The sequence below is a fragment of the Talpa occidentalis genome, unplaced genomic scaffold (assembly GCF_014898055.3).
Source record: "Talpa occidentalis isolate TD23 unplaced genomic scaffold, MPIMG_talOcc4v2.1, whole genome shotgun sequence".
Taxonomy (NCBI): domain Eukaryota; kingdom Metazoa; phylum Chordata; class Mammalia; order Eulipotyphla; family Talpidae; genus Talpa; species Talpa occidentalis.
The window spans coordinates 104,536,918-104,658,813 of record NW_026555331.1 but is presented as its reverse complement, the minus strand read 5'-3'; the positions used below and the strand labels follow the sequence as shown (position 1 = coordinate 104,658,813).

The following is a 121,896-nucleotide window of genomic DNA, read 5'->3' as shown; positions in this document are numbered from 1 at the left end:
GGAACAGAGAATGCAAGTTCCTAGAAATTCTACCCTTCAAAGAAAACAATGTTATCAACTTGTCTTCGTAAAACTGTTGGGTTAAATCAAATTAAATGAATTTAATGGTAGACTTGCGTGATTGTTCCTCAATAAACAGATACCAAAAACAAAGTAGGAGATGCACATATTACTGAAGTTTAAAATGGGCCTCGACACTTGAAAGGACTGGGAATTTCTGCTCCTGCCTAGAAACTGCGACAGCTGCTGTAAGCCAAAGTTTTGTCCTTGCTTGCAAGGAGGAAACACACGCAGTTACAACCTTCCGAAGGGTGGTTCTGGGTCAGGTGCTCTAGGAGGCAGTAGCGAGTGACAGCCACCGCCTCCCACACACCCCCTGCGCTTCGGTAAACAAGGGACTCCAGCCCGCATTCCGTCAATGGGGGAGGGGCTTGAGAGATTTGAAAAGACCTGCTATTGGTGGTTCGCGAAGGCCGGAGGATCTGGGAATTTTGATTGGTCCGCTTACCGGTCTGTACGAGGAGGGACGGCCCCTGTCCTGTCAGGCCCCGCCTCTCGGCGCCGCGCTCCGCCCCTCGCGGGTGGACGCTTGCTCCGAGCCGCAGAGCGCGTGCGCGCGCGGCCCCACGCCGCGGTCGTGTCCGCCCGCCCCACGGCGCACACTCGCAGTCAGTGGGCGAGCCGGGAGCGGCAGAGGTCAACGCGGGGAGGCGGGGCCGGGGCAGCATGGCAGCCTCCTTATGGCTCCGAGGAGCCTCCTCCGGTCTCCGGTACTGGAGCCGCCGGCCGCGGCTGGCAGCGGCCAGCCTTGCAGTGGGTAAGGACCTCGCGCCTTCTCCCCTCGTCCCTCCTCCGATCGCCCGCATTTCGCGCCCGGCGGGCCGAAGAGGTCTTTTCGCGGGAGGCGCTGCGGTTGGGTTGGGACTAAAAAAACCCAATATTGTAGCTGGATCTAAGGCCTGGCCACTTCTGCGGCTACCGACTCAGCCCCTCCTGCTTCTCCCCTATCCTGGATCCAGATGAATGGGCTTCAGTGGCCTTTTTGGGACTCAAGAGGGGACGGGGGAAGCTTGAGTTATGGGAAGAGAATTTGGGTACCGGGAATGCTGCTTTGGAGTTACGGCTCCCAGACAGTCGTAGAGGGCCCAGCCCCAGGTCCAGCCCTACACCTTCCCTGGAGACTCTGCTTTGCAGCGCTGGCTTAATCTTTCAACGTCTCCTGGTTGTACCTGGGCCACTTGAATCCGATAAGGTGGCCATACAAAGGAGGTGATAAGTCATTCCAGTAAAGTTTCAAATCACCTTTGATCTGCAGGGAAGTCTTTCCCACCCGTCTTTCCCTTCTCAGTAAGTGTGCTACTGAGATGGCTCTTTTGTCAAATTATTAACCAAAACACTTTAAGTGTCCCCCAAATTGTTGCCTGAACCGATCCTGCTTTCCTCGCCCCACCCATTATGAGCTGGTCATCGACTTGGAAAGAGGCAGTTTTTACACCCCCAGAGGTTTAATAGTCTTTAATTTTTTTTAGACGAAAAACCAGAACCTCCTTGGATAAATAAATTAGGTTACTCTAGCAGGAACTAGAAAATAGTCCTTGAGTCTTCCTGATTCCTGAGCTTTTCACCACACCGGGATTCCTCTTTAATTAAAAAACTGGTTGATTTCTGGAGATATTGCCATTGTCTTCCTGTAAAACTTTGAGAATTATAACAAAGCAGTGTGTAGCAAGATCATCCTCAGGGTTTTTTTTTTTTTTAAAGTGGCCCTGCCCTTAGTTTAAAAAACAGTGGAATGAACATAAACAACGATGTAAACCCGTGTTACCTCAATAAAAAAAATGGTGGACTGAATTCTTTAATCCGTTCCCTTCCTCCCCTTCAGTAAAACTGAAAATCACCAGAGGGTGATTTTCCTCTCTGGCCTGAGAAAGGCAGGCTCTATGTGATGCAAGAGAACAGATGTCTGATACAGAATCACAGTAACAGGATACAAACTCACAGATTGTGCCAAGGTTGAGAGTAACAACTATTTGAGTACAATGACTGAGCTACAAAAAATGCCTCCTACTTTGGAGATACTTAAAAAAATAGATTATTCACTTTTCCACAGTATTTAACATCGCTCTGGTTTTCAAGTGAAATACACAATTCTTTCAATTTTGATAAGCCAAAGAAGACGTATGTACTGTTTAGTGGTTTTACAAGGTGTTTTAATAGAATTTTAATGAATCCTTGATGTATCTTTTAGAGTTGTGAAAGTTCTCACTACTCATGGTAGAAAGAGTCTAAGGCCCAAGATTAATATTTGCCTCTGTAAACTTGAAAGGTTTAATCGTAATGCGGGTTGTAATCTTGTTCTTTGGGTCCCGTGACCCAAAGATGCTTTGAGGATATAGATTTATGATAACTTTTTTTTTTTTAATTTATTTATTTATTTATTTATTTATACAAGCACTGGGGGTACAGTCAGAAGCGCGGGAGGGTGAGAGAATTCACCAGAGCCAGAGCGAGGAGCAGAGCAGGCAGAGGGACTGAAGTACACTGCTGAGGGGAGCAGCGGGCGGCAGGAGAGGTCTGCGCGCCATGTGGGACCCTCCTCCGGTGGCCGGGGAGCAGCCGGGGATCGAACCGGCGCTGCAGAGGCTGCGAGCAGCTTCACAACCCAGCACTCAACCGCTGCGCCACAGGGGAGGCCCAGATTTATGATAACTTTTAAATAGTTCTTTTTTAAAAATTGTTTTTACTTTTTTATTAAAGATTATTTTATTTATTCATACAAGAGCTGGGGTGTGAAAGGATTCACCAGAGACAGAGTGGGGAGCAGAACAGGCAGATTTACTGAAATACATGCTAAGGTGAGCAGTGGGTGAGACAGCAGCGGTCTGCTGTGCTATGTGGGGTAGGTCCCTGGCCAGGGATCAAACTTGTGCTTCAGTGGCTGCTGACAGCTTCATAGTGCTGAGCCTTCTTAACCCCCTACACCATCAGGGAGGCCCCTAAATAGTTCTTTTTGTGATGATTGTTTGAAACACTCGAATTGTTTCTCCTCTGGAATTGTTTTAAAATATCTTGATTTTAGTCTACTGCAAAAGGATTATCTTTGATATTGGAGTTTGAAAAAGTGAGAAAAAAAATCTACATGCAAGCTTGGAGTCTAGGGATATTTAAAAAAAGAATCTTGGGCCTTTTGTATCACAGGAATTAAAGACAGCGCTATCAAACTATTGGCAACCGTTACAGCAAGAGTTGGATCCCCAGCTGGCCATGGAGCAACCCAATGGCACAGCAGACTTCTCCTGTCTCACCTGCTGCTCCCCTCAGCAGTGTATTTCAGTAGATCTACCTGTTCTGCTCCTCACTCTCTTGGTGAATCCTCTCACCCACTACACCTCTGGCTTATACCCCAGTTCTTACATGCATAAATAAATAGATCTTTTTTTTAAAAAAGAATCTTTTGCAAATAACATAATATTGTAAATTCTCTGTATCTGTCTTCATATTATATGTTTCTATTGTAGGGATCAACATGAGGAGCCTTATAACTCATTTGCCGTTTTGAAAAAAATGAGGCCTAAAAATTGCTTGTTGATTAATCTTAATTCAAAATATTTAAAGTGTCAAAATTAGAAAAAAAAGAAATATTGAACTATACATATTTTATGATCATTGAGCAGTTTTAAATTTTATTCTTAGAAAGTTAATTAAATTTAATTTTAGACTTCTTTCTACAGATAAAAAAATATCTACAGATGTGGGCCCTCCACAGTCATTGTGATTCATCAGCGTGTACATGGGGAAATAGTTTGTATTGGATCATCTAAAAGTAATCATCTCACTAATAGTGAAATCAGAAAATTAAACCAGCATTATGTACAGATGTGGGAATAAAATTTTTTTTATTATTGACCCTTTTTGTGTGAATAAAATCAATTTTCAAAGCAACACATAGCAAAAATAAAACATAGAATACCATTTTTTCTTCTTTACATGAGTTTCTGGGGTTGCACATGAAGCTCTGAAAATCTGGAACCAAAAGTTGACCTTAAACTTATAAAATTACATTGGGAGAATATTTATTTCTGAAATAACTTGACCTAAACAATAAAGGCCTTTATAGTGTAAGTTGTTTAGTTTAGTAAGTCTTAAGCATTATAACAAATAGAATGCTGCGTATGTTATCTGATAAAGTAGGCCACAGAGTTATATAACTAATATAATCTCATGATATGAAAAAATGCATTCAGAAGATGGGGAAGGTTATGTAAATGCTGATTATTAATTTTTTCCTTTATGATTTTATATTGTTTCCTATTTTCCAGTTTCCTGCAATGAGCGTGGGTTGCTTTGATTAATAAAAAAAATCCTTTGAACATGTAAATACAACCAAGCTATTACTAATTTTTGTATTTAAAAAATTAGAGTAGCCCAATTTTTGGTGGCACTTACTGCTTCTCATCCTGTTTAATATCAAAATTTCAGTCAGGTATCATTTCTATGTGATGGACCCCTTGTGAATCAGAAAGACACAGGGCTCCTGTTATACCCGGTAGGTGAAACTTAACACTGATCAGGTGATTTTGCACGAGTGACAAACATATTTAATGGAAATGTTGGAGACAATCTAGTTAAAAGGAACTGAATATACTTCCAACCAAAGAAGACCTCTATTAAGTATTAGAAGCGTCAAATAATTTGCTTTAAGTAAATCTCAACGTATTTATTAAGTTCAAGGAAGAGCAGGAATCCATCAGTTGAGAGGGCCTGAAACTAAGGATGACTAATTAGTTTGTGCACTACACAGCTTTAAAACTGGAGTCCTTAAAAGAAAATGGAAAAATTAAGCTGGAAAATGATAGGGTAAAACGGCTAGTGAAATTATTTCCCTTTTTCTCACTAGACCATGAGCTTTTTGAGGGCAAGGATCATTATCTTGCTGTGTCTCTCTGTGAACTCTGTTATATTATAGTATCTCATGTAGTAAATATTTGTTAAGTGGAGTTCCAGATGTAGTCATGGAGAAATAGTGTCTAATGTAATTTTCATGGTAATGCAAAGTCTCTTCTCTCTTGGAAAAAGCATTACCTTGAATTGTGTGTCCCAGTGTGATTTCAGAAGGCCTTTTGTGAGAAAGAAGAAAATCAAACAAAACCTGTACTTAGCTTTTTAAGAACAATTTTTCCCCTGCAAATGGTAATGCCCCTTCTCTGAAATTCCACCAAGTTTTTAGACCAAAAATAGTCCTGAGATTGTTACCCATGCCACTTAGAGCCCATGGAAGTATCCACCACCTTTCTCCTAGGACCACAATTTTAAACTGGTGACTTTTGGTTGTACTGGTTAAACCCTCCTGGGTTTAACATTTTATTAATGTTAGCCCCCTCCCCCCAATGGAGGGGATGGTTTCTGTAAATGTAGAGGTAGGAAGGTAAAAAGTTTTTCCATGCCTGGAACTTGTCCAAAATATAAGGTTTATTGAATGCTTTCAGTTTTTTTATATGCATTTTATTTTATTTTATTTTATTTTTTTTTTTTTTAATAGAGGCATGTTTTATTTATTTATTTATTTGTTTGTTCATTTGTTTTGTTTATACATGCACTGGGCACAGTCAGAAGCGCGGGAGGGTGAGAGAATTCACCAGAGCCAGAGCGGGGAGCAGAACAGGCAGAAGGACCGAAGTACACTGCTGAGGGGAGCAGCGGGTGGCAGGAGAGGTCTGCGCGCCATGTGGGACCCTCCTCCGGTGGCCGGGGAGCAGCCGGGAATCGAACCGGCGCCGCAAGAATCTAGAATATGTCATAAAATAGGTAAACTGCACAATAGGTATTATATAAATAATAGCTGGGTTAAATTTATTGAAAAACAGTAGAGGAATGTTATATAGGTATAAAATGAGAAATTCCTTAAAATTTTATTGTCGTTTACTGGAGAACTAAATAATTGGAAGTTAGTCTGCTTTCGTGTTGTTGCTACCTTAAGTGTGATTAGATCATTAGTTTAACACTAGCCTTTTAAAAACAGAAAGCATCTAAACAATTGACTTAGGAAAATTGAATGAATCTTTACAATAAGAAATGTTATCTGACCCTGTGAAAAGTAATTTATTGAAATCAGTGTGTTCTAGGTCAATGGCTTCTAAGACTCCAGTTGGATTTATTGGACTAGGCAACATGGGGAATCCAATGGCCAAAAATCTCATGAAACATGGCTATCCACTCATTATTTATGATGTGTTTCCGGATGCATGCAAGGAGTTTCAAGATGCAGGTGAACAGGTAAGGCCTTTTTCTTATTTGAGATTTTGATGTTTAAAATTAATATGTATTCAGATAAATGAGAACTTAGAAATATATGGAGTTGTAAAACTAGTTCATTGTTAATCTTTATCTATAGTTAATATATAATATATAGATATATTTAAAACTATGTGTAAACATTCATCACCATCTAGGTGCACAACATGGGAGAGCGTCCATCAGATAGTAAGGAGGGATTCTATTCTTTGGCCAGGTTTGGTCAGAGGCGCCTGCTTTGACCCAGTTTCAGTTTTTTTAGATATTAACTTTGCTGATTGTGCTGCTAAATTGGGATAGTTTAGAAATAGCCTCCCATGTTATTGAAAGGCAAAATTTGGCATCAAACAGGAATAGATTTCGTCATAGAAAGCTTAGCTTCAATCTTAACCCAGATACTTATCTCCAGTCTCACTGGGGACATATTACTTCACCTTACCTTGTTTTCCTCATATGTAAAATGGGAATGATGACACATCACTAAATTGTGAGGCTCAAATGAAAGAATATATGTGAATATACTTTGCAAATATTGTATTGGCAACACTTTGTGAATATATAATAGTTACTGACTACAGACCTTTAGAAAACCTAGAAACAGTGCTCTAATGAAGTACAGAGTTGAGTTATGATGGCTTACTAGCATTTTGTGGTTAAGCCCTCACTCTTATTTCAAGAATTTTGGGACCAGTGTATATATCATGTTAGATTTTAGTATCAGCTATCACCTTGTTTGGATTTGTTAAGCTTAATCAGCAATTCAGATAATAGGAGACCATGTATTATTAACTCAATTTAGAATTTTGCTTTTCTAGACGTGAGGGTAATTCTTATACAAGTTATAGTGTGGTAACTGAGGGCTGAATGTAACCCGAGAAGTGGGGAAATACTGTAAAATTCCTGAGAAATATAGAAAAAGGAGACAGTCAACCTCTGGATGGTAGACTTGAGTGAATACTGAGGAATACAGTGCTTACTGTATAAAGAACAGATTTAGGCAACTTAGAGGCCATTTGCTGTGTGTCCTCCAATCCTTCCCTTCTGTGATTTGTGTGTTCTGTGGGAATGGTAGCCGTATTGTAAGAGGATCTTAAAACTTTTCAGGGGAGGCTTGTGACTGCTTATGCCAATAAAGTATGTGAAGACTGACACTGTACCACCAGTCCAGCAGACTTACAGAGGACCTTAAGTAGCCTAGGGACTTAGTAGCTTAGTTGGAGAGATTTGATTAGTACTTTGCTTTAGTAGATAATTTGGAGTAGATGGCCTTTTACCATCTTCAGAGAGGGTAAGCAGGTAAGTTGATTCTCAGTCTGGGATAAAGTGCTATTTTTGAGGAAATGGATATTTGGGGGATAACATCATTTTGGTGTTGGTGCTCTACACTACTGTATATATTTGTTTGTAAGATTAGCAGTGGTACTTGGTCTCCAAACAGGGACAATATCATCACTTAAATACAAAATTGAATTGAAGTAAAGCTGTAACTGGTGGTGTGTTCTGCAACTCCATTTCCGATGGATATGTGTGAGTGTTGGATTTTCCACACCAACAGGCAATTCTCAGATTCCAGCAGGGTGTTTGAGATTCAGATCTCAGTTCTCATGTTATCTACTCAAAGACTGTATCAGATTCCACAGGCTAAGGACATAGTTTCCTAAGACCACCTCCTACTTTACTGGAAGTCCCAGGCAAGCCTGTGCCTCAGACCAACTGGCTACAGATAGCAGGGCCCAGTAACCCTTTCCTCAGACTTCAGGTATCTGTTTCAAGCACCAGATTATTATCTTTGCTCTCTTCAACTGGTCATCAACCAGAGGTTCCTAGAACATCCCCTCAGGTTTGATTAATTTACTAGAACTCAGGAAGTGAATTTACTCACTAAATCATTGATTTATTACCAAGGATACAAGTTGACAGCCCTATGGAATTGATCCATAGAGTGAAGTATGGGGAAAAGCGTCCATGCCCTCTTCCAGGTGCACCATTCTCCCCTCAAATCTTTGGGTGTTCAACCTGGAATCTCTTTGAAGTGCCTTCTTGCGTTTTTATGGCAGTTCCTTTGCGTAGGCATGCCTACTTATGTCATTGGCTGTTGGCAAATTGACCTCCACCACTCGACCCCCAGGATATTAGGGAGCAGAATGGAAATTTTCAGCTCTATTCCTTTTAGTTTCTCTGGAAACTAGCCCCTTCCTAAGGTGTTTTCCAAAAGTTACCTTTCTTAACATGATAAAGGGACCCTGTAACACTCAAATTGTAAGAAAGTCCAAGGGGAGCTGTAGATGAAGACCAAGCATGTTTGAGAAACCTTTTGGTCTTCATCTGCAACAACCCCTTGGCCAAACATATATTTCCTATAAAATCTTAATATTACAATAATAATAATATATTTTCATATACATATGAAAAATAACATGCATTTCTCTTCCTCTTCTTTATTACCTTTCCTAGTAAGAGAGGGTAGGAATTGAATGGAGACAATTTACCCTGGACTGGCCAAGCAGAAGGCGAGGACCTTTCAAATTGTTGCGGTGTTACTAATGCCTTAACTCTTCCCTCTGTGCCTCAAGCACTTAGAACTTGCCTGTGGAGCAACTGAAATAATCATCATTCCTTTGTGAATCTCTTGTCTGCTTCGTCCCAGAGTTCCAGAGCATTCTGATGCTTTGCCTGAATTGCTTGATTCTCTGATGTTATCCTCTTGCCCCCATACTTCAATAAAATTGTTTCTTTAGTGTTGCTGATTTTAGATATGTTTGAAGGACAACTACTTTAAGAGTAAGGCTTATTCAGATTGAGTTGTCTTTATTTTTGAAATGTATGACTTCTCTTAAAAGGGAGAGAGAAGAAATTAATAATCAGGGAGTATCTACTATGTGTCAGATCTTTTGCTAAATATTTTGTTTCTGTTATCTAATTGTTATCTTTTCATGGAAGTATTATCAGGAAACAGATGCTTGGAGCAGTAAAATAACTTCCTAAGGTGACTTAATGAGTGAATGGCAAAAACCAAGATATGAACATAGGTCTGTCTTTGACTTTGGAGCTTTAGCTCTTTTAATTTTAGGATGTGATCACAAATTAATGAAGTTAATATATGATACACATGGGCGTATGTGTGTGCACATATGTCTTCCTTTATGATTCTGTAATGTATATCCTCCTCCTCTTCCCCTTCCCAGCTTCTCTCTTTAATGGATTGTTCTGTACTCATGGAATTTGTTGTAATTAAATAATTATTATAATGGATTGTATATAGTAAGTGAGTATATAGTGATTGAATAGTCACCTCTCACAAGATGCCCTACAAAATTCTTAGGAAAAAACAAGAGTAAATCTTCTTGACCTTGGATTTGGTAGAGGATTCTTAGATGTGACACTGAGCAACAAAATTAAACTTCATCAAAATTAAAAACTTTTGTGCTCCAAACGCATCATCAAGAAAGCAAAAGGACAGCCCACAGAATGAGACAAATTATTTAAGGATATATTTGATACGCGTTTGTATCTGGAATATGTAAAGAAGTCATTCAACTCAAAAATAAAAACACAAGTAACTCAATTAAATGGGTAAAGGAGATGAATAGACATTTTTTCAAAGAGGATATACAAATGAAAATATGGGAAAATACCAGAATCATTAGTCATCAAAAACACAATGAGATTTTCATACGCACTAGGATGGTGGAATCCAAGGTCAGATAACCTGAAGTGTGGAGACAGTGAACCCTCATATACTGCTATAAAATGCTACTTTGAAAATGATTTGACAGTTCCTCAATTAAATGCAGAATTACACTATGACCCAGTAATTCTTCTAGTTTTGTACCCAAGAGAAATGAAGACACATATACACACAAAAACTTATACATGAATAGCAATATTATTTATTATAGCTAAAAGATGGAAACAACCTAAATGTCCATCATTGGACAAATGGATAAATAAGAGGTGGTTATCCATATAGTCAAATATTCAACTATAGAAAGGAATTAGGGACTGAAACATGCTTCACTGTGGAAGGGCTTTGAAAAAAATGCCAAATGAAAGAAGCAGGCTCACAAAAGACCACATACTATATAATTCTACTCATATGAAAGTACAGAACAGAAAATTCTGTAGACCTAGAAAGTAGATTATTGATTGCTTGATCCTGGCGAGAAAGGTTGGGGTTGGGGGAGACTGGCATTAGGGAATGACAGTTAATAGAGAAAGGATTTCTTCTTGGGGTAATGAAAACTTTTTAAAATTGTGGTGATGGTTGCACACTTCTATGAATATATTAAAACCCATCACATATAGTTTTATTTTAATTTTTTTAAAGAATATTTATGTATACAAGAACTGGGGTACAGACCAGAGGTGCAGAGGGTGAGAGGATTCAACAGAGACACAGTGGGGAACAGAACAGGCAGACTGACTGAAATACACTGCTGAGGGGAGCAGGAGGCGAGATAGGAGAGGTCTGCTGTGCCATGTGGGTAGCTCCCTGGCAGGGATCGAACTTGTGCTGCAGTGGCTGTGGATAGCTTCATAGTGCTGTGCCACCAGGAGGCCCAATCACATATAGTTTAAATGGGCAAATTATATGGTGTGTGAATTATAGCTCAAATAAAGGTATTTTTAAAGAAAGTTTCAAGTTCTAACCCCCAGCACTCGTCAGTGCTACCTTTTTAGGAAACAGTGTCTTTGCAGATATAATTAAATTAGAGATCTTAAAGATTTTTAAAAAATTTATTTATGCATGCAAGAACTGGGGTGTAGGCCAGAGATGGGATGGGGAGCAGAACAGGCAGATCTACTGAAATACACTGCTGAGGGGAGCAGCGGGCATGTGGGTCAGCTCCCTGGTAGAATTGCTTTACAAGACAGTGGCAGGGGATCGAACTCATGGATCGAGGTCGTGCTGCAGTGCCTGGTAATAGCTTGATAGCGCTGAGACTTTAACCTCTGTGCCACCATGGAGGTCCCTAAGTTAGAAACCTTGAGATGAAATCATCCTGTGTTAGCATGTGTTCAAAATTCTGTCATGATTGTCCTTACCTGTGAAAGAAGAGAATGCACAGAGAGACAAAAAAGAGAAGGCCATGTGGATTTGGAGATTGGCAAGTTCTGCTGTAGTTGAGCCAAGGAATGGTATGAGCCACCAGAAACTGAGAAAGGCAAAGAGGGATCCTCTTTTTGAGACAGTATGGCCTTGCTTACACTTTTATTTCAGACTTCTGGTTTCCAGAGCTATGAGTAAATTAATTTTGTGTCTTAAGCCACCATGCTTGTGGTAATTTGTTGTGCAGCCTGTTAGAAACTAATAGGCAAGTATTGAGAATTGACAAAATGCATAGGTTTGGAATCTGCCTTCCCATTTAATATCTGCACTGTGGCCAACTTTTCTCTCTTTTTTCTCATGTGTGAAATGAAAGCAGTTATCTTTCTCATAGTGTTGTTATGAGAATTAAATGAGTTTATATATATATAAAGAGCATAAAATAGTATTTGATACTTGATAAATAATATATGAATTAGCCCTGAGTTAGTTCCTCTAAGTCTTAGTTTCACCTCTGCTGTACAGAGCTGTGACTCCTTTATTTTCATGCATTCCATTCACATGACTGTGTCAGATTTTTCTCCCAGCTTTGTGAAGTAAAGTAACTTTTTATTATTCTAATCACTGTGGCTTAAGGCTATTGCAGAATTGCTTTACAAGACACTGGGTAGGATCTTCATTAATTTATTAATTTAATAGCTGTTTCTTGAGTATTTTCTAAGTGCCAGGCACCTGGATTATAGCACAGGACAAAATAGTCTCAGTCCTTGCCTTTGTGGCCATGAGGAGGCTTAGCTTATCCAATCACACAAATATGTGATTCTAGATTATCATAAGTCAAAAGTAAAAGTAAAGATCTCGTTAGTTTTTAAGAAAATATGTATTACATTGGGTGAGAGGGCAGTTATGAAAGTTCTCTTCAAAGACTAGACATAAAAGCAAATAACAGAAGATTAAGTAGGATTTACTCAGATGAAGAATGGAGACAAAGGGACTGTTTACTTAACAAAAAACAGAAGCCTCATTTTCCAGGCTTCAATCTTCAGGTTACTAGGGATTTGTACTACCTTTAGTAAACAGATACAGTAATGTATACTGTTTATCTAGTAGTCCACCTAGTGGTGTGGAGAATAAAATAGGTTGAGTTGGGTGTGGCAAGGTATTGGATGTGTCTCAAATGGCAAGACTAATATTACAAGGAAGTTCCTAATGAAATGGCAATGACTGTAATGAAGTGCTGAGGCAATTTTTGAGGAGGAAAAATATAATTGTTGAATCATTTCATTTTTGATAGGGAACTACATAAATACTATGTGTCACCTTTGCTTACATACAAACAGAAATGCTATAGTTGGAAATGAAAGTCCTAGAGACAAGATCTCTAAGATTCCTGATAAAAATGACGAGATCTTAGGACACACCCTCAAGTACTGAATTTTCCTTTTTTCCATTTTTCTGTGCTTGTAAGTCAGTGTGAGGAAGGAAAGAAATCTGGGGTGATGCCCTTCCCAGATCAGTTTAGAGTGAAGACTGGCCTTAGCTTCCTGTCTGCAGTTCCCACCTCTGGCCTCCTCTCTCCATGGTGGAAAGAGTGTGAGGTGGAAGAGTGCCTTCACTGTGAGGCAGCAAGCCTGGAAGACAATTGATCACCTTCACATCTCTGGTTCCCTTTAGAGTCTGACTCCAAGCAGACCTCTGAATATTGATAATAACTGCCAAGGAGGGAGGGAGAATATGAAACTTAAATGAAGAGGGAAGGAGAAAGGGTAAAAAAGTTTTAGGCCTGAGGTGAAGTATCCTGTCATCATAAAGTGAAAACATTTGTTGATAAATGATTCATATTGGCAGTTTCAATGTTTTGAACAGTGGCAGTGACATTTGAGCAAGTGTGATTTCCTAAGAGTTCTACTTTAAAATATATTAACTTGCATAAGTTCGGCTATATAAAAGTGTTGGTATTTTCATAGCTATGTTTAATTTTTTTAAATGTTAGAAGAAAAAAATTAAGTTTCATTCTACTACAAAAAGGCAAAAACAAGTCTTGGGAAGAAATGGAAAAATGTTGGTGACTTTTTGCTGTTGTGTACATGATACAATGAGGTGATAAATTGAAGAGTATTTGAGTTGACACTGACATATTAAGGGCAGGTATCACCCCTTTCTCCCCTGATGTTACTATGTCAGGTGAAGCTAATGAACTTGCATCTAAAGAAAACAGGAGGGGCCTCCCCGGTGGCACAGTGGCTGAGCACTGGGTTGCGAAGCTGTCCACGGCCTCTGCAGCGCCGGTTCAATCCCCGGCTGCTCCCCTGCCACCAGAGGGGGGTCCCACATGGCGCGCAGAACCTCTCCTGCTGCCCGCTGCTCCCCTCAGCAGTGTACTTCAGTCCTTCTGCCTGCTCTGCTCCCCGCTCTGGCTCTGGTGAATTCTCTCACCCTCCTGCACTTCTGACTGTACCCAGTGCTTGTATAAATAAATAAATAAATCTTTAAAAAAAAAAAAAAAAGTGAGTCTAAAGCTTATTAGTTGCTACACTCTATCCCCTTCTTTAAAAAAAAAATAAAATTAAAAAAATAAAGAAAGCAGGAATTGTTTTCCCCAAAGGTTGCAAAAGACTGACTAGTTGATTTCTGATATCAACTCTGGTTTCACTGGGAGATTTATAGGGACAGAAAGTACCAAAATAGACATATCTGGGTTAAAAAGCAATCAGTTGGTTTTAAAGATCCATGGACATCTCCTTGAAGAAGGGCTCTGTCCTTTTTTAAGAGCAAAAATGGGATTGTGTCATATGACTGGTCATGTCTGCTGTAGGCTCTGCTTTCTGAAGGCTCGCCCTCTCCTTAAGGGGCAGGATGGTCACCTGCAGTTCCAGGTGCACAAGTGCTTTGGGGTGTTCTGATCCTGGAGCATTTTCTTCAAGCTCTGACTGGTTGTGAAAAATACTACATGGCTATGAAGGAAATAAAAATGCTGACATGATAAATATACTTTACATGAGTGATTGAATTTAATCAACTTGTACCTTTAAATGTGAATCTATTCTGATAGAGCATTTGTAACTCTTTAAGTTATTTGTGGTCATTTCTATAAAAAGTTGGCATATTCCTTTTTCAGTCTCCCTATATTATGCTCTTATTTCTGTTGGACACTCAGTTGTAACTTAGAGTCCATCATTTCAGCTTTTATCACCTTTTTTTTAAGATATATTTATTTATTTATACAAGCACTGGGTACAGTCAGAAGCGCGGGAGGGTGAGAGAATTCACCAGAGCCAGAGCAGGGAACAGAACAGGCAGACCGACGAAATACACTGCTAAGGGGAGCAGTGGGCGTGGGAGGAGAGATCTGCGCGCCACGGGGGACCCTCGCTGGTGGCCCAGGATTGAACCAGCGCTCCAGAAGCTGCGGGCAGCTTCGCAGCCCAGTGCTCAACCGCTGCGCCACCAGGGGAGGCCCTTTTGTCATCTTTTCTAACAATGTAATCCGTCGTAATTATCAGACCTCCAATTGGTAATAATGAATGAAAGAAATTGTGAATGTAATAATTCAAAAACAAACTCTGGAATCAGACTGCCTGGGCTCAAATCTCAGTTCAACCTGGCTGGCTGTGTAACGTCTCCCTGCATAAATTTCCTCATTGTACAAAATGGGGATAGTAATAACATCTTCCTCTTAGTGCTAGAAAACCTGACACAGAGAAAGTGCTATACATTACTCAATTGCTGTTACTACAGTTATCATGCTGGTGCTTGTGTCTGTGTCTTCTGTCTACCAAATCTTCATTCCCAACACCACATATAGGAATACACTGCTGTCTTGACTGAATCACTGAGTCCAGAGTGCTTGGGAAGATTATTGTAGATATATTTTTGAGCGTAGACATATTTTTAAATGAAAGACTGATGATAAAAATTAAACCCAACCAGGAGATAAAGTGAATTGACAATATCCCTGCTTAAGAATATTTTCTACCCATCCCTTACATCTCACTTTTATTTTGCAGAAGATACTGATTTCTGCTTTTAAAGCTTACCACCAAAGGCATATGAGATGTGCTTCATTTTCTTTGTTTAGGAATTTCCTTGAAGATGTTGCTGATCTGTGCCAAAAGTCTGGGGACTTTCCACCATTTTTTTGTGAGTTTTCTGGTTGAACTGGGCTTAATTAGATCCTCTTTTCTTTTGTTTTTTTCTTTAAAAACTTGGAAACCATCATGTTCCTGGATTGTAAGACTGAACATGTTTGGTTAAGTAATTCTCTTGGGATCTAATCTGGCATCCACTCAGGTCTTGTTAAATGAGAACTTTAAAAGCCTCTTGCTGAGTGGCTCCGTCATTGTTGACCAAGTGTTTCAAGATGTAGGCACAAACTGTTTTTGACAGTTTTTCAAGTGTAATGTAATTTCAGAGTTATAGTATGCTTTTCTACTTGGAAAGATTAAAAAACATCAAGTGGCAAGTTTAACAAGATCATGGTCATCTTTTTTTTTTTTTTGCAAGTTTCTGTTACCCATTTCATTTGCTTGGAAGCAATGTTAAGCTTGACTTACGTGACTGCTTTGTCTGGAAGAGTGAACAAGATTTTTCTATTTACATAGAGCAACTAGGTAGTAGTTATCTCATTCCAGTGGAGATATAAAAAGAAGGTGCATTTTCTTCTGATTCTGGATTCTGGTGCTCCATCATATCTCCCTACCCCGCAACCAGCAAAAAATACTGTCTTTTATCTATTCAGTCCCCTACTCTTTGTGTTGCAAACCTGCCCTTGATGCATTCTAGCATACAAATCCAAAGAAATTGGCTGCAAAAATGCTTAGACTGCAGATATTGTGATATATAAGGAAAGTAGTTTCCTGTGATCAAAATTGAGATAATAAAAAAATAGAGACCTCAATTTGGAATAGCATAAGAATGAGGCCATTGGAATGAACAAGAGACCTTCAGGAATGGCCTGGGCAATCAGAACAGTCGTGGCCAGTCGTGTGACTATGCACAGATGTGGCGTTGTAGAAGAGTCTTGCTATTCCTGTATTGATTAGAAGTCATCTATTCACACTTGTAGTGAGTGTTGCAGATGCCCTCTATCCCTTCAGCTCTTTACAGAAACTATACTTCCTAGAATTTAAGGTTACTGAATAGGAAAAAAATTCTTTGCCTAAATTTCCTTTCTATTTTGGATATGAAAACCTTTAAGATGACCCAAATCACTATGCTTATTTTGTAGATTCAGAAACTGAGGCCAGAATGGTTAAGGGATCGGTACATAATCATGCATGCTTTAGTGGCCGAGCTACAGCTAAACCTGCGTCTCTGGCTTCCCAAATGATTATTCCTTTCACTATTCCATGCTGTCTTTGCTTATCTATTCAATTAGCAAATGTAATTGAAGGGACTCTAATTAGTTTGGCTCCTATAGACTTTTGTGGTTAGTGTCAGACTGGCAACAGGTTTTTTCCCCCTGGTTTTTGAGTCATGGCCAAATTTTGTCAGTCATTCATTGTAGTCTTGAAGTCATCCCATGGAAAGCAGGATGATTTAAATAGCTGGACACACATATCTATCTAATAATCATACCTTCTGTAGTGCATCTCAGTCTGTTATTATAATGTACCAATTGTATGTAGTCATTAAATATAGAGCAGTTGTGACCAGTACAGTGGTGATTTTCCAGCTATCACTATCATTTTTTTAAAAAGATTATTTATTTATACAAGCACTGGCTACAGTCAGAAGTGCAGGAGGGTGAGAGAATTCACCAGAGCCAGGGTGGGGAGCAGAGCAGGCAGAAGGACTGAAGTACACTGCTGAGGGGAGCAGCGGGTGGCAGGAGAGGTCTGCGCACCATGCGGGACCCTCCTCCGGTGGCCGGGGAGCAGCTGGGGATCGAACCTGCGTTGCAGAGGCTGCGGGCAGCTTCGCAACCCAGCGCTCAACTGCTGCGCCACCAGGGAGGCCCTATCACTATCATTGTGTGTTTTTTCCGCATCTGTGAGCTCTGACACCACTTTCTTATATAATTGAGGGGTTAGCAGTGCTCTGGCAACCCAAGCTTCCTAAGAAGCAGATGCTAGGGATGCAGGGGGCTGATGCCCCCCCCCCATGCACTTGGCAGTTGCCTGCTTTGGAGCTGCCAGCATGAGAAGCTTGGAGGTGTGAAGTACCCTTAGATCTGTGAGCTAATTGTTAGTGCTCCTGAGGGCACCTCAGTAGGAGTTATCTAGATGGAAGTGAAATTTCAATGGAAGAGACTCAGTTCCAAAGAGAAAGTCTGAAATTGACTGTCAGAACTCTCAGCTTACTGTAGTCCCAGAAAGATGTAGAGATGGAGCTGGGTGAAAGCAAAGGCCACTAAAAGGTATGCCACTGTTTTCCATTGTATTTACTTTAAGTGGGGATGAACACATGGATTCTAATGTGTAACCTGTATTCTTGCTATAGTCCAGGAGTAGAGAATTATGACTTTTCCAACTTTTCCTTGTCTTATCTTCTTATCTTACTGAGCTGTGTTTTTCTTGAGTAAACAAACTTGAACTGTTTGTCAGGAAATAGTTGCCTCTTTTTGAATTTCAGTATTTTTTTGGGTATAGTAAAGGTTTTCATTTAATTTTAGTATCTGTAACTTGATAGAAATTTTTTTAGGGTCAGAGATATTTTATATTATTTCCTATTCTGTTACTATACAAAGTTCTAGGATACTTGGTTGTTTGAAATTTTAAAGTATGACCTAAGAAATTACTTTATGCTAAAATGCCTTTATTTCTAGAATTTGATTTAGAAGCTGTTAGTCTCATGGAAAATTAAAATGTAATTACTTCGAGTTCATAATGTTTAGATTACAAAGCTTTGGCTTCCCATTCTTTCACTTTCATCAAAGGCAAAAAGGAAATGCTACTTGTACTTCCACCACATGAAAAGCGGAGTCATTATCTTTCCTTAAATGCTTACATGTCACTTTCATTTCATAGTAGAATATATGTCAATTTCATGTGAATCATTCTGTGGGGAAATCTGTTATCTCCCTGATACTCCTTTGTCTTTTATAAAGTGAGAAAAGGCTTAAAGGAGCTTTGTGACAATTGAAGCTGATAGTTTCTTTCTGTTAAAGGAGAGTTTGAGTCAAGGAGTGAGCTCCTGGTCTTTTCTGATCTCTTGGTTGCCTACTGGTTCACCAGGTGTATTAAGGTCATGAGAGGGAGCAGGAGGGTGAATGAGCGCTGCACCTAACCCTGCACACACCTAGAGAACCGACCCGTTCCTTAGTACTAAGTGCTCATGTACCTGTCCTGGTCTTTTCTGAAACAGGCTTAATTTTCTTTTTTCTTGAAGACAGAGATTGAAGGGTAGTGGTGATTGGGGCTTGATTTTGTTTAGGGGATTTTGTCCATCAACTCACTGGTGAATCCTGTATTTTGACTGTCAGCCCTTTTGTACTAGGATGTTTTCTTAGTGAAACCATCTACCAAAAAGTATGCTGTTTAAGAACTCAAGTTGGAGGAGTCCATGAGAAGTGTGTCTGTTCCCAGGACTGTTGGATTTTGCCCTTTCCCCCTCAGCTCACTTCACACTTTTTTAAATAAACAGTAGATTTGATTCCATAGAAACTGCATCTGTATGTGTATAAGGAATGGGCTTTATTTTAGGCAGTAAATTTTTATTTTCTTGTCATTTGGAAATGAAGATTACTTTTTTCACTGTCACTGTTTTTAGCTTGTATAAAAAGTGAATTTTCCTTGTGTTCTAGAAACTGCTTACATTTTAAATAATGTGCCTTTGCAATTTTTTTTTTTTTAAAGGTAGTATCTTCTCCAGCTGATGTAGCAGACAAAGCTGACAGAATTATTACAATGTTGCCCACCAGTATGAATGCAATAGAAGTTTATTCTGGAGAAAATGGAATTCTGAAGTATGTATTTCTCAATTGTGGATATTTTCTTGTTACGATAGTTCATGAATTTCACATTTGTTAGAACTATTAAGAAATTGCAGTTATGTTTGTTAAACTTTTCTCTACTATTTTCTTCTTAAACTGAATGGTATGGTTTTTCTTTCTTTGTAAAGGGTTTATTTTTTCACTGGAGTCAAGTATGTGACTTTGGGAATTATTTTTGTGTGTGTGTGCCTCTGTTTCTTTCCTTTAACTCCTACGTTAAACTTATGCTTTCATTGGTAAAATGTTTAAGAGACTTTTAAAGCTTGCATTTTAAACTGAATGACTGTTAACAAGCGTAATTTTGTTATGGTTTATAGAAATTCAGTAAAAGGTTTCTATGAAAAATAAAACCAAACATTGGAAAGAACACCATTATTTAACATTTTATTACATAATAAAAAGTTATTGTATGTCCTCTGGGTTAGTACATCTGTAGTAAGAACTTTGAGAAGTTGGAATTAAAGGTTAGCAGTAGCTTTTTAAATAAAATATAATTTAGGGCAGAATTTCCTAGCCTGACTTTGAGAAGCTTTTGGTTAATTGCTGCTTATTGTCAAACCATTGTGGTTATGTTAGCATGACAGTGGTGGAATTCCCAATTTCATTTTCTGGTCTTACTGGTTCCTGTTCCTAACTTGTTTTGTTGTTAAATTTCAACAAAGAGCTAGAATGAACTGTAGGCCTTAGACACATGAGGGGCTAAAACAAAGGGTTTAATTTCACAAAACTGTAATTTATGAAATTTGAAGTTTTTGGAAATTGAATTGTTTTGGAAAACTAACAAACTTGAAAGCAAAAGACATTAGACAGAAAACTGATAAGATAAATGTTTAGATTTCAGGGACAGTTGAAAGACACTCATTTTGGATGGAGCCGGCAGGTCCACAGTGTGTGTGGTCCAGAGATGACCTGAGATGTCTCATTACTTAGCCTATTCTAATTATGGTCCTGCTTTACCACTCAAGGAAAAATTACTTAAAGCTTATGTGGAGACACAAGCGTATGTTTATTAATATCCGTTATTAAGGAATAAGTGACCAGCTATCAGAACAGTTTTGTCTAGAAATTGCTTTGAAACAGTCTGACTTTACGTTGAACTATAATTTGCTTCTCACGTGTTGCTTTTAATTTTCTTCAGGGTCAGGTTCATTTCCCTACACTGAATGCATGTGTAATTTTTGAGACAACTTTCTATTTACCTAAAAGATTCAAGACATAAATATCATAGAAGACTGGTAAATTTAATTCTTACTTTTTCAGGTTATAGAAAGTGAAACTCTGCATACTGAAATAATCTGTAACTAGAGTGTGCTAGTTCTTTTCTGTGAAATATACCCAGTCATTGCAGTCAAATAGGATCAATTTTTATATCTAGAAGTGTTTAAAGCCTTTTGTATACTATCTTTCTCTATAGAAAGATTTTACTTATTTGTAGTTTTTACCAATGATTATTTTCCCCTTTAATAATTATATTTAATTTTAATTTATCAAGTATAAATATGATTACATATTTTCTTGGTTGCTAGTAAGATCTCTGGGAAGTTTGAATGAAAGGTTATTAAGAACTTTGAGAAGTTTGAATTAAAGGTTAGCCATAGCCCTTTAAATAAATGATAATTTAGGTCAGGATATCCTTGCCAGTAAAGATAGACATGGATTATCGATTGTAGGGGAACTAGATAGGTAAGTATTTTACTTTTATACTACAAACAAAAAATTCTTATAAGAATGCCATTTAAATATTGATATAAAGTGATTTATGAAAAGACTGCTTGCTATGTTTACCAGTATATGTATATAAATTTACCATCAAGAATAAAAAAAGTTTATGAGATTTCCAGGTCCATTCCTATATTTTCCTTTCTGTCTGTTTGGTGTTTTACTTTGTTTTTAAAAAGTTATAGTTATAAAAGAACATGTTATCCTAAAGCAAATGGCTAGAGTTCAGTTGTTTATATTCATTTTACCTGGTGGAAATAACATGGATATGTGAAATTTGCAATGTGACTGTTAAAGACAAATAAATTACTTTTTAAAGGGCCCAGAAACAAAAATTTAAATCCTACCAAGTAAATCTTTTAAAGTTAATAGGTGTTTGAAATTGCTTACATCTTAGCTTACTTATATTTTTATGGTATAGTGTGTACTTCACCTAAAACCAGGATTTATACCATGTAGTTTATTAGATTATTTTGATGACTTTGAAAGAATTTGGATTTACTTTGAAATACAATTGTTCTGAAAATTAATTTGATTTTGAACCTGTTCTAATAATGTTTTTAATACTAAACCAAAGACGTCCTGATCTCTGGCAGCTTTTAATGGATTCTGACCCTATAATTGTATGAGCTGTTCATCCAAAGTTGTAAACTATATTTTAAAAACTATAAAACTATATTTTTAAAACCATAATTTTTTTATTTATTTAGAAAAGTGAAGAAAGGCTCACTATTAATAGATTCCAGTACTATTGATCCTGCAGTTTCTAAAGAATTGTCCAAAGAAGTTGAAAAAATGGGAGCAGTTTTTATGGATGCCCCTGTTTCTGGTGGTGAGTGGTAGCTAAAATATATTCATAACTATTTCTATTTGTCAAAAGTAGCAATGATGATTTTTGTGGTACTCAAGATGTATCTAGTTTTTTAAAAAGGCTTATTAAAGATCTTCAGTTCTTTCATTAAAAACAAAAATAAGACTTTTTTATGTTACTTAGTACTTTCAAGGTACATTGCTTCTTCTAAATTCAGATAAAAGGATGTCACAACTTTGAAGAGTTGTGAATTTTTGATCCAAATTGTGTCTAGGGATAGATCAATTCCTATAAGATTAAACTTCAGAACAGATTCAAGAAATAATTCACTTGAATAATCTCATTATTGTTATAGAAATCAAAGAAGTGGTAAAAAGGAAAAAGTACTTCACAGGGGTGACATTAGGCCAGATGATTTTTACAGGTAAATATTACCAAAATTTCAGGGCGCACATTATCTCATCAATTGTATATGAAATTTTCTAGACAAATAGGCAAAAAAGACATGATCCCCAATTCATTCTGTAAGACCTGTATAATCCTGATATACCAGACAGAATCATTAGGAGAAAGAAAAAATTATAGGTCTAAATTAGCTGTGAATATGCAATAGAAGTAAAAACTTGTTTACTCTCACCTATACATAGGTAACTTAATACAAGATAATCTGTAAATATATTTTACCACGTTAACATACTTAATAATCATATGGTTATCTTGAAAAGAGAAAAAGGAGACATGCTAATAAAGTTCTAATAGCATGGGTCTCTGGGTATTTTGGAATGGTAGGATTATATATTTTTTGTAATTCTAAATTTTCCAAAATAACTGTGTGATCAAATACCTTATCTGTCTGTCTGTATCTATCTATAGCTAACTAATTATAGAGGTAGACAATGGAGTAACAATTTTACTACAGTTTTATTAAACTTGATTGTGGACTTTGGAATTGAATAGCAAAATATAATAATTTAAGTCAGTTTCTGTTTTTTCTTAAAGAACTTAATGGTCTTTTTGTAAAGGTCTCTTATATCCCAAACCCTTTTTGAATGTAGGTGGAAGTGTAAATAATTGTTAGCCCTTCTAATTCTTATATTGAATTGGTTAAGTAGGATTTAGGTGTAAAGATTTACAATGTGGTATAGGCACTTTGATCATAAAGTACTAATAAGCAGTTTTAAACTTGGTGTTGGTGTGGTTTTTTTATAGAATAGAATTAATAAACTAAACATGTTCTTCGAGTGGGTCTATAGTTGAATTTGAAAATTGATATGGTACATGTGATCTTATGTTGGTTGACCTTGTTTTGCTCTAAGATTGTAGTCTAAAATTAGCACTTGACAATGAATACCAATTTTATTTTTAATGTTGTTTTGACTGAAATTCCTTTTGTTCTTACTATTTTTAAACCCCGTTTTGTAGTTTAAGGTGCTTAAAATGCTAATATTATAACAATACATCTGAAACTGAACTATATTATAAACTGAAACTTTGTGTAGACTTGGTTTATGATGATATGTTGGTTGACCTGATCATGATCACCATGACATCATCATGGTCTTTATGAGATTGACCAGTCTATTAATAGAAGCATGTATTTGTCTTCTCATAATTATTATTTTTTTCTGTTATTAATATGGTGGGCTAAAAATGGCTCCATTTTTTTTTTCCAGTTAAAATAAAGTAGAAGAAATTTCCTGTAAGATAAATAGGCTGGTTAAAACATCATTAACTGGGATGATTACAGTGTGGAAAATGACTTTGCAATCAGTTTCCAGCTGAACTGGAGAAACATGGTTATAAGATGGAGACTACATAGCATCCAGAAGAGTTGTTGAAACAACCTAAACTTGAACTGTTTGCTAAATTCTAGAACAGAGACAGAGGACAATGTTCCCAGGATGGAATACTTAAAAAAATACATTTATTTCATTCCTGCTTAGATTAATTTTTGTTTTTGTAACATAAAAAATGTTTTCATCTAAAATAATCATTATTTTTTTTTTAAATTTTTTTTTAATTTTTTTTTTAAGATTTATTTATTTATTTATTTATTTATTTATACAAGCACTGGGTATAGTCAGAAGCGCGGGAGGGTGAGAGAATTCACCAGAGTCAGAGCAGGATGCAGAACAGGCAGGAGGACCGAAGTACACTGCTGAGGGGAGCAGCGGGCGGCAGGAGAGGTCTAGTGTGCCATGTGGGACCCTCCTTTGGTGGCCGGGAAGCAGCCTGGGATCGAACTGGCGCCGCAGAGGCTGCGGGCAGCCTCGCAACCCAGCGCTCAACCGCTGCGCCACCGGGGAGGCCCTAATCATTATATTTTAAGTATTAAAACTTAAAGATTTAAAAATTAAAGAAAAGGAACCTGGGAAAAGAATGGCTTAGATACCCAAGGTGGGCCCTCAGTTTTATAGAGGTGTTCTATAATCATCAATCTTGAAACGTAAAATATTTGAGATAATTTGAATAAAATCTTAAAAAAAAAAAAGTTTCCCCCATTTTCCTTTTCTCCTCATCCCTCATCTGTTCCTTATCCCAGACTTGAAAAATGTATTCACTTGTGTTCATGTAGAGATACATACAATTACAGTAGTATTCTAAAAATATAAATGGGAACATATTATACTTACTGTGTAGTTTGTATTCTTAACCCAGGTAAATAAAAACGTTGTACAGATTTTTGAGCAAGTGATTGGTTTCTTCAGTCTAGCATTTTCCTCTACTTCATGCTAACTATTATTCTGTGGAATAATAATGAAAAACATCATTATTGTATCACTCTACCAACTCAGGGAATAGCAGATTGAAGGTTTTCTCCAGGTTTCATTTTGATATTTACTAGATCCAGCCTAGAGCAGCTCTTTATGATATCCTTATGACAATTGATACCATTTTAAGGTCCTGTGTGGCTTTTTAACATATCAACAACAAATGTTGCTCACTCACCTGTTGTTGTTATTATCCTGAAACAATGTGAGTAACTATTTTATACTTACATGGCTATCACTTTATATCATATGTATTACTATATAGAGTACTTTGGCATTCTTCAGTGGATATGATGCTTCTTTCCAAAACTGTCAAACTGAACATGCTTTTAACAATCCCACATTACATTATACTTACAGGCACTACTAATTCTCTTCTTCCTGTAGGCTTCCGACTTTTTAAGCACAGAGAGTAGGTCTTTTTTTTTCTCTTCATTTTTTTTTTTACTAAATATTGAATATATGGAAAATAAAAAATATATAGAAGTAGGAAGTATAAGTATACATTGAGCCCATGTGTACCCCTCTCCCAGTTAAATAGAGCCTTACTGTTATCTTTCATGTTCTTGTGTGTGTCTCCCAGTCCTATTTTATTTTCTCCCCTATTAAAGGGAACCAGTATCCTACATTTTGTATCTCACTAACATGCTTTCTTTCATAGTTAAATCCTATATAAATTTTTATCTTTAACCAGTAGTTTATGTTCCATGCTATGTAATATTATAGAAGTGAAGTAGTAGCGTATTTTGTGATTTTACCACCATGTGAGATTTTCCACTTCATGTTATATTCCCAAATTTCATCCATGGTGTGTGTAGAGCCACAGGCTAACACAGTACCTTTAGGAGAATTTGAAAGAGACACTTCATTTCCTCTGCACTGAAACTTCCCTCAGATGAGAAGAAGGAACATTTACACAAAGGAGAAGGTACTCCTTTCTCCGGACATAAGTAGCCCAGCCTCAGGGTTTGTGGCTTGGCAAATTTGGTTGATGGCTGTGCACAGTTCATAAACAGTATTACCATCACATGGTTGTTACATGTAGTTCATTAATTTTAAGTTCTCTGTGGCGTTCATCTATATAAACAGAACATGCTTTATTTGTCTTTTTATTCCCTATAGTACATTTTGATCATTTCCAGTTTTTTTTATTTGGTTATCTTCCCGTTTTGTTTTTTTCAAAATTTATTTATGCATACAAGAACTGGGGTGTAGGCCAAAAGTGTGGGGTTGGGGTGGCGGTGACAGAATTCACCAGAGACAGAGTAGGGAGCAGAACAGGCAAATCTACTGAAATACACTGCTGAGGGGAGCAGCAGGCGAGACAGGAGAGGTCTGCTGCACCATGTGTGTTAGCTCCCTGGCCTGGGATCAAACTCATGCTGCAGTGGCTGGTGATGGTTTGCACTGAGACTTTAACCCCTGTGCCACCAGGGAGGCCCCCATTTCCAGTTTTTTAAATACTGCATTCATAGGCATCATGGAATTGTAACTTTTTAATTAAAGATTTATTTTTATTTAGGTGTGGGGGTGAGACCACGTGGACTAGCTCCCTGGCTGGGTGTGGAACCAATGCGCAGTGGCTGGTGATAGGCTTGATAGTGCTGAGACTTTAACCCCTGCGCTGCCAGGGAGGCCCCATGGAAGTGTAACTTTTTAGTCTCTTTTTTCTTAGCACAATGCCTGGAACGTAATTGATTTTTTTTTTTTAAGATTTATTTATTTATGCATACAAGAGCTGGGGTACAGGCCAGAGATGTGGTGGGTGAGAGGATTCACCAGAGACAGAGTGGGGAACAGAACAGGCAGATTGACCAAAGTACACTGCGGAGAGGAGCAGCGGTTGAGTCAGAAGAGGTATGCTGTGCCCTGTGGGTTGCTCCCTGGCTGGCCAGGGATCAAACTCATGCTGCAGTGGCTGTGAACAGCTTCATAAGTTGCGTCTTAACCCCTTGCACCACCAGGGAGGCCCCTAGAAGGTAATTGATTTTTCAATAAATATTTAAAAAGCTGGATTGTGTTCAGGTAGAGAAACATGTGAGATAAATAGGACAAGTAGTAGCATTCCCATTTTACCAAGGATGGAAATAACATCCAGTGATACTAAGTAACTTATCTCAATATCATACTGTTGGCTAGTTGACAAAATCGAAGATTAGTGTGATATTCTTTTTTTAAAAAAATATTTATTTATTTATTTATACAAGCACTGGTTACAGTCAGAAGCGGGAGGGTGAGAGAATTCACCAGAGCCAGAGCAGGGAGCAGAACAGGCAGACCGATGAAGTACACTGCTGAGGGGAGCAGCAGGTGCTGCAGGAGAGGTCTGCGCGCCTTGTGGGACCCTCGCCTGGTGGTCGGGCATTGAACCGGCGCTGCAGAGGCTGCGGGCAGCTTTGCAGCCCAGTGCTCAACCGCTGTGCCACCAGGGGAGGCTCAGTGTGATATTCTTTGTCTCATACTCTACTGTGTTATTTGGAAACACTAGTTTCTATAGTTTTGATTTATTCCAGGAGGAAAATAAAGATTGCCAAATGAAAGACTGTCCTTTAATTAATTAATTAATTAATTTTATAGTTTTTAAAAAATGATTTATTTATTTGTTTGTTTATACAAGCACTGGGTACAGTCAGAAGCGCGGGAGGGTGAGAGAATTCACCAGAGCCAGAGCAGGGAGCAGAGCAGGCAGAAGGACCGAAGTACACTGCTGAGGGGAGCAGCGAGCGGCAGGAGAGGTCTGCGCGCCATGTGGGACCCTCCTCCGGTGGCAGGGGAGCAGCCGGGAATCGAACCGGCGCTGCAGAGGCTGTGGGCAGCTTTGCAACCCAGCCCTCAACCGCTGCGCCACCGGGGAGGCCCTAATTTATAAAATTATTTTCATTGCTTTGCAAAAAATAACTGACAGCTAACGTGGTGCACTGTTACAATCATGGCCAGTATGATTCATATCTCTTTTATCCATACTCTTTCCACTCCCTGTATTAACTCTGGGCCTAGCCATCTGACTAGCTTTGGCTAGTGAAATGTTACACATGGCGAGACTTCAGAAGCACTTGTACATTAAGTCTTGCCCTCTCTTGCTGAAGGCAACTCTCCCACTGCTGCTTGAAGAAGCATGGACTAGCCTCCTGGAGATATGTACTAAATACCAAGTCTGTATGAGTGAGGCCAGCCAGCAGCAGTCAAGCTTCTAGATGATTGCAACCTCATTAGTGACCACAAGTCTGATTAGCAAATAAACTGCCCAGGTAGATCTAGTCTAAATTGCTCACTCGCAGAATTGTGAGCAAATAAAGCCACTAAGTTTGGGCTAATGTAGCAACAGGTTGCTGATGGAGCCACTGTAGTTTCCAGTATTATTTAGAAGTGTTGGTTACTTATTTATCAATTAGTGTGCTACCCTTGGTTGCTTAATGTGTTATACAATCTTTCTGAGGGAGAATTATTGTAAGATAATGCCAAAACTAAGTTGCTGAAATGAAATGTTATTCTTAAGCCACTTCAGGAGATTATACCTGATATAAGCAGTTTCTTGGCTTATTCTTTTTCTGATCGTAAAGGAGAATGTTTGACTAAGTGTTACCTAAGTAAATTAACTTCCCTGTTGAGCTATTTAGTGAGATCTGGAAAAGTAAGTTGGTAAAAATTCAGTAATTGAGAAAATTCAGATGTTGTCATGGACTGCTGAGGGTAAAAAGCTTTTAAGTGTCTTTTGTGCTCTTAGAGTTGAGTTTTATTATCAGAAGTAACCTTAACTATAATTTCATTTGACTGTGTTTTATAGATGGCAAATTAGGGTCCAGAGAGGTTTAGGTAACTTAGGGTTCATTGAAGGTTCTTCCCACACCCTGCCAGCCCTTTTTCCCTTCAGCCCCATTCTGTGGTGGCTGCCTTTCTTTTTCATAAATTTCACCTATTGTTAACCCCATTTTTAGCAATTTTATCTATCCCAGTGGTTGATCCTCTGTCGGCTCTCTTGTAGCTGACAGGTTTTGCCATATAGTGAAATCATTGAGGGTTGTGGAGTGGAGAGCGTGCCTTCTTTTTTAACCCTCAGAGGCCAGTTTCTAATCTGGAAGAGACCTAACATTTCTGTTCCAGAGTCACTTGAGAAGAAATGGTTGAGAAGTCTTTATTCTTGAATCTGGAGAAGAACCCAGGAGAGATCAGATCAGTTCCATTTTGTTAACCCCATTCTGGAATGCTTGTTAATTGGCTATCAGAATTCTTTTGTCTTGTAGTTGGATTGAGATAGAAACAGTTGAATCAAGTAAATCTCCAGAATAAAAGAAGATTAAGTGATATCTTGACATATGCCTAACATGTATGAGTTTGACTGGGCAGGATCTGTTCTGAGGTATAAAGACATGAAGTTGAGCAGGATTATACCAGAAAGCAAAAGGATGAGAGAATTGTTTTATGTAGTAACAATAAGGCTATTTTTTCATGTTCTTCTGTGTTCCCATAATACAGTATTTATGCTGTGGCAGGGACCTTTGTGTTATGCTTATGTTTGTACTTGCTTCTTCCACTGGACTCTGAAGTGTAAAGATAGCATACCTTATTCAACTTTGTACCTCTGGTGCGTCTCTCCTTGTGGGCATTTAATAAAACACGGTTGATTGAATTAAGACTTTTTTTTTTTAATTCAAGATTGATGTTAAACATTTTGAACCATCCTGAAGTTATTTCTCATTTCCAAATTGTTCTTCAGGTTAGTTATCTCCAGATTATTAACCTCTTTCTGAAGTACTTGCCTCCACATTCTAATATCAGTATTTACTGTGTTTGAAATGTTCTTTGTGATTATGATCAGGGTGGTAGGGTTGGGATAAGAGAAATGGAATAACATTCAGAACAACTTAAAGAGGAAGTTCTTACATTACAAATTTAGAATTTCAGAAAACATATTAATAAAACGATATAGAATAGTTTTATAAAATGCAAACTAATGCGATACAACAGTATTCTCAATATTTAACAATCAAAAAGGGAACTTGCCTTCATTAACAATTTGATCACAGCAACATGTTGTATAGAGAAATGCTGTCTTTGTTCTATCTGGATTAGCTGTTAAAACATTTTGGCTTGTATCTTATGTTCGTTCAGCTTTATGTATATTTAAAAAGAGTAGTACCAGATCTGATTAATACAGCTGATTCTGGGACAACAGGATTTTCAATTTTGGAAGTGGAAAATTTATATTAAAGATCAATTGGAAACCGCATAGATGATTTCTAATTACATCCAAAGGGGGAATCAGTATTAGATTCAGCATTTGGTATTAGATTTGACACTTAGTAAATATTCTTTAAGCAAGGGCAAAGGAAAATGGTTAATTCATATAATTCTTGTGCCACCTTTGGTTTCGTTTTTGTTGTACTTTGGTTAATTAAAAGTTCACTTGGGTACTTGGATATTGGGCTGGAACTTTTTTTTTTCAAAGATTTATTTATTTATGCATACAGGAACTGGGGTACAGGCCAGAGGGATGTGAGGGGTGAGAGGATTCACTAGAGACAGAGTGGGCAACAGAACAGGCAAACTGAAATACACTGCTGAGGGGAGCAGCGGGCGAGTCAGGAGAGATCTGCTGTTCCCTGTGGGTTGCTCCCTGGCTGGCCGGGGATCAAACTTGTGCTGCAGAGGCTGCGGATAGCTTCATAGGTTGCGTCTTAACCCCTTGCGACACCAGGGAGGCCCTGGGCTGGAACTTTTAGAAAGAAAATAACTTAAAAAAAAAGAAAACTGGGCCTCCCCTGGTGGCGCAGCGGTTGAGCACTGGGCTGCGAAGCGGCCCGCAGCCTTTGCAGCGCCGGTTCGATGCCCAGCCACCGGCGAGGGTCCCACATGGCGCGACAGACCTCTCCTGCAGTGCCCGCTGCTCCCCTCAGCAGTGTATTTCAGTCCATCTGCCTGTTCTGTTCCCTGCTCTGGCTCTGGTGAATTCTCTCACCCTCCCGTGCTCCTGACTGTGCCCAGTGCTCGTATAAATTAAAAAAAAAAAAAAGAAAACTAAGAATTAAAGAAGGTCTGTTTTTTTCTTTAGCAAAATATCTTGCACTTAAAATTACTGTGTAGAAAGAAATCTTACAAGATTATATGCTATTTTCTGATACACACTGCTTGATCTCCTCTGTTATACTGACAACACTTTGATTACAAGAGACATGCTTCATTTTTTATTTCATGCAATAAACATTTGAGTACTTCCTATATGCTAAGCACTAGGTTAGGGCATTAAAGTTATTCAAAGTCTTTTTCCCTCCTGGAGTTTAAGATTAGTAGAAATAGAGAGAATAACAAAGATAATTTCAATGGTTAAATGTTATGAAGGGGAAAAAAGGCAGAATAAGTAGTTAAGAAAATAGATTTAGAGGAGGGCTCTTTTAAATAGAGTGGACAGGATACCTTCTTTGGGGAAGTGACATGTAAGCAGAGATCTGAATGCACAGGTCCAGGGTATGTTTCAGTGGAGAGAATTGCTCTGTGGGATTTTGAGGCATAAGCAAGCCTGATGCATTTGTGAACATTTATCTGTATGACCAAAACTTAGCAGATCATTTCACTCAGTTTATTAAAAATTGTGTCATCTATAATTTGACTCCCTTTCTGTCTAATACCATGCTTTTGTTTAACAGATAGTAGTTACCATAGTAAATCTAACTGGACATTACTATGTAAATCATCCCACGACACTAAGCTCATAACTGATACACTAATTTATCTCTTATGTAAATCACATCTTTATGAAAGTTGTAATCTTTAGTGTCAGATGTTGCTTGGTCATACCATTTTGGGCAGAGGCATTGTTTTTAGTGTGGAATGACTCTGCTCTCACAGTTAGTTCCAATTTGATCAGCTCTCCTGTATAATCAGTGCTGCATGTAAAGCAACTTAAAAACTATTGTTTGTGACTAATGACCAAATACTGTTCAATCTGCTCTAAGGGCATAATTACAATACTTAACTGTGCTTGAATAATTGAAGAAAAAGCTCACTGATTGCCTAATATGTCTGTGAATTTGCAGAGACCGTGAGTTGAAGTGACTCTGAAGTGGCACTTGTAGTTAGCCCAAGGCTTTCTGTGCTGGCAAGCCTCATTGATTTGCTAAACTGTATTGCTTTAGTTAGGGATTAATGTCAAAATTAAATAATTGAACTTGTGTGTATGTGTTGGTATTACAGTGCCCTACGAGAAAACCAAATTTTATACTCCACTTGGCTGCCTTAAGTTTTAGTAATTTGTTTGAGGTATTCTTAGACTATGGAGTAGTAAGCACAAAATCTATTAAGGTGTTTGTCTTAGAGCCTTAGATTGGCTTGCTAAATTCTTCAATGAAAGTCTCATATAGGCTCCATTATTGTTTTTAAAATCAAGTGTGTAGTCTTTGCCATGCTGCTTACTGAACTGGATACCTACTGTTTTTCTACTAGATCTGTATCTAATTTGTGGTCAAGGGCCCACAAAACAAAAATTATTTATATTTTGGCACCTAACACCATTATAGTTAGGGGATTGTTGGCATTTCCATTAAAACATTTCCATTAAAGCTTTATAACTTGGCAGTTGCACTTGGCTTTGAGCTGAAACATTACTATTTTTGTCCAAATGCAAATTCTTTTACTAAATTTCATATAACTGAATTTGCCTTGGTTTATAATGTGTGGAGGGGGAAGGGCTTTCACAATAGGTCCTTTTGATGCTCTTGCAACCTTGTTTGATTACACAGTTGTGTGTGTGGTGTTTGCACTTACATTTTTAGTCTTACCTCAGTGAGATTTCTCTCTTTTTGTTTTGAAATAAGTTGATTAACAGGATTGAGATAATTCATTCTCACAGGTTCTTCCCTTTACAGAATAGTCTACTAAATTGGTTTTTACTTCTTTTTACTTATCAACTTCTATTATTGTAAAAATTAAAAGTACTTTGTGGCATTGACTTTGTATGAGAGTATTGAACTATTCTCTTGAAAAATGTTAAGTAAAGTAAGCCTCTCTGTGGTCTGATTTAGTATTTAAAGCTTTAGTAATTCGATTGCAATTTTCTCTAACTTTGATTTTGTCTAACTCCATTTCTTAAAAATGACAAAAGACTCGGGCCTCCCCGGTGGTGCAGCGGTTGAGCGCTGGGTTGGGAAGCTGCCCGCAGCCTCTGCGGCGCCGGTTCGATCCCCGGCTGCTCCCCGGCCACCAGAGGAGGGTCCCACATGGCGCGCAGACCTCTCCTGCCGCCCGCTGCTCCCCTCAGCAGTGTACTTCGGTCCTTCTGCCTGTTCTGCTCCCTGCTCTGGCTCTGGTGAATTCTCTCACCCTCCCGCGCTTCTGACTGTACCCAGTGCATGTATAAAAACGAAACAAAAAAAAAAAAAAAAAAACGAACAAACAAACAAATAAATAAAACATGCCTCTATAAAAAAAAAAAAATGACAAAAGACTCATCAATACCAATACACAGATGTGGGTTAATTATGTTAGGCATTTACATTTACCTGTAATTTTTACTTACCCGTTAAGTATCATTTGTCTCTGGAGGATACCTTTTGCCTGGATTTTCTACTATTTGCACAAGTAGTTCAGAAATGTTTGAAAAGTAAATTCCAAGAATTTCTTTGAAATTAGTCCCAAAGAATAGGCTCTCATAAAAACCTCTTTTTACATGTCTAAGACACCCTTGTAACACTTGTCATTTTTGAGAGTCCCCGTGTTAGGTGTTAATGAGTTTTTAATGTGTTTAGACAAGACTGACAGTTGACTACCCAAGATAACATAGTAGAGATGACTTTAATAATTTGATCCTAAGAAAATAATAGAAGAACGGGTTAGAGGAGGCAAGGTGATCCCTTCCTTCAGTATTTGCATTGTTGCTATCATTTATTGTTAGTAATGGTTATTGCTAATAACATCCCAGTTTATTTCTAAGAATTTACTCCTTGCAGTTCCCTCATCTCTAAATCTGCAGGCCAATTTTAATTGCATTGCAATTTCCAGCGAAGTAACCATTACCAGGACTGCTCCTGCCAGACCCTCCTGTGGCAGAGGGACACTGTGTTCTCTTCACATGGCTATGCTGGAAGGTGCGTGGATAAGGCAGGGGTCCTGCCTGAAGTAATCCCAGGGTATTTTTAATGTCCTTTAATTGCCATTCAGGATGTAAGTCAGACCAGACACAATGGGTCTGGTAACATATTTTAGGAGTGCCTAGCTGTGTTTATATAAAGGTAAAGTAGATTTAGCAAATGAATCTCCTTAAAGCTATTACTAATATATAATTTATTTTTTCATTCACATCTATGATTCCTAAATAGTGTGAAATTCCAGTATACTTTATTTATATATATATTTTGTTTTACTTGTGATCTTTGGATAGTATTGGCAGGGGAAGAGGAAATGGAATTAAGAATTTGACAACGGCCTTATTATGATCAAATCGTTTCAGACTTATTTGCAGTTTTCTAGAGGTGTGAGTTTCTTTTAAAAAGAAAGTTTGATAATCTTAGCTGATTAAAAATGATTTAAGTAAAATTTACATTTTACTCTGTATATATTTTGCCATGCGAGTTTAGTTTTGCATTTGTTTGGTTATTTCAGTTGTGAAAAATTTAACTTTACATGCACTTTTCATAGTATTTTAATTTACACACACATTTTATAGTAGTCACCTTCCCTTCATGATCAGGGAAGATAGGGCAGCCGGGATATCTTTCTCTTCTGCCTTAAAGTGATTTTAACCTGATCTTTTGTTGTTATTGTTTTGCATTTAGCTCAAATTACCTCTAGTGATGTGAAATAGGAGCTTTTTATAGAAGAATATTAGAAATTTTAAGATTTGTACCTGACATCTTTTTTTATGAAGTTATTGACACTTAGTTATGGTTTCATGAATATCCATTGCAGTCTCAAAGACAGCATTGTTCTTAGGGATTTTTTTTTAATGAAACAAAATATGAGGGCATACAAATAATTTTATCATTAATTACATTTCATTTCCTCTAATTCTTCTTTATGTGAGAGGGTAATACTTGTTCTCAAGCGGCCAACATTTTTAATGTGCTGTGTACATTTATTGAAAAGTAGAAAAATAGTCTTGGCAGACACTGAAATAGTTAATTGGCTTTTCCAGCCAAGATAGGTTTGTAAAACTTTCTAAAAATTAAGAAGTGGGAGGGAAAGAATTTTTCTTTGCATTAATGCCATATTTTATTAACCCTTTACCTTAGGCTATAAAAATTTTCTTGCGGCATTATTTTTATTAGATAAGCAGCCAGAGGAAAAAGGATGGTTGATTTATTATAGTTCCTAAATATCTGCAGACATATTCAGATAGTTAAAAGAATTATTTTGACATAAAACCCTGAGTAGAAATGAAATTTTTCTCTAAAACTAAATGATAATTTTGAGAAAGGAATAAGAGCAGCAATATAACTTTGACTCTGAGATCTGTAATCTTTAATAGTGGACTTTTAAAAACAGCATTTAGAAATAGTTGATGGTATCTCGTGGTTTTTAATTGTGTTGTACTTTTATATTCTTACTAGTACTCATGTAAAATCAACAGCTTTTCATGACTGGGCATTTATGTCTTAAATCTTGCACACTGCTCTGTTAGGAAATGGGCTAACACTGGTTATTTTGAATTTGGTAAGAACTATCTATGGTTGATACAGAAAAGTTGCTTTATGTAATATTCATGGCCTAGTGAACAAGGATGAGTGAAGTGGGGTAGACAGAGAGGACAGGAACAGGGGAAATGAGAGAAATTTCATTGTCCTTTTCTATTTTAGCTGGTAGTTTGGAGTAAAACTGCAAACTTTTTGGAATTGTTACTACCCCAAGTGGGAATATAAACTATATTGAATGAAATTTAGTTAGCCTGTTAAAAAGTCAACCTAGAACTATGGTTAATTAGTTTACATTATTACATCACTTCTAGTAGAGACTCAACTGGTACAGAGTAAGAGGAGCTCTATCAGGTGAGCTGACTGCTACCCATATGGGACTTTAAGATAATGATGAGTTTAAATTTCCTCTTAGAGCTAAGTGAGAATAAAACTGGAGGCAATAAATACTCTTGGCCAAAGCCATTAAATGAAAAAGCTGGGAATTCTCCAGCTCTTGACTTAAATTGTTTGTTTATCAGCTGGCGCCTAGTCTGGAGTCAAGAGCTGGAGATTTCTATCTGTGACAGAACTTTGAAACTCTTGCAGGACACTTTCATTTCAACTTAAGGTAACTTGAGTTTATAGCTTTGGCTTTAAAGATTACTAATGATTTACTCATTTCCTTACCATTTAACCAGAGTGGACTTTTTCCCAGGAAGGGATCTGTGTTTATTTAGGGCCTTTGTCTGCGGAGGGATTAAAAGGCAGCCCACCAGCATTGTGAACTTGATGGTAATAAAAGGTCACCAAAACACACCATAAAAACATTCTTACCATGGAATTAATTATACAGTGTAATTTTACAAAGCAGCTCGGTTACTCCATCCCTGCATACGCACCCCTCCCCATCCTTAACATTTTGTCTTTTGAAAATTAAAGATTTGGTACAATTTAGGCTTCTGAAAAATATTTTACTTTTTTATGACATTTAAACACCGAAGAAATTGTCACATAGAGTTTAACTGCTTATAATTTTAAAGTTTTTAAATAAAGATTATTTGTTGTTAAGCTATGGAATGAATTACTTGTTTGGGAGGAGGGTAGAGAAGTCAAAAGGGATTGGCTGGACAGCTCAGTTTCTAAAAAACTGAAGCCTAGTTTAGAGTTTTTCTGTGCCACCAGGTGGCATTGCATCCAAGCCTGCTTGTGATAAAGGGAGAATCTTTGAAAAGACATTTGTTCCTATTCAAGAGAGGTCATAATATTTTTTCTAGATTTTACTTTTGAAGTTGGCTTAAAAAATGCATGTGATATCAGGGTTGATAAAATGTCTCCAAGGAAATGGAAGGATTTCTGAACTCTCCAAATGTTTGCTCCTAGGTTGTTAATATTGAAATGAAAGTAAATTAAAATGTTGAACATTTGCAGAGGATTGCCAATATGTCTTTTTTTTTTTTTTAAAGTAAAACGAACATTTAACTGTTGGTTTTTTTGTTTTGTTTTGTTTTGTTTTTTTTTTTCACTTGTTTAAACACTGGAGAGAGGATCCTGCCTATAAAAACTCTCACAGAAGTTGCAGAAACTCCCCAGTGTGGCAGATCACCCCTCCTCCCTACACACTCACCGCCCCCTCCAGCCCTTATAAAAAATGTGTCAGCAGGTTTCACTGTATGGGAATTTTAAAAAAGGGGGAAAGACCTCTGGAAGGTGCAAGTTGGTCCTTTTCACAAGCTTAACTATGAGATTCATTAGGCAGTTCATGTTCATGTCTTAAAAGTTGTTTTTGGGAAAGTAAATTCTTGCAGTTTCCTGTACTGGTTTTGAGTAAGTCTTTATAGTCTTTTGAGTCAGCTCATTTTAAGAAAGTGCTAATGTAAAAGAAAAAAACCCCAACTCATTATAAAGTTTATAATAGTGAGATTTTTGTCATTAAAATATGTATTAATGTTCTATTTTTATGAACCCATATATGTTAATAAATGTATAGAAACAATTAAATTATTTAACATAACTATGGAGGTGCTATAATGTTATCAGAGTAAAGTTCAGTCTATGTTCTATTGATTTTTATCCCTTTAAAAAATATATTCACCATGCAGAGAGATGTTTAATGCTTAGCTTTGATCATTTACCAAAAAGCTACTCATTTTATAATCTTGCCTCTTCTTGAGGCTTCTTAGTACACACAGACTGTTTAAGAAATGTATATGTTTTCAAAGTAAATGTTTGGCCTCCCACCTTGATGTTCTTTTAACACACACACACACACTCCCCTTCTCTGTATTTTGAATAACTTGGTTGGAATGTGTGTTGTACTAAAACTAAATGTATGTGTGTGTGTGTGTGTGTGTGTATCTTCATTACTATAAAGAGAGAACTTTGTTTTAAAAATTGTGAAAATCTCACATTTGAACGTAGTCTAGACAAAGGTACTCATGATATTTGACCCTGAATATTTTACTTTTAAACTTGATACAACAGTCTGCTTCTTAGCTTTGTTGTATGCTGACATTTCTACTTATTTAACATCAAAAAGCTGTGGTGGTTTCTCTTTATATTGTGCCTGTGTTCTGGAATTGCCTCCTGCTGTCCATGAATTGCTTCTTGGCTTGTTGTATTAGAAATTTTCAGTAGGGTTTTGTGAGCTATGTCCCCAGCATTAAGAAAGAAAGAGAATTTGATACAGTAGACTGGATTAGTAAAAATTATACTTACTATTCATAATTATAATTGGTAAGCCTGTTGGCTCAGCATTAGTTTTATATAGTAAGAGTAAGCACATGCAAATCATATAATCATATGCATACATGTAATTGCCTACAATGACTATTTTTCAAGTTATTCCTATTATATGATTATTTTTGCTGAAATTCCAGAATTCTACTTTTCCATTAAAAAATAATAGAAAGAAATCTTTAGTCGTTAGGGTGTATATAATTTAGTAATGAAGCATTTAGATTTTGGTTTCTCATTTCAGTTGGAAATAGTATTGGTGTAAGTGAGTGTTACCATGGGAACCTCCACATAGATATAAAAGGCCGGACTGTCTAAGTGGAGGAGGGGCCATGTATTAAAATACTGCTGGCCTAAATGATCTAATTTATGTACAAGTTGTGGGCCTAGGGAGAGTTAGGATGGGGAGAGAAGAAAAAGTAGTGCAGTAAGTGTATGTTAAATATTAAAAAATGTACAAATGAGTAAAAAATGTACTCATTCTTTTGGAGCCTCATAGCTGGGATATTTTCAAATTTGAAATGTGATTTTTAATTATTTGTATTTGCATATGTTGTGAAGTCTTTGCAAACCTTATTTTTAATTATGTCAGTGGAATTGGTTTGGGTTACTTGATTGTAGATAAAATAATTCAGTGAAATTTGTTGGTTGGAAAAATAGGTTTTCCATCTCTGAGGTTGCTTTAATTATAAATTTTATTGAAATAGTTATCAGACTTAATTCTTTTTCATGTATCTGAAATAAAAAAATTTGCTGACTAAGAGTTAATATGACTTTCAAAGAAAAGCTGGCATTAGGCTTTATGATATTTTTAATATTAGATTTTAAAATTTTAACAAGCTTAATACTTTTCTATAAATATTTAAGGAAACTGACTTACTGTATTTGCATGTGTAATTTTGTATGGTGTTCTAAAATACTGAAGAATGAAAATAGCAAAAGCAAATATCAGATCCTTTTAGATTCTTTAGGAACATATGAGTAGCTGCTGATAAATATGACTAGAGAACAGCCAGTTTAAATGTCTTATAGTAACATTTTTGATTTTTGCATATTTAGGTTATAAAAAACAATGAAATTGTGCCGAACACTAGTTAGTGTAGTAAAATGCAATATCATCATTGCAGTTTTAGCACTATGGATTCATATTGTCAGAAACATTTGCAAAAAAAGAGAAGACATTAACCTGACAAAAACTGTTTAAACTTACCTTTTCAGTCAGTCCACAGAAAGAGTAAAGTTTTGGAGGTAATAAAACATCCGGAAGTTTTTAAATTAAAGAGTAATTTAAATTTAAAAAAGGGAGGGGAGGGAAACGGGAGAAGAAAAAGGGAAAAAAGAAGGCTCTCGGCTCCCCTGGCCTTGCTGTGTCTGATGTAAATTAACAGGCAGTGGAAATGTATTGTTTCCAAATCCACACAAATAATGCCAGTGCTGGGCATCTCTTGGGGGGTGGAGGTGGGTGTGTGTTGGGGTTAGAGAAGGGGGTTTTGAGTCCGTGAACTGGCATGCAATGAGTTTTATCATTAGTGGATTTTGTGGCATAAAAGACAGCAGGATTGCGAATAAAGAGTAAGAATGTATGTTTGTATATAAAATTAACCATGTGAAACCTTTAAGTGGTATAAAATAATTCCAACCAAAAGAGAAAGCTTGGTCGTCAGTAATCTTCAGATTTTACAGTGTAGGATATACATTTTATGGTGTAAGTTCTCAAACTTTATACTGTAAAATGTTCAGCTACCACGTACTTTAAAATGTACTTTTGGCAAGTTTTATCTGCTTAGTTTTAGATTTCGTAAAAACAAAGACTAAGAAAATTTGTATTTCATAGAGAAGTACATAAAAATACAGTAAAAAAGTCGCTTATTATAAAACACTTAAGAGAATGAAAGTAAGAGCAACATCTGTGTTATCTTCTGTTTTAGCAATTGCCTGCTGTTTGTCCCCAACCTCCACTCTTGAAAAAAATCTGATAGTCTTAAAGGAAAACAGAAAGAAAGACACACGGCCTTATCTATAAATGGATCAAAAATATTTTTTAATCATCTTTAAAAAATTTCATGGTGCAGAATTTTCTAGAAGGAGGAACTAATATTTGTTAAGTACCTTTAGTGTGTCAGGCTGTCTGTCATGCTGGGTGATTTGTTTATCTTAAATCATTAATCCTTAAAGCAACTTCAAAAAATACATATTATTGTCATATTTTCATAAAGAAATTGAAGTTCAGGAAGATATGACAATATACAGTTGTTTTAAGAGTTATCCTGATATAGCAAAAGGAAGACATTTTAGGTAGAGGGTTTTTAAAATGTTATTATAGAACTAGTACCTTAAAGTTTGGAATTTCTTTTGGTTGCTAGCATAACTAAAAGGCTTTAGTTTGTTTCACTTTAAAACAAAATCCTGGGGCCTCCCTGGTGGCGCAAGGGATTAAGGACCACACTATGAAGCAATTGGCAGCCTCTGCAGCATGAGTTCAATCCCCAGCCGGTCAGAGAGAAACCCACATAGCAAGGCAGACCTCTCCTGACTTACCTGCTGCTCCCCTCAGCAGTGTGTTTCATTCAGTCAGTCTGCCTGTTCTGTTCCCCACTCTGTTTCTGGTGAATCCTCCACCCCCGGCATCTCTGGCCTATACCCCAGCTCTTGTTTTATAAATAAATAAATAAATTTATTTATAAATAAATAAATAAATCTTTAAAAAAATAAAACAAAATCTTCAGAGTTCCTTTTTCATGCTCCATTATCACATTCGATGACATAACTCTCCTCCTCGCCTCCATACACACCCCAAATTAAAATGAAGACTTATCAGCCAATTTAAAAATTCCACTTTAGGTAATTTAAAGCCATTTTGATTTTGGTTTTATATGCTTCAATTCAACCAACGACAGGAATAAAGGGGACAAAAAAATGTGGAAACAGATAGGGAAGACAGAAGTTTTAAACCTTTAAAAATAACTTCCTTGGAAGGTCTTTTAGAAGTTGGGCATTAAAAAGAGCCCAAGGATGTCTTCTTTAATAGTTATTTAGAGTCTGAGTACACAGGCCTCCTTTTGTCTGTTTTCTCTTTTAATTTGTGTTTTAAATATTTTCCAAAACAAATTGTTTAATTAAATATATTTTTACATCCTAAAAAATTGTTCTTTACAAAATATCAATGAGAGTTTCAGTGAGCCTGTACAATTATAACAATGTTTATTTTATTCAGTGTTAAAACTTATGGCTAGCAGTGTATCAAAGCTTATTGCTTAATAACAACAGTAATAAAGTACACTACAGTCTAATTTGACATTACAATCATTTTGTGTTTTACTGAATTATAAGGTATTGGGGATTGATGATTTTCATCCTACTGATCTTTTAAATTCCTCTAAATTAATGCAGTTCTACAGTTTTTACTAAAGAAATCTGTCCTAACAGCGTCTAACAGGGCCTGTAAGAGTGGTGTAGGGTGTGTTTGTGTTTTAATAGTTTAACCTAAAGATAACTTAATGAAAGATAACTATAAAACAAGATTCATTCAAGGGTATACGAAAATCTGATGTTTATGATATTTTGCTGTGTGTTTTTTCTCTGAACTTTGTAAAGATTAAGTGTACAGAAGTGCCAAAAACTAGCGCATATTTAGAAAACAGCCTTCTCTTTTGCATATTCAAAGAGTGAGGATTGTTTCAAGTGTTTAAGGAGTTTGATATGTCTGGTCTCATCCTCCTAGATTGCTAGCTCCAGACATGACTGACAGCAGTTTGGAAAGAAGTGGCCCTTCTTCCCCTTCTATTGGTGTGTTCAAAAGGAAAACAAACAAGCAAATGAACAATATTGTTACGGTTGCTCAGAAAACTAGATGAGAACCTTGTACCCGGTCCCAGGTTATACTGGAAATCATATTTGAAGCTTCTTTCATTTCAGTTTGCTCTCCTCATTCTAAAGATTCCTAGCTTGATATATAACAAATTGTTTCCAAAAATTCTTGCTAGATGGATTGCTGTGAGAAGAAAGTGTATAAAAGGGGAGAGTAAAGAATATTACTGAAAATTTTCTGGAAAAAAACTTTTTTAAAGAAGATATTTTGATGTTGATCTTTTCTGGGGTAAAGTTCCAAGGGAATAATGATTATTGCTGGTCAGAAAATTGCCCAACTGGATAGTGAAGAAAACTGAAGTTAGTTTACTCTTATTTTTGTATAGTTTTGCTTTTTCTTTTCTTGTTAGTTGTATTGAAAGGTCATCTGATTATGGCAGGGTGAAGGTCAAGTTTGGCTGTGCTTGCCTTAACTGATGTTATGTTTTGAGATTTTTCATCAGAAAAAAACGAGCAGTTGTCGATCTTTATGGGTCAGTTTGAAGTGGTGATGTAGTTTTTAAAGATTGAGGTTGTGACTTTAAAAGAAAGAACTGTGATATTTCAGGAAGTATGCTAATGTGAACAGATGACAAGTATTTTCATGAAGGGAAGGTGATCAGGGAACGCTCTAGTAATAAGGAAGTAAAATAAATAAAATAAGGAACCTCTTAAAAGGAGACTACCCACTGTATTTTTTGTTGTATAAGGGAAAGAACTAGGGCATTTGTGTGTATTATCAATTATATGTGAATGAAAATTTTAAAAAAAGGAAATAGTGGATTCAAGAATGGTAAATTTTTTTAAGATTATTTATACATACAAGAGCTGGGGTGTAGGCCAGAGGTGTTGGAGGGGGGGCGCAGTGAGAGGATTACTAGAGACAGAGAGAGGAGTAGAACAGGTGGATTAACTGAAATACACTGCTGAGAGGAGCAGTAGATGAGACAGGAGAGGTCTGCTGTGCCATGTGGGTTAGCTCCCTGTCTCATGCTTTAGTGGCTGCAGATAGCTTAATAATGCTGAGACTTAACCCCTTGCTCCACCAGAGAGGCCCCAAGAATGGTAATTTTGATATTCACACTGAGCCCCTATAATTTAGTGTGTATGGTGTACGTTGAACATCAAAATAAGCTCTAAATAAATTCCCAAATAAGGAATTGTTGACTTTTATTGAATGTGTCCTGTGTATATGAGGGTCAGAACTAGGGAATGAGTTTTGGGAAAAGTTATTGTGGGAAAGAGCTGTTTGTGGTTTCACACCCAAACCTTTGTTTTCACTCTTTTCCATTGAGAATCTTGCGTGTGCATTTATTTATGTGGTTGTGTGTCTTCACCTGACTTTTCCTTTATCCTGCCAATACAGATTTTTACCATTTAAGAGTAAGAAGTTATTTTTATTTCCTCCACATCACATAGTAACACATTGTTTGACAATTTTTTCCATTGGCAATAATAGTGAAGGTAATAGGCCTTCCTATTTCTTATGACCAAGTTTTAAATTTTCTTAAACTTTTTATATGGTATTACCACATTGTACCCAATTACAAAGATAAGACCAACAAACAAACATCTATTTAGAATTTTCCATACAAATTTTCTTTGAGGAAAAAAAAAACTTTCCTAAAATAAACCCTAATCCCATTAAGTAGTTGCTATTTAACTTAAGTTCATTATTTTACTTTTGCCTGCTCATTTCTAAGCATCATTTTAATAACTAATAAAAGTTTAAATGTGGAGGATTCAAAATAAAGTTTAGGATGAAAATTTTCTTTAATTGCATCCTCTTTTTTTTCTGTTTTGAAATTCCTTAAGTGAAATGTTCCTTTGAACCCAAGGAAGATATTTAAGAAACTTAATTCTCTGGATCCCCAAATATAGCTTTAATATGCAGTTACTGGTGTTACTTGTATGTGAACACACATCTTTAACATGCTCTTTGTTTTCTGAAGGACTTCTTAATTATTCCCTCTTTGTAATGGTCTATTGTATGGATTGGATCAATCTCAAAATCTCTTACGATATCCTGAATCTAACCTTTGTTAAAAGGGGCGATTGTGTTAATGTATGCCACATTGCCAAGGTTTATTTGTGCCCATTAGATTTGCTTATGCTTCTGAGTGGGCATGCTTTTTTGCTTTTCTTTTCAGTGTTCACTCCATACATAATTATTGAAATGAAATGGTGATAAAGCTTGTGTGGGAAACAAGTCCTTCCTTGTTTCCTGTCTTTGTTGGTACTTGTGGGTTCCTAATCTCCTAAGAGTTTTGGGATGTAGATCTGTACATCAGAACTAGGGGTGGGTAGTTTTTATGGTGAGGAAGAGGGAAAAAGATAGTATTGAAGCAATTCCTGTCTAGGTCTGCAAAGTGCAGATTGCGTTTCTCTTTCAGTGGTGTTAGGTTTATGGCCCTGTTTTTGGAAAGTGCTATTAAGTGTTTGGAGACCTTTATCTTTCTCTGTTTTGTTGTAGCAGATGGAATTGTCCTCTGGTGGTTTTGCTAGGTATGATAAATGTTGTACTAAAACTGCTTGGTGGAAGTTTGATCTGGGAAGATTACTATTTCTTTCAGTTTCCTGAGAAACTAACTATTGAATAAACAAGCCCACCAGCAGGCCAATAATAATAATAATAATAATAATGTCTACTTTTCGTATTTGCTTGTGATCCCCCCCCCCCTACTTTGGAAAGGAATGTTTAGGAATAAACCTCAAAAGTGATGATAAGTTTTGTTGAAATAATAAATGTGGTAGAGATAGTCAAACCTTCCACGGAGCATCCAGGGAGAGATGGCTGCGTAATGAGGTGTTGTCTCTATTTTTAAAAAAGAATGAAAGCAAAGAAACTAGGCAGTTCTTTTGTATTAACAGAAAGAGTATTTGAGCAACACAGCATTGAAGTCTTACATAGCATAACTTATTATCCTTAGTTTTATAGCTAGAGAGACTTCTTTGTGAATATTTCTATTATTCCAAGAGGCATTTCCCTCTTTGGTTGCATCTTTTTTTAGTAATTCTGATTCATTTGACTAGTAGAATTTTTTTTTTTTTTAAGATTATTTATTTATTTATTTATTGATACAAGCACTGGGTACAGTCAGAAGCGCAGGAGGGTGAGAGAATTCGCCAGAGCCAGAGCGGGGAGCAGAGCAGGCAGAAGGACTGAAGTACACTGCTGAGGGGAGCAGCGGGCGGCAGGAGAGGTCTGTGCTCCATGTGGGACCCTCCTCTGGTGGCCGGGGAGCAGCCGGGGATTGAACCGGCGCTTCAGAGGCCGCGGGCAGCTTTGCAACCCAGCGCTCAACTGCTGCGCCACCGGGGAGGCCCTGACTAGTAGAATTTTTGAGGCAATTTTATGTTTCTAATAGCCTTTATGAAACTTTGTAGTTTTTCTACATTGGAGCTGAAAGATGTTAGCCATAATCTAGCTACTGTATTGAAATAAATTTTTGATCTATTGAACCCTCCTGACAATCTGGTTATTAAAAACAGGTAGGAGAGGGCCTCCCCGGTGGCGCAGTGGTTGAGCGCTGGGTTGCGAGGCTGCCCGCAGCCTCTGCAGCGCCAGTTCGATCCCCGGCTGCTCCCTGGCCACTGGAGGACCGGCCACTGGAGGAGGGTCCCACATGGCGCGCAGACCTCTCCTGCTGCCCGCTGCTCCCTTCAGCAGTGCACTTCGGTCCTTCTGCCTGCTCTGCTCCCCGCTCTGGCTCTGGTGAATTCTCTCGCCCTCCCATGCTTCTGACTGTACCCAGTGCTTGTATAAATAAATAAAAATAAATCTTTAAAAAAAAATAAAAAATAGGGCCTCCCCGGTGGCGCAGTGGTTGAGCGCTGGGCTGCGAAGCTGCCCACAGCCTCTGCAGCACTGGTTCTATCCCCGGCCACTGGCGAGGGTCCCACATGGTGCGCAGACCTCTCCTGCTGCCCGCTGCTCCCCTCAGCAGTGTATTTCGTCAGTCTGCCTGTTCTGTTCCCCACTCTGGCTCTGGTGAATTCTCTCACCTTCCTGAGCTTCTGACTGTCCCAGTGCTTGTATAAATAAATAAATAAATAAATCTTTAAAAAAAAAATAAATAAAAACAGGTTGGAGGTACCTAAGACAGTTTCTTCTTTCCTGAGTAATTCCCACGTTAGATCAGCTGTGACACATCTGGCAGTAAGTTGTAGTCCAACTGTTTGTGGGGTGATTTGCAAATTTTTAATATCCTCCTGTTTCTGTTATATGTATTGAAACTTCCTTATACTATTAATATATGTAATCAAACATTGTTAGTAGATTTTAGATTGGAAACTCTCTGAGCTCCTTCATCTTTTGTTTGAGCTTTTATGTATTTGTTGCTTCAGTAGTTAGGAACATGATGTGTAGTAGCAAAGTCCACAGTTTCAAGCCCCTCTTGTAACTGGTTTTGGGGAACATGATGACCCTCATCAGAACACTAGAGGGTCTCAGTGTGTCTGGCATGCACTCAGATCTTTGACTGATGGTTACAACACCTGATGTACAAGATGCAAGGGTCTTGTTGGGGGCTTCTGACAGTGTCTCCTGCAGTGATGTTGCCTGTGTACCTGCTGGAAGATTATTGACTCCCAGCATCCTGATTTTATTTTTACTGAGATGGCTAGGAAACTCAGAGCTAGGTTTTGGCACTCAGTAATAACCATTATTTCCCCCAGCCTTCCTTTTCCCATATGACTTCCATTCTCACTTCTAACTTTGGCTTGATACACATTTATTTAGTCCTTATTGTCTTTCTTAGGTATTGGGAAAATAATGGTCAACATGAGAGACCTGCTTTTCTCCTCTTAATTGTTATAGTGCCTGCATTTGTGTCTTCTTATAAACTATCTCAACGTCTATCAGAGTAAGATATGATTCTTAACTACATATAGACTCATAGGCCATCAGGTTTTCTTACTCTCATTTTCAGAATCTTGCTGTGTGTACTTTTATTCCTGTCTTCATTTTCATTGTTTTGCTTTTTCCTTCCTTTTTTTAAAAAATGAAATGAAGGTTCCCTGTATCCTTTCTTAAAGCTTCTAAATATTGTAATTGAGTACAATATTTTTAAAATATTTTATTGCATGTAAACATTCATAAATACTTTCCCAAAAACCCTCCAAAATGGATTTTTTGCTTGTTTTTTATTTAATGCAATATATCTTTTAATACGTAATAGGTTTATTTCATACTTTTAAATTACTTCAGAGCATTCTGTGTACAGACTTCTATTACAAAAAAGATTGTCTGAATATCCTTGAACATAGATCGTTTCATATATATGCATATTTTTTTGGTGGGAGAAATTCTTTTTTTTTTATTTTTAAATTTTTTTTTTTTTAATAGAGGCATGTTTTATTTATTTATTTGTTTGTTTGTTTTGTTTATACAAGCACTGGGTATAGTCAGAAGCGCAGGAGGGTGAGAGAATTCACCAGAGCCAGAGCGGGTTGCAGAGCAGGCAGAAGGACTGAAGCACACTGCTGAGGGGAGCAGGGGGCGGCAGGAGAGGTCTGCGCGCCAGGTGGGACCCTCCTCCGGTGGCAGGGGAGCAGCCGGGGATCGAACTGGCGCTGCAGAGGCTGCGGGCAGCTTCGTAACCCAGCGCTCAACCGCTGCGCCACCGGGGAGGCCCTTGGTGGGAGAAATTCTAAGAAATAAAATTGCTGGGCCAAGAGTAAGTCTATTTTAAACTATGGCAGATGTTCCCAGTTTTTTCACCAGAGTTTATCCTTTCATTGACAATGTAGGAAAGTATTTATTCACACTGTTGCCAAAACTATCTTTACATTTCTTTTCTAATCTGATAGTTTAAAAAATGACAGTATGGTTTTGATTTTCTTCTTTGTTTTTCCTCCCAAATCATGAGTGGGTTTGAACATTTTAGGAATGTTTATTGGCCATTTATTTGTATTTCTTTTTTTTTTTTTTTCAGTGATTACATGTTCCTGTCCTCTGGGCAAGTTTTACTGGATTCATTCATTCAGTAGCTGTTTGTTGAGTGCTTACAGTGTGCTGAGCACTGTGCTTGCTAGGTATTGATCGTTTCTCATTGAAATGTATGAGTGTCAAATGCTCATCATTTGTTCAACAAATATTTATTGACAATCAACCATATACTATGCTAGTCTAAGTGTGGGAACAGAATTTCAGTGAGAAAAGATTTGCATCTGCATATACACACGCACTCACACCTGTCCTTAGGAAAGTTATATTTAAATGACTGTGAATATGTTCGAAAAGATGTAAATATTGAGAAGACTTTCTGTCATTTTGACCTTTCATTATTCATTTTTATGGTACTTTTTGAAATACAGAAGTTTTGAACTTTTATGGAGTTGAAGTTGTCAGTGTTACCTTTTATGGCTTCTGGTTCTTATGTCCTATTTAGAAAGACCTTATCTTCTCCAAGATGGTGAAATTAAAAATTTATACATATTTTCTTTTGGTTATTTCTTTATTATAATTTCAAAAGCGTAAATTTTTGATTCATTTGGAATTTATTAATGATAAAGGGAATGAGGATATAGATGTAGATTAGTTTTTCTTTTTAAAATCCACTTCATAAAAAATCCTTGTCCCATTAATTTCATGCTTTCCATTCCCGTATATAATTAGGTTTATTCTAAGCTCTCTGTACTCTTCTATTGTTATCTCACTGTTGATTTCTTTACTATATGTGACATTTATACTAAATAAACCTGGGTCATTTTACCATGTTCCTCCCAAAACATTATGTTAATGTTTTTATTGGGATTGCACTGTTTATTGTTTAATTTATAAAAAATTGACATAGTACAAAATAAGACTAAGAGTAATATTTACTCATTATTGATTTATGTCTCTTACTAGGATTTCAAAGTTCTTTTTTAATATCCTAAACACTTCTTATACTGTTTATTCCAAAATCCTTTTATTTTTCTTAATGTTGCTAGTATACAGGGAATCTTTTATTAATGTTTCTGTTATTGGGCCTCTCCTGGTGGCCAGTGGTTGAGCTCTGAGCTGCGAAGCTGCCCGCAGCCTCTGCAGCACCAGTTCTATCCCCGACCTCTGGCTAGGGTCCCACATGGCGCGCAGACCTCTCCTGCCGCCCGCTACTCCCCTCAGCAGTGTATTTTGTCATTCTGCCTGTTCTGTTCCCCGCTCTGGCTCTGGTGAATTCTCTCGCCCTCCCGCACTTCTGATTGTACCCAGTGCTTGTATAAATAAATAAATAAATCTTAAAAAAAAATTCTGTTATTGTTTATGAAGAGCATTGGTTTCTATATATTAATTTGAACTCCACATCCTCTTTGAATTCTTTTACTGTTTTTAGTAGATTTTCTGTTGGTTCTCTTTGGTTTCCCACTTTTGAGAGTGATAATTTGCCTCTTCTAAGTTTTAAATCTCCTATTAAGGCTTTCCAGACTTCTACTTAGCATTGTTTAATACTTTAGATAAATTTTGAATAATAATATAATAACTGTTATAATATAATAACTGTTGTCTTTGTCATGTTTCTGACATTAATGAGAGTGCTCTCATTAATTGCAGATTTCAGTTTAAGGAAGATTTAAAAAGTTATGTTATTGAACTATTCCATTATTGGTATTTTATTGTGTGTTTTATTCTTCAGTTCCTCAACAGATACTTACTGTATTTCTAGTTTGGGTGAGGCAATACACTGGCACTGGAAAGAAATCAGAATGGGCATAGTTCCTACTCTCATGGATTTTACAGCCTAGTTGGAGGGAGACAGTTATTAATCATGATCACAAAAGCTGTACAGTACTTTTTACTGTGATGCCATGGAGATATGTTGGACTATATGAGTATATAAATAGGGAAACTTTCTTGGGATTCAGGATAAACTTATTCGAGAATGCAACCATTGATTTGTGAGCCTAAAGTAGAGAATGAACTGGGCACATGGGAAGAATATTCTAATCAGAGAGTTGCCCATTTGAAGGGACGCTGAGTCTTGCATGAGGACTGAGGGAGTGGTGAGGCTGGACTATCGAGCCATTTTAGTTATGCTACCCATTTTGTCCTTTACACTAAAAACAGTAGGAAGTCATTGAGTTTTAAGCAGAAAGATAGCATGATCTGATCAGATTTAGATTTCTGAAAGATCAAGTAGCTATAGTTGAAAACATTTTAGAGGCAGAGTGAGGGTAAAAGCTGGTAGACTAATTGTGAAACCATGCAGTTGTCTAAGCACATGAGGATGGTAGATTGAACTAGAGTTGTGGCTGTAGTTAGAGAAAAGTGGCAATATGATAATTTCTTTGGTTGTTTTTTTCTAAAAGTACCTTAGATTGGCACTGTAAGAAGTTAGCCTATAAAGTTCATCAAGAGTAACTGATGGGTGGAGCTAGGTGGAAATACAGCTTTTTGGATAAAAAATGTGCATGTTGGTCCCTGTCGTTTGTTTTATTCTTTTTATCCTGGTCTTTCATTTCTTTGCCTCTTTCCTCTTCGAGTTTCCTGACTTGAAAATGCAGTATCTTTTTATTAGATTTCTGTTCTTTATTCTTCAATATCCTTTCATCCAGCAAACACTTATTGAACATCTCCTGTGAGTCATATACTCTGCTGGGTGCTGGAGAAGAGGTGAAAGGGTCTCAAGGTCATTATAAAGTATTAGATGAGGCAGATGCATATTCATAAAACAACATGTAGTACTAAATGTAACATACAAAACATGCAAATGAAGTTAATGATCTATTTGGGGGCATCTCATGTTGGCATTTTAGAATAGTGAGATCTAAGTTACATTTGCTAGGGGAGAAGGGAAGGCCTGTTTTCAGGCAAAAGGAATATAGCATGTAAAATGACTCAGAAATATGAAATTACAAAATGATTTTGCTGAATTATGGCAGGTTGATATTTCTGGATTTTGACGTTTCTGATTGTAAATGGAGGGGAAAATGGTGACAACTGAAATGGCCAGATTGGCAGGACACTCACCGTGAAGTTTTTTCTAAAACTTGGAGAGCTAGAAAAGGAGAGCATGAGAAATTAAGATAGCAATTTTGTTTTTAGAAGCCCATGACTCCATTTAAAAAAAGTGTTTATGACCTACGCTTACAAGTAAGTTAGACTAAATTTCAAGAAGGCAAATTTAATTGTACTTTTTAGAAAATGCCATGTTTGTTAAGTGCCTTACATTTTGTCATATATAAATACTTACAGGTAATAGAAGTAAAAATGAAAGTGCGCCTGTATCCAGTGCACTGGAGGCACTCAGCACTTGCAGTGCTCAGTGACATCTAAGTGAGATGATCAGGTTCAGGTCCTCACCAAACTTAGAATTTACATTGGGAGAAGGCTTGAGATTTTTGGAGAATTTTTAAAGTGATCATTTTTGTTGACTCAATTAATTGAACTTACACACTCCTTCTGTTTAGAAAAGCTGAGAGGTAAGCTTAAAATTAAAATTCAAGACTTAATATGATCCAGCAATTCCACTCCTAGGTATTTACCCAAAGGACACAGAGACATCAATTCCAAAGAGCACCTGCACCCCTATGTTTATAGCAGCACTATTTACAATAGCTAAGATTTGGAAACAACCCAGATGCCCAAAAATAGATGACTGGATCAAGAAGATATGGTACATATATACCATGGAATATTACTCAGCATTCAAAAAAGATAAACACATGCAATTTGCAGCAACATGGATGGCGCTGGAAGGGATCATGCTCAGCGAAATAAGCCAGAAAGAAAAAGAAAAATACCGGATGGTCTCACTCATAGCAGGAATCTAGAAAACTTAAATAAGGGACCAGGAAAAAGAATAACTATAAGAAAGACAATATCAAAATCGACAAACAACTATGAACCAGAGACACTCTATAGGGGATGGGGGGCAGGGAAAGGAGGGATTGGGGTCCAAATAAGGGGGTTGTAATTGTATGGGAATATAAAAAATAAAATTTAAATTAAAAAAAAAGCCAATTATAACCAAAAAAAAAAATTCGAGACTTAGATGATGCTATTAAGATACCGATATGATGGTGTTACCATTTAAGTCCTTTATAAAAAGAAAAACTAAGATGGTTCTCTTGCACTACTAGCATTTTTTCCTGAGCTATTTTCTTCTACCTTTAAGCACTTTTCTGTTCCTTGAGGAAGATATTCAGGGATTGAAGCCAGCAGAGTGCCTGTGTGAAAGACTGGAAATATAATTTCACATAACCATTCCTGATAGTATCCTCTAAATGTGGTAAGAGAGGGCCTTTTAAATTCCAGGTGCTAATATTATGACCAGACTTTGAAGAAAGTGATATTTCTAGTTTTACAGAATTAAGCGAGATCCTTATCCTGGACTATGCAGGAATTAACAGATACCCTCAGAATGTTATACAGCCGAAGTGTAAGATAGAGGCAAAGCTCTAAGGGGATCAGAAGGGTGGTAGTTAAGTAATAGCAGATGTCCTTTTCAAATCAGCAAACCAGGGTTCTGTTAAATATAGTACTTGTTTTCAGTTTAGTTCTATGGGAATGCTTTAGATTTGTGTTTTATGTGTCTGAAAAAAATCGAGAGGACACTATTCAGACAATTCAGAAATTTGGAGACCAGGATTTTTGCTTTGGAGAGTGGACAGATTTGCATAGGAAGGAAATTCTGATTACCTAGTGGGGCAGTAAACTATTTATAGTATAAGAGGGAGTTACTTATAGTAGAAAGAGCACTAATACTGGAAATCTAAAGGCAGATGTGAGTTCCAGTGTTACCACTACCTGTTTTGTCACTTTGCACAAATTACTTGACTTTTCCTGCAGCTCAACTTTTCTGAATGTAAAAAAATGTGGTGAGAGTGTTAGTGTTAATATGGAGTCTATATATGTTGATTATTTTAAGACTTAGAAAAATGACATAGTGAATGGGAACTCTTATAGGTCTATAAAAATATAAACATTGAATCTCCCCAAGAGAGCATATTTCTTTCTATATTGCCATCTTTTAAGGTATGTGCTTTTTGTGAAAATCAAATAATGAGATTTCTATCTTTTTTCCCTCACCAAAATTCCAACTTCAGGGTTGGATTTACTGAAATGAAATAATGTAATCAGAGTGGGAGATATACATATCTCTTCACTTGGAAATGTTTTATGTATTTTATTTTTTTAAATATTTATTTATGTTTACAAGAACTGGGGTACAGGCCAGAATTATGGGAGGTGAGAGGATTCACCAGAGACAGAGTGGGGAATAGAACAGGCAGCTAGACCAAAGTACATTGCTGAGGGAAGCAATGGGTGAATGAAGAGAAGTCTGCTGTGCCATGTGGGTAGCTCCCCAGCCTGGGACAGCTTCACAGCACTGCGCTGCGCTCAATCCCTTTTGCCATCAGGGAGGCCCTGGAAATGTTTTAACTCAAATCAGAACTCTGATTCTTGATTCACAAAACAGGGCTTCTAGAGATATGAGAAGAGACAGTGTGGTATAATGGCAAGACCATGGGGTTTGGATCTGCATTCACATTAAGGTCATTTACTAGTTATATAGGCTTGGGAAAGTTCACTATTTCCAAAGTGAACTATATAGCTCCCCTGCCTGACAGCTCAGAGAACAAACTTGTCTTCAGTGTATTTCATACACAGAGGAGATTTTCACCAGAATACATTTTAATTGGCTTATACCATGTGGCTGCTTTCTGGATTTTTTTCCCCTTTCTTAGTTTGGTGAGTTGGAGTCAGTGGAATTTAGAGTCAGTTTCTCTATGATGTAACTAGCTGTATGACCTTAGGCAAGTTATTTAACATCTTTGTACTTAGGTTTCTTCATTTGTAAATTGAACTTTATATGTAATACCCACTTCATGGGGTTACTTTTAGAGAAAGGTGCCTGATCCATAGTGTGTACTCAACAATTACTCCTATCGCTAATTAGTTACCCCCCTTATTATTATTAAAATCACTCTTGGAGGGGCTTCCCTGGTGGCGGGCCTCCCTGGTGGTGCAAGGGGTTAAGCACTGCACTGCACTATGAAGCAATCCGCAGCCTCTGCAGCACGAGTTCAATCCCCGGCTGGCCAGGGAGCAACCCACATGGCGCAGCAGACCTCTCCTGTCTCGCCTGCTGCTCCCCTCAGCAGTGTATTTCACTCAGTCTGCCTGTTCTGTTCCCCACTCTGTCTCTGGTGAATCCTCTCACTGCCCCCCCCATCTCTGGCCTGTACCCCAGTTCTTGTATGCATAAATAAATAAAACTTTTTTAAAAATCACTCTTGGAAATTATTAAGGAGAAAAAGTGAAGTTCTTATTTAGCCAAGAAGAATTTGAGAATACAGCAGAGTAGTTTAAGGATGAATCTTAGTTGCTGATTTTCTTTGTATATAAAGACTTGGGGAAAAGGGTTTTGTATTCATGTGGGGAGGAAAAAAATCTTTTTCCTGTCCCCTCCTAATTCTTGCAGCCTGGGTCCTGTACATTAAAGGGCCAAAGGACAGATTAGCAGGAGAAAAGCACACAAATTTATTTAATACCAGTTTTATGTAAAATAGGAGCCTTTGAAAGGAAACTAAGATGTGATGAAATAGTTAAACCTGAGTGTTTTTATACTAAGTTGATGAAGAGTGAAAAGTGGTGGGAAAATGTGATAGAATAAAGGAATATGGGATAAGGGTAATAAACTGGGGGAAACTCAGCATGGTCTGTTCTTTGGGATTTCTTTTGGAATTTCTCCATGTTTGGAGATAAGGATGCCCCTTTGTGTTGTGGGAGACCTCTCTCACATGAGGGTCTTATGACCTACTTGGCGATAGGGGGGAAGGGGAAGATAGGGAGACCTTTTTGCATCTGCTGTTTCTCACATTCTTCTGTTTAAAATATTCAAATGTTAATACACCATATTTTAGGATAGTGTTTTCTGAATCCTGCTACCACCATAAAAGCTAAAACACTTAAAATGTATCTGAAGTTTCTTCTAGTCAAAATGTAAGCATTTTAGTGATTTCTTACCCTTTTTTGTTAATTTGAGGTTTTAAAAAAACTTTTAAGTGGAAATGTAAGATGCTGATTAAAAACATTTCAGTATTTACCTGTATTTCCTAATATTGTCACTGCCATATTGTAAAAATTTTATTTGTTGTGGGATAGCTATTTCTTCTTACGAATATAAATGGTTACTAATTTATATACACAATAGAATTATGTATTTACGTACTTGAGTGAAACCATTTGCTTACTATTTCGGTTTTAATTTGTGTAAAGTTATTTCAAACTCTGGTCTATTTGATTTTCAAAATCATTAAAAATGAAGCAGTTGAAAAGCAGTTCTTAAAACATTAGATTTTATATGGTTAAGGCCAAGCATATAGGCACAATACTTAATCCCATTTTTATCAAGTGTAGGGTAAACAATAAAAATAATTAGAGCATATAATTTCTTATGCTTTTAGAATAGTGACTTCTCAGATATAATTGAAGAAATGTTAGTAATTTTAGCAAGTTACATGAAGTAGTACATTTTAATCAGATAGCAAGTCAGTTATGTGATATTTAAAAATGTCATTATATAAATATGTAGAGTATTTAAGATGCTATATATACTGATATATATGATGGTATTAAAAATACTACACAGACACACACACACATATGTACACACCAAAATTTCTTGTCTGTGCAGTAACTCTCCTGCCTGTGTCTTACAGGTTTTAAAACTGAAATGTGTTTTAAAGTTACCTCACACCACACCAGTAGTCTTTTTATTCTTTCAGTTTTACTGTCAACAGTGAATTGTTATTTTCACTGTAAAGATCCTATGGTCCTGTTAATAACATTCCTGGAGGTCTGGGTCCCGATATACTTCTCTCACTCTGTTATACCAATTTCAGTAAAGTCTGTGTTGGTAGCCATACCACTGCATGATTCATAAACATTCACTTAGACCCTTTCTCTACTAAACTGCTATACTGCTGAGGTTCTGGAAATTGCTGGTTTGGAAGTACAGCTACTGATATACTCAATCTTTTATTTTTCTCAGTTGTGCGAAATGTGTATTTTATAATGACATTACTTGGGTGAGAATCTTTGAGTTACACCTTTAGCCTCGTGGAGTCTTTTCTCAGTTGTGTGTTGAATGGGCAAGAAATAGTTAATGCCTTTGAATGTTCATATTGCAAATAAACTTCAAATTATTGGTTGATTAAAATGAGTTGTTAAAAGTGAAAGAAACCTGATTGTAGGAGGAAGGGAAGAGGGTACATACAGAAGAGGAGGAAAATGGGGGGGAGGGAGTGCATGTGGGGGTGCATGCAGGAGGAGGGAGGTACCAGGGAGGGGGGAATGTAGCTAGACCTTCAACATGAACTTTACCTCATGAAATTCCTTGTCATGTCTTCCTTTTTATTAAAAGGTGGATATTAGTAAAAATACCACTATAGCATTTTTCTCCTAATAATTCTTATGATAGGGGGAAGGGGAGGGGGGCAGTATCACTTGTTATACCAGATTTTCCTCTCAGTCATTAAGATTTAAATTTCCTATTTCTGGTAGTAAAATCATCTCTGTCAAGTGTAGGGAAGCTGAAGCTTTAACACCACTTCATGTCTGATTAGAAGATTTTCATTTGTAATTAATTTTCCGCTGAGCTCTTTGTGGAGAACAGTAGCCCACTGCAGAGAGGTTAGAATACCAAGGACTTGGGCTGTTCAGCTTTAATGATACAAGGGAATAGCAAGCAAAAATAAATGAGGTACTTTTGGGTGAGCAAAACTGTGAACTGACTGTCAGTGTGAGATTGGTTCTAGGAGCAGTTAGAGCCAGCAGTAATAGGGCACACTTGAGTAATTGAATTTGCATAACAAGGCTTGCTGAAGAAATCTGACAGGCATAGAGATTTGTCTAGCTAGAGAGCTCCAGATGGACGTGACCATGCAGCAGCTGGGTGGCACGTTGCTCAGCATGGACAGCACCGCCCAGACTGGCAGCTGGACCCTGGCGACCACAGGACTGTGGCAGGCCAGCTGGTGGCTTCTGACAGCCAGTGGCCCTGTTAGAGAGCCTTTTTCATAATGGCCTGTCAGGGTACTGGAACTGCAGAGACTGGCAGGAGAATGTCACAAGTCACCAGTGAGGGTTGTTAAGCTGAAGAAATCTGTCCTGGGGAAGTAGAGGTGGTCACTATTGCAGCCACAAAGCTAATACTTCCCAGAGTGAATCCCCTCCTTTTAAAAGAGGACATACTTAAAAAAAAAAAAAAAATACACACACACACACATCACATTTACTCTGACTACATTGACTCTTTTTATGTTTGCATTCTTAAAACTTTGCAACCCAGTTGACCACCTTTCGAGAGCCCATGTGCATTGTCAGTTGAGATGGAAAACAATGTTTTTCACATTTCCCTCTATCTTTGCATGTTTGCAACATGGGTACTTTTTTTTAAGTTGGTAATAATTTAATCATCTTGAATTTATTGCTCATAGGACAAAATAACAACATAAAGAATAAACTGCAGAGAAAATTAGTGAGTTGGTATGAAGTCATTGTGTCCAGGTAATAGGCCCCCTGTGTGTGCAGGTGCACTGTATTTTTTTTAGAAGGAATTACATAATCACCAGCCTTCTCAGATTAGCATTCACATGGAAGAAGCCAACTCTTATGTCCTTGGAAATTTTGCCATCTTACAACATTTACACTCTAAACAATCATGTAATAGACAGTACAACTTTTTTTTAAGAACTGGAAAACTCTATTTCATAGAAGCATTTTTTAGTAAAATGTAAAACTTGCTGTCATAAGCCCCAAGCTTGCTTACTTTTATAGTACAACCAAATTCTAGTGAAACAAAACAGTCCATACTGGTGCGACTTGGACTTTATATGGTAGTAAGAACAACTCAAAAGAGTTACCATTTTTAACTTTTAAATTGGCAAAGATACAAAAGCCTGTTCTTAGTAAAGGTAAGGGAAATAAGTAACCTTATAGACTTCTCTCTGGGATATAAATTATTCCAGCCAATTCAGAGAACATTTTGGCAGTATGCATCAAAAGCTTAATACATAAAATAATTTATCGGGTAATTCTGCTTCTAAGAATTTATTCCCCCAAAAGTAAGAACATATGTAAAGACTTAGCGATGAGAATGTACTTTTAGCATTGTTAAGAACATTGGTCATCAATGTGCCATCCATGGTATTTTTGTAAAATAGCTAGTTACTTTACAGACATTATCTAATCAAATCCTCACAGCAACTCTATGGGGTAAGTACTGCTATTCCCTCCCTCTTTTATGTAGAAATGGTGAAACAAAGAAGTTAAGGAACATATCCTTGTCCATTGTGGATGAGGAATGAATTCAAACCCAAATCTTAAGGCTGTGCTTTTTACACACACACACACACACACACACACGTATGTATAAAATATGTATGTATAAAATGTATAAAATATGTATAATATGTATAAAATATGTATAAAAAGCCCTGTATAAAATATGCTACCTCTGATTAAAGAGAAATGAAAACCACCAGATGAACACACGGAATGACTAGCCAAAGCTCCTCACTCTGGGAGACCAGATGAATGAATTTTGAGGTGGGGAAAAGCCTGGATTAAGGGTCATAAACTTAAAAATCTCTGAGACTTAAAGACTCATTCCCCAGTGTTCAATTAAATTAAATTAGTGAAAATAAAACACAGTGCCTGGTACACCATAATAATTCAGTAAATGGAAACAAATTATTATAACTCTTTTGGCCAAGCCAGAAGTTTGGATTCTTGTTCATAAAATAGGAAGAGAAAAAAAATCACTATAGGTCCATAATGCCTTACTTGAAACTCTTCGGGCCATGGGAATTTTGTTTTCAATTTTTAGAAATATACTACTACATGTTACTATATATTACATAATATCCCTAGCAAGGTCCATGAAAGCCCCTGTAAGCAACATGTTAAACTGTTTTCTGCAGTGAAATATGTGAATAGTCATGCTAAGCAGAATAAGTGAAGACTATAAATAGTCTTACATCAGTCTTATATCACGTAAGGTTTTTGCTGTCAAATGAGTGAAGAAATACTCTGGCTTTTTAGTTATTTGGTATGACAGTTATAGGGAAGGCATTAGGGACTCATAAAGTATACACTAGTGATTCAAAGAGAACAAAGCATGAATTACTTTAACCAACTGAGGAACAAATACTGAAGTGATAGCTTTGCTCAAAAGAGACTCGAAAATCTTGTTTTGTTAAAGGTGTGAGTCCTTTTAGCCCCTAACCTCAAATTATATCCAAAGAGAAGCACCTCTTCGTTTATATTTTCTCAAATAAATATGCTTGACTTGAAATAAAGATGGGGACAAAGTCTAAAGATCTGCTTATATCAAAGAAACCACACAAAGCCAGATGTATTTGAATTGACCTCTCCAGATTTCTTCTCTATTGTTGTGTAGATTTCATACTTATGAATAGGAAATTTCTCTCTATTGGGGTAAGAATGTAAAAAGTGATTTTCTGTGTTTTGGATTTTAAATGCTAAAAGACCTGAAAATACTAAATTCTCCTCAACTGTAAAAGAGAATAAGATTTAGGCCCATGTTTGGTCATTCCTGAACAAAAGTAATCAAGAAACATAAAGGAAAAAAGAATTTAGTGATTTTATAAGAAGGGACTTTCAAATGTTAGGAAGACAAACAATGGAGTCAACAGTAGTGCCTGAGGGAGTTCAAACTGAAACAGAATAATAAAATAGCCTTTTCTTGATCTCTGTCCCCCTTGTGTCCACACTTCCTTCCCTACCCAGTTTATGTTCCATGGTTCATGATTATACATCATCTGCTCCCATATTCTTCTTTCTGATTTCTGCTGAAATTCTACTGTACATTTGCCCTGCACCTACTCTTGAGTAGTTTGACATGGTTGCAATGAATGGCTATGTTGACCAGCTTTCATTTTAAAATTAATGATCACTAATTTCAGGTGAAATCTTTTTACCAAAAAATATTGGTGTAAAGAGTTTTCCACCAAATTTGTACAAATATGCTCATATGAAGTTTTCCTTAGGATTTTTTGCAGGTAATCCTGGTTATCTGGGTATATTTTGGTTACTGGAAGCTGACATTTTTCTGATTTCTAAGTGCTCAAGCTTTTCTTTTCAAATGGATTTCACAGTGGCTGTTTCACAAATGAATGAATTTGCACAAATCCAAGCCTTCTAGTTTTTTTACTCAACCCTACTGCTCCGAAGACCTGGGTTCAAATGCTTGTTCAAATGCTTTTTCTCATCTATTATGGAAGCAGGGGATGATGGTTTCTTTTATTGAGTAATAACTTTTATGGTCATAATATAATTGGTTGTATTTCTTTCACTAAAGTAGGGGAAGAGTGTTTTTTGACACTGCTATCTCATGAAAAGTCATGGGGAAAAAAGCCATGTATATTTTAATTTGGTTCTAGATCTCTTTTCCCCAAAGCCTTGTTTATAGAAATATGGTTCTTCAAACAGACACCTGTTTATTTTGAAAATGTACACATGTGCATTATACATGCAGTGTGATTTTAGCATGGGAGTAAGCAATATGGATTTTCATGAACTATATGTCCATAGCATGCCTGTGTTTAAGTTTAATCTGTGAGCCCTGCTTTCAGGTTTTTCTTACTAAGTAGTACCATGATAAGATAACCAGCTCCTTTTTTGGTGGTTGAATTTTCATTTGTAAAAAACCATGAAGTGGACTTCAGCTAGGTAACTTACATATATAATGCTGTGGTAGATTCCCCAGAACAAGCACCATTGGTATGGCTAGACATTTACTTAGGAAGCTGTTGCTGGGGCAAAGTCAGAGCTACTAGAGATGGAAAACACATATGCAAACTTGATTGTAAAAATGGAGATATATAGAGTAACTCTGCAAATTAATAATGTAAATTAATGAATTTTTCAATTTATAGAAATTTGATTTGAGTATTTTAAGAAAGTATCTTATTTATGCATACAAGAACTGGGGTACAGGTCAGATGTGTGGGAGGGGGTGAGAGGATTCACCAGAGACAGAGTGGGGAGCAGCACAGGCAGATCTACTGAAAAACACTGCTGAGGGGAGCACTAGGTGAGACAGGAGAGTTCTGCTGCGCCATGTGGATTAGCTCTCTGGTGGGGGATTGATCTCGTCCTGCACTGGCTGTGGATGGCTTCATAGTGCTACGTCTTAGCCCCTTGCACCACCAAGGAGGCCCCAATTCACTCTTCTTTAATCTAGAGCAGTTCCTATATTCCCCCTTAAAACAAACTTTCATGATGTTGACTTTTTTAGAATCCAGATCATTTGTCTTATGGAATTCTCATTCTGGATTTATCCAAATATTTGCTTATTAATGATTTCCTTATTTTTGGCTACCATTCATAGCCTGATTTTTTTTAAAGTTGGCATTCAGTTGTAGAGAATCTCAACTTGTTCTGCCAATTTTCAGATGCTTTTCTTAGAGTTCCAACCTCTTAATCACGTACAGAGAAGCAGAGGTTGTAATAACTTTTTTGTAGATACTGAAAACGTAGACTATTGTAATGAAGAAAACTTGGTTCTGTTGTTCATAAAAATCAGCTGTCCAATTTATGATCTAATGACTTTGTGAAACTGATGGTAGATTGTGTGCTTTTCTTTTACCTCATAGGGATCTTAAAACGACAACATTAAATAATCTCTTCTGAAATGCCAGGCTTTCAGGATTATGTCCCATCAAAAACGGTCCATTGTGTAAAAACAGAAACAGACTAAATTAGAAGTGATTATACTGCAAGAACACTGAGAAAATGAAATATTTCATGCCAGCACTTTTATACTATGCTCATAGAAGGAAAGCTCACATTTCCAAAACCCATGGTTTTAGATCCTTCTGATCCTATCTGTGGTTATTTTTGAAACTTGTGTAAAAGAATTTAGTAGTGAACTTTATAACCAAAGTGATCTTTCTTTAACCCTAGTTTATAATGCTGTCTGAGAAAATAAAGCAAGTATTTTAAATAACATCTTGAACTTATAAAATCATGTAAAAAGATTCCTCTTATTTGTAACAAATGTTTATATTTAAGTATTGTCTAGCTCTACCTTTTCAGAACCCTATTAACTATCACTTAGCAAAATTTGCATACCAGAGTCTCTGAAATTACTTTTTATTTAAAAATTTGTTTTTTATACTAAAGAACAGTAGATATTAATAACAGTGAGGAGTGAGGTTTTTTTTTTTTTCCCCCGAGGTCAGCAGTGTCTAGATTAATCAGGTTGACATTTCTTGCTGGTGGGTCATGAACTGTTGATAATAGCATTAAATGGTGATTCGGTTGTTGCAGAAGGTACAACTCATTATCCAACTTCTGTATTAAATCATCTAGAAAACAACTGGCACCCCACACTTGTGTGTTTGGTAGGAATAGTCCATGAGGAAGTATGTGTTTCTTTTGTTTACATCTTAAATTTATTGGAGGATTCATCGCATTCTCTATGTATGGCACAGCATTGCCATTGCTTTAGAGGACCAGGTTGAATACCTTGATTGATTTTGGGGCATGAAGGGGGTTGTGTAATTCTTTTAATAACGTACTCAAAGTCTTCTCTTCATTATGTGAATTTTCTGAAATCTTATTGTAGTAATGAGTAATAAAAGCAAATGTGTTTACAGATTTGTTACATGGGTTTAATTTTAACGTAAATTACTGCTATAAGCATATGGATACTTTTAAATGATATGTCTTTTAAGGGAGAGATGATGCTTACAAAGTTCAATTATGTGCTATTGAAGTGGATATCTTGGGACAGGTCATTGTTATAAAACCTCTTAAGAAAAAAAATTAGGAAATGAGCTAGATTTTTTTTACAGTTTCTAGTCAATTGCTTTAAAAGATAAATCTCAGTAATCCAATATACAGTGAATCTGAAACTGCAAGTATTTTTGAATTTTAAAATATTTTCAGCATGGCCTCTATGTGTAGGCAATGAATATGTTATTAATGTTGACTTATTATCTTTTGGGTAGGTGGAATGAATAAAGTCATTCTCCAAGTATTAGTAAAATACCCCAAATACCAACTCAGGGTTTCACACAGAGGTGTTCAGACATAATTTGTTAATGAATGTGTGACACTTGGGCAAGAAGCTGGAAAGCTTTTTAGCACTTTATATTTGTCACACAGAATGTATTTTAAGGAAGAGAAATAAGTAAATGAAGTATTTCCCTTTATATAGAAAAAGACTATTAGCATCTTCAAAGTGAAATCTTATTAGGGTAAATAGGTTCTTGGAATCTATGCTGACTCTTTAAGAGAAATTATATAGCATTAGAAAATTACGGGCCACTAGAGGTCACTGTTTAGTAATCAACTTTTAATGAACCAGAACAGTCAGGAAAGCCAATAAATTCCAGTGTGGATTTTTCTAATTATGAATTCATATTTAATCATTCAATGACAAGCTAACTGTGGCAATGGTTCTATGTACTTTGCATATGTGGTTATGCTAATATACCATTATATTTCTCAGATGCTGAGCCTCCATCATTAGAGTAGTGCATTGTCAAAGGCTTTGTTACCTAGTCTTAATCACTAATTATGAGATGTAATTAACTCTGTTACCACCTTTACCCCTTTCATGGACCAAGGGTTCTTTTGAAAGTAAAGTTTTGTTGTAAATAAAAGTTATATTTAAGTTATCACAAGTGTAATGGTCTATCCATTCCTCCCTCTTCCCCTTGTCTGAAGCCTTCATGTTTCCATCTTGGTTTCTCTTGTTCCCATCCCCACTTCACCTGCTTTCTTTCTTCCTTTTTGGGGGTTCTTTTTCAGTTTAATGTGAATTGGCCACTTTGTTTGCTCAGTGACCGAATGTTTCTTCTCAAGCTCTTCCACCTCAGTTTAGTGAGTAGTAGGATGTAATTTTTACTGCATAAGTTGAAGGAATCGCGGAACATGCAGCGTGGGCTGGCCAGCCAGCAAAGGAAGATTGTATGCGTGCAGGAAAGTGTGCTGTCCTTACTGCTGTGCACAGATGGCTCTCCTCAGCCTGTCCAGCCTGGAATCCATTCAGGAAAAGGCAGATTTCCCTACTTGTGTATAAAAGTTTGTTTCCTTCCTTAAAGGCTAGGCTGGTCGCCCAAGAGGAGGCCACCTTATCATAAGGAAAAAACTGAACATGTGCATATGTTTCCTTTTCTTGAAAACAATCCTGTGCATTCTAGTCCTGCAGGTATATCAGTACACTTTATTCAGACTTCCTCTGCTCCTTGTTGATTTTAATGCCCCTGCTACTTAGCCTATTCTATTGCTTATATGCACTCACTGTTCATCCTCCTGCTTGCACAAGGCTCACAGCTGATTCATTGTTGACTGTTGATGTGGTGTTCACCCAAGCCAGCCCAGTTTTCGCAGCCTACTCTTTTTTTTTTTAAAGATTTATTTATTTATTTATTTATTTATTTATTTATTTATTTATTTATACAAGCACTGCGTACAGTCAGAAGCACGGGAGGGTGAGAGAATTCACCAGAGCAGAACAGGCAGAAGGACCGAAGTACACTGCTGAGGGGATCAGCGGGCGGCAGGAGAGGTCTGCGCGCCATGTGGAACCCTCACTGGTGGCCGGGGATCAAACCGGCGCTGCGGAGGGGAGGCTGCGGGCAGCCTCGTAGCCCAGCAGGGGAGGCCCCTCGCAGTCTACTCTTGAAAGCCTCTACAGTCTGGATCCAACTTATTTTTCTACTCTTGTTTCTTAATACTTCTTTATACGTGCCTAAACTTCTAACCATGCTGGGTCATCCACTATTTTTAAAGGTGTACCTCGTTTATTCAAGTTTCTGATTCTTGTTTATACTTATCTTTTACTGAAATTTAACCTCTTCCTCATTTTTGATCTGTCATGCGCTAGACCCAACATAAAGGACACCTGCTGTGATGTCCTCAGCAAAGGTGACTCACCCTTCCTGTGAAGCACCATCATAGGTAGAATGCTTACCTTCTTGCCTTGCATTTTCTGGCTTGTGTACCAGAGTTCTTTCCTCAACTACAGTGTAGCATCTTGGAGAATCAGGGATTCTTGGCAAATAAATTAAAAGTGCTAAAATTTCCAATAAAAAAATTTGGCAGGGTTTCTTTTTATAATTTTTTCTTTTGGACTTAAACCGTATTTTAATTCTTTCCAATTATTGTCTCCTGTGGTTATATACAGTATATAAATTCCATGTTTATTAGAGGAAGAAATATAATAACCAATTTTTTTTTCCTGGAGGAGAAACAATTAAAGTTGTGCATAGTCAAACCTATGTGTGTACTTTATTATGATAGAAGCTAACTTGCAGGATTTTTATCAGTTTCTTTATAAATCGAACTACGGAGAATTACCTGTTTGAATTTGGAATGCACTTTTCTTTGGAACAACGTTTTCTAATTTATTTAGGTTCCAAATTTTGAGCTCAACTATATTCAAGCCAGAATATCCCTAAATTATAGCAGTATCAATATCATGTTTCTGTGGGAAATGATTTCATAGATCCGGTTTGGGATGCCAGTCAGGCTGGCAGCCCTTCCTGCTTATTGTAAAATCTACCTACTGCCCCATCTTCATCCTTCTAAATTGTGAGATCTAATTTTTTTGTGGGGATTCACCTCTACTTTTCTAAAATTTCAACAAACTCATGTCTGTAGATTTTTCCTAAATCTATTTCCATCAAGGACTTTTCTGCTTTCTAGACCTACATTTTAATCTAATTGGATCTCTTAAATCAAACCTGTTTTCTAAGTCGAGCTCATTTTTTCCCCATAAAGTCACTTCTTTTTGATTTCCTATTCCTGTCTTAAAATGCGTTACAATTGCAAATTTTCTAATCTTTTAGGTTCAAATTCTGATAACAGCTCTAATAGAAATGTAATGCAAACCACATAGGTAATTTTTAATTTTCTAGCAGCCACATTAAAAATAATAAAAACACATGAACATAATAATATAGTTCACTAAATCAAGTGTATCTAAAATATTTTCATTTCAGCATGTTATCAATGTATAAATTAGTGAGATATTTTGCATCATTTTTGTCATGTAAGTCTTTGAAATCTGGTGTATATTTTACACCTAGTGCACATCTCAGTTTGAACTAGCATATGTCAAGTGCTCAGCCGCTGTATATGGCTAGTAGCTTCTGTACTGGACAGTACTCAGCCTTAGAATCTGCTGCTGTGTTCTCCTCAGCCAGTGACATACTGTGATTCTTCATTACCTGCCCGAATTCCTTCAATGCTTGTGTGGCATTTTACAGGTTTTTCTTTCTTCCCCTTTTCCTATTCTTCCTCCATTCTTATTAGAGTAATACATCTGTCAGTTAACTATGCTAAGTAATAGTGCCCTTGCTTTCACCTAGTGGGATAAGCATGGGAAAAGATACGATGTTGCAGTGCAGATTAATAATTCCTATTATACAGGTATAAATAAGTTATGTAAATTGATGATGTATAGTTTGGGCTCTTTGCTTTTTTTTTAAGATTTATTTATTTATACAAGAACCGGGGTACAGGCCAGATGCGCGGGAGGGTGAGAGGATTCACCAGAGACAGAGTGGGGAACAGAACAGGCAGACTGATGAAATACACTGTGGAGGGGAGCAGTAGACAAGACAGGAGAGGTCTGCTGCACCATGTGGGATTCTTGCTGGACGGCGGGGATCAAACCTGCGCTGCAGAGGCTGCAGACAGCTTCACAGTGTGGTGCTCAACAGCCTGCGCCACTGGGGAGGCCCAGCTCTTTGCTTTTTTGGGATCTGACTTCTAGGCCATTTGCTTTCCTGACAAACTGATAGGTGTTTACCATATATTGTGGAGTTCATTTGAGGACATTTCAAGAAGACATAGTTTTGAAATTTTGAATTAGGAAAGGGCATGGCATATTTGAAAAAGATTGAGTAAGTGTTAGTATATCTGGAGTTTTTGTGCTAAATTCAGCTGCTGACTATTTTCTGCATATCTCGTATTTAAACCTTTATGTTTCTGTTTTTTCCCTTTACTTCACCTGGAATTTTTCTCTCTGCCCCAAGTCATTCCCTGTTAGCATATCATACTTTTCATTATCTTTCATGACCCATATTGATTTGATCTTTTTAGTGGAAGTTTTTTTTTGCTTTGTTTTATTCCACAAGTGATGTTTCCCTCCTTTGAATTCTGAACACTTCATATTTTTATGAGAAATAATTTTCCTTAAAATAAATCTTACAGTGTAAAAACTCTTGTCTAAATCAGAAAACTTAATTTGAGCAAGAGTCAGATCTTAGTTATGTTTATGTACCCCAAATATCTTCCATATACAAGACACTGTATATTCAGTAAATACTTGATTTGTGTGTTGTAAATACTTTTAGGAGATGTCTACAACAAACAGAAACACAAAATTAAAGCGATCTTGAGATTCCAAGTACCTGATGTTTTCTTTTAGATTACTTTCATGAAAAATATTCATAAACTTGATTGATTGCTATAATCTAGTTGGATGAAATTTCTTGATTTCACTTATAAAAAGATGTCATAAAAGCGACATTCTGTTATAAAGTTTTAGTGTAATACAGGTGCTAATGGTAAAGATGAAACCTGTTTTATTATCAGAAAAGAGTTAAAGATATCCTGGCAAAAAAAAAAATATATATATATATATAAGCTGAAAATCAATCTTTCCTTTGATACTTAAGTACCTGTTTTGTTTCTTTACATAGCCATGTACTGCTTCTGGCAGCATGGCAGATTGGGCATGTTAAAATGCTCTGTTGTCATAAAAGACCCAGGTGCTTAGATAAATTACCACAAACGTACTTTTAAATACATTTGATATTCCTCAGAAAATAAGAGAAATCCTTTATAACCAAATAATTGAATTAATAACCTGAAATCAGAGTGATACACCCAGAATCCCTGCTTGACCTGAAACAAAGGTTGATTGTAGGAACCACTGCTGTGGGGATTAAACTTGATAGTTAAAGATTCATGGGACAATGGTTAAAGAACTTGGAGAATTAATTAGTCCTTGTTCACAGAAAGTGAGAAAGACAACCCTTAATCTCCCCTGTGAAAACCAAAATACTCACAGACAGACCATGCTCAGAGGAAAGAATGGCCTGTGTAAAATACACCTGCTGAAGGGAACTAACTAGGGGCATTCTGTTCGTCTATGCTGGTTATAGGTTGAAAAATAAAAAAGATTAGTCTTTGTAGCAGCAGGTCTGATCTCATGGATTTAGAGTTCAAATTTTAATAACTCACCCACTGGAAAAATACCCAGCCAATCCATTTAAGGACTTCTGAGCTGGTAGGGCTGGTAGGGCTGGTAGGGCCTGTCATTCACAGAATAAAAATTCTCTTTGGAGGAAATCATCTTCAACCTAAGATACTCCAAATTCACAAATATTAAGCAAAATACATGTGAGCGTGCACACACACACACACATTCCAGACACTTAAGAAGACAAGTCACCAGAGCAAGAGTCAATAGGAATAAGTAAATTTAATCCCTAAGAGCTATAGATATTGAGGTTCCCAAAATAGAATGCATAGTGATATTGTATAAAACATTTAAAGAAATGAAAGATGGAACTGAAAGTAAGTGAACAAGGAACATGAGAACATCAGAAAAGACTAATCAAATCTGGGGGAAAATCATTGAAATTTAAAAGTCAGTAGGGGCCTCCCTGATGGTGCAGGGGTTAAAGTCTCAGCACTATGAAGCTATTGCCAACCACTGAGGCATGAATTTGATCCCCAGCCAGGGAGCTACCCACATGGTGCTGCAGACTCTTCTGTCTTGCCCGCTGCTCCCCTCAGAAGTGTATTTCAGTAGATCTGCCTGTTCTGCTCCCCACTCTGTCTCTGGTGAATCCTCTCACCCCCTACATCTCTGGCCCACACCCCAGTTCTTCTATGAATAAGTAAATAAATATAAATCTTTAAAAAAGAAATTTAAAAGACAATAGATGAATCAAATGGATTGTAGGACTAAAGAAAAATTTGTAAATAGGAAGAGAGGTCTAGAGAAATAAGAATATAATTTATATAAGGACATGGAGATGGAAAAATATAAAAGAAAGGTTAAAAGACATGGACACATGACTAAAAGTCAAACATGCTTCTGCTCAGCATTCCAGATGGCACAGGGGGTGGGGGCAGAAATAGTCAACATAATAATAGCAGAGTTTTCCAGAATTGATATAAATCCATAGGAACAGGAAGCAGTATATAACAAATAGAAGTTAAAAAAATACCTTACTGAGAACATGTAAAATATCCATGATAGAGAAATATATTTAAATAGCTGTAAAGAAAAGACAGATCACCTACAAAAGAACAACAAACTGATATCAAACTCCCCCTGCCATATCTCAGCATTATTAAAGTATAATGTATGCACAATAAGATTCGCCTATTTTAATTTAGAGATTGATGAGTTTAGACAATTGTATATAGTCATATAATCATCATCACAATTAAATATAGATTATTTCTGTCATCCCTGAAATTTCTCATGTCTCTTTGTAGTCACTGCCTTCCACCAACTCTAGGTCGTCTGATTTGCTTTTTTGTGGTATAGTTTTGCCTATTCTAAAATGTCATATAACTTTATGTAAATATGTACACAAGATTCATACAATATATAGTCTTTTGTGTGAGTAGCAGACTTCTTAAGAGCAGCAATGGAATCCAGAGATAGTGAAACACTGTTGTCAAATTACTAACTGATAACTTGTCAACTGAGAATTTGCATTCAGCAAAGCTTATTTTTGAGAATGATGGCTAGGTTCTAGTTCTGGTGAAGATGTGGTAAAAACACTCTGCCTTTTTCTCTCCTTGTAACTGAAAACCTTGATCACAATGCATGGAGTGGCTAATTGAGGATTCAAAAAGGGAAAACGGTAGCAGGCAGGTTGAAGAAGGAAGAAAAGACCTGAAATATAAAATCTCAGCTGTAAGTTTCCTGAACTGGCCTCCTAGCCTCACTGCAAATCTCCCAGCCTGGATTCAAAGGCATTGTGAATTTTGGAATCCCTGTGACCTATGGCTAGGAAATAATTTTTTTTAAAAGATTTATTTATTTATGCATACAAGAGCTGGGGTACAGGCCAGAGATGTGGTGGGTGAGAGGATTCACCAGAGACAGAGTGGGGAACAGAACAGGCAGACCTACTGAAATACACTGCTGAGAGGAGCAGTGGATGAGGCAGGAGAGGTCTGCTGTGCCATGTGGGTTTCTCTCTGGCCAGCCAGGGAATAAAACTTATGCTGCAGAGGCTGCGGACTGCTTCAAAGTGTGGTGCTTAACCCCTTGCGCCACCAGTGAGGCCCAATTCTTTTTTTTTTTTAAAGGTTTATTTATTTATGTATACAAGAACTGGGGTACAGGCCAAAGGTGTGGGGGGTGAGAAGATTCATCAGAGACAGAGCAGGGAGCAGAACAGGTAGATTGACTGAAATACATTGCTGAGGGGAGCAGTGGGCAAGACAGGAGAGGTCTGCTGTGCCATGTGGGTCAGCTCACTGGGAGGGGATCGAACTCGTGCTGCAGTGGCTGCCATAGCTTCATAGGGTGCATCTTTAACCCCTTGCACCATCAGGGAGGCCCAGGAAATAATTCTTTATAGTGGCATCAAGAGTATAGTTCCTAAAAGAAAATATTGATAAATCAGACTATCACAATTTTAAAATGGCTTTATTAAAGATATTGAGAGACTGCAAAGACAAGCTATAGACAAAAAGTATTGCAAATCACATATCCAGTCAAAGACATGTATATATAAATATAAATGTTTCTCAATAACCAACCATAAAACAACACAATTAGAAAACAGGCAAGATTTGAATATATAAGTCAGTAAAGAAGATACATAGACGGCAGATAAGCACATGAAAAGTTGTTCAATATCGTTAACCATAGCAAAATTTAGGTTAAACCACAATAAGATATAGCACTACACACCAATTAGAATGGCTCCATGTTTTTTTAAAAAACACATGACAATAAATGCTTGTGAAGTTACTGAGCAACTGATATGAACATATGTTTCTACTAAGACTGCAAAAGAGTAAGCCACTTTGGAAAATAGTTTGGCAGCTTCATCTAAACATGCTTATCTTTATGACCCAGCTATTATATTTATAGGAATTTACTCTGGACAAATGAACAAACCTAAGTATTGATTCCTGGCCCACCAAAGCTGTAAACAATCTAAAAATCCTTTGGTGGGTAACAAACTGTGGGATGCCCCTTCTGCTCAGCACCATAGTCATGAATGTACTACTGATGCACACAGCAAGTGGTTAAATCTCAAAGGCATTATAGTGAGCGAAGGAAACCAGTATGAAAAGGTTACATACTATGAGATTACATTTACATGATTTTCTGGAAAGGCTAAGCTATACAGACAGACAACAGATGATTAGTTCTGGGGATCTGGGAAATGGGCAGAAGGTTTGATTATCAAAGGTCCTATGAGGAAATTTTGGGGGTAAGAGACCTATTCTGTGTCCTGATTGAAGATGGTGTTTACATGAATGTATATGTATTAAAATGCATAGACTACACACACACACACTTTAAATTTATAGTATGTAAATTTCAAAATAAAAAAAACTGATGACTAAATATAGAAATTTTCAGGAAACAAAGGCTGAATGAATTTACCCTCAACAAACACCCACTAAAACAAAAATGTAAAGACTGTCCTTTGATCCTAAAGAAAGAGCTGAGATGGAACAAGAAAGTGGCAAAGAAAATATGTGAGTACAGAATTTGGATTTAAACAGCACAAAAGATTGGCATAAATCTAAAAATTTTGTCTAGATAAAACAGTATGTAGGGCCTCCCCGGTGGCGCAGCGGTTGAGCGCTGGGTTGCGAAGCTGCGCGCGGCCTCTGCGGCGCCGGTTCGATCCCCGGCTGCTCCCTGGCCACCAGAGGAGGGTCCCACATGGCGCGCAGACCTCTCCTGCCGCCCGCTGCTCCCCTCAGCAGTGTGCTTCGGTCCTTCTGCCTGCTCTGCTCCCCGCTCTGGCTCTGGTGAATTCTCTCGCCCTCCCGCGCTTCTGACTGTACCCAGTGCATGTATAAACAAAACAAACAAACAAACCAGCAAACAAATAAATAAAGCATGCCTCTATAAAAAAAAAAAAATTAATTTGTGAGATTAAAGAGCTAAAATACCGAACAAAAATAGCACATAAGCGAATGTAGGGATGAGTCTACAGACCTCGTATTTGAAAGATAGGCTAAAATATTGATTAACTTTAAATATTGATTAACTTTAAATTTAATACCTATGATAAAATATCTAATATGTATATAGTTTCCAGGTCAATATAGGTAGAAATAGAGGAAAACAGAAAGACTTGTAAATGGCAAGAAAGGTGGAGGAAGGGCTGGGGAAGGATGGAGGAAAAGGCACAATATAAAATGGTGGGGAAATGGACTAGCCTTGTAAATTAAAGACAGATTTTTGTCATGTTGGTTTTTTAAAAAGTCTTGCTGAAGGCGGTTGAGCATAGCGCTGTGAAACTGTCCGCAGCCTCTGCAGTGCCAGTTCGATCCCCGCCGGCCTCGGAGCAGCCCACATAGCAAGCAGACCTCTCCTGTCTCACCCGCTGCTCCCCTCAGCAGTGTATTTTGTCAGTCTGCCTGTTCTGTTCCCCGCTCTGTCTCTGGTGAATCCTCTCACCCTCCCGCGCATCCGGCCTGTACCCCGGCTCTTGTATAAATAAAATAAATCTTTAAAAAAAAAGTAAAAAGACTTGTTGAATCTGTTATAAGTCCATCCTTCCCCTCTCCCCAAGTGTGCAGGCACAAAAACATATCTTTTTGGTAAGCCAGGCAAATTCTACCCCTCCCTTCAAAAAAAGAGCTTTGTTAACTAGTATCTAATAAATGAGTTAATTAGTTAGATTTAACAGTTTTTAAAATACAGAACTTTGTTAAGAACAAAGGGAATCATTACTATTGATAAAAGATTTAGCTCACCAAGAAGATATGACAGTTTAAACTTGTATGTACTACACCTAATTAAATAACCTCAGAAACGTATAAAGCAAAAGGAATCATTAGTTGGCATTGATAAATGTCCATCATTATAGTGCAGCATTTCAGTGTACCTCTCTTAAGCAATGTATGAGGAAGCATCAAAAAAATTGATAAGGAGATCTTTGAATAACACAATTAACAAACTTGATAAGGAGGACATCCATGGAACCTCACATCCGCAGCAATTGAAAGAAATTTTCTTGTATTATTTCTCATGATATATGTAAACATCATTAAAAATTGACCAGACAGTGGACCATTGAAGTAAGTCTCCAACACCAAAGAATGTTTATCTTTTATACTACATTCTTTAACCACAGTGCATTTTAGACATCAATAAAAAGTTCAATTAAAACCTTTTATACACTTGAAATTTCTAATGAACCCATTTCTAAAGAATTCATATTTTATGGTCAAAGAAATCATATAAGAAAAAAGTATTTAGTGGGGCCTCTCTGGTGGCACAAGGAGTTAAGCACCACACCATGAAGCAATCCACAGCCTCTGCAGCACAAGTTCGATCCCTGGGTGGCTAGGGAGCAACCCACATGGTGACGCAGACCTCTCCTGTCTTGCCCGCGCTCCCCTCAGCAGTGTATTTCAGTCATTCTGCCTGTTCTGTTCCCCACTCTGTCTCTGGTGAGTCCTCTCACCCCCCGCATCTCTGGCCTGTACCCCAGCTCTTGTATGCATAAATAAATCTTTTTTAAAAAAGTATTTAGAACTTGATAATTATGAAAAAATAAGTATTAAACTGCGTTCAGCTAAAGCAGACCTTATAGGAAAAAGTGAATGAAAATTTTGAAGGAAATTTGAAGGTATATTTGAACTAGGACATGAGAAGACAGTTACAGTGGTAAGACCAAGTGCTAACCAAGCCTGCTGCTGGCTCCATGACTGAATCTGTGATGTCCCTAACACAACCAAGAGCAGGAACTCCACACCTCACCAGCATGAGAACTACTCCCAAACTGGGGCCTGGCAGGTCAGAAGAGACAATCGTAGAATTATATACCTGGAGAAATGAGGGCAGATGGATTGGAAGGGATATGAGGACAGGTGAGGATTAAACAAAGAGCTTTCCATTCACAATGCGCCTACGAACTGCAATTCTACCACATGAAAAAGACAGCAAAATAACCTAACCTAGGGAATCATTAAATAATGCACTTAAGTAAGAAGAAAATCTAAGGAGAAAAGCCTGGAATATGAAAAGTTACCAGGGGCCTCCCTCGTGGCGCAAGGGATTAAGTACAGCACTCTGAAGCTATCCGCAGCCTGTGCAACACGGGTTCGATCCCCAGCCAGCCAGGGAGCAACTCACATGGCAGCAGACCTCTCCTGACTCACCCGCTGCTCCCCTCAGCAGTGTATCTCAGTACATCTGCCTGTTCTGCTCCCCACTCTGTCTCTGGTGAATCCTCTCACCTCCCGCACCTCTGGCCTGTACCCCAATTCTTGTATGCATAAATAAATTCTAAAAAATAAAAAAGTAACCAGTAACATCAAATGATTTTCAAGATTAAGGCTACTCTTCTTTCATTAAACAGAAAGTCCCTATTCCCTTTTCCCTCAGCCCTGACTAACCGCCATTCTTTTGGTTTCTGGTTTTGACTGCTCTGGCTGTACTGTACATGGGACTATACATTTGTCTTTTCGTGACCGGCTTATTTCACTTAGCATAATATATTCGTGGTTCATCCATGTTTAACATGTGTTCGAATTTCCTTTTAAATGCTAGATAATATATCCTTGTAAGTTATTTACATCACCCTCTCAGAATTAGCCTCTCTCCTCACTCCTTAATACAAGCTACCTCCTGACTACAAACAGCTGGTAGCCATAACTTGTTCAGTTGCCAAGTACAAAGCACAGAGTCAACTTATCAATTCCAAGTCTAGATTCTGTCTCAGCACATAAGAATCAGAATTGATACTGTAAGAATACCAAAGATAACCTCACACGCATTATGCATTTTGTTTATTCATTCATCTATCCATGGACACTTGGGTTGCTTCCACCTTTTGGTTATTGTGAATAATGCTGCTATGAACACCGATCTACAAATATCTCTTTGAGACCCTATTTTTAGTTCTTTTGGGTGTATGCCTAGAAATGGAATTGCTGGGGTGGGCACAGCTAAAAGATGATAAGTGTAAGCTGGACTGTCCTTCTCAAGCTGGCTGGAGGGTTGTATGGTAATTCTATTAATTTTTTTAGGAACCGCCATATGTTTTTCTATTCCTACCAGTCATACATAAGGGTTCTGATTACTCACATTCCCACCACTCCTTGTGTATTTTCTGTTTGTTTTATAGTAGCCATCCTAATGCGTGTGAGTTTTCTTTGGTATTCTTACAGTATCAATTCTGATTCTTACATGCTGAGACAGAATCTAGACTTGGAATTGATAAGTTGACTCTGTGCTTTGTACTTGGCAACTAAACAAGTTATGGCTACCAGCTGTTTGTAGTCAGGAGGTAGCTTGTATTAAAGAGTGAGGAGGAAGGAGTATCTGAGAGGGTGATGTAAATAACTTATTCTTTACTTATAAAAAAAAAGCAACAGCACAAAAAAAAAGGCGTATCTGAGAGGGTGATGTAAATAACTTATTCTTTTTTTTTTAATAATAAATTTTATTTTTATATTCCCCCATACAATTGCAAACGCCCCATTCTGACCCCAATCCTTCCCCTCCCGCCCCCCACCCCCCAAAAAGTGTCTCTGGTTCATAGTTTTTTGTTGATTTTGATTTTCACTTTCTTATATTCATTTTCCTGGTCCCTTATTTAAGTTTTCTAGATTCCTGCTATGAGTGAGACCAAAATAACTTATTCTTTACTTATAAAAAAAAAAACAACAGCACAAAAACGTGGGGAAAGAAATATCCTTTCTCCTGTGATCCATTCGCATGAAACCAGATGAAGAGTTCTCACCACGCAGATTGTCAGCATTCAGTAGTTGTCTTTATCACATTTGGTCTGCCAGCATTTTTTTGGGGGGGAATTATTCCACAGGTTTTAGTGCTTCAAACTGAACACATATTTTATTACTTCCTGTAGGAATGTTTTCCTACTTAATAAGGAAATAGTAAGTGGGATCCAAACCCTGTGTAAATAGTAATGTGTCCTTGATCCTCATGCAACTGGCTAATTGCTCTTAGTGTTATGTTCTGCAACGTCAGAGGTCTTAGCTGAAGAGCTAGAAAGAATGGCAGAGAGGACAGTCCAGCTTACACTTATCATCTTTTAGCTGTGCCCACCCCAGAATTTCCAAAAGGGACACCTGAGTGAGTTTTGGACGCGATAACACCTGATTAGCTAGATGTAGTTTATTAATTAGCACAGCTTTCTCTTAGTCTTTAATTTCTTGTTCTCCCCAGTGTTTTCTGATTTGCTACCAGGTTAGCACATTGTCTTTTCTTATACCTGTTTACTCTCTCCTCATCAGCCATCACTTCTTTTTACCTACCCCCAAAGTTAGATCACCTCTGAGCTGTCTATTCTTTATAGAGAGATCACTGCACTTATGCTTCTTCTCAAGCTGGCTGGAGGGGAATAACCCCCTCAGAGGTGTGGGCTGCAGCAGTGATTGGATTACTTAGCTTTACTTTGTGATGTGAAAGCAAGGAACCTATAGAAAATGTGTAGGAAAATATTTGGCTCCTATCACAGAAAAATTGTACAAATTATGCAACTCCTAAAGAAAGTGAAATAGGACATTGTTTACAGGATATTTAATACGAGATTTAACACAATGATTTTTAAAGCTGAAAGATATGTTATTTGAAAGATGGAATTTAAAAGGTGTATCTCCAAAGACAAGTTAACTTTCTCCTTGTGTTTTAGTTATTTATCTTTCAGAAGCCTAGAGCTTCATTGCAATTCAACATTGTGCACCAACTTGATCTGGGGTGAGTGTCAGGGAATTGTTTTTTAAAGTGATTTTCAAAATGAAAGCAAACATTTCATTGTCTGAGTTACCCCACCCTTTAAAAACCCACTCTGCATTTCTGTCTGACGGCTTGTGTGCTGCACTGGCCCTCCTCAAGCCAACCAGCTCCAAGCGGAACATTCTGTTGCTCTTTCAGCATAAGCAGGTCTATTGTGATATTTATCTGAATTCAAACAAGGCTAATTAAAAGAGCTGCTGACAGTTGTTGTGATCTGACTTTGACTGCAGCTTGATGGTCATTATGGGTAAATAATGAACCAGGTCTGCAAATGTAGCAGCTGCCAACTTGGGATAGAAGAACGGCTATTGCTTCCAATTTAAGGATCTATCGACCGCTTCCTTTCTCCCTGCAGATCTTCTGCAGAAAACTAATGTTTTCTGCTCCCACATATTGTGGTTTCAGCTGTTTCAGATACAACCTATAATTTCCTTCTTTAATATTTAACTTAGGACATTATTAGCTTTCAGAGTTAACTTTCCTATTTTGAAGAAGTTTGGTTTTGTCCTTGGGTATACTGTAACCAGCTGTAGTTTGTTTATATGTGTTTAATTTGTATTATGCAGGAAACAGCTAGTATGGAGGAGCAAGGTATAACTTTATGAAGATATTTCAAAATTCTATGCAAGTTGTATTTTGTTTGAAGAGATAGATGTATGTTCCTTGTTTTGTTTTCTTAACGATAGATACTCCTGCCAAACCTCAGTTTCGGGGTTTGTTCACATCAATGACTTATGAAATATTTTGATGCAAAGCTCTATTTATCAAGTCAGAGGAACTGCAGTGACTTTCATTAAAATGCAATACTGAATATATTGTTGCTCCATCATGAGCTTTTCCTTGTCCTATTAGCAAGCAGAAACAGGTGCATTAAAGGTAAGAAAAAAGCCACATTGTGTTCACAGATTAATATACTTCCCTGCAGATTTCCCACATTTATGAAATACAGCTTCTGGATTTAAAAGCCACATTCTGGAATTTAACACCAGCCAGTACTTAACGACACATCCCTAGCATTTGTTCAAATGCCATGGACAAGGCTATCTGCATTATGTAAAGTCTGAGGATACAGTGGTGCTTTGTGCATAACACAGCAGAGCTTCGAGATCTTGCTGGGAGGAAATGATCCCAAACATGCCCCTGAAAGACAAGTCTTACTTTGAAAAATAATGATGAAAAATTGCTTATTTCTCCATGTATTTGTGTCTGTGTTTATTTCAGGAAAAACTAACTAAACTTTGTTTATCTGACTCCAGAATAGTGCTGTGCATGTTTTTGCTTTTCTGTTTCCAGCTTGGATAATGCCAGAAATAGTGTTAACAAGGGGTTATGTTATGCTGGCTTATGTTAAACCAGATCACCTCCTAACATGTGCAGAGCCATTCATCTGTGTCACCAAAACCCAAGAGAACATCTGACATGGACTCTGAAACAGAAACAGTGATCACTTACAAATCAAACATGGCACGCTCTAAACTGATTGTGCACGGCAATCTCTTCTAGAAAGGACAACTAATTGAACATGATAAAGTGTAAAGTTAATTAACACCCTTAAATTTGTTGATTACTTTCACGGGATTATATTGTTCGTTGAGTAGCAGCTTTCTGTCCCAGCTGTCGCCTTTTTCAGCGAATGTCGCTGGTAAACAATAGAGACACCATAACAAGTCGTAAATGGTCCCTGTGACAGCAGCCCCTTGTGAGGCTGCATCTGTAGAAAATGATTAGAACAATTGCATTTTAAAGACGGCTCACATTGCAGCCGAAGTCCCATTGGTCCTCTTCTTGATCTCTTTTGATGGCAGACTGGTTAAAACATTTAAGTTCTTTTGAGTAAATTGGGTAAATTAAGTGATTTACTACATTTTGCTATATATCAATGAGAGTGCTTCAGTGGCAAGATTTTTACAGTATTAAAGACAAATATAATTTGATGGTACTTTTTGAAAGTACAATCTCGTCCCTCTGTGAATTGGAATGATTCTTTCTAGTAGCCATAGAATTGAAAATGATCTTTTTTGTGACTCGTGAGGGTTATTTTAAGTTGTTAACATGGATCATAGTTTTTCTATCGTAACGATTTGTTCTGCTTTTTAGTAAGTTAAAATTTTTTTTTTTTTTTATTTTTTAGAGGCATGCTTTATTTATTTTATTTTTTTGTTTGTTTTGTTTATACATGCACTGGGTACAGTCAGAAGCGTGGGAGGGTGAGAGAATTCACCAGAGCCAGAGCGGGGAGCAGAGCAGACAGAAGGACTGAAGTACACTGCTGAGGGGAGCAGTGGGCGGCAGGAGAGGTCTGCGCGCCATGTGGGACCCTCCTCAGGTGGCCGGGGAGCAGCCGGGGATCGAACCGGCGCTGCAGAGGCTGAGCGCAGCTTCGTAACCCAGCGCTCAACCGCTGCGCCACCGGGGAGGCCCGTAAGTTAAAATTTTTAATCTGAGTTTGTTGCTAAAAGTAGGCGAAGATTTTGACTTGAGATTTACCTGCTAAACTTTTTTTATAACACTTATGTGATAACTTTGCAAAATATTTTCCACTGTATTCTTTAAGTGTCAAAGTAGGTGTGGCAAGTGTTTTCGTCATCATTTCAGATGGAGAAACCAAGATTGAGAGATGTTATAACTTTTTCAAATGGTATGACCTCGAACTGGGACTTTATTCCAGGTCCCTTAAATCACATGGTCTTCATTTTTCAACACTTAATAATAATGTCTCCATGAATGTGCATTTACGTTCTGCATGTTTATGAAGCAATAAGTGAAAATGCCATTACCACATGTATAGAATCGTAGCCCTTCAAAGCGAGTTTTTTTTTTTTTGATAAGCTGGAAAACGTTGGCTTACTTCGTCTTAATTAGTATTCTTGGTCATTTTATTAACCATTGATTTCTTCTCTGTCTACCTCCTAAAAAAAGACAATGAACATTTATCAGACATGCTATATATATGTAGGTGTTAAGATTCAAACAGCTTGTGCTCATAAGACACCCAGGAAAATTGATTAGAGTGTTATAAGTGCTTTGTTAGAGATAGCACCGGCAATGTTATAAGAATAGAGAAAGGGAGTCATGGCCATGCAGTGCTTCTCAGAGCTGACATGAGCGGAGTCTTGAAAGAAAAAGTATGATTTAGCCAGGCAAAGAAGGAAGGGAAGAGAATTGCATATGAGACAACAGGCTAGGAAAAAATGGATGCATGGAAGTGGCATTTTTGTTGCAAGGACTCGATGAGAAAACCAGAGAAGTGGTTAGTGTTCACTGAGGAGAGAAGTAAAACTTTAAAAAACCAGAAACCATGTAAAAAGGAGAAAAAAGAAGCTCATTTCCTACAACTCAAGATGAAAGGGAAGATAATGATATAGTTCTCCCTTTTGCTGAACATGAAAATACAAGTACTTCAGAAAGAATAACTTTTACTGATTAGAAAAAAAACAGGAGGAATGGGGCCTCCCCGGTGGCGCAGCGGTTGAGCGCTCGGTTGCGAAGCTGCCCGCGGCCTCTGCGGCGCCGGTTCGATCCCCGGCTGCTCCCCGGCCACCAGAGGAGGGTCCCACATGGCGCGCAGACCTCTCCTGCCGCCCGCTGCTCCCCTCAGCAGTGTACTTCGGTCCTTCTGCCTGTTCTGCTCCCCGCTCTGGCTCTGGTGAATTCTCTCCCCCTCCCACGCTTCTGACTGTGCCCAGTGCATGTATAGACAAAGCAGACAAATAAATAAATAAATAAATAAAACATGCCTCTATTAAAAAAAAAAAAAAAAAAAACAGGAGGAATGGTGAGACTATAGAAAAATGGCTAGTGATAGCAATGATGTCTTCTTCAACTGCTGCTCATGTTGATGCATAATTTGAGACATATACCTATTTTAAAGGCACTGACATTAACTTTTCTTCTTGTGAACTTTGTATGATGTATGTCTACTCATCTATAGCATGCACCTGTCTCGTGTTATTTATAACTGTTTATTTGCCTCACTTCTCCATCTGCCTGCACACACACACACACACACACACACACACACACACACACACCACTAGATTTCAAACTCCTTGAGGACAGGGACTGGTATTTTCTGTTTTTCTTGTTCCCAGTACTGATAATCACTGAAAATTGAATCTCAAATTGTCAATTTTTTTTTTTATGTCAACTACAAGTAGGAGTGGAAGGAAGGTGGGAGAGAGTGTAGGAAATAGAGGCATCACATTCATTTTTGTAAAAGTGGCGGGGGAGACCAAACAGACAGATTAAGGCTGATCTAAAGACTAGATAGATTTAAAGTGCTTCTCCCCTAGGAAGTTGATTGAAATTCAAATTGGCAGAGAAATGGTTGGTGTCTGGCTCTTTAAAGCAGGGTAATAAGCCACCTATTTTGAATGGTTTGGACATTTGCCTTTTCATTTGATTTTACACATTCGATTTTTCTGATTCTAGGGTAATGGGGAGAAACATGTACAGATATCACAGGAAAGTGTTAAAGAAAGCATTAATGGCACCATAGTCCTTAGGCCTGTTAATTTAAATGAATGTAGCTACATGAGAATATTAATTTTCTTTTTTTTTAAGATTTATTTATTTATTTCTTTATACAAGCAGTGGGTACAGTGAGAAGTGCGGGAGGGTGAGAGAATCCACCAGAGCCAGAGCGGGGAACAGAACACGCAGAAGGACCGAAGCACACTGCTGAGGGGAGCAGTGGGCGGCAGGAGAGGTCTGCGCGCCATGTGGGATCCTCACCTGGAAGCCGGGGATCGAACCGGTGCTGCAGAGGCTGCGGGTAGCCTCGCAGCCCAGCGCTCAACCGCTGCGCCACCAGGGAGGCCCGAGAATATTAATTTTCTAACTCTTTTCTAACTGGGAACATTTGATATATCACTTGTATAAGATGAAATGGTTGTTTTCTGTACTGCAGTGATAAATTTGAGAAAGCACATGTCTATGAACCTGAAAACCCCAAATTACCATGGAATTTCAAAAGCTTAGAACTAACTCAGTGATTATCTTGTCTAACCTTTTCACTTTATAGATGGAAAAACTTAGGGCAAGGCGCATTTAATGACTTGCTGGAATGACAGACACTTTGCAACCCTTGGTGTCTTGTGTGTGCCTCCACGAGAGCCGTTATCATGTGATACTGCCTTCCAGTCTTTCATCTCCTGTTCTTCCCTCCCTTGCTGCCTTCTCTCTCTTTAAACAAGTTCGTATTTACTAAGCATATCTTATGTGCCAGTTACTGTACATATGAGTGAGCAAGCCAAAACATCACTGCCCTCCCAGAGAATGATGGGCTGTCATTTTAGAATGCTAGATCATCAGGGATGGCTTCTCGGAAGAGGTGACTTTTGAGAAGAAACCTGAATGAAGCAAAGGAAATAAATCATGAATATCTAGAGGAAGAACATTCCAGGCAAAAGAAACAGCAAGCTTAAGATTTAGACTTGGGAACATACTTGACCTGTTACAGAAACAGCCAGGAGGCCAGGGTGACTGGAAAGCAATAAGCAGTGAAGGGAATATGACAAGAGAGAAGGGGAGCCAAGGGGCTCATCTTATAAGACTTTCTAGGACTTTGGATTTTATAAGGAGAGTGATGGGAAGCTTTTTGAGGCTTGAGAATTGGAAAGAAACAGGAACTACTTTTCTGTTTGAAAAGAATCCTATTTGCTGTAAGGAGAATAGACTAGGGAGGCAAGATCAGAAGGGAGATCAAGTAGTAGGCTATTGCAATAATCCAGGCAAGAAAGGGTGATGGTGGGCCTCCCCTGGTGGCGCAGCAGTTGAACGCTGGGCTGCGAAGCCACCGGCAGCCTCTGCAGTGCCGCCGATTCAATCCCCGGCATCCAGTGAGGATCCCACATGGTGTGACAGACCGCTCCTGCCGTGCCCACTGCTCCCCTCAGCAGTGTATTTCGTCAGCCTGCCTGTTCTGCTCCCTGCTCTGGCTCTGGTGAATTCTCTCACGTTCCCGTGCTTCTGACTATACCCAGTGCTTGTATAAATAAATAAATAAATCTTTTTTTTAAAAAAAAAAAAAAGGGTGATGGCTCAGTCCAGGCTGGTAGTCATGGATAAAGAAGAGAAGTGACTGGATCACAAGTATATAACTTCTTTTTTTTTTTATAAAGTCTTTTTTTTTTTATAGAGGCATATTTTATTTATTTATTTGTTTGTTTGTTTGTTTTGTTTATACATGCACTAGGTACAGTCAGAAGCGCGGGAGGGTGAGAGAATTCACCAGAGCCAGAGTAGGGAGCAGAGCAGGCAGAAAGACCGAAGTACACTGCTGAGGGGAGCAGCAGGCGGCAGGAGAGGTCTGCGCGCCATGTGGGACCCTCCTCCGGTGGCTGGTGAGCAGCCGGGGATCGAACCGGCACCGCAGAGGCCACCCAGCGCTCAACCGCTGCACCACCGGGGAGGCCCACAAGTATATAACTTCTTAAGATCAGGGACAAATGTTACTCATCCACCATCCCAGGATTTAGTTCTTAGTTGGTTAATTGTTTGAGTGAATAAAACCAAACAAATGGCAGCATTCCTGTCTCTTTGTCACATACTATGTGGCCATTGAAAGGTTTTTAAAAATGTCTTCAGTATAAGCTTAGCATCACTGGCTATAGACCACTTTAGTGCTCCTTAACCCTGAGCCGGCATACTCCCATAGTTTACAGATTCAGCTCAAGCCAGCTAATATGTATCCAGAGAGGCTAAAATCATCCTAAAGAAGACAATGGCTTAGATAAACAATAAGAAAGGACTTTAGGCCTTTATGTAGGTAAAGATTTAAACTCCCATTCTGCAAACTCAAGTTATATAGTAGTAAGGCTTTACATTTAAATATCATTTTATGTTTTACAGTATATGTTCATATATTTACAATCACTCCATAATACTCTCCCCATTTTAGGTAGAGGAGTTAAAAAAAGTTAAGTAACTTATTTATAAAATAGCCAGCAGGTTGCACATCACCTAAACCAGGTATTCTATCTCTAGATCTTTTAGTCTTTCTACCATGCTCTTAAGTTTATTTACCAAACAACTAACCAGTGAATGTGTTATGCACCATAGTAGATAGTGGGAATGCTGACATGAACAGTAGCCCAGTGCTGACCTTATAAGAACTTAGAGTGTAATGGAGGAATCATATAAGAAAATAAAAGATATTAATAAGGTATGGTAAATACTGTAGTAGGATTAAGCACAGGATTAACTTTGGTTGTATATATAACCAAATTATATATATAATTGCTAAAATATAAAGTAAAATAAATATTCTACCAATATTCTAGCATTTGCCTGAGTGTGTAATCCATATTTCGCTAGTTTGGAAAGTGGAATTCAACTGGCTTTTGAATTCAAATGGCATGCAGTGTATTAAATTAATTTATTATTGATAGATATCAAAATCTGTATGATGGGCCTCCCCTGGTGGCACAGCGGTTGAGTGCTGGGCTGTGAAGCCCGAGCCTCTGCAGCGCTGGTTTGATCCCCTGCCTCCAGCAAGGGTCCCACATGGCGCACAGACCTCTCCTACACCTGCTGCTCCCCTCAGCAGTATATTTCATCCGTCTGCCTGTTCTGTTCCCCACTCTGGTTCCGGTGAATTCTCACACCCTCCCGTGCTTCTGACTGTACCCAGTGCTTTTATAAATAAATAAATAAATAGATAAAATCTTTAAAAAAAAAAATCTGTATGATGTAAAGTCCCTAAGATGTCTTCCACAGATTTAGAGTTCCAGCTTTCTAATGTTATTTCCTAAACTTGAACTGATTACATTTTTTTTTTTGTGAGAACTTAGTTCATAATTTTACCTTAATGGGAACTAGACTTGAGAGTGTCATACAATTAGAGGAATACCTATGGAAATTTAAGTCCCAAGGAATTTCAGAATTTTAGAGTTGCCTAGTTTAGCCTGACTCTTACATTGAAATTTGGGTTATGAGGGCCTCCCTGATGGCGCAAGGGGTTAAGACGCAACCTATGAAGCTTTCCACAGCCATTGCAGCATGAGTTCGATCCCCGCCAGAGAGCTACCCACATGGCGCAGCAGACCTCTCCTGACTTGACTGCTGCTCCCCTCAGCAGTGTATTTCCATTGATCTGCCTGTTCTGTTCTCCCACTCTATCTGGTGAATCCTCTCACTACCCACAACTCTGGCCTATACCCCAGTTCTTGTATGCATAAATAAATAAATCTTTTTAAAAAAGAAATTTGGGTTATGATAAAGTTGGAAATTATACCACAACACTCAGATGAGGAAAGAGTGGAAATACCATAGGCCTCTGAATTAAAAGATGTTTTTTCTTTCTATGGTGGACTTCTCTTGCTTTAGTAACTTATTTCTTCTTTTTGAAATATGTGTTTGAACAAGTGAGAAAGTATACCTGTCAAAAGATTAACCAGCTGAAAACCATTGTCAGCATTAATTTTCCTTTAATAAATGACTTTCTGAAGCTATTTAGCAATGTGTAATCTAGACAGAAAGCTATTGACCTATGATAGATAGTGCTGGATTTGTTTGTAAGCTTTGACTTAAATCGTCTACTTAATTCTCTAGGTCAGATGAACAAGATTAGGAATAAGGGTGGTTGTGTGGTTTGAATAAAAATGGCTGTACACATTGAGCAAAATCATTGTAAAACATTAATGATCTACCATCTTGGTATAGTAAATTAGGGACTAGCAACATGATAGTCACTTAAACTTCAAAGTTACCAGAACATTCAAATGACACAGGTTGGCTAATTAAAAGCATATGTTATAATTGGGATTTTGTACATTACCAATTCCAACATGTGTCTGAAAATGTTGTGAAATAATGTAATTTAGCCATATGTGTGAGCATCTTACGCTTTTCTAACATGTGGGCATTCCTTCTCCGAAGATTGTTTAACTAACATAATGCTGACTTTTCTTTTAATAATTAGTTAAAAATAGCATGTACAGTGCCTCCCTGGTGTCAGAAGGGGTTAAGACACAGCCTGTGAAGCTAACTGCAGCCACTGCAGGACAAGTTCGATCCCTGGCCGGGGAGGTACCCACATGGTGCAGCAGACCTCTCCTGACTTTCCCGCTGCTCCCCTCAGCAGTGTATTTCAGTCAATCTGCCTGTCTGTTCCCCACTCCGTCTCTGGTGAATCCTCTCACCTGTTCCCCCACACCTCTGGCCTATACCCCAGTTCTTGTATGCATAGATAAATAAATCTTTTAAAAAAATAGCATGTACAGTAAAATAGAAAGGCCACTTGACTTGGCAATGGTAAAATGTTCACAATTTGAATGAAAAGTGGAGAATGACCTCTTTACTTGGGTTTTTTAGGTGTAAAAACTGAGTATTTCATTGAATAAATTAAATTCAAAAGTAGACCATTACATGCAACTGTCTATTCTCACAACCAGATTTGCTATATAGTTCAAACAGTTAGTTTCTTTATTCCTAGCTGTACTCTAAAATAAGGTGTAAAGACAAAAATTGCACTAATTCCACATACTTTCCTGGTTTTGATCAATAAAGCCTAACTTTAAAATTATGAATTAAGGTTTCTTTAATAATAAAAACAGTAATAATGCTCAGTTTTAATTTTATAGTTACTAAATTTCTAGATGAACAAAATCTAGCCCCTCCCCCTTTTTTTGGGCCAGGCTGGGCCATGTTTTCTGTTTTAAAGTAGACGTTGTTTCTCCAACCATTTTAATAAGTGAACATGTAAAAAAAAAAATGTTAATAACTGCTAAGGAGTAGCCAGACTAAGCCAAACGAAAATGTTTCTTCTGCTTCTATCACTGGGAGTGAATTGCCCCAAAAGTATATAGCAGAGAAGAAAAAGAAAAATCAAATATTATTGGTAAGTGTACATCAGAATAACCATTCTAATTTAGTTTTTACCTTACAAAAGAATCTTGCCCTCTGAAATGCTTACTAGTTTATGAAAGAAAGAGCCAGATCTTTGTGTAGATCCTCTAGGCAGTAATGGAGAGTGAGCAAGGAACACCCTCTGGCCGCTCCTTGCTGTAACTGAATAGTTTTCTTAGGAGCATAGTAGATGCACTGGAATAATAAAATTCACACTTCAAATTCTCATATCTGTCATGTCATGATTGTCCCAGACTATTGAAAATTGAGAATAAGAGTTTGACTGTCTGTCCCTTTTGGTTTATGATCATCCTGCCTGCTATTTTATTATTAAAGTATTTCGGGAGAGGTTTAGAGTATCTTAGACATGGTTTCATTTGGTTTGGGAGGGTAGTCTCTAATTTTACTGTCTGCTTAAGCACTTGAGGAAATGTGTCCTGCTTCTATCCCTTTACCCCCAAATCATTCAGGTGTGGGAGCTGCTCGGTCTGGGAACCTCACGTTTATGGTGGGAGGAGTGGAAGAAGAATTTGCTGCTGCCAAAGAATTGCTTGCGTGCATGGGCTCCAATGTGGTGTATTGTGGAGCTGTTGGGACTGGGCAGGTAACATTTTTACATTATTGACCTTGACTTGATGTAAATGGATAAATGTTCATTTCTCTTTCCTGGCCACATTCGTACTCTTTCTTTCACCGTTCAATGTATGAATTCTTTTTTGCTCAGATTTTCTTAAATTAATTTGCAATAAATTAGTTTTCCATCTTTCTTTTAGGATTGAGCAGACATCAGCCATACGTTTATTTTAAAAAAATATTGAAAGTTTCATCTTTCAGATTTTGACATATCATCTCTTCACCACTGAAATCATCCTTACAACTGTTTCTGTTTGAAGTGCCGAGTTGCTGAGCTGGTGTCCTCCAGCTAATTTTGTAGTTACTTACTATGGCACTGTTTACAGTGTTAGACTATGCACTTAAATCTTTTTCTTGAAAACCAAATAATTTTCATTTAGAAATATGTTAAATCACTTCTCTAGCCAGACAGAGGTGTAGGACAATGCTGAACTTTGAAATCAAACTAGTTGCTCCCCTCCCTCACCCAACACACAGTCACATTCACTCACTTCTCTTAATGCCTGTTCCTGGTCACTGGCCCCTCTAGACCTTATTCAAAACTTTGGTATTATCTTACATCTATTATCTCCAGTCCCTTGTCCAATCAGTCTCTAGTTTCAATTGATTTTTGCTTCAGTGGCCCTCATTGTTGACCATCTTGTCTATTCCACACATTACCTGGCCCAGTCTTTCCTCTTGTTTTCTCAACTCGTTTACCACTCAGAGGGCCTAATAGGTCTCTGAATGCCAGGTTTACCACTCTGCCCAACACTGTATCCAAAACACCTTGTGTGATAACAGTACTTTCCCATTCAGAAACTTGGAATATAACCCTATTTCTCACTATGTCAAATTTAGCTCTCTACCCTACCTATCATAGCACTTGCTTTCTCAGGATTCCTTAAAACATGCACATGGTCGATTTTCTTAGTGTTTTCAGGAATATCCCATGCTGTTCTGTATTTAATCTCTCTTAAATATTTACCATTTCCGATTCCACTTCCTCTCTGCCTGACCCTTTATTTCTATGAACAAAGTCATATATCTCATACAGCTTGCATACAATTTGCCACTTAATTTTTTTATTTATTGCCTTTTCATTCAATGTGTTACTGTCTTCTCTACAATGTATGCCCTTTCCCTTAAAGAGTAGTTCTGCCATGTAGATGTGTGTTCCCTATTACCAAGCTTACAGGAGATGAGTCACCACTTTGGGGTTCTTTCCTGCTAGAAGAGACCCCCCAATGTGGTATGGAATAGCATGTTAGACTGAGAGGGAGGCATGTAACCCCACACTCTTTTCCCTGCTTGAGAGAATCAGCAGTTGAGTGCTCTTATTTTTAAGAAATTTCCAAGAAGAGTGTGGAGTTAAGTGAAAAAGAAGTTCCAATGAGTTATATATAGTTTGAAAATAAAGATATTTAATGTGCACTTAATTTATTTTCAGGCAGCAAAGATCTGCAACAACATGTTGTTAGCGATTAGCATGATTGGAACAGCTGAAGCTATGAACCTTGGAATCAGGTTTGTTGAATTTTCATATATTGACAGTTTTTACAAGCTTTACTACTTGATGTCCTGATGATGTTGAAAAAAAATTGTTCATGAGAGATAAATGTATTGGTCTAGGACCATTTTGGAAGTACTTCATTATTGAACTTTAATAGACTTTTGCTTATTTGACGACCAATAGGACCCTGGAGAGCAAGAATACTCTTTGCCTAGCTATAAAATGGATTGTGTTGTATATTTGAAGCTGCATTATCCTTTTTAAGTGGAAACTCTGTTTCTTCTATTATGTTGAAATGCAAGGAACATCTTCACTGTAAAATTTAAACATACATTTGCAGTGTAGGGCAAATCTGTATAAAACACAGGTTTAAGTGTTAAATAGCAAAAATCTAACTGAGTTAATTTTAAAGATCTAATTGGTTTTATTAGTAAATTCACGAATCAGGTAGCATCCCTCCTAGCATGTAGATGGGCACTGTAAGAAATTGTATAAAATGGAAGGTTTTTATAGCCAGAAAGAGGGCTTCAAAAGAAAAGAAGGATTACTGTAGGCAGAGCCACCTTCCTTCAGGGGAAGGGCTAGGTGGGGTCTTATCCTGCAGGTTACCTCCCTTACTATGCTGACTCCATTTGGGGCCTGTTTATTTTTTGTTTTTTAAACAAGTGCATAGTAATGAATTCAAGAGTTATGCTACCATGTGACTGCTTTCTATCTATTTTCAAGATAGTTCCCCAAATCTGCACTGACAGGGCTCTTGGTTGTTTAGTCTCAGGTTAAACTGGATGGTATTCTTAAAACTGCCGCTCATTTGCATAATCTTTCATTTTAACTTGCCTGTGATTTTGTTACTTTCCATTAAGATATAACTTCCCATTAAAACAAGATGGCATTTATTCTTGGCATAAAGTGATTGAAGAATTCTGTTTTTCCTGTGATGATCATCCTTTAGAAAGTTTAAGGTTAATGTCTTAATTTTAACCTTTAATCTTTTAGGTTAGGAATGCTGTTTATGATTAATTACCTAATTAATTTTTTGAAAGTTTTGTATTTCATGAATATAATAAATATATATTTCTTACTTTATAAAATGCTTAATGAGCAAGTTGCTTCTTTCAGGTGTTTTCTTAACAGTTCCCAAAACTGCTTTCCAAATATCACAAGTCAGAGTACTGTTTCATATCACAGCTTTTGATAAAAGCAATAAAGAGAGCCAAAGTACTTGATATTTTTTAAAACACAGTAATGGATTCAATTTCCTCTTAATTACCATATCAAGATGCTGTTGTTTTATTGAATTGCCCTTGTCTCAGATGTTAAACTATCTTGACCTATTAAGTTGTCATGTTGTAATTGAGATAAAAGAGGAATTTGCTTTGTATCAGCGCTAATTGGTTTATCAATATCCTGTACCATTTACATTTTAAAATTAAATGTCTGTAAGATAGTAAGGCATATCTGTACAAAGCCTTAGTAAAACTGGTAGTAAGAATATAGGAAGCTGGTCAGTATTATGTCTGTATGGTAGCCAGTTTTAAGTAGTAAGTCATTTATAACTGATGTACTGGTTACTAGTAAACTTGTTTTCTTGTCCTATAAATTAATTTCATGGAAGAGGAAATTTCTGGAACAAAATGATTAGTGTTAACAAAAGGATTAGAACATTAGTATACACGTACATCTTTACAATTTTACCTTCATTTTTTTTTTTCTGGATACAAATGAATATATAGTAAAAAAGTAAAAGCCTACATGAGCTTAGATTATGTTACACTTAAATTTCCCTTTTTACCTTTGCCAATTTATTTTATATTCAGCTGCTTATTTTGAGCATCTCTGGGTCAAAAATTTCCTTAGGCATGCTGATGTATCCTCTGGCACCCCTAAAATAATTCCTAAAAACTTTTATTAAATAAACATTTGCCATTCTAAAATGAAACTTTGGTAAATGCTTGTGGAAGTCTAACCTCAAGCATCAACTAATAAAGAATAAGCTGAAAATCAGTTGACTCAAATGAATTAAATAAAATGTGTATAATTAATTGTAGACATTGGCTACCAGACAGGATTTGTTATCAAAGAGAAAATTAAAACTGATAAAATTCCAAATAGAAATGTTAAGGGCAGAAGCATAAATAGATTTTCCCATATTCTTGGTCTTTGCCTGCTAAGACTAAATACAGTATTTAGAAATGTGAAACTTTAAAATATTTCATTTTCCAAAACTCTATGTATATTAGTTATTCATATATATACACATAGGATATTTACATACATATATAAACACCTGAATACAAAGCAGGAACTCACTAGTTTTACTTAACTGTTTCAATGATTTATAAGTATCTGTACTAATGAATCACTTATTTTCCTAACATTAGGATTTTTGTCAGTTTATCTTACAAAGACTTTCAGTAATTTGAAAGTCCTAAAAATGATTGCTTCTTGCTATTGTCTTTTCTCCATGGTTTACAGACATGGTTTAAAATGACAGGGTTGTTCTCTAATAGAGTATAGAAAACGGCCACGATTTATTGAGCTTTGCAAGGTGAAAGAGAAAATTGGCATCAGCAAGCATAAATTCCCAAGTAGTAAATTCCCGCAAAGTAGTACAGCATCAAAGTGCTCCAGCCACATTTATATTCTGTTCACTCTGAAGTGAATTTTTTCTAGAGCATTAATGTCAACATTTACAAATTGAGTCCCTATTCCTATGAAGTGATCATTTCTGATTAATTCCATTCTCATAAGCCAGTGTTTTTTCTGGAACATTGATGTTTCCCTTTTTCAAAAGTAGAAGAATAAAATCTTATAGTTAAAAATTTCTATTGACCCTATGATCTTTTACAGTGGGTCTTTATGGATGTTAGTGAAATTTTAAAATGCTGTTAAAAAGAAAGAAAGCATAAAAATATCAGTATACAACATTTTGAGATTCTATTTTATTAGCTCTCTCTGCTTTCTAACTGGATCCTAGTTAGGATTCAGCATAGTTCTAGGGCACTGAAAGTGTTCTGTGTGCATTAGAGGTTTTGTTCTGTGCATCACATTCGTTAATTGTTATTATAATTAATGTGATTAATACATTGTAATTAATACATTGATATGTCAATTTCATTATTTTTGCTCCACCTGGGAATTTTTTTTTAAATATTGGTGGTAAGACAGGTTATTTGTATTACTACCAGGGCCCAGTCCGTTCCAGCAAAAACCATATTGCCTTCCACCAAAAGAGACTTGAAACAGTTGGACTTCTAGATGGCTATACAAAGTGAGAACTTTCCCTCATTCTAATTTTAGTCTTTTAGCTCCTGGCCTCAAAATATGTTGCCTTTTCATTTAGTTTCTTAGTTGTATGCCTTAATAAATAGAAGAAAATAGGGGCCTCCCTATTGGTTCAGGGGCTAAAGTCTCAGGACCATCTATCGGCTGCCACTGCAGCACTAGTTCCATCCCCTGGCCAGGGAGCTGACCTGCATGGCACAGCAGACCTCTCCTGTCTCATTTGCTGCTCCACTCAGCAGTGTATTTCAGTAGATCTGCCTGTTCTGCTCCCCTCTCTGTCTCTGGTGAACCCTCTCACCCCCCACACCTCTGGCCTACACCCCAGTTCTTATATGCGTAAATAAATAAAAATAAATCTTAAAAATATATAAATAAATAAATAGAAGAAAACAGCAAAAGGACTGTGGTACAAGTTTGACCAAATTTCTTAGTAAACTGACAGAGCACCATCATATTGATTGATGGATTGAAACAGTCTGAGACTCAGGATAGTGAGAGTTTGGGTATTTATCTAGCCTGCCAAACTCCCATCTCTGCCAAAGACTTAAGCGTTTCTCACTGTAAAATGACAAAATAATAACATCTCTCCTCAGGGTTGTTGTGGAGGTGACATGAGTTAATCTATTTAAGTCTTTTAAAATAGTTCCTGGCACATAGTAGGTACTCAGTACATGGTAGTTGTTGATGTGGTGGTGGTTAATATTTGAATTGAGTTGTTTTCTTTTTTTTTGCAAAAAAACAGCGGGTACCAAATTGCTTTATTTGAAGGAATGGTACAAATGAAAGCTATACGTAGATGTTTTGGTACAACTCATAGAAAAGGTAAAGGATAACCCCAACATGCATGCACAGCCTTGGTGAACAGGAAAGTCACCCCCTGGCTATGAGAAGCCAGCCTAAGGCTTAGCTTAGCTCTTGTCACTGTCTCCCAGGGTATGCTTGTCAAAGAGATACTCGGCCATGCCAGATTCGGGGGCCCCCCCATCTTGCGCAAGTTGGTTCCATGGCCCCCCAGTTCTTTGATGGATTTCACCTGCTCATCCAGGTAATGAGTCTCCAGGAAGTCACACAAATGGGGGTCGTTTTTGTCAGTAGCCAGTTAGTGCAGCTTCAGTAGTGACTGATTCACGCTCTTTTCCAAGTGTAAGGCGCACTCCATTGCATTCAGCCCGTTCTCCCAGTCATCGCGGTCGGGTTTCTTGATGGACTGAAGGAAGATGCGGCCACCTCGTTGGTTCTGCAGCTTCATCAGTTCCCTCTCCTCATGAGATTGGTGAAGAAAATATTTGGCAAAATTCTTCAAAGCCACATCATCACGGTCAAAGTAGTAAGACATGGACAGGTAGACGTAGGAGGCGTAGAGTTCCAGGTTGATCTGGAGGTTGATGGCGGCCTCCGAGTCCTGGTGGTAGTTCTGGCGCACCTGCGAGGGGGACGCGGTCGTCATGGCGGCGGCGAGGGCCGGGGTCGATCCCACGGCGCTGTGGGGCGGGCAGCCGGGCGGGCGGCCAGGGAGGGGACGTGCGCCGGGTTCCGTCCGAGCACTGTTGAAGCAGGAAACCGCGGCGACTCTCCGCGAAGGCTGTGGCCGAGTTGTTTTCTAATGTTTGTTTTTCTCCCTAGAATTTTTTACTAGCTAGCATTGCATATTTTTTATTTGTTTATTACCTGTCATCCCAACTAAAACGCAAGCTCCATGAAGGAGAATGGTTTTGTCTGCTCATGGCTGTGTCTAAAGAACATACCTGGCACACAGTAGGCACTCAGCAGCGAGTCTTCAAATGGATGAGGAGAGGAGAGGGGGAGAGAGGGAGGTACTTCTCCCGCTTCAGGTCGGAGTTATTTGGGTGTCTTAATCGCCCATTTCTGGTGGGTGGCGCAGCTTCTCCACTGTGGCCTCCTTGACTCCAGGTGCAGCACTGCACAGAGCAGATCTGTGCAGATGCTGGTGAAGGAGCAAGTGATTGATTAAAATTTACTTGGTCTTAAATGTTTCATTTCCAGATCTCTTCCTGTGATACAAACATCTCAGTTTAGTGACATATTTTGCTTTTTCCTTATGTAAAACCAGACAGTGTAGAAATTTATAGAACATATAAAGTGAGCAAACTTTTTTGGCCCTTAAAAACCTTTAATAGTTAAGGCAAACGTTTGGATTCTCTCTCATTTTTTTGCAGTTATGCATCATTTTTATTTCTCCCAAAAGTTCATTTAAAATTCTTGTGTTTTAAAGGTGAGGAGATTTGACACAGTGACGTTTATTTGAGCTGTATTATATATGCGGTCAGAGCAATGAATTCATTCTCTGTTTATATCAGAGAACATTCCAGCAATTGTAAAGCCACATGCATGCATGCGCGCACTCTCGAACCACATCCAGTGGCAAGTTATTATGGGGACTGACAGACTGTCATCCTTTTGATGGCTTGAGCTGTATATCTCCTGAACAGCAATGGGGCTCTTATGCAGAAAGTATCATATGTTCCCAGCCAATTTACAGGGAAACAGCAATAACATTTTATCATGGTTGAGAGCCCAGTAGCTGCTTCCTATTAAACTTGCCCTTTCAGATACCTGTCTTGGATTAATTTGTTGATTTCAAATGGAAACTCAGTCTTCTCCAGTGAAGCATGACGTTTTAGGATAGACTCTCTGAATGACAATTACTGTGTATTCTAGCTGGTTTCAGACCATTACAAGCCTTGGGCACAGTGGAAGACAGAAGACTTCAGTAACTGATTTTAATATCGTGTCTAATTTCAACTGTCAGTTATGTATGTGCCAGTGAAAGAATCCTCAGAAAGATGAAATGCAAAACACTTCTAACTTGCTCTTTTTAATGATGCACTTTGCTGTGGGGGGTGGGAAGGTGGGAGGAGGAAAAGCGGAGAGGCAGTAGGCATCTTCTAGAGGGAATCAGACGGCGGGTGGGGAAGCATCAGATTTGAAAAGTGAGCACATAACAACCACCACCTTCTTTTTTTTGGTCTGCCCCTCAGGATGCTTCTAAATAGCAATATGTTCACCAAAAAAGGTTCTATCAATTTTCTTGAACGTTCAAAAAAAAAAAAAAAAACGAAATGTAGGGTTTTACAAAGGATAATAAGCTGTACTCACCATTTTGGTATTATGGACAGTATGATATTCCTTAGCAGTAGAGACTGTTGTGAGGTCCTGCTGCATGTAGCTTGATGGATTATAAAAAGGGAGTAACTGTGCTGCCTTAAATGTCATAAGCCATTTCAAGACAATATCTAAATTAGGAAGCCCCTAAATTATATTTCAAATGGAAGGGAGAAGTGATATTCTGGGGTCTTTAAAAAAATTCCCTGCTCAAGAAATACATTAAACATACACATCCTTGATCATTTGTGCTTAGAGGATGTTTTTGCACTTACAGCACATTAACTAATTGTTAATTTGTGATTTTACATTTCACAGTTAATCCCTAAGCACATTGGCTTTATCTTTTCCCAAGTCATCTGCTACAACATTATAATGATAGCCTGATCTTATTTAAAGGGGGAAAGATAGCATCAGTAGCAACTGTATACATGCAACAAACTTGGGTCTTTATAAAAGAACACATGAAACTGCTGGCTTTCTTCCTGGCAGGGTACACTTGAACAGAATGCGTGATAGCTGATTTCAGTCCAGTCTTTTGTATCTGTTAAAATCCGTAGTAAGAAAAATCCTCACACAACATGGCCCATCTTGTGAATTCATATACATTCACATACGTGATGTAGTAGTCCTTGAGCCACAGCTCCTCTGGAAAAGCCTGGTTACATACCAGTTGTACTACATGGTAAGTCCATACAGATCCTGGCTCTGAACCTTTCCCTCTCCTCTAGCACTGAGAAAATATTCTCTTGGTCATGATACTGAGATTTTGAAATAAACAGACATATTTTAAATGCACAAAATAAACTAAACTTAAGCATGCCAAATCCTCAATTTAACATTTATATGTGTCTCTTTTCAGCCCTTATCCTGGAAGAGATTGGTTTTAAGAAAGCTTTGGTGACATTTGTTGTATAAATTCTTTGTATAAAAGAAACTTATAAATTGCTGGGTATAGAGTTTTATCTGAAACTTGAGTCAGTGGTACTTCGCAAAGCTGTGCTGCCCAGACTGGGGTAAAAGACTGCGAATCAAAGTAATGCAGCATTTTGATTCTATTTTTTTCTGGATTCACATTGAACAGCCGTTTATGCCATCAGCTCAGTGATAGAACAAATGATGTTTCCGCTTGGGCAAGCTTTGTTTTATCAGGATCAGTAACCTTATCAGCAGTTGACCCAGAACTATAATGCATGTCTCTGAATAGATAGCATATGTCACAACTCTCTGCAGACTTGCTTCATAAGCAAGATTGTCTAATGAAGATTTAATAAATAAGAAAAAGTTTGCAGCCAGAAGTGTCCTCTTTTATAATGATAACTTCTCTTAAGCTCATTTTACTGCTCATGCCTCATCTCTTGCACTTATCCTCATAAATGTTAAGAGAATAAACATACATATGAATGCATCCACATGGACGCCCATGATGCATAGTTTATCTGTCAATATTTCTTTCTGAAATACATCATTTGTGAATAGAGAATGTAGAATTTAGATGATCATGTTGGTTTAAGGTTCTTATGTGACACATAAATGCAATAATGTCCCAAAACCCATGCGTGTGATAAACCAACAGCACTTTCGTGCAATTATGTATTGTTTCTTAAAAATAGCATAGTGTAGAGGATTTTTTCTCAGTGCAGAATGGCCTCACTCGGAAATGTTTAGTCACTAGCCTTTAGTACCCTATAATTTTAGATTGGATTCTTCACTCCCATCAATCTGCTTTGATTTCTGAAGACATATAATAAATGGAGAGAGAAGATGGAGCATCCTCCTACGTAAATAAGTCACGCATGACTTGTACATTTTGACATTTAACACTTATTTTCTTTGACCTTTGACAGGTTAGGGCTTGACCCAAAACTGCTGGCTAAAATCTTAAATATGAGCTCAGGACGGTGTTGGTCAAGTGACACTTACAATCCTGTACCTGGAGTGATGGATGGAGTTCCCTCGGCTAATAACTATCAGGGTGGATTCGGAACAACACTCATGGCGAAGGTACAGTAAGTGCAGACTGCTCCAGAGACAAGGAACACAGTTTAATGGTCTCGTTCTCCTCCCTCCTTCCTCTTTCTCGCTCTCTCCTCATCTCCCCTTTTAACAAAGCATATGTCTGTCCTGGAAGGCGAAATTACTAAAATGGTGATTTACTTACTCACTGGAAATGAGTTAAAACTTAACGTAGATAAAATTCTTACCTTGTTCCTTCCTTGCCTTTTAGGTAAGAAGAATAGGCTGGGATTTTTTTTTTTTAGTGCCTGGGGTTTATTTCTATTATGAGCTGGTGAAATTTTGTTCTTCCTTATAAAAGTACATTAATTTTTACCAAGTTCTTAGAATGGAAGCAGTGTGAATTTTCTGATGGTTAATAAATTGCACATTGACAAAAAAAAAGAGAAGATCTTTCTCATGCTACTAAATACATCTCCCTGCTTTAATCATTTATGCATATTTATTTTAAAGTCATTTGAGAAGCAAATTGCTGGGCTCCTCTCATTTGTGACCTTAACTTTAGGAAATACTTTTTAACAGACTAACTCATATTTCTGCATAGAGCTTGTTTCTTTTCCAATTGACTTTCTTTTCAATTACAAAGCAGTAATACATACACCTAGATCCCATACTTAGTTTTCTCTCCTTCCTTCCCCTGACGTTCTGTCCATTCTACTTCTCAAACATGCCTTGAATTTTTCCAGTTCCTTCCTCTGCCACCTGCAGTACCTTGGCTTTGCCTTGTTTAGATCACAGCCGTCACTCACCTCCCTGCTGTTCATTCTAATCTTTCCCAATTGATTTTCTACACCATGGCAAGAATGTGCTTCCTAAAATGTAATGCTTGATTATGTCTTTTCTCTTATTAAGCCCCTTTCATGGTTTCTAATTATTTGTAGGTGGAAGTCCATCCCTGCAAGTTGTCTTACAAGACCCTTGATAATTTGGCCTTTGCTTGCCTTGCCAGCTCATTTGTGCCGTTCCTCCCCTTCTCTGCTTCAGTCATACTGAAGTCATTTCTGCCTCTTGTCTCTCTCACCTATAACCACCACACTTGCTGTGCCCTCTGCCTGGATCACTTCCCCCCCCCTCATTCCCCAGCTCCCTAACTTCTGGCAGATTGTCAGCACACTTTAAATATTTATTGGCTAAAGCAGTGTTTAAAACCACACTTCTTATTTTGCATTTTATTTTTCCATTAAAATATTTATTTTTATGCCTGCAATACCTTGTATTTAGGTTTGCATATCTTCCACTTGGACTTTTATAACTGTGCTATGTAGCTGTTGTTAGAAACAGAAAGATGCTCCTTAAATATGTTGTTTTCATCAAAATTGCAGGGTGATTTATGAGAGGACTTGGAAGAAAGAAAGAATGACATTTGTGACCATTTTCCAGTATATTTCTATAGGAAGTGGCTCATAACCTGTTGGCTTATTTGGTTCCTAAAATACTGCCAGTGGCTCAATCAGAGAAACCACAAACAAGTAAAGTGTAAAAAGAAGTAGGAGGCTTCTAATAAACAAGGAGATGGGCTTGTCTGGTCTCCATTCATGGCAGCACTGGCTTTGTTCCGGGACTCCTCAACCTTACAGACTTCACCTTTACTTTCGCCACTTCACCCAGCACCCCTGCCCTTCCAGGGAAGCTTTTTTCTAACACTTCAGGGTTAACAAGCCGCTCAGGCCTTTATAATCACCTTTCTCTTTTCAGAACATCCCTCCTATAAGGTAACAATAACCAAAGCTATTTTAATTTCCCCTTGTTGGTTTATTAGCTTGTATTGGGGATATTTACTTGGCCCTTTGAAAAATTCTAATAAACTTTTCTAGATAGTGTTATCTTCTCCATAGTATGTTATGTTTAGTCTGATTTTTTTTATTCTGGTTATAGTACCAGCTTATAAAGTCAAATGCAGTCTTTCTATATAAATTTTCTCGCTCATTTAAAAACAAGTGCATCTTGCAGATGTGCTACAAATGATGTCAACAAAAGATGTTTGTCTGCTTGTCAGTATATAAACACTAAAGTAGTTGTCCACATTTGTTAAGTGTGTGTGTAATAATTAAACTTGCTCTTTAGTGAACGCTATAGATGAAGTTAAAATTAAGTAGATTTTCCAAATCTGTGTGTTTACATATGAAAGTTACATAAGAAAACACAAAATAATATTTACAACTGTAGTGCCTTACATATTCAGAAGGCTAAAGATTTAATTTATTCTTTAAACTTCGCTTAATTTTTCTTTGAGTCGTTTTCCCCTTTGAGTGGAATATGGTATCAATAACTAGCTGCTCAGTTATCAAGGGTGTTCCTCAAGGAACAGGCATTTCTTTTTTTTTTTTTAATAATAAATTTTATTTTTATATTCCCCATACAATTGCAACCCCCTTATTTTGACCCCAGTCCCTCCCCTCCCGCCCCCTACCCCCCATAGAGTGTCTCTGGTTCATAGTTTTTTTGTTGATTTTGATTTTTACTTTCTTATAATTATTCATTTTTCTGGTCCCTTATTTAAGTTTTCTAGATTCCTGCTATGAGTGAGACCATCCGGTATTTTTCTTTTTCTTTCTGGCTTACTTCGCTGAGCATGATCCCTTCCAGCGCCATCCATGTTGCTGCAAATTGCATGTGTTTATCTTTTTTGAATGCTGAGTAATATTCCATGGTATATATGTACCACATCTTCTTGATCCAGTCATCTATTTTTGGGCATTTGGGTTGTTTCCAAAGCTTAGCTATTGTAAATAGCGCTGCTATAAACATAGGGGTGCAGGTGCTCTTTGGAATTGATGTTTCTGTGTCCTTTGGGTAAATACCTAGGAGAGGAATTGCTGGATCATATGGAAGCTCTATGTTTAGTAGGTCCAGAAATCTCCACACAGCTCTCCATAGTGGTTGGACCAGTTTGCACTCCCACCAACAGTTCAGGAGAGTTCCTTTTTCTCCACACCCTCACCAACATTTGTTGTTGCTAGTTTTTTTAATATGTGCCATTCTCACTGGTGTAAGATGATATCTCATGGTAGTTTTGATTTGCATTTCCCTGATTACAAGTGATGTTGGAACATTTTTTCATATGCCTGTTGGCCATTTGCATTTCCTCTTCAGAGAAGTTTCTTTTTAGCTCTTCTGCCCATTTTTTGACAGGATTATTTTCTTTGTTGTTGTTGAGTCTCAACAGCTCTTTGCAGATTTTTGTGATTAGTCCTTTATCATTAGTGTTGTGTGCAAAAATGTTCTCCCAGTTGGTGGGGTTTCTCTTTGTTTTTGTTATTGTCTCTTTTGTTGTGCAGAAGCTCTTTAATTTGATGTAGTCCCAGCTGTTTATCTTTGCCTTCACTATCACTGCTTTGGGTGATGTGTCTGTAAAGATGTCTTTGATGTGCAAATCCCGTAGTGTTTCGCCTATATTTCCTTCTATGTATTTTATGGTTTCAGGTCTTATGTCTAGTTCTTTAATCCATTTTGAGTTGATTTTTGTGTATGGTGTGAGGTAGTGGTCAAGCTTCATTCTTTTGCATGTAGCAACCCAGTTTCCCCAGCACCATTTATTGAACAAACTTTCCTTGCTCCAATGCATAGTCTTTGCTCCTTTGTCAAAGATTAGTTGACCATAAATCTGTGGGTTTATTTCTGGATTTTCTATTCGATTCCATTGGTGGAACAGACATTTCTTATCTTGCTCTTATCTTCCTCTTTCATTGCTTGTTAATTTTTCCTTTGGTGGGGGAAATGAGGATGGTAATGGTAAGAAGAAAATCTGTCTGGTCTTGTCACTTGTTTTTAGCTAATATAAAATCATAAATATAATGAAATGTGGGATGGGGGGATATTGTTTCAATATCCATGCCTTCCATTTACCCCAGGTATTTCAAGTTTGCACAAGATTTCATTTTATGGTGGTGAATATCCATTAGCTACAGTTTAAATATAAAGATTTATAACATTTACTCTTCTCTGTTCTTAAGTAGCCATAAGTTTTGTGAAACCCTGAGAATGAAGCTCTCTGAGTTGTTAAAGGATTGTTATAATGATGACTATTCCATTGCACTTACAATAAAATCCAGACTCCTTACCAGATATGTTAAAACTGTCTGCCTTTTGCTTCTGCCTATCCCCTGGCTCATTTCCACTCTGAATTCCTTTGCTCATTTTAGTTCAGTCTCATTGGTCTTACTATTTTTTTGATACCCAAGACATGTTCCAATGCAGGGCTTTTACCTTGCTACTCCAACTGCCCGGAACTCATCCCCAGCTTTGCAAAGATTTCATTGCTCCCTAACATTCAGATCTTGGGGTCTTCACCTCAGGGAGGTCTTCTCTCAATATTTCATCTATTATAACTCTCTTCCTTCCACTCCATTCCCGTCACTTTCTAACCCTTTACCCTGCTTTATTTTTCTTCATAGCACTTATCACTATCTGAAATTATTAGTATTTGTTTTGTTATCTACCCTCCCCATAGACAGCAAGCTTCATGAGAAAAGTGACTTGGTTTTATTACGACGATATTCCTGTGCTTAGAACAGTGCCCAGCACACAGCAGTTGCTAAATAGCATATTGAATGGATATTCAGTAATTCTATAATGGGGTTTGTCTTAGGCATATACGTTTCTACAGATTGAAAAAACATTTCCCTGTGTGAGCTCATGTGTACAGTAAACCCTGTTCAAAGTCAAAACAAAACATAAAAGCCTTGCCAGAGGTTGGGCACTCAGAAATCACGATTTCTGTCTAGAGCAGTTTTGTAGCTACAGGAAAGCACTTATGAAAATGTAGTGCTTGTAACTCTCTTACTTTTTCAGACTTCATTTTTCCCTCTTTGAAACCAAAGCATTAGAAACCTTAGTTCCGACGTGAATCTTAACTACTAGTCTCAATATGTTCCCCCCTGCCCTTGTTTGGTTTAGGACCTGGGATTAGCACAAGACTCTGCTACCAGCACGAAGAGCCCAATCTTGCTGGGCAGTCAAGCCCATCAGATCTACAGGATGATGTGTGCAAAAGGCTATTCAAAGAAAGACTTCTCATCAGTGTTCCAGTACCTGCGAGAGGAGGAGACCTTTTGAGTTTGCCCCTGGGCTATGAACAGTTGGAAACCACACACTACCTTGGAGCCTCCTTACAGCTCACTCCACAAGTAAATGGGTTTAATCAAAGGTCACCTATCTGCTTTTGATCATCTAGGTCATAGTGAACCCTAGGATTATTCACCCATTTTTAACTATTTATCCTTTTTATCTGTTTAGCAGACATTTATTATCTGAATTTTTTTCTTCCAGCCATTGATGGTCTCTGCTGTTTTATCTTTTTCAAAAGTTTGATTATTGAGCATCTTCAATTCAATTGATCAGAAAACTATTTACTTCACTTTACAAAGAGCAGTTATTTTCCAGTAGGATGCAACCGATCTTAAAGGAAAGAAAACAAATTGGCATGAGGGGCAGAGTCAGAGAAAGGGAGATGTAGTGGTTACTACCTGTGTCCCTCAGCAGTCCCAGACCCAGCTGTCCTGTCACCCAGCTGAGGTTCTTGCATCACCAATGTGTTTTCCAGGGAGCTGGTGAAGCAAGAGCACTCCTTGGACTCAGCTGCAGTGTCCTAGGCTGCCCTCTCATAACAACTCCCAGTAGTCAGCAAAGTTGCTTTGTAGGTTTTTTTCTTTCTTGTACATTCTTACTACATATTTTTGACTTTGAAAGAATGACATCTATAGATCTATTTCAGAGCCAATGATGATATTTGCTTTAGATAATTATTACATTATTCTGAATATAACCAGATTATTTTCAATTCAAATAAATTTCTATGCTGATAGTACTTTTTGGAGGTTTTTTGTCTTCCCAACCATTAAGTGAACCGTCATATGGTCTGACAAACCGGTGTTACAGACTAATGGGGGGAAATGATGGGAAGAAAGGAACAGGAAGGGAGGGGAAGGCACAAGGAACTGAATTGGCCAGTGGTGATCCAGCCTCCTGCTGCTCTGCCTGAATCCGTAACTGGCATTTGTTGCGATACCCATCTGGGCCAAGGGTGCCGCAGGAATTCAGCTTCTTTACATGCGTTGTGCCCCAGTATTGACCACTGCTGCCACTCTCCCTGCCTCAGCCACTAGAACTATTCCAGTGATACACCTGGTTGCCAGATTTGGCAGAAGCACTACTATGTCCATTATTTTCCCAGTGATGAACAATTCTAGTCACTATTACAAGTGCTGCGAATACGGTGATGGACAAAACAGACAAAATCCTGCCCTTGTAGACCATAAATTCTGGTGTGTATGTGTATGAGTGGGAGGGGTGTGACAGACAAGAAATAGATGTGTACTGCACATGCCAGGTGATGGTGAGGCCTGAAAAGAGAAATAAAGCAAGATAAAGGGGATGATGAAGAGTGCCAGGGGTATTTTATTAGGATCTTGTAGGTTGTTAGGATATCGGCTTTTATTCTGAGTAAAACAGGTGGTGTATCAGTTACCTTTTGCAAAAGCTGACTGATTCATTGCCATCCTCAAAATTTAGTGGCAGGAAATAACGTGTTTATTATTTTCCAGATTCTGTAGGTTGGCTATATTCTTTTGCACTGTGCCAGCTCATGTGGCACTAGAGGGTCTAGTTTGGCCTCCCTCAGCTTGGACAGCTGGAATGGTTGGGGCTTTTCTCTATGTGGTCACTCAATCTCCAGGAGACTAACCTGAGTTTGTTCCCAGAGTGGCAGAAAGGTTCCCGGCATCAACACAGGCCCAATGAAACAAGTACTTTTCAAACCTCTGTTGCAAGTCACATAGACAGGCCCAGCGCCCACACAGGAGGGGCTCCAAAGAAAGACATTTTGGTGGCCACTTAGCAGACATCCCAGCACAGTCAGTTCATGGAAAGTTTTGTTCAGAGAATTGATGTCCTCCGACCTACTTTTTTTTTTAATTAATATTTTATTTTATATAATTCTTACATCATTTTTTTCATTTTTGCACAATGTATGCATTATCATTTTGGTTATATACCCCATACAATTGCACTCCCCCCCTTATTTTGACCCTAGTCCTTCCTCTCCCATTCCCTTCCCACCCACCCCTGTAGTGTGTCCCTGGTTTATAGTTGCTTGTTGATTTTGATTTTTACTTTGTATTAATTAGTCTTTTTCCTGGTCCCTTATTTAGGTTTTCTAAATTCCTGCTATGAGTGAGACCATCCGGTATTTTTCTTTTTCTTTCTGACTTATTTTGCTGAACATGATCCCTTCTAGCTCCATCCATGTTGCTGCCAACTGCATGTCTTTATCTTTTTTGATTGCTGAGTAATATTCCATTGTGTATATGTACCACATCTTCTTGATCCAGTCATCTATTTTTGGGCATTTAGGTCCAACCTACTTTTTAATGGTAGAAGCAAGGAGATCAGTTAGGAGCTGATTGTAATAATCCAGTAGAGAAATGGTGGTAACCAGGACCAGAGTGTTAACAATAGTGGAGGGAGGAAGTAGTCAGGTTCTGAATATAAAAGACAGCCTGATGAAAGGGGTGAGAGAGAAAGTAGGAGTCAAGAGTGATTTTTATCAAATATTTGGGAATAAATCTAACAAAAGAGGTAAAGGACCTATACAAAGAAAACTATAAAACACTGTTAAAAGAAATAGAAGAAGACACAAAGAAATGGAAAGACATCCCCTGCTCATGGATTGGAAGAATAAACATTATTAAAATGGCCATCCTACCAAAAGCAATATACAGATTCAATGCTATTCCAATCAAAATCTCAATGGCATTCTTCAAAGAAATAGAACAATTATTGATGAAATTCATATGGAATCACCAAAAACCCTGAAGAGCCAAAGCTCTACTGAAAAAAAAAGAAGGAAATGGAGGCATCACACTCCCAGACTTCAAACTATACTACAAAGCCATAATCATCAAAACTGCATGGTATTGGAACAAGAACAGACATACAGACCAATGGAATCGAATAGAAAATCCAGAAATAAACCCACAGATTTATGGTCAACTAATCTTTGACAAAGGAGCAAAGACTATGCATTGGAGCAAAGAAAGTTTGTTCAATAAATGGTGCTGGGGAAACTGGGTCGCTACATGCAAAAGAATGAAGCTTGACCACTACCTCACACCATACACAAAAATCAACTCCAAATGGATTAAAGAACTAGACATAAGACCTGAAACCATAAAATACATAGAAGGAAATATAGGCGAAACACTACGGGATTTGCACATCAAAGACATCTTTATAGACACATCACCCAAAGCAGTGATAGTGAAGGCAAAGATAAACAGCTGGGACTACATCAAATTAAAGAGCTTCTGTACAGCAAAAGAGACAATAACAAAAACAAAGAGAAACCCCACCAACTGGGAGAACATTTTTGCACCCAACACTAATGATAAAGGACTGATCACAAAAATCTGCAAAGAGCTGATGAGACTCAGCAACAACAAAGAAAATAATCCAGTCAAAAAATGGGCAGAAGAGCTAAAAAGAAACTTCTCTGAAGAGGAAATGCAAATGGCCAACAGACATATGAAAAAATGTTCAACATCACTTGTAATCAGGGAAATGCAAATCAAAACTACCATGAGATACCATCTCACACCAGTGAGAATGGCACATATTAAAAAAACTAGCAACAACAAATGTTGGCAAGGGTGTGGAGAAAAAGGAACTCTTCTGCACTGTTGGTGGGAATGCAAACTGGTCCAACCACTATGGAGAGCTGTGTGGAGATTTCTGGACCTACTAAACATAGAGCTTCCATATGATCCAGCAATCCCACTCCTAGGGATTTACCCAAAGGACACAGAAACATCCATTCCAAAGAACACTTGCACCCCTATGTTTATAGCAGCACTGTTTACAATAGCTAAGCTTTGGAAACAACCCAAATGCCCAAAAATAGAGGACTGGATCAAGAAGATGTGGTACATATATACCATGGAATATTACTCAGCATTCAAAAAAGATAAACACATGCAATTTGCAGCAACATGGATGGCGCTGGAAGGGATCATGCTCAGCGAAATAAGCCAAAATGAAAAAGAAAAATACCGGATGGTCTCACTCATAGCAGGAATCTAGAAAACTTAAATAAGGGACCAGGAAAATGAATATAAGAAAGTGAAAATCAAAATCAACAAAAAACTATGAACCAGAGACACTTTTTGGGGTGTGGGGGCGGGAGGGGAAGGATTGGGGTCAGAATGGGGCGTTTGCAATTGTATGGGGGAATATAAAAATAAAATTTATTATTTAAAAAAAAAATTAAAAAAAAAATAAAGCACATTAAACATTAAATCAAAAAAAAAATAAAGTGAAGAATAAAGTGAAAAAAAAAAAGAGTGATTTTTAAGGTTGGTGGAGAAAAGTGAAAGGAGTTACAGCTTACTGTGTGGGAATGATTATGAGACATGGGTTTGGGGAGGACTGTGGAAAATTTAGCGGGAAAATATTAAGAGTTTGAGATGCCTAATAGCTACTTCCCCTCTGTCTCCATAGCTCTTGGTTGATATCTCTGGAATCCCAGGACTTACCAATACATTGTATTTTCTGGTTTGCCTCTCTGCTTTTTCTACCAGCCTGTGGGCCCTTGCAGGGCACAGATTTTGCCATATTCAGCTTTGAGTTCCTAGGTTGGGTTCAGCACCCAGCTCTGAGTAAGAGCTCAGGAAATGTGTGAGTGACTCCTTGAGCAGAAGCTACATTATTGCATTTATGTTGAAGGAACTACCGCCTACACAAATTTTTATCTTCAAGAGTCTCCCATGGCAGATAGGTTTGTTTTACTTAAGATTTCTAAATGATGCAGTTTGATACACAACTGCCTGAGTAGTTTTGCAGAGTGTGGATCTTTTACAGTGTTCTTAATCAGAAGGATGGCTTATACTATTTGATTAAAGAAACTTCTGAAGGGAAAATGTACATTTTTGGTAGCAAGCTTTAATCTCATTTTTTCTGTACTTTTAAACATCAATTTGCATGCAGGTAAAGCACACACACACTTCCCTTTATGGAGCACAGCAGTTCTGAATGCAGTCTTTTATAACATGCTACATAGACCTTGAGGCATAAGGTGACTCTCATAACAGTGTAGATTTGATTTATTCAAGGAGTTCTGTAAATAGTTAGGTGTTTGAGAGATTCTTTTGCTATTCTATTGACCTGACACCATGATAATGGAGCATGTGCTCAGCCACAGCAGAGTCCAAATTTAAGTGAACCCCAAATGTGCTGGGCTTCCTCCCTGGCCATTATCATTAAATAGTTCTGATCTTGTTTTCTAAGCAATCAGAGATGTGTGTGATCCCTCTGCTTCTGATGGAGAGCTGAGGAGTGGGGGAGAAAGGCAAATCTGAGCAGAGAACAGGGCTGTGTTTCCAAGTGCATAAATTCCACCCGGGCTACTGTCAAAAGCCTGCTGCTGCTCAGGAAAACAGCACAAGTTACTAGCAGCCTCAGCAGCAGTAACTGCCCCCTGGAGCATTCTCAAATGGTCAGGCGATGGGGAGTCATTTGCCCGAGTGGGGTTTTTAGCCATCTTTCAGTTCAATTGAAGAGGGAGCTTAAGGATATCATAGGGATTTGTAACGTTCCGTGCAAGGTGTCAGACCCATAAACCAGCATGTCCGTTGCACTGATGCGCACATGGAATCGTCTCTCATTGGTGGCAGAGAGATTGAAGATGACCTTTTACTATTTAATTGTATTCATCATTTAATAATTCAAGAATACCTAAAAGGGATGAAGGCTTCTTCATTCAAACGAGAATTAGACCCTCTCAGAACATGAATAGGAAAATACAGTAAAGCAGAAGCACTTTGCAACCAGCCTGCAGGGAGTGCTTTTCCTGTGTTGGTTACCAGATCTGTCCCCTGGCTGGGAGGCAGGAGACCTGCTTCTAGCCGTAGGCCCAGCGCCATGATAACCCTAACTGTGGTCTCTTCTTTCTTCTCTCTAAAACAGGGGTAGGCACTGGTCTCCAAGGTTTGTTTTAACTTTAAAATTCTGATTTCTTTTAGTTAGTGGTTTCTTTTAGTTAATGGTTGCAGAAAATGGGAGGCATGTGCTTTTGACAGTTTTTGGACTCTCTCTGGTTAGGTATTATTTATTGCTTGTATAGTCATCTCATTTATTAGTTTTTTTTTTTATGGCTGGGAATAGATTCAGAGATCAATACATTTTTATTAATGATAGTCCGTCATGCCTGGTAAAGAGATGGCAAGAGAGCTCATCTAGAATGAGCCACTTGAATAAACCTGACACACAAGCTTAGCTCCAAGCTGCATTTTGGCAGGCCTCTCTGTAAAATAATGACATTGGCAGAGGCAGAGACTATGGAAACCTTCCTCACAGCCAGACTCATAAAATCAAAGGGCAGGTTTGGGGTGTGTTTCTCAGCCTTGGCTGTATATGCAAATCCCATGACTTTTTGAGTGTAGCATTTTATCTTCAAAAGGACAAAATTTGGCATTTGCAGTAGTCATTAAAAATGATAAATGCCTAAAATGCTTCAGAGTTGGGATTATTATAGGTTAGAACAAATATTGTTTCAGTACCAAACAGTATTTTAGAGTAGAAAACTTCTCACTGACGTTGTCAAATCAGAATATAAAATCTTTCATTATTTTCCCTTTAATCATTTGAAATTGGGCATAATCGTTGCCAGGTCCAGGCCTTTTGGAGGTGAATTACTCCTCCTGACTCCATTAAGAGATAGCCTTGTGCCCTGAAAGAGTTAATTTGCCTCCAGATGGAGCTTTTCAACCCCTTTGAGCAGAGTTCAGATGATATCACGTTCACGATTCTTTTACATTTGTTTTGTACCTGTTGACCTTCATTCTCATTCCATTTATGGGCAGAATTTGAAATATTCTAAGGTAATTTTAGTCTTATGGAGGCCTCTTCCAGAAATTTCACGTTAAAGTTTCAATCTTAGGGACCCTAAGTGTAAATGTAGCTTTAATCCCTGTCTCTCTCCTCTTAACGACCTTAACCCTGACCCCGAGGCCCGCTCTCTATAAGTGCCAAACATGATTCATTCTCCTTGCTTGGTTTAGTTTTGTCCCTTTAATGAGCCAAGATGACCAGGGAGACCTGATAGCTTATTTGTGCTAATGTAAGTATGCTCTGCTAGTTGACTCCTAACTCATTTATTTGGCTTTCGCTTTTGTCTAGAATTGACCCTTTGTTTCAGAGATGTAAAGTCCATATTTTAGACAAAGAAGATGTTAACAGTTAACGTTAGCAAGCAAATCAGGAGACATACGCGACACTGGGTTGGAAGATAAAGCCAACTGCTGGCGAAGGTGAGACAGTCTATACTCTGTGAACTGCCATATTATAGATACAGTATAAATACCCTATAGATATAGACGCAGTATAAATACTCATTGGGAACATTTTTTAATCATGTAGTTACAGCCTGATGTGGCCTCTTTCTCCTTCCCAATTCTAGGAAGCATAGCGTAGCCAAGTGACTTTTTTTTTTGTGCTTGTGACTTTGTGGTCTGAATGTCTTCTTTCTCTAGCTTCTATAATTTCTGATACTGTTTGTGTGCAGGAATGCTTTTGTTGACTTGGTGTTTAAACCATATCATCTGATTTTTTTTTTCAAAGTTGCAGAGGCAGAACTGGGCCATCAAGGACGCTTAGAAGGTGATAAGCAGGAAGAGACTTTTAAAGAGATTTATGATGGGTTTACTTTCCCTATTGTCTACCTTGCCACTTTCATCCCAACTCATTTTGGGTTGGAAAGGGTCTGTCCATGGGTTTCTGACAAATGTGTTTGTATCCCTGTGAATTTATGCTTGCTTCAGTTTAAAAAAAAATGACACTAAACTATTCGGAACTGATAGAACTTTGAGCAGCAGCTTGCTCCCTGATTATGGCTTTTCCTGGCCATCCCATTTAATTTCTGGCTGGTCCAACTGGTGACAGTAAAAGCTGCCCTTGCCCGGGCTGGCTGTTCCTGCCTTGCACTCTACTCACGAGCATTTAGTTTGGCCCCTTTTATAGGTCAGTGACACCCTCCGGCTTGTGTACCTGTGTCACCACAAATCTTAAAAGATGCAATTTTCTTGGCAGCTTCATCTTCCTAAGATGAATTGGAGGGTGGGAGTGAAGGACAGGGTTCTAATCTTCGTGTTAGGACCAGGGAGGGCGGACCCCTCTGTCTGCCCTCATGTGGGCCCGGGAGGCCGCTGGCTGAAGGACTCTGAAAAAAGGATCCAGTTCATGGTGTTTGTTAGGCACATACTGGAATTCCTTTTGTTTTGGTTTTTTTTTTTAAACAATCTGCTCGTTCTCTTTCTGAAAATACCTGGTTGTGCTTCCCCTGGAACAGTACGGGGCCTCCCTCATCCACTGCGCAGCTTTACATATTTATCTCTTCTGAAGTTGGAAAATGCAAACTTCAAAGAAAATTCTCTTTGAGGCAGTCAAAGAGTGACCTGATCTCAGCCCTTCAGAGCTGGAGATCTTTTCTTGCGTTAGTCCTGTGATGCCAGATAGTTTGCTCTTTTAAAAAAAATCATAAATGAATTCTGCATGGTCAGGTATTGTCATCTTTGCAGAGAATTTTCTTTGCCTAATGTCCTAGCTGATGGACCATTCTATGTATTATATGCTACATAATCTCCACAAATGTATACTGTGGTCCATAAAACTGCCATACTGTTTTCAGAAACGAGTAATTCACAAAGTAAACCTGAGACAGTGCTGTTAATAAACACAAATTGCAAACAAGAAGGTAGTAAGTGGAAATAATGCACTCATTGAGGAGTAATAAAGCCTTTGATCTTACTTTGAAGGAAAGAGTCTATGTTTAAACTACCCATTCAGGGACAGCCAGATGCCCATAAAGAGCAGTGCTTTGCTTTGATAGAAAATCACTGAGGCCTGTCTAGCAGGTCTGGTTTGTAAACAGATTAGTTAAGGCCTCATCAGGGCTGATTTGCATAGGATTCAGCTAGACCCAGTCACTTTTTCAACCTTAATGAGCAATGCCGTTTTCAGGTTAGACATTATACCATTTTTTTTTTTCCAGTTAGAGATCTTCGATAATTACTTTGTGGGAAAGGGAAATAATATTCATATAAAGTGAACCCTGGCTGTCCTCCGTTAATGGGGAAATGATGACCTAAGACTTGTTTTGCTTGCTCTAGCTAAATGGTGAGGGATATAATGAGGGAAATAGGTGGTGGGTGAGTTTAAAACTAGGTTACAAAAAGGTTCTTCTCCCTTTCTCTGTTGTTTAAGAGCTTTAAGAAGAATTCATCTGAATTATAATAGGAAAGATAACACAGGACTGCAGACTCAGACCACAGGTACTTAATTAATCCACACAGATTTGTGGAGCACCTCCTGGGAGCTGGCCAGGCCTCTGGCTGGGCATCCTGTGGTGCTCTAGTCAGGGCCTGCCATCTGGGAGCCCACCTCCCATTAAGGAGAAATGGGACCCATAGAGAAAAGGAAATCACAAGTTCTGAAATTTCTACCAGTTAGCAGCCATATGCTTGAGAGATGGCAAGATCAGTGTTTCCAGAGGGAAAGAGGCCCCTTTCCTTACTCTAATTGCACTTTTATTTTTGATTTCCAGAATAATCAATAAGCACCTTGCTGTCAGTAATTAAGAATATCTCTTAGATTTTGAGGTGAATGTTGAAAGGAAACATTCGCTTACTCTGCTAACTTAATAGAAAGCAAGTGGAGCAGCTCGGTGGACACAGAGGGGAACTTTGAAAACAAACAGTTACAGGCATTGTCAATTCTGACTTGCCAAAAATGAAATGGTGGCGTTCAGTGGTCTATTTCTTTATTGGGATTGCAGCAGCATTGTTCTGCTTATGAGAGATGCTTTTAAGATTGTAAACATTGGTGATACTAACTTGCTCATTTGGGGGCTGGGTTTAAATAGCAGCCTTCGTCTTTTGTGTCCTACCTTGTCAAGACCAAGGACCTCAGCCTTATCCTGTTTACTGGAAGTGAGATCAAATCAGCCCACAACTATAAATGTCACCTTGGATACATTCCACTCTGAAGGAAGGCGGGGTGGCAAGGTTCAATCCTGCTAAGTGTCAGAAGAGAGCTGGAGACAATTTCATACCAACTTGGGCAGCACTCCAGGGCCTGTCCAGGTAATTCAGATGGATAGGGAGTGTAAAGAGAGGCCATGCCCTCTGTCTTTCCAGATGGGTTTGGTTAGGTTGGGAGGAAGAGGAGGCCTTGTTATGTTGCCTGCTTGTGGAGATTGCTAAGCAGAGGATTCTAGTAAACTCTAGCTAAGACTAAGTAAGACACGTGTACTCCTTAGGAAAGCTGGGTCACAGGAGATCCATGTCTCTCAAAGGAACAGCAAGAGGTCTTGGAGGGCCTTGCAGTGCCCCTTCTAACATGCCTTCCCACTGTTCCCTAAGGGAAACTCCCGCTCTCCCACTTGCCCATTTTGACATCTCTCAACTTCCATATGGGAATATACGTGATAGCTTCTTCCAAGCAGGTCCCCTTAGGTGAGGGAGGCCTCCGGATGGACATTGACAAGGAGACTCCAACCTGCCTTTCAGGAGTCCTCTTGAGCACAGCAACACTCTGCTGTCTTAATGTCTTTGCTTCACAACAGTGGCAGTGTGAGCTGTTTTCCATCTCCTTCCACTTTTTTATAGACATTTTTCACCTGTTCTTCCTGGCTCAGTCTGGGATCTGCATGAGCAGAGCAACAAGATCACTGCTGTGGTCCAAGCACCTAGTACAGTGCCTGACAAAACTCTGCATTTGTTGGGGGTATGAATGGCTGGATGGCTGGATGAACAAATGAATGAGATAGTAATTTTCTCTTTGAAGCATCCCCCATTTGTATTAGTAATTCTCTTGACACTCTATGCTAGGCTCTCCAGGAACAGATCCAAAGTCTGTTCTTCTCGTAGACTCTTCCTTCCACAGGCTCCCGAGCAGATGGGATTGGGGGGAAAGGGGACTGGTTGTGGTGAGGCAGGCTTGCCAGTTTTCAGAAAGCCTGAGGTAGGGCTATGTGGGTGGTCCCTAGCCCCATTACTTGGAAGCTATCATGAGTTAGAAACATAGAACACTTAGTCTCTATTCTTATGGGCCCTACAGCCAACTCCAGGGCATCAGGAAAAGAATCTCTAAACAAACAGTTACACAGATAGAGTCACCAACACAGTTTTTCCTCTGGAGTTGATGCTCAATATATGTCCCTATCTCCGTGTGGCTGCCCTTGAATGCTGGCAGGTAAGATCTTTCACTGGGGTCACAAGGCTGTTTCATTGAAATGCTGCTCATGCCGTGGAAGCTTAGAGAACATAGAAACCCCTAGAAGAGGCCGGAAGCTTTACTTAATCCTGTTTCCCTGGGTTAATACATATACGTGAGATAGATTTAAAAATTCTCCTTTATCTTACAGACTTGCAATCCAATTTTTGAAAACAGGGACAAGAGCCATCCTGCATCCCACCCACACCTCTTTTAGTCTGGCAGCATCGAGGTAGTACAGCGAGCCCTGAAGAGGTCAGGCCTGAGTTTGAATCTGGCTTTGTCAGTTCCTCGTTGGCAGGCTTGGGCAAGTGACAACTCCCCTGAGCCTCAGTTTTCTCATTTGAATGTAGGGATGATAACAGTACCTACCTCATGCAGGAGTTGAAAGGCTTAAACAAAGACAATGTATGTGTAGGGTGTGGCAGTGTCTGCCACACATAATGTCTTTGGCCCAGATGTTTCATTCCTGGGAATCTTAAAGAAATAATAAGAGATTGTGGGGGGGGTTTCGTTTTTTGTTTTAAGATTTTTATTTTATTTTTGCCTAGAAGAACTGGTTTGTAGAGTAGAGGCGTGGGAGGGTTGGGTGTGTGTGTGTGTGAGAGGATTCACCAGAGACAGGGTGGGGAGCAGAAGAGGTGGGTCTACTGAAATACACTGCTGAGGGGAGCAGTGGGCGAGACAGGAGAGGTCTCCTGTGCCATATGTGGGTTAGCTCCCAGGCTGGGGATTGAACTCAGGTCATCAATGTGGGCTGTCACTGTGGTAGCGCTGAGACTTAACCACTAGGCCACCAGAGAGACCCAAATAAGACATTTGTTATAATTAAACACATAAAGAGATATTTATAAGTGTAACCATCCATCTCGGCTTGTTTTATAATGTTGACAAGTCGTTTGTTCCCTTTTCTGTGCCTTGGTCTACTTCTCAGGCTCTTTCCAGATAAACTTAGCCAGACCAGAATCACCTTGTAGGGTAAGTGAAAAAGATATCAGGCTTTTCTGCCCTCCTGCCATTAGGATTGATGATGATCCTTGTGGTCCTGTAATGCATGCCCGATGGCGGGCACCTGGAGTAGGGTTTGGGCATATGTAGATGTGATTCACCTGGGCTAAGGCTGGGCTTATAAGGGCGGTGCCACGGGGACGCCAAAAGAGAAGATCAGAGAGCAGAAGAGAACCAAAAGAAGAGCAGAGAACAAGGCCACAAAGAGAACGCCAGAGAGCCCAGAGTGAAGACTTGCTGGGGGCTGGGAGGTCTGCCAGCCTCCCGGCCCCCCAGCACCCCTTGCCAGCCGTATACCTGGTAAACCCCAATAAAAGCCTGAACAAGCCACTGAGGGCTCCAGGACTATCTCCTCCTTCACCTGTCTGCTTGGGTCATAGAGAACCTGCTCCGTGCCCATCCAGCCCATTATATACCTGATGAGGAAATTTGGCTTTGGTGGGTAGAAAGAGCTACTGCAGAACTATAGGAATCCCAGAATGTTCCTTGTATATATTCATCGTCAATGGGGGCATGATGTGGCCAGTGAAAATTTTCCATATTCATTTCTAGCCACCTATAGCCCTACTTACTATTATACAGGGGCTATAGATGTCTGTGGTAGGTAGCAAACACCATCCTAGAATAATAGAGCCAGAGTGAAATAGAGCTACTGTATAGTAAGACAAAATGGGGTCTGGGAATGGAAGAGGAGGGAATTAGAATGCAATATCTGGCATTGCATGTTGGGAGACGGGGAATAGAATAAGGGCTTTTAAGCACTGCATACTTTTATTGGAATACCAGCACTGCCAATAATTAGCAAAGTAACATTTTGGGGGCTTGGCTTTTCTTATCTGTAAAATGGAGAAGCAATTCATGTTGGGAGAATTAAATGAGATGAAAGAGTACATATAAAACATCTGACCCAGGGAAGCTGCTCAATAAAAGTGAGTTCCATTTTCAAATATTTTGTCCTGTTGCCTCTGCAGGAAACCTGCATGCTCTGCAGTGTGAATTGATTTCGGATTCAGAGAACATGATCGATATGACAGGTCTAACATTTTATGTCTCCCAGATATGAATGGTCTGGTTTGTAGAGTTTGCATAGTTCTCATTATCTCGGTGAGGTTTTAAGTCGTTTATTGTTATATTAAGCTTTTTGATTAAAGACTGCTGTTGATTGACTCAAGAAGTTAGTTGAGTGAAATAAATTAGTAAGTCCAAGAGAAGCATCAAACAAATGTGATCACATGAAACGTAGTGGTTTGGCCTTAGTACACACTGCGTTTATCATCAAAGTGAGTTGTTGCTGTGGGCCGGGAGAGACTTTTGATGTTCACTCAAAAGACAACTAAAAAGACCGGTCAGGTAAGGGGTGGGGAAATGCAGATGAGACCAGGGTACGGGAAGGGTAAGAAACAGTCCTCTAGACTTGAGTCTTGTGTTTTACCTCCTTCTGTCTTGCTAAAGTAATTTACAGTTCACATAGTTGTGATCACCCTACCTGAAGCACTAAAAGCTCACAGTGAGGCTCCCAGTTTATCACAGGCAGTAAATGCCCACAAATTGAAATGGACTAAAAGAGCCACTGCCCAGGACTTTAACCCAGATAATACTACTGAGGCAAATCCTTTTCTTCCCGCCTTACGATGAGTGGGTGTGTAGTCTACTGGGTATTTTCAGAGCTCACATTTTTATTTATGCTTTTTGATTTCATTAAACTAGATCCATGATTGCTTTTCATATTTACAGTAATGTTTCTCTGGTCTTCCCTTTATTTCCCATCCCACTGTCACCTCTCTCCCGGTGGGACTTTTTCTGAAGAGGGTGTGCAGTTTTATCTATGGAGCTGTTAGAATGGCAAAATCTACGCAAGGGAAAGGATGCTAATGTTTAGTTGTAGTGGCAGGAAGGCACGTGCAGGCTATGATCCAAGCAGATGGGTAAAGGAGAGTCCTGGAGCCCTCAGTGGCTTTTTCAGGCTTTTATTGAGTTTACCAGGTACATGGCAGGCAGGGGTACCGGGGGCTAGGAGGCTGGCAGGCCTCCCAGTCCCCAGCGAGTCTTCGCTCTTTCTTTCTCATGCTCTCTTGTTCTTCTATTCTTTCTCTCTCGTTCTCTGCTGGCGTTCCCATGACACCGCCCTTAAAGCCAGTTTCAGCCCAGGTGTACCCACCTATGCATGCCCACACCCCATTCCAGGTGTCTGCCATCAGGCATGCATCTAGTACCCCAGGGATCCATCATTAATCCTAATGGCGGGACGGCAGAAGAGCCTGATAATCAGTTACTGTTCATTAGTCAAGAGTAAGTCTTGTACTTTCAATAGCAAAATAGGCACCCAAAACTTCAGCAACATTCAGCAGCAATGGAAAGCAGCACAGTTGAAGTCATGCAGTAGGAAACATGAGTCTGGAATAATTACCAAATTCCATCTTACTACCCACTTGCCAAGTCTAGCCCTTTCATGTTGGTCATAGAAATTATTCAAAGCCAATCAAAATGGGTTTGGCAAAATGGGTGAATTTATTGATGCCAAAGAGCCAACTTATTTAAAAATGCAAGAGTTCTACTCGTAAAAATTGAAGGAAAAAAAACAAACATGGTCTCCAGATAGTACAGTAGCCTAACACTTCGGGAGCCCTTGGTCATGACTCTGATCATTGACATCTCTCTAAATGCCATCAAAAGTAAAAGCACTAGGAAACATTGCCAGTTTTGCCGCTTTATCTCTTGCATAGGTTGGGAACCTTGTCTTTGTTGGTTTTGTTTGGTGTAGGTTTTCTGTTCTTTGCAGGTAAGTTGCGTCTTTTCTTGCTCTTGTGGGCTGGGGGCTGGCAAAGTGGGATTACCTGGGAGCAGGCCAGAAATGCAGCATCTCAGCCCCAGCCCGGGCCTGCTGAGTCAGAATCTGCAGTGTAACTGGATCCCCAGAAGACTGCTTTTCACAGTCAGCTCTGTGAAAGAGCTGCGTTAGGGCTTACTGGTGTCATTGGCAGATTTGTAGTTTAAAGGGCTGTTCTTAGGGAGCAAAAACCAGACTCAGAGCCCTTCAAGAAGCAGAGGGTTTGCTGATAACAGACCTGAGCTGGAATCTCAAAACAAGGTCTGAGGCCGCTCTAGGGAGCAGCTGCCCTCTGTGTCTGGTCTGCGCCCTGGGTCGGCTCTTCTCTCTCCCCTGACCGCCTTGCAGTGTGGACGCCTGGCTGCTGCTGCTTCATAACTTTGCTTGCACTTGGCCCACCATGGTTCCCCAAGTCCTTTGCTCCACAGTAGGGTAAATGAAGATGATCAGGCTTTTACGCCATTGGCCTCTGTGTCTAGAACCTGCGGCCTAGATCTTGTTAATGTAAAAGATGTGTGGGTGTGGGGCACAGTGCCTGACTGGACACCTCAGCATGGGTGTGTGCGCCTGTGCAAGTGTGCACACCTGCACCTAGAGGTCAAGGCTATAAGGACATCGGCACTCAGATTGAACAGCTACGAGAGGACAAGTGGCAGCTACAAGAGAAAGAGTAAAGATTTGTGGGGGGCCTGGGAGACTCTGTTTCCTGGCTGCCTCCCAGCCCTCTGGCTCCCTGCATGTCCTCATCCCTGCCTGGTGTGCCTGAGAATGCCAGAGAAAGCCCAGAGAAATGAGCATATAGAGATTTGTAGGGGACTCAAGTTGCTGTCTCGCTGTTGGCTCATTTCCCCTTCTTACCATTAAAACCTTTGAAAACGATGCCAAGGGCTCCAAAATTCTCCTTCAATGCTAGAATCGATGGTGAACCTACCTCCCTGGCCTGGGATGCTTGCCAAACATATCTTTTCAGCTTTAGCTCACATTGGTGCCTGATTTCCTCTACCTTTATACATCAGACTTATATATCAGAACTAGAATCTGATCGGCCCAACTCAGTGCTTTGCTCTAACCACCATTTGGTGACCGGTCAACCTGTGCAGTGGACTCTGGAATCTACTTGGGGGTGGGGGAGAGGCAGGTGATCTGCCTAAAGGCTGCCCCTTGATAGGCAGGGAGAGAGCCTGAGGTGGGCATCAATTAATCACAGCTTATGGGTGCCACAGGGTGAAGTTCTGAATGCGCCCTCGGAAAAAGCACTTACCTGCTTCTCAAAACAAATGTCAGTTTGAGCTAAGGAAATGGAAAATGTCTCTAAGTTCATTTATTGCCAGGTGGGAAAGAGGGAAAGATGAGTTTGGGGCACTGAATGTTAATTTTAAAGATATTCTGTGAGCGAGTTAATTTTTGGAATTTACAAAATAGAAAACTACGTGAGAGCCTGGTAAGAGATGGTCTCACTGGCTGGGATTTGTTGGGTTATTTATTCTTCAGCAGACAGGACATCCGCTACATCTCTTCAAAGAACCTAATAGCATAGCTGAGTTTATGACTCCTGGAAGAAATTGGTAGAGAAAATTTTAGGATTTAAAATTATTACTGAAGGATTTGAAATCTTTAATGAGGAATTCCAGGAATTTGAATATTTCTAGCGAAAAATTTTTTTTAAAGATTTATTTTATACAAGAACTGGGGTACAGGTCAGAAGTGCGGGGGGGAGGGTGAGAGGATTCACCAGAACCAGAGCGGGTAACAGAACAGGCAGACCGATGAAATACACTGCTGAGGGGAGCAGCGGGCGAGGCAGGAGAGGTCTGCTCGCCATGTGAGGTTCTCCCTGGCTGGCGGGGAATCGAACCGGCACTGCAGAGGCTGTGGACAGCTTTGCAGCGCGGCGCTCAACCACTGCGCCACCGGGGAGGCCCATTTCTAGCGAAATTTTAAATTTTCAACCAGATGTATCAGCCATATGAGAACCAAAACTAAACCCTTTGACTCCACAGCCTAATATTCCGGAAGCCCGTAGCCTCGTTTTATAGTCAGTGCCTAGAGTTCCTTGCACTGCTGAAAACGGGGATGATTCAGTTTGTCCTTGTCTCTGCTGGTCAGGCCCCCATCTTCTTCCCCTTCTTTTCTCCTTCCTGGCTTAGCCCAGATTATGGCACAGCTCCCGCCACAGACCTGACTTACTCACACATCTTCAGAGGTTTCCACAGAAGCAGGTGCTCCCCAGCCTGCCACCTGCACTAACATCGTACGCTGGCCAGGGTGATACCACCAGCATCCCCTTAGCTGCCCCATGGGCCACTGTCACCCCGAGGGGCAGTCTTCCCAGAGGGCTGGCCCAGTCCCCAGTTTCTCCCATCCCTGTCTAGAACCTCCTCTGACCTCCACTGACCTACCCGCCACCACCTCTGCAAGGGCATCTGATGCTGCTCCTTCTGGTCCCCCGCCTTCCCGTCCCCCGCCTTTCGGTCCCCTGCCTTCTACTTGCTTGTCCTCCTCTCAGCTGCAGTGACTCTCACAGACCACTTCCCTTTGGGTTTTAGGTTTTTTTTACACCTCCCCTAGCCCCCCACTGCCCCCATTGAATCAGGAGGCCCTTGAGAGTGGGGACTTTGAGAGCTACCCAGGGTGGCAAGGGACATGTAGTCAGGACTCTGCCCTGTTGGGGTTCACATTCCTGCTGGACTTACTCGCTTAGTTTATGTGGTATTGAGCGAGTCGCTTGCCTCCCTCAGCCTCAGCTTCCAGGCAGAAATTGTACCCAACTCACAGGCTTATTGGAGGATCACCCGGCTCAAAATTTTCTGAAGCACCTCACAAGTCCCCAGTTGCTCTGGTGTTTCCAGTAGGTGCTTAATGAATGCCAGGCCCAGTGTAGCCTCAGACTGGGCTGCAGAGGCTCCAGCTTAGCCAGCTGCACGAACCTGCTTGTCCATCAAGGCTTTCATTAGAACTGCCAATGGGCAGGAGAATTGCTCCTTTTGAGTTTCACCTCCTCCCCTAACCTGGTCACCTTGGGGAGCAGGTGCTAATGAGCAGAGAAATGACCAAAAGGTGGGCTAAAGGGAGCCGGTGGAAGCAGCCAAGCAGCTTGGACACCCTCTGCTAACTAATCAGCTCTTGAATAAGTGGGGCCTAGTAGGCATCTGGAGCCCAGCTCAGCTGCACTTGGCACTGAGAGAATAACAGCAAGGTCTGGAGTCGTTCTCGCTTTCTCTCCATGAATAAGCTTCCAGCCCTCACCCTCTACCACAGGTATCCTAGTGTTTTCATGGCTGCTCTTTCTCTCGAGCAGATTCTATTTTTACTGTTTACCTTCTTAACAGAAATATTAAGCCACAGAATGTTCCTGGCAGGTGGCAGCAGTGCCATCAGCAGTGGAGGGACTGGAAGCTTCTGTGCCAGGACCAGCAGCCACAGCAGGCAGGCTCAGGATGGGCAGCTTCCTAGTCACCCAGGAAGTCAGTGACCTTGCCCTCTGTGCGGGGAGAGCCGAAACAGAGGCAGCCTCATGTGAGCCTTCCCCCCTCCTGTGGTGCCAGCCGAGAGCACCTGGGTGAGAATGAGACCTTGAGGAGAGAGTCTGGCCAGCCCCAGTGGGCACTTGCCAACAGCCCCTATCCCAGGGCCTGAGAGTCAGCAACTCTCAACTCTGGCAGCACATGAGAATTCCTTGGGAGCATTTCAAAAACCAGGTTCCCTAGCATGGGGGTGCGGGAGGTGCTGGTGGGTTAAATGCCTAGTCGGGCAAGCTCACTGAGGGCAGGTGCAGAGTTCTGTTCCCTGCAGGGAGGTGGCACGCCCAGCCTCCAATCAGCTGGTAGAGTTTGGCAGTAGGTGTGGTCCACATCCCTATCTCTGAGACTTCCTGGGAATTAGGCCATCTAGTTCTTCATAATCACTGAGAGAGTTCATATCTGTCAAGCACTTAAGTGCCATACCCTGCATTCCTTGACCTCATGTGATCCCATAGACACCCTATGAGACAGATGCTATTGTTATCTTCACCACCCATTTTACAGATGAGAATACTAAGACTCAGAACAGTCAGACCTTTCCCAAAGTCACACAACCTGTAAGGAGCTAGACTTTGAAACCAGGAAATCAAGAACTATGAAAAGCCTGAGGCAATACTCACTGTCTGACAATTATTACTGTTTCATGGATGCTGCTGAGACAAGATATTCCTGGGTCAGAGACAAAGGACAGTTTATTTTTAGCAATAGTAGCACCCACTGTGTCAGCGTTTTTTTTCATGCCAGTTTCCTGAACCTCAGTTCCTGTAGGACAACATGAGGAGGGCCAGTTGACCGCTTTACATGCAGTAGAGTTTGGCTCCTTTGAGAGAAGACCCCTTGGTTTAGGGAACTCCAATCTCTTACAATGGACAGGGAGCATGACTGACCTTGGGTTGAGAGAGATACCACCTATGGAGGCTGCATGTTATACAAAATCCTTACAAAGATAATCTGGAGCAGTGTCATTCGGTGCTTCTGTTCAGCTAGACATGCAGAAATATGAGTGAGCCATGGAGAACTGTTCTGTAACAAGTCTATGTTCTTTATACTCTACATCAGAAGCCCTGGAGAGGGAGGCACTGATATAGAATCTATCTCACCCTCTCTACTTTCAAAGGCTGTTTTTAAGATCAGGAAAATAATAACTGTGATAGACTTGA

The 121,896-nt window shown here is 38.6% G+C and overlaps 1 protein-coding gene and 1 pseudogene across 1 annotated transcript; one reads left to right on the top strand and one right to left on the bottom strand.

Annotated features, from left to right (window-relative positions):
• The first annotated feature begins 630 nt into the window (after window positions 1-630).
• Window positions 631-102,265, top strand: HIBADH (3-hydroxyisobutyrate dehydrogenase). Its single transcript, XM_037509656.2, has 8 exons — window positions 631-817; window positions 6,113-6,273; window positions 19,135-19,244; window positions 21,701-21,822; window positions 87,042-87,175; window positions 88,634-88,710; window positions 96,952-97,108; window positions 102,017-102,265. The coding sequence occupies exons 1-8, from the start codon at window positions 727-729 to the stop codon at window positions 102,173-102,175; spliced, it is 1,011 nt and encodes a 336-aa protein (XP_037365553.2). The 5' UTR covers window positions 631-726; the 3' UTR covers window positions 102,176-102,265.
• Window positions 92,841-93,443, bottom strand: LOC119243713 (ferritin heavy chain-like; annotated as a pseudogene).
• Window positions 102,266-121,896: the final 19,631 nt, after the last annotated feature.

Bases quoted from the DNA above. Each gene is read 5' to 3' on its own strand.
- HIBADH (XM_037509656.2), top strand. From the start codon at position 727: ATGGCAGCCTCCTTATGGCTCCGAGGAGCCTCCTCCGGTCTCCGGTAC. The intron at 87,176-88,633 runs GTAACATTTTTA...ATTTATTTTCAG, and splicing joins GAGCTGTTGGGACTGGGCAG to GCAGCAAAGATCTGCAACAA. The intron at 88,711-96,951 runs GTTTGTTGAATT...GACCTTTGACAG, and splicing joins GCTATGAACCTTGGAATCAG to GTTAGGGCTTGACCCAAAAC.